Source organism: Andrographis paniculata, unplaced genomic scaffold (assembly GCF_009805555.1).
Source record: "Andrographis paniculata isolate CXL003 unplaced genomic scaffold, ASM980555v1 Contig69END, whole genome shotgun sequence".
Classification (NCBI taxonomy): Eukaryota; Viridiplantae; Streptophyta; class Magnoliopsida; order Lamiales; family Acanthaceae; genus Andrographis; species Andrographis paniculata.
Window position 1 is genome coordinate 1,459,443 of NW_026137605.1, and position 112,952 is coordinate 1,572,394.

Here is a 112,952-nt window from a genome sequence, read left to right on the forward strand (position 1 = left end):
CCTAATATAATTAATTAATTTAAAAAAAGAAAAAGAAAATATAATATATATATATATTCCATCTATAAAAATATTTAATGTTTTTTTTAAAAAAAAAAAAAACACTTTAACTTTATAATGTATTATTTTTCTCGAACTTATGATTGAAGAAATTCAAAAGTTTGGAAGATCGGGAAATGTTTTTGTCTAAGTAACTTTAATTTTTCCCCTTTTCCTTTCTGTCCTCGTAAGAACTGAAAGAGAAAGCTACCAATTTTTCACCTTTAATTTGCTTTTTATTTATTTTTATCCAATTTTTACTGCCCTCTTTAATTTATTTATTTTTTTTTCTTTACCTTTTTTTTGTTATTTTTGGATGCTCTTTGCTTTAATTTAAAAGGAATTTTGTCTTTAATTATTCAAATTCACACCTTATATTTAACTGTTATATATATATATATAATGGTAAAATATCATCTTACTTATTGAATTTAATTTTATTATAGAACTTGTTTGGCATATTAATTAATAGGTGTGAAATTTTTAGTTGATCTGATCCGGATAAACACACGTGTGTGTATATATATATATATATAGAAGGCGAACAATATATTTTTATATAGCACGATATATGTATCATATAAAAGCACGTACAAATTTATATTGACGTTGTATAAATATAGTTAGGTACTAAAATTAATAATATTTTACTGTCAAAATATGAGAAAAAATAATATACATTAATACCAAAATATTTTTAATTTTTACTTAAATTACAAATATAATATTACAATTACAATTACTTTATTAAAAAAAAAAATCAAAGACCAAAAATATCAAATATGTAATCTAATAAATATTTTCTCTCTCCCTCTCTTTAATTAATATAGATCTATAAAATGGATTTTCTTTTTTTTTTCTTAAAAACAAAAAGCAATTTACCAAAAAAGATTATTAAAATTAAAAGAACCCTAATGGCGTTACAAGTGAACTCTGAAGACTACATGGCAATCAACATTATCAAGGATCCCTAAATCCTCAACCGTCCGATCCTCTGCCGTTTCATCATCAACCGTAACGTTCAAATCCAACGGTCCACAGTGCATCGTCGTCGTCTTCTTCGTCTCGCCGCCGAACTGCTCAGAGCTCAAAACGATAATGGCGTCGCCAAATCCGATCTCCTCTCCACCATTCCCAATCCCAATTCTCCCCCTCTCAATCGCCTTCTGCATCCACAATCTCGAGCAGTCATCCGTCTGTTCGAAATCTTCGACGAAGAAAACCCTGTGAGGATTCGCAGACACCGCTCGAGAAAACCTGTCGACGACGTAACTGGTGCAGCAGCTTTGTTCATCTCTTCCTCTCTTCCTCCTGAATTCGTCCGATCTCGATCCGATGGACACGAAGCTCGAATAAGATCCGAACACGATTCTCGCCAATTCCATGGCTATCTTCTCCTTCGCCTGCGCGTCGTCGGGGCCGTTGAAGAACAGCCACGTCTCTTCTTTCCCGTCATTAATGGCTGATATCTGCATCTGCAGCTTCCTCCTCAGCATTCCGGACCTGCATTTCAGAACAGTTCCAGCGATATCCTGGACAAGATCTCTCTCCCATGGCCGCACTTTCTTCTCCAGCTCGTCGCATAGGATGTTCAGGTTTTCTGCGCTGAATTCTCTGAACTTTGGCACGTATGGCTCCACCTCCATAACCACGTCGCTCGAAGAATTCGAGTTTGCTGTAGAATTAGGGTTAGGGTTTTGAAATGGAGGAGATGATGACGATGATAATAACGTTAGGGTTCCTTCATGCTGTCTCTGTAATGAAGTGCAGAATTTGTTCCATTGATTGCACATTACCCTCATCGATTCGCTGTTCTGAAAACCCAAAAAGATAAATAAATAAAAGTGATAAAAGTATATATATATATATATATTATTAATTTAAATAAAGATGAACAGATAATGACCTGATCATTGTTGAATCTTCTTCTACTGCATTCATCTTTAAGCCAATAGGGCAGTGTAGTGGCCCCATTGCTATCTTCAAATTTGGTTTCTTGCCCATCTGCAATCATCGATAAACTTTCTTCCCTTTTGTCGCTGAGAGAAATCATTACACACGCAAACATGAAATTAAATTAATTTCAGACATCTGCAAGTTGAATTAGGTTTTTATTACATTACCTGTCTGAAGCAAGACTTAATCCCAGACTGTTGGCGGGAATAGTGACAGGATGTAAACCCCAGACAGTCTCGAGGGACTGGCAGCCATTTCTGCACCTCATGTAGGTCTGGAATGTGGCAATTCCCATCAGCCAAAACCTCTCAGTCTCTCCAATTCTCCAAACTAATCTCCCAATCTCCATGATCATGTGCTCCACAGAGCAGTAGTAACCCCTCTCTTGCTCCAAACTGACCTTGTAATTGCTTATCCATTTGAGATCTCCGAGGTAGAGCACCACCCCCTTTTCGACGAGGCTCTTAACTAGACACGTCAATTCTCCGATCTTCTGCTCCACGTCTTCCCTGTGACGATTGCAGAAGGAATCTAGAGGAGGAATGCTTATGAATTTCACTTCCTTCAAGCTCCCTGGAACTTCACCTCTGTCGATTCTGTCCATCAATCCTTTGATTAATGATTGTAAATTGGATATGGATTCTCCGACTATGGCGAGGCTTCTTCTTCGACTTCTTCTTCCGCTTCCACAGGTCTGTAATGTTTCGATTATCACGTTCACATCTTCTGCCCTAATTGGCTCCTCCTCGCCTGGATAATTGGCGGGGGTGATTTTCCCCAAATTTGATGGAGACGATGATGATGAATTAGTCGTCTGCGTGAAGAGCTCCAAGGAGACCTCCTTCTCGACGTTGCTTTTCACCTGCGTGCTCAAAAATCCAGCTTCCCTCATCACGCGGCTGACGCTGGGATCGTCGAGGATGGAGATGATGAGCTGGTCGAGCTCGATTTTAACGGCCAGGATCGGCTGCTGCTGGTTCTCGATCGATCCGCGCCGTTGGTGAGCCTGCGCCCGTTTGAACGCCGCAACGAGGGCGTTGGAGATGGCCGGATTTTGGGAGGAGCGGTGGTGGGCTCCCAAAATCGGCGACGGCGACGGCGACGCCGTCGCCGGAAGTCGATTGAGGGCGACGTTGAAGCAAAGCTCCAGAGCCTTACACTGGAGGGGATGCGAGTGCGATTTCAGGCAGGCGACACGGAATAAACCGGTCGACGCCGACAGCATCGTGTTCGCGACGTGCAGCGGCGTCACCTGCGCGTGTCCCCGGCGCTTCGCCAGCACCACCGCCTGCTTGACGACGCCGCCGGCCTCCGCCGTCAGCGCGTGCTGCACAGTTCCCCCACCTTGTCTCATCTTCAATTGCACATATATATATATATATATCAAGAAAATTAATGCAAACCCTAGCTAATTAAGGAAGGATCAGAGGTGGGAAGTTGTTGGTTTCATGGCGGGCAGCAGAAAGAGGAATTGGCAAGTGCAAAATGGATGGATCATTAATTGGGATATCTATGATATGATATATGGTTACTTCTTTCCTTGCAGATGAGGTTTTAATTTTGGGACAGAAAAGAAAAGAAAAAAAAAAAAGGGGAAATTTGAGGGGTCCAAAGAAAATTGGGAATGGGAAAGTGGAAGGCATGTGGTGACAAGGACGACCAATTAATAATATTAATAAAATATATATATATATATATATTGCACCAGTACCAAAGGCTATTCAGCTTTACTCTCAATTTCATCTTTTTCCAGATACACACACAGACCCGTATGTGTGTGTGTGTGTGAATCTATGTATATTTATAATCCTAATTAATTCACTAAGGGGGAATTATCTATATATGATATTATTGTCACAAAATTTAACAGAACAGATTTTTGAGGGCTTTGAGGAAAGAATAATAGTAATAAATAAAAAAGGATGGAGGAATTAATGGGAAGCTGGGGCACAGAATACGACGAATTGTGTTTGTGTGTGCGTAATACGATTTGCTCTTTGAATTGAAAGTGATCAAAGACTGTCAAAGAAACAGACACAGAATAAAGGGGCCACTGCACTGCCACCCACTCCCTACTAATAATACAATTTCTTCCAAATATACATATATATATTCATCAGTAAGTCTATGATGCAATATAATATTCTTGGTTATTATTTTTATTTATCCTAAAATAATAATTTTATTTTCATAAATAACCAAATTATCATAAAATTTTTTTTATTTTTTTATTTTTATTACCCAACTACCACTACTTTTTATACTAATACACTCACAATGACACAAAAGTCTTTTATCCATACTTTTTTACCAACTACCAATATAATATCAATATTCCTTAAATCCCGTGTCCAACCCAATTAAGATTATATTTATGGGACGGAGGGAGTATAACATTCTCTTGTACTCCCTTCGTCCCAGAACTATAGTCTTAGTTGTGTTGGACACGAGATTTAAGGAATATTGATATTATATTGATAGTTGGTAAAAAGTATAAGTAAAAGATATTTTTGCCCTTGTGAGTGTATTAGTGTAAAAGACAACGGCAATTGTGTAATAATAATAAAAGAATAAGGATAGTTATACAGTGATATGGTTATTTATGGAAATAAAACTATTATTTTGGGACGGACAAAAATAGTAAACAAGACCATTGTATTGAAACGGATGGAGTATTTTATTAAAAATATTATTTAAAATATTTTACGTTTTTTATTTATATAAACTTACGAAACCACGGCGAAGTATTATATAATTTATCCTATAATATTTAAATATATATATATTTATAATTTACATAGTGAAAAACTGTGAAAAACAAACAAAAAAAAAATCATTAATCTTTGCCTGCATGTACCACCAACCTTTTCCATTGCATGGGGATTATATATTTATAGAGAGAGAGAGAACAAAATTGATAGAGCTTCAATATCTGTCATTTTTATTTTCTTTTTTAACAACAAATGGAAGCCCAATTGCATACACTGGGCCTGAATTCCAATGATACGAAAGCCCAATGTTAAAAACCCTGAAGTGCTAGATCCTCTGCGTCAAAATAAACAAAAACCCTCGTTCGAGAAGGAGAGAAATGCAGTGAGAAAGGTTGAGGATGGAAGTGACGCCATGATAAAGCCTCAGAGTTACGGTTTGGACCGGCCGCTATACTCCACTTCTCTAGATTGCGTTGCGTCCCTTATTCGAATACCTCAAATGCGAGCATTTTGAATTTGGACAAATCATCTAATTAGTCTTCTTCGAGTTGAGAAAACCTGTCATTCTGGGTTTCGATCCAAAAATCAGGTAACCTAATCGTTTGTATCGATAGATGTACGCAATTGGTGAAGTCACTTGTGCGGTTTTTTGGCAACCACCTTTAATCTCTGTTGTTAAAAGAAAGCTAGGGATTTGATTGTGTTCTGGATTTCGTATGTGGGAACTTTGTATGTGCAATTAGGGCTTTTACCAGGTGTGGGTGGGCAGAGGAGGAGTGGAACGGGTCTGGGATAATATGCTGAGTATGCACTATGTAACAATGTAATGGATGCCCAGTGGGTTTAAAGACGATGATAGGAACCAGAGTTATGATTCGAGGAGAGTAATTATGCTGTTACTAGGTTATTTTGACTAGTTACAGAAGGATTCGGCAATGAACGCCATTGTTGTGGTGTTAAAGATGATGATTCCCAATCTGAATATGATATTGAGGTTAGCGAGGAAGATAATGTTGATCACAACAAAGGGGAGGCAATTGCTTTGGGGCATTTGATGGCTACTTGTGATCACGGCACTGTTGCAAAGTTAAAGGGTGGTGATCGATAGGGTATACATATCCTCAGAAATGAGGCATGGATGAAGAAGAAATTAATTGCAGAGGGGAAGTTGGATAACCATGGGAAGCCAAATGAGAATAACCCTGCTGTGGTTTAGAATGGTCTCGGCAAGTTTAGAGAATGTGGAGGACGATGAAAAGAAGAAGAAACAGATGCCAGAGATCATAGGAGATCGAAAGCAACACAGATGTACTCTAGTGCCTTGCAATGCTGAGAATTCACCAATGATTTGGCTACTTTTGGGATTGGGTGTTCTTAATCCACACCACAACCTCATACGAAGAACGCTTCGATGGTTTTTCCAGATTCAAAATGCTAAGTAAGGCCCCTTCAGGGTAGTATAGTAGAACATTCACTTTGTTCTAGTTAGTAGAACACCATGTGTTTGTTTTTTTTCCAATATCATTATTCTTTACACATCTTTCAAATATGTTTTTCATAATCACAGTCTGTTTCTTGTGCATTGTGTGTTCTTGATCGTGTCTAGCTGAGATATCTCTCCAGAGAGATGATATAGCTGAATAGGAACCCAATAACATTATTGATTCTCAATTATTGGATAGGAACCCAAGCCCACCAACAGTTATGGTTTTTCCTTGCCTGAGCTTTAGAATAGGCCCATGGGCCGTATTTATAGTTGAATTAGCTTTTTGCTGTTTTGTTTGTAATGAACTATCATGTATCTAACTTGCTATGTCCAGATTTCTCCATGACAAGAAAGAAAACTTATAATATGAGACCCCATCCCCAACCCCATTTGTAAGAAAACATAATGTACATAAGTTTGGGAAGATGACAGACAGGCTTGATTGATTTTTTAATATATAGGTATATGATAGTATTAAAATGTACAGCACATGTTTTTGTGGGATGGTTGTCTGCCATATTATTGGTAAAGGTATGTGCTGTTTGTTGACTGATTCTTGCTGTTTACTTCTTTCCAGGTGGGGAATAACTGTGTGATTATTCGACTTAGTCTTTAAGCAACAATACATATGTAATAAATATATCAGTCAGTGGTGGGATTATCTTATCTTGTCATAATCTACCATAGAATGTAATGAGGTTTGATTTTGTTGGTCTCTTTTTGACATTTTAAATGTTCCTTGCATATGCTTCAAATTCTTGATTTTGAAAATAAACAATAATCAATGGTACAATACAAGAAAATTGATAAATATGAATCCTCAATTTTATTTTACACAAATGCAACCAACCATACAAAAGAATAATAATAGTAATATAGTAGAGCAATCACAATGCACAAAAGCAGATACACAGAAATGCCAAACTGCATACCAAAAATTGCAAACCACATAATAATGTTACTGTTCTGCCTAACAACAAGTCCACCATACTCAGCTTCAACTCAATGCCTCAACAGTGCGAACGCCGAGACCAGAAGCGAAGCTCCGACGACGGCGCCGGAGACCGGCAAAGAGAACGCACCTCCAGCGTCGGGCGAAGGCGCCGGAGCGAATGCCTGAGCCGACGCGGTGGCGGCGTACGCAGAGACCGCAACAAGCAGCATTACCGCGACCTCGAGGATGCTGATTTGCGCCATTGTCGAAAATCAAGAGCAAATTTCGAAGACTGAGAAGAGAAGAGGAGCGATTAATGGCTTGAAGTCAGGTGGTACATGGTGCTTTGGGGAATTGTACAATTTATAGAGAGAAAGGGGAAAGAGACGAGGGTGGGGATGGGAAAGGCTACAGTGACAGCTGGTGACAGAGAAGAAAGGGTGACAGGCAGTCACACCCGCAGTGTGAATGATTCCAAATAGACTGGTCGGCGACGGCATCGTATTGGATGCGAACACGTGGCCTGCCCCCAAAGAAAGGTACTGTACAATACACTCATCTCTTTCATTCACACCTCTGAGTTAAAACACTTTCTGTGTTTCTTAGCAAGGAATTAAAGAAAGGAAAAACAGGGGCATTGATTCTAATGTGTAGAGCAGCAAATTAGGGTTGTGGCTAATGAGTAACAATTATGGGGCCAGCTGCAAATGTAGGCGAAGGCGACAAATAGCTTAGTTGTCAAGAATTGTAGTATAGTTTGAATAATTTGATGGGGGCTGAAATGAGGCTGATAATGCCACTTTTGGGGTCTGTGATTTCATTAGTAGTAAATTAATATTCTGTTGTTTTATGGTATGGGCTATGATATGTGAGGTGGCTCTATGGGTTCCACAATAATATATATATATATATATGTCATGATTATGATGCTCTCTCTAACATTGAGAGTTAGGCAACCAAAGCCTCTCTGGTAGACTTTTATTTTTGTGGGCTACTTTCTTTTCATACAGAAGAAAGTATCTTTTAAGAAAAAAACACATTATTGTTTCCCTTTCTGTTAGGTCTCAAAAACAACAAAATATTTGATGTGGGAGGTAGTTGTCACTTCTAGATGTGCACGTGATACAACATTGATCAAAGCTTAACAAGTACTATTGAAGTTCTTGGAAGAAGCTTAGTAGAAATTTGTTGCAAAGTTTTGATTGAACACTCAGACAATTAGGGATGATTAATATTTGTTGCTCTGAGTATTTACATGGCATGCTGGTATTAGAATTGAAAAGGGTTTTACTACAAGTGAGAGAAGAAATAATCAAAAATTGTAATCCATTCATTCAACACACTCAATAATAATTACAAGTTCAATCCCAAGAACATACACAGCACACATTCTTCATGTAACCATAACTTAAAAAGACTTAAAAAAAGGGCACCATATTCACTCATTGCTTTTTTATAATTAGGATTCTTTGGGGAGTTTCTGTGCATTGATGAGGCTTTTAGTCAGCCAGATTGCTGTTTCTCTTGAAGATACAACTCCTTCCCCGAATGGCTTCAGCACCCCTGACAGTTCATCGAACTTGTCCTGCTTCAGCAATTTTGCACATAACTCCAGCAATGATTCCAAAGCATCAGCTCTCTGTGGCACAGGGATTTCAGATTCATTCTTACTTTCCTCATTGCCTTGATCATTATAATTGGATTGTTGATGTGACTGCTGTTCGTCCTCTTTATCAGTTTGTCTCAACTCAATTGAATTGTCTGCTTGAGTTCCTGCATTATCGACATCGAGGTTTGGTAGAACTGCAGATGATAGAGCATTACATTCGGATTCGCCGGAAGCATTCATGACTTCTATCTTATCAGCTGCACATTTTGTGGTTCCTTTAGCCAGCAATGTGTCTTCTTCAATAAAAGACACAACTTTGGCGGCAAAAGTCACGGTATCTTCTTGCTTATTCTCAATTTCCTTAGTGACATTCTCATCATCGACTTCTAGTTTTGCAGGTTGCTGGGGAGTGCATGACAATTCTGCCATCAACCCTTTATTGGATAATGCAGGCAAATCATCCTTTACATCAAAGCTCCTCTTAAGTGAGGAAGACTCCAGTGGATCATCTGCAATGCAAGCAGTAGTCTCACATCTTGTGTCGCCGCTTTTAGAATCTTCGCTGTCATGAGAAGCCTTTCCAGAATAGCTTGTCGGATCGACCCTCTTCGTCTCAAGCCTGTCTTCTATCAAGACATCGCCTTCCAGCAAATTCGGGTACTGAACATCTGTATTCTCATCAAATAATGGTAGCAGATCCCTTTGTTTTAGTTTAGCCTCTCTTTCTTTCGCGTCTTTCCTTTTCCCTGAGCTGTTGCTAGTTGCCGTTTTCTTTGTTTTCTCCTTTGTGTTTTTAGGAGATGGAGACATCACAGGAAGAAATACAGTCGAGGGGTTGTGGCAGCGAAGAAGGTATGGCTGCAAATGCGGGTGTCTTAGCAGCTCGGCTGCCTATGAAATGCAAATTCAAACATCATCAAGAATCGACAATAATAACACTGAGAGGCGAATGATAAAAGAGTATAGACTCACGGTAGGCCTGTGCTCGGGACTCTTCCTTAGCATGCTCTTGATGATCTGTTTTCTGCAATGATCAATAGATACAATCATATGGTGTTTGGAAACAGAAACTTGGAATGGCGAACGATTAGTAGTCTGTGTGGAAAAAATGCTTACAGAGTGGACGAGTATATAATAGGTAGCGGAGAGATCAAAGATCGATTGATCTTGTTGATGAGTCCCGACATGTCCTGTTTTAGATGCTTATAGTGTTAGTGCAAGCACAAAACAAGTGAATCAAGAAGAAGAACTTACAGAAGCTCTGAATGCTTGCTGGTGTGCTGCAATCTCGAACATGCAACAACCTAGATGTAAGAAAAACGACTTGTTTCAGCAGCAGAGCAGGAATTGTTTGTTTCTGGATTGATTTAGATTATTACCGAGAGACCATATGTCTGATTTATAGCCGTATGGGATATTATCTGCAAGAAGCTCAGGGCACATATAGTTGGGGGTTCCAACAACCTAGTTTGAGGTTCACAAGTTTATCACGACAAATTCTGTCATTGCACAAGCAAAATCACATTGAAAAGTGTTGTTACCGATGAGGTGAGACCTCCTTCGTCAAGAAGCTTGGCCAGTCCGAAATCGCCTGCAATAAGTTCAATGTAGTGAGGGAACTGCAGAAACTAGATTAGCAGAAAACAAGGTAAGTGTTAGTCGGATTCTTACCAAGACGGATATCGTTTTCCTTTGTAAGGAATATGTTAGACAGCTGGGAGGGCAAAGAAAATGGGATCATCAGGTCAGGTTACATGAATGGAAAACTTTGTGGTAGACAAAAGCCAACCTTTAGATCGCGGTGAATGACTCGATTCGAATGTAGATAATTGATGGCTAATAACAACTGAGTAAGCCATTTGCATATTTTCTGCAAGTGTTAACTGAGTTTAGCCAAAGCAGATAATATTTGGCAAGAATTTCAATGTAGAGGAATCACCTCCTCAGGAAAATATGATCCCCTTCCTCTCCTTATCATCTTAGACCTTCATTTCGGACATATACAGATACAGAAAGAATTAAGACAATCTACAAGGATCCTGCAATTGTATATGAGTTATTACAGAGCAGAGCAGTAACATAATTACATACATGTCTCCCCCTTGGCAATAGTTGGTAACGATCCATATACAGTTATCCTGCAGATTGAATAATGATGTTTGATTAATGGGTTTGTTTCTTTTTGTGAAGAGGGAGAAGGAAGTATTACCTGGTCGTTCACCCAAGAATCTTGATACTCGACGAGGTATGGATGTCGTTGCTTCACAATTAAATCCATCTGCAACAAATTTGAACTTGAGCAAATCTAGATATAACAAGTTGGAAGTTGCAGCAAGAAAGTATTCGATTTTAATTAGTTAATACTTGGTGGTGGGCGGTTCGCCAGAATTTGTCTGTGGTGTGATTAGGGAGACTAATTTTCTTGAGGACATACCTACAAGTGAATCAAGACAGGGATCATGTAAGTTTTCTGTTATGTGAAGATAGATAGATTGAATAGTGGCAATCTGTAATTACTTGATGTTGTGAGGTTTATGAAGCACAAGAAACGCAGGTCCGAAGGCGCCTCTGCCAATCTGCTCAAGGATCTCATAGTCTTCCATCTTGAAATGATCACCATAGTTTTGTGAGTGGGCATGCATATCTGAAGAAATAGCCAGATCAAATCCCAGCAAGAAATATGAGTGATCAGTTGGTTTGACTGAGAAGCACAAGTCCTGGACGTCTTCGATTGGATCAGAGAGATGAATAGATAAAAGCTCTGAGCAGAAAGAAGACCTGTTCAAAGGAAGGAGGTGGGTGGGTGGGTGTGTCTTTGAATTTATTGGGAAGCAATTATCATTCAGCAGCTGACTGTCGACTGCAGAAGGAAGGAAGGAAGGAAGGTTGTACTATCTATCTATCAGTTTGTTTGTTGATTTGGGTTTAGTAGACGTGGGGTTGGGGTGGGGTGGGAGGCAGTCGGTGGCGTTTGGTTGCCAGGGAAAGACATATTGAGGTCAAACGCCTGCTGATATAAAATTAAACGATGGTTTAGCAGCATGAAGGTTTGCCGAAAGTTAGAGAGGAGGAGGTGATTGGTGTGATTAGAGAGAGAAAAAAAAGAAAGATTAAAGGCAATCAGTAATATGAAACATTAATTATAGTATACTAGGAAGGACTAGGATATTAAAAAAGAAAAAGATAAAAGAGGTTGATGTTCATGTTCATGTTCATGGTTGATGCTCTGCAATCCATTACCATTGGCATTAGCACTAGTCCCAGTAATTACAGGGCAGAGCAGAGCAGACTAGCCTTACAACACTAACTAACTAACTAACTAAAAATAAATAAACTTCTCCTCCATTTCTTTTTTTTTTTTAATTTACAGTAATTGTACTATCAAATACCCTTACAATTTGTAATATTCATTACTTTTTTTTAGTCATTATATAATATTAATATTTTTAAAACTATCGTGCAAAAAACAAATAAATAAATAATAATTATGGAACTGAGGGAGTATTATTTTCTCTCTTCCTTCCTCAGCAAAGTATCTATTTATTTTTAAACATACTATTTATACAATATCACAAATATTTATATCATGACTTACTAATAATAAAGTTAGTTTAGTATTTTTGCATTTATTTCTATTATATTGCAATATAATATTAGTATTTGTAAAATTGTATATTATTAATTGATTAATTAGTGCTACTTTTGTATATATGTGGCCACGCCAACCCTAATCCACCTACGTCCCGTCCCATTCCATTGCCTTTCTTTGTTGAATTTCTTTGCAGAGAGAGAGAGAAATCTGGTTTACACGTCTCCATCAGCATAGAGAAAAAAATTAAGGTTCATATGCGTTGATATTTGAATATTAATAATTATATCAAAACTGTAATACAAATTAAAAAAAAATTACAAAAATATTTTTATTAATGTCTTATAATACTAATACTAGGATATTTGTACAAAACAATTATACAAATATAAGAATATTTTTAATGTTAAGTATAATGACGTATAGGATAAATATAATTTTTAGAGTCGAATAGAGGGAGTATATAGTATAAATTTCTTATCTTTGCATTAGAAATTAAGGGTGTGTTTCTTTAGGTTGAATTTGAGAAAATTCAATTTGAGTTTGATATTAAAATAATATTTAATGGGATATTTTATGAAAAAAAAGAAAAAAATATATATTTTTTTTTTCAGAAAACGCAAAATTCAAATAGTAAAATTCGAGAAAATTCCATTTAAGAAACATACCTTAAGATTCATTTGCCATATACAATAATGAGAGAGAGAGAGAGGAGATAGAGAGAGAGAGAGAGAGAGATAATTTGAGCTTGGTTTGTATGTAGAGAATGCATGAGCATGATTATGATTTGGTTTGGTTTGGTTTGGTTATGGGTGAGTGACTCAAATGGATCAATTAATAGAGATACAATTAAATTAACTAGTATATATAATTGCAATGCATAAACAACCTCTCTATTTGTTAAAATATATTTAGAAGCATCCAATAAAAAATATATATATATATATTTAGAAGCAATATATTATATTTATAATAGTTATATTTTGTTTAAACAATTTATATATTATTATAAATATGTACATATTCTTACTATTGAAATAGAATATTTCAATTTTATATTGTAACACTGTCTATCTATTTGGCTCTATTAATATTCTCAACTCAACTCAAGAATATAAACACTCTCATTCATACCCAACACAAAAAACAAAACAATATATATTAATATATATATATATATATATTACTACCTACCTACCTACCTAACCAATAATGTGTAATATAATCTATGCATGACCGACCACCCTTCTTTGTTTCTTTCGTACATATATATATATATATATATATATATTCTCCCATCTATTTTTATTGATTTTAGGAAAATATAAACCAACAATCGTGGGGTGGGGTGGGGTGGGGTGGGGTGGGGTATAGGGTTTTTTTTTTTTTTTTTTTTCCTAATTGAAGAAGGCACACTGTGATCCATGATCTATTTATATATATATATATATATGTGTGTGTGTGCGCGCGCGCGCGCAATTGAGTTTGGTGGCAAGGCAAGAAATTGAATTTGGACCACAGACAATTGTTTTTGTGTCACTCATAAATGAATATTAAATTAATATATATATATATATATGTTGACTGTGTGTCCGTACGTGTGAACCATCTCTCATTCAATTCAATTCAATGCATATATTCTTTTGATTTTTATTTTGACTTTATATGTATATTCTCCATATATTGGATACATACATGCATATATATTTGGCCTAAAGAATTAATGATGAACACCCAACCACATAACATATATATATATATATATTATATGTAGTCATGAATTAATTCCAGAGTATAGTGACGATGTTTGGTGAGGAAAATACATTTTTAAAAAATTGGGGCAACTTTAATTTAATTTGTGGGACAGCAAAAGGGGCTAAAAACCAATATTTGGTCGTGATTAATTGGTGTAGTAATGAAATGTCTTATTGCTGCTGGTATTCTTTTCTGTCAGAATTAATCCATTAATTATTATGGTCCTCATTTAATTTAATTTAGAGATATATGTAGTCATCTATCTATCTATCTATCTATCCATCTACCAGTGGGTCAGTTCCTGGCTGGCTGTATTTGATTTAATATTGTTGATGGCGTCAATGAATTAATTAATTAATTATCCCAAATGGAAATTAAGGATCAAGAAATAATTGAGAAAATACATAGACATAGACATAGTCATTGATATATATATATATATATATAAAATATGCATGCATCATTTTGATAGAAAATCTTATCCTCTGTCTCTCTCTCATAATGGAAGTTAGGTCTTAATCGGACACACGTATGAATTGTCTCATTAATTATTACACATATATTTGTGTATCCGATTCATCGTACTCTCTCTCTGTCTCAGAGTAAACTATTTATTTTTTTTTATTTTAATTAATCTCATAACAAATTATTTATTTTTCTATTTTAGTTCGTCGTTCTATCCATCTAACATTAATTTATTTTCATTTTAATAAAAAAATAATTTTTTTTAATAAATTCATGTTCGATCAAATAAAAGTAAAATTAGATATGTGTTGATAGAATGATTAAAGAAAAATAATGATTAAGTTGTGGGCTTAAAAGAGAGCTAAGGGTAATTAGTTAGTTAGTTAATTGTGAGTTGAATCAATCAATCATGGTTCTTGTTCTTGCCCTTGCCTCACGGCTAGAAAGAAGTACTTATTATTTTAATCATTGATGCTTTCAACAAAAGAATCCTCCTTCACCCATACCACCCTGCTTTATTTCCACAACACACTTTCATCATTTGTTGCACCCATGGTCAAGAAAATAGAAAAATCTTATAGTTTGATTCTTGATGCATGGCCAGTGCAAGCCCCTTTCATCGAAGCTGCCCACTAAAATAGCAATGACCCCACCCCCACCCTCACCCACAAGCTTCAGTTCATCATCCCAAATTAAAAAGACAGACAGACATTTGTGATTTTATCAAACATAAATAATTTACTTTCTTTTTTCACACCATAGGATTAATTTGATGATGATGGCTGCAGTTACCTTCGTTTGGAAGAAGCCGGTTTACTCTTGAGCCTCCTTTGAGCAGCTTCAAATTCTTCTTCACTAGGCTCTGGATACAATTCAGCCCCACCGTATTTTTGAACAAGTGACGAGAACATAGAATCAATCTCGCCTCTCCTCTGGCTCTGTCGCTTGGCTATGATGGCGCATAGATCCGAGCTTTCCTTCGACCTGCATGTTATGTTCATGTTTCACAAGCATTGATTAAATTGTCAGATGATTTAGTTCACATGGTAATAGCAAAAGTGACATGACAGACTTCTTTCTTGGCCTCAGTGGACTCGTGGGAGGCTTCATCTTCGACACTTTCTTGGTCCATTTCTCATATGCTTTCGTCGTCTTCAACTCTCCTACATCCATTCAAGTGATTTTGAGGTAGCAATTCACACAATGCATATCAGCAATGCTCATTACACTGAGAAAAACTGATGTCGACCCGGCGAAACTATTTGAATTTTGAACATGAAGAAACAAAGGTATTCAATGATTAAACAAGAAGTTGCATATTGTTAGACACTTCACCTGCTGAAATTGCCTCGTCTATGATATCCTTGAAGCGATGGGAATCAAGCAAAGGATCAGAGCAAATCATGCAGCAGAACAGCCTGATAAAGAATGCTTATGTTAAAAAATGAGTGGTGGATCGAGCCGAGCTGATATTAGCCATTAAAGCCGATTGAGGAATACCTGTTCATATTGCCGTTGCATTTTTCATATAGTTCAAGCAAATCTTTTTTCTCCACATCAGATCCTCTGTAGTTTGCTTCAAACTCTTCAATGTCAGCCTTGGAGACCTGAAAACAAGATCCATATGCTTTTTACACGAGCAAACTTGTTGAAAAAATCAAAAACAAAAAACTACTATCAATTGTCCGATGCAAATAACCTTTTTATACATAGCTCTGAAGAACGTACGCAGATTTTGAATGGCATCTCCAGACAGTTCCTGTAATTGGACAAATTCAAGAAATTACTTCCATTCAAGAATCAGAGCAATCCAAAGCTGATAGCAATTTCAATAACTAACTATGGTAGCAAATATTATGATTTGAAGTAGTAAAAGTTATTTTCTTCGAGTACGACATGTACCATTATGGAGCAGATTTAGAACATGTCCAATGCTGAACATCCAATTTTACACAGTATTTCTTTTATCTTGCCCTAATTACTTATCAACTTCAATGTGCACTCTTACCAGAAATTGCAAACCATTGTGCTGTAGATCCCACATTCTAAAATAAGATTTGGTTCTCAATTGAAAAAGCTCAAACTCAAGAACTTCATGCATACAAAATTTTATAATTCAAAGATAACTAAAGACAACAGGTGCTCAAAGTTAAATTGTACATCGGATCAATCCTATCAAAATATGCAATGTTTGAAATGGATTTCAACAATGAATGTCTAAGTTTAAAGAACAAAATTGAAGATCATATAACTTACGGCATCATCAACGCATCCAGTCTGATCATACACTGCGCGCTTCTCCTCATCGCCAAGGATAGAAATAACCTTTTGCAGCTGCTGAAATTTTTCCTTGGCATCCTGCAAAATGAAAATATCTCAAGGCTGTGCGTGACCAGAGATGCTCTTACAGTATAAGAATGGCGTTGGCGTGCAACTACACACAATTACCTCATCACCAGGATTTTTGTCGGGGTGTAGCCGCAGGGCCAACTTGTGATAAGCTTTCTTTATTTCTTGCTGAGACGCAGCTCTGTCAACCCCAAGAATCTGATACAAATAGGAGAAAGTGTTTAACCTAGTAAAATTGCAGAGAAGAAGATAAAGAAGGAATACCTCGTACAAGCTCTTGTCCTTAGAGGCGGAAGACGCGTTGAAATCCTCCTGATTTTCCTCCATTTCTTCGTCCTCCTTCTCCAAAGCCTCTTCTGAAACCCTAGCCGTCTTCCTCTTTCCCATTTTAACGAAGCGCGGTATGCTCTGAAAGGCAATTTCAGAAACCAGTTACGCGTTCCGAACCTGCTCGAGGGAAACTAAAACGATTGAAATTGAGGCGTGCCAGGTAACAGGGAAGATCTTTCCCGCCGTCTTTGCCCTAAAATTTTCAATTTTCCCACCATCTCGAATATGCCCTGCCCCGCCCCGATGATCCTTGACCTTGAGTAGAGGGGACGTAATCCAAACCCAATGAATCAAACCAGTAACCGAATCCACAGAACTCAGAAGTTTCGTGCCGTGTTGGAATTAGAGATTGGTTTCTTGGAGGAAGAAGAACGTCACCAGTACCAAAAATGAAAGAAAGTCAAGCCCAAGCCCAAGCCCAATATCAAGATGGACATTAAAGCCTGGCGGCCCATTAGGTTGTGCTTATGCTTCTTGATAATGGAATTAAAAATATATAAAAAAATATATATAGTATTTATCAAATCATTAAAGACTATTTTAGAGGAAATCTCATCCGTAAAAATATATAATAAATTATCGTGACGACCGTAATTATATTCAGTTAATGAATGTCCAAAGGCTTAAGACATGATTTGGCACATTATTAAAATCACGTAATATTTCATCATTTAATTATTTATTTTTCAAAATTCAATTAAAAAAATAAAAAATCAAATACTTCTTTGCCCTTACGATCTTATTATATCCAGTTTTCGGGTTGTATTCGTGTTGGATTGAGCCATGAAATAACACAAAAATTGTCGATTTGAATCCTACTCGAACCTGAAACTTGATTTGAAACCCTATATTTACACAAATTCTTTTAAATCGGGTTCAGATTGACCTGAATTAGTTTTAGGTCACCCAAAACCGAATAAACTCCGACACGAATCCAACATGAAACAAATCTGAAAATTTAAAAGGTTAAATTAATCATTTTTATTTTAGTTTTTATATTAAAATAAAATAGTAATAATAAATAATTTTAAGTCTAGCCAAAAATCCGACTTAATTTTTATATTTTCGATTACGAGATCAACCCGAAACTCTTTCCGAACACGACACAAATTTCTTTTTTTGTTTTGAATTCGGGTCGACTCGATAATCTAAAAAATTTCAGATGGCACGGATTTTGTTTTTTGGGTGAGATTTAATTTAGACAGCCCTTTGTCCAAATCGTTCTACGTCATAATCTCTCATAAGCTAATCTTTTAATAATTTCCATGTGAAGGTGAAAGGGACTTTTCACAAGTGGTGGTGTTGAATATCAAATACTACTATATGAATGTCTGCTGTATGTATTAATGTATGACGATGGAGCCGTGAGAAGACAAGAGATTCCGGCGAGGGCGTCGCAGGTAATTTCCACCGACTCTTGCTTTCCGATTCTTCGCTGTCACCTTTTTGTTTTTCCGTTTTGGGGCCAAAAAGTGATATATGCATCTGCTATAAAAGTATATATGCAAAGGGCAAAAGTCTTACACTATTAAATATCAAGCCTCCCTTCCCCATTCCCAACCCTCTCTCTCTCTCTCTTAACCCTTAACTTTTCTCTCCTCACCCCTCAAATTGCTCTAATTATCTCCTAAACCAAGGTATTATCTGCTGTATCATGTCTTGTACTTTAATTCTTTCTTGTATTCTATTCGCAAAATTTGACGGGGATTCAACCGTCGGCATCGGGGGTTTCTGTTAATGAATCTTATTTGGGTTGTAAGTCTAAGAAGATTTTGTTGAATTTCCCCGAGTTCAAGATCATACAGAGCTTCCTCGTGTATTAGTTGATTTGGATTTGATGTTTTCCTGCTAGGGTTCATCGCTTCGTCTTTCTTTTCAGTTTACAGTTTTTATTTGAATTGGGCTTGATATATAAACTTGTGATTCTGTTCTTAATGTTTGATATTTCAAATTCTTCACAGTAATTTTTGGAATTTGAGGTTCTTTGTCAATCATATTGTTTGTTCATGTATTGAGGGATTTGTGGTGTGTTTTTTCTTCAATTGAAAACTCTTCTGAATTTCCTGTGCTTGATTGTCGAAGTAATCTTCTTTTTTGACACTATCTGCTTTTGAATTGACTATGTGAATTCCAACTGGTAATTTGTTCTTGCCATAAATGATTCTGGGAAACAGATTTTGTCGATAATACATGTTTTTGTTGATCCTTTTTCATGGTATTATTTCCAATTTGACAGTTTTCTTGTATCTTGGTGAAAGGTCGAAGAATTTGCAGAAATGGAGTCCTCAAAGGAGACAGGCTGCCAAGCTCCCGAAGGCCCGGTTCTTTGTGTTAATAACTGTGGATTCTTCGGCAGCGCGGCAACGATGAACATGTGCTCCAAGTGCCACAAGGATACGATGCTGAAACAGCAGCAGGCGAAGCTTGCAGCGACGTCCATCGAGAACATTGTCAATGGCTCTTCAAGCAGCAAGCAGACGGAAACTATTGTTGCTGATGCACTCGACACGAAAACTATATTTTCTTCGCCCCAATCGTTACCTGAAGTTGGATCGGGACAGAAAGCAGAGGCAGTGGCGAAGGCAGGACCGAATCGATGTGCTGCTTGCCGCAAACGTGTTGGTCTCACCGGTTTCAGTTGCAGGTGTGGTGATCTATTCTGTTCAGTTCATCGATACTCTGACAAGCACGAGTGCCCGTTCGACTACCGGGCTGCTGCACAGGATGCGATAGCGAAGGCGAACCCTCTTGTTAAAGCAGAGAAGATTGATAAGATCTAAAAAGCAGGGTCCAAATGTGGCCAAATTGGTTATGATGATTGTGATATATTGTTATTGTTATGCATTTGGTGAATTCTGGAGTGGTTGTCAAAAGTGGCTGTTGTCTTGCTCCAGTCTGAAACTTGTTATTTGGTGGCAATGGCATGATTAATGTTGCTATGGATTTGGTAATTTGCCCATCTTATTAGTGAACATATGTATATATATATATATATATATATATCAAATTTGGTATGGTAGATTTTGCATGCCAATGGGTGGTTGAGCAAACCATGTTTTGATGGATGAAGTGGTTGGCTAAACATTGCTTCCAATTCAATCAAGAATGTTTTGCCACAACTTACAATTCATCACCTGGGATCAACATAAAATATTATCTTGATAAGAAATTAGGTTATGTCTACTGTAAATTATTAGAAAGTGAAACTCACAAAAACTCTTTGAACACAAAAGAATGCCAATGCCACTAGTGGAAGCTCAAACTAGCACAGAATGGTCTAATGGGGGCAACACTTCATTGTTGCAAAAGAATCTTGTCATAGATGACAAATTCACTTCATTCTGGTAACAGCAACATGGTAATTTTCTAGGTATACAATATAAAACATAGTATCAAGCACAAAGCAATGATTTTTACACAAAATTTAGCATGGAAATATATAGATTGCAAAAAGATAGCCATGTACTGGGAGAATTCGGCACATTTTCGGGTAGATTAAAGCCACATAGCAATTGAAAACAAGAAACAATTTTCCTGAATCTGCTGCAAGAAATTACTCATTCAGCTAAACAGTTCCAGAAATAGATGAAAAGAGCTCCCCGTCTATGCTCTGTTGCAGTTTAAGCAACCACTCATTTCATCAATATAAAACAACTGTGTAATTTCGACAACAAAATAAGGAAACAGATAGAAAACCAATCAAGCTGCAACCCAAGATTGTAAAAGGAGAATGACTCAAAAACTAAAGACATAAAAAAAATGAGACCAATAAATTAGTCTTAGTCAATTCATAGTCCTTTACAAAGCAAATTGACATCCAATTATAACCATCCATCAAAGTTGATTGACTAAAGAACCATCTAAGCTCCTAATCACTTGACATCAACCACCAAAAATTGTTAAACTACACAGCAACTTGAAACACAACAGATGAACACACAAACCAAAAACAAATGGAGCCCTAGTCCATACAATCAATATACGCATTGCACAAAAGGTTAGTATACAAACATGTATTTGGCACGGGTAAATTTTATATACCATTGTTGATCAATAACAAAACTCAAGGATGAACATTTCACAACAGAAGCAGACATCGAAATTAAAATCTGATAAATCTTAATAGGAGAATCTTTTTAAATAGTTTGCAAAGGGCAGCACAAGCCATTCATGATATAGCAAAAACAAAGTGAAATATAAAACCACCAACCCTATTACCCAATTTCATCAAATTAGGTATCCTGGAAATCGCAGTTGATTGAGAGCATTAGAAACAAAAATAATTCACAAATTCCAGCCAGATAGACAAGCCGGATTACAATTATTCCTTGAAAGAGTTAACTGCCAAAGCTAATAACCACCAACAAGCACCATCGACTTACTTCAATCAGATTCAACCGATTCCGATTTGAGCCTTTCGAGAGCTTTCTGGTGAGCCCAGGCCTCAATCCTCAAATCATCGGGCTTGGCAGTGAGCCCCACTCCCAGAATAACTACAGCCAGAGAGTAAGCGACATAGCAAGGGAGTTCCCAGTCTTCCCACTTTCGAGACTCGCCAGGCGGCGGCGGGGTACGACTGAAGGCGAAACCCTTCGGCCGATCCTCGTGCCCTTGGGTTGCCCATCTGCTGGGTCCCTCTCCGCCGCCACGGGTCCGGAGTGATGGGCTCAATCTGGCACGAATAGTGCTCGCGGCGGTCGCGAGAGATTTGTACGACGGCATTTCGCTTTGAGCGTGCAGAGGCGGAACCGATCCGAGGTCTCTTGCTACGACTATTTACAGGGAGTTTTATTTAGATTTTAGGAGACCCAATACGACGTCGTTTCCAAAAGAGGATATTTCATAATTTACCCCTTCATTTGTGTTGAATGACGATCCAACCCCTGTATAAATTGGATAAGCTATCAAAACTTTGGGTGGATAAACCGGTTATTTACAAGTCAAACGAAAATAATTCAGTTCGTTTTAATATATTACACCAATGTCATTACTTTATTTTAATCATTTGTACTTTATTCTTAGTGCATCCAAATATAATGCTAATATTTTTAAAACTATGAATATTTAATTACGAGACGGATGAAGTATATATATTATATTAATGTGTGTATATTTGTATGTTTTTAATAATATTTATAAGAAATTATTTCAGTAAAAAATATTCATAATTTATAAAGAAAAAATTTTAATTTTAAGTAAACTATAATTATTTTTATTAAGTCATAATTATTTGACGGAAGGAATATGTAATAAGTAAAATTAATATAAAGAACCGAAAATTGATTTCGAACAAAGAAAAAGAGTAACCTAAATAAATTGATTTCAAAAAGAATAAAAAAATATTAAATATATAATATAAATAATAATTATATTTATAAATAACAATTATTTATATACTTTTAAATTATTTACTAATTATACAATACCAAATCTTCTTACATAAGCTAAAGTGAATAATTTAAATGCGATCAAACGAGTATGTAATAAGTAAAATTAATATAAAAAACTGGAATATTGATTTCGGACAAAGAAAAAGAAATAAATTGATTCCAAAAAGAATAAAAAATTAAATTATCAAAGATATAATATAAATTATAATTATATTTACTTAGCCATGAAAGACTAGCAGGCTCTTAATCCGCAACTCATATGAATTGACTCGTTTAGACTCGCATTTCTTCGAGCCTAAAATGAGGTATCGCCGGACATCCCGACTAAATCAATCCATCTTGACAGCTCTTCTTCGATTTACCAGTAATCTGAACAAGAACACACACCATGTACAATGTGATGGAACCTACTCTTATCTCTCACAACAATTTCCCTCCCAAAAACCTCAGACACAAACTTGGCAAAGTTGTGACAGTCCACACAAATCCTCAAATTCTTCATTATCCTCAAAGGCTTTTCTTCACTAACACTCATCATCCCGAAAGCCAAAGCCAGTTTTTCACTGTGTCCAAGCACCAATCTTTCCTTCTGTTCTTCATCCACATCATGTAATACAGAGCTCACATCAGGATTGTATCCAGCTGCCTTTACCTTGTCCAAGATTTCCATAACCTTCTGCACTATTTCTTCCTTCCTCGGATGGGACCGGTCATTCGAGTAGAAGGTATGCAGCATTTGGCCTACCTCAATCCAGCTCTTCCCCGGTGCCTTTGTCACAGCTTTTTGTTTCATCATCTCTCTCAGTTTTCTTACCTTGTCCCATCTTCGGTCGGATGCATATAAGTTGCAGAGGATTACATAATTTCCGGCATTTTCTGGTTCTATCTCAAGAAGTCGGTTTCCAGCTATTGTTCCAACTCTGAGGTTCTTGTGGGCCTTACAAGCTCCTAAAAGTGAGCCCCATATAGCGGCATTTGGTTCGTACGGCATTTTTTCGATGAACTTCAGGGCCTTCTCTAACTGCCCGGCTCGTCCCAGTAAGTCTACAATGCAACCATAGTGCTCGATGCCAAGGTTAGCCCTGTCATTCCCATTCATTGTGTCGAAAATTTCAAGGCCTAATTTCTCCATTCCGCCATGGCTGCAGCCGGACAACACAGTTAACAGAGTCGTGCTGTCAGGGCAGATTTGTTCTTCTTCTTCTGTCATTACATTGTACAGATCAACTACGGCTTTCCCATCCCCATGCTTACCATACCCTGCAAGCATTGCATTCCAAGAGATGACGGTTCTTTCTGGCATTTTGTCGAAGATCCTCCTAGCATAACTCAGATCTCCACATTTTGAATACATATCGATCAAAGCATTGTGAAGGACTACGTTTATGGATGGCTCAGATCGAAGGACACGGGCATGGACTTGCCTTCCGTATTCAAATGTAGCCAGCCCTGATAATGCAGTTAAGAGACTTGTGTAAGTGACATAGTTCAATGGCATGCTTTCTCTCTGCAATGTGCAGAACAGATCAACAGCCTCTTCATCGAGTCCCAATTGAGTGTACCCTGAAATAAGAGCTGTACAAGAAACAACGTCTCTATTAGGTAAGCCTTCAAATATGATCCTCGCTTCATTGATTCTTCCAGCTTTAGCATATAAGTCGAGAAGGGAGCTGCCGACGTATATGTGGGATTCGAAAGGGCTCTTGATGAGGAGTGAGTGAATTTGCGTTCCATGTTTGAATCCATGCTCGCCTACGCAAGAAGTGAGTACCGTTGCGAATGTGAACTCGTTGGGATCAGTTCCTGTGAACTTTACATGTTACATAGAAGAAAACGCCAGCATAAAGATTCTTGATTTTGAGCTTGATGGATTTAACCTATTTAATCTCTGGAAGAAGATTTTCAGAAGAATACCTGAACGTAGCATTTGGAGAAAGAGATTGAGAGCTTCAGAGTGACGCCCGGTTTTGTTATACCCGGAGATCATTGCTGTCCAAGACACTACATTTCTTTCAGGCATTTGATCGAACACCTTACGTGCATCCACCAAAGCCTCGCACTTAATATACATCACGACTAGCCTTGTCCTGAGGTACACCGGGGGAAGATAATGGGATTTTATCATGTGAGCTTGCACTCGTTGGCCTCCTCTCAACGACTTGTGGCGCACACACTCGTTCAACAAAGCATCGTAGTCTCTGAATTTCATGTCAAGGGGCATGGAAACTTCATGCAGCTGATTATTGATGAAATCGTGGACCTCTGGAAAAGAAGAACAAGGAGAGAATTTGGTTGTTGATTTGGCCATTGTGGCAAAGAGTCTGATTGATGGAATGCATATGATGCGGCTATGGATCAGTTTCGGGACTCTTCTGAACATGTCTTGTGTTGATGGCTCGGAAGGGTTGAAGAAGAAGAAGATTAAATATGTTTATTCTATTTTTACTTTTTTTCTATTAAAAAATAATAATTATTATAATGAGAAAAATAAACAGTTAAGGGGTCCCGCAGTTGCCGTTTGTTTTTTTTTTTTTAATTCCCATTTTCCAAAAAACAGTTATGAAGGCTTTCAACGAATTGATTGCCCCGTAAGCTGTTGAGATCGATGAACCCTAAAGCCGAATCCGATCTGACGCCCTTAATTCTTCACGATATCAAATTATTTCGGGGAAGCGAAGCAGAGTTGTGGTTGATGTGAGTGATAATATTGCTGTTGCAGGCAGGCAGGCTTTTGAATGAATAATTTGGACGAGGATCGCTTCCCAAGATGTTGCGGTGAGAATTGTGAAATTTGGGGATCAGATCGATCGAGGAGGTAGGGTTTGCGTTTGGCATTGACATTACAATGTCAAGCTCGTATGGAGGGGAATACATTAATCAGAAGATCGATTACGTGTTTAAGGTGGTATTGATTGGGGATTCGGCGGTGGGGAAATCGCAATTGCTTGCTAGGTTTGCCCGAAACGAATTCAGTTTGGAATCCAAGGCCACCATTGGAGTTGAGTTCCAGACCAAAACTCTCCGCATTGATCAGAAGATTGTCAAAGCCCAGATTTGGGATACTGCTGGTCAAGAAAGGTTCCTTCTCGATTCCTCCTTCAAATTCTGTTCCAATACTTCATTTCCAGTGCAGTTCCCTCTGTCAGTTCAAACTATTTCATTCCATATGGTTAATTCTCTTGAATGAACAGATATCATCCATGGATTGTTCTTGTCATAGTTTAATAATTTTCATGAATTATGATCATAGCAAATTATGATAACTGGCTAGGCTAAACTTCGACATATCTATGATATGATATGATATATATGTTTCAGGTATCGTGCGGTAACAAGTGCTTATTACAGAGGCGCGGTAGGCGCAATGTTAGTATACGACATGTCCAAGCGCCAATCCTTCGATCACATGGCCCGATGGCTGGAGGAGCTGAGAGGGCACGCGGATAAGAACATCGTGATAATGCTGATAGGCAACAAGTGTGATTTGGGGACGCTTAGAGCAGTTCCGGTGGAGGATGCTCAGGAGTTCGCTGAAAGGGAGAATCTATACTTTATGGAGACATCGGCGCTGGATGCAACAAATGTTGAAAGCGCGTTCATGACGATTCTTACGGAGATATATCGAATAGTCGGGAAGAAGACATTGGGGGGTGGTGGTGGTGGTGGTAGTAACTTGGACAAGTCTACCTCCCTCAAAGGTACTGCCATTATTGTTCCTGGTGGTGAAGGAGATGCCAATGCCAGAGATGGTTGTTGTTTAGGGTAGGTAGGTTGAGGTTAAGTTTAAGGTTAGTCAGTTGTCTTTTGCATTGTTGTTGTTAAGCGTTTTCGATTGAAATCGCATTCACGATTTTAGTTATATTTGGGTTATTGCTTTTTATTGATTGATTTGTATTTGAAGCTAGTTTAGTAGTCTGGATTTTAATGGCTAGATGATGATATACGCCAAAATCATTTTAAGACACGTTATAAGGATGGGCGTTGGTAATATGCAAAACTCATATAACGGTGTGTTTGTTTGAAGGTTCAATTTTTAAATTGTAATTTGAATACTAAAAATTTTGAATTGAAATATTTGCATGATGTGATATAAATATACATTTGATTTGATATTTTAAATTTAAAATTAATTTTTAATATAATATAAAAAATAAAAAATAAATGTCTAATTTGATATTTTTTTTTAAAAAAAATAATTTAATAAATAGTAAATTTTTGAAAAAATTCCTCAGATAAATACACCCTTAGCTAATTTGTCATCTTAGTTGGGACTCCATCTTAGCTGCGGTACAAAATTTTAATTATTTTGTAATTAGTAAGTATTTAAAAAATATATTAATAAAAAAATTATAATATAATAAAAATAATTATAAATTAAAATTAAAATAATTAAATATAAATATAAATGTTAAAATTTAAAATTTGATTAAAATATATAACTATATTTTTGAGAAAGTACAAATGATGTAAAAGGAATACAAATAGGAAAAGGGGACACTATCGTTGGACCCTTTTACATCTTCATTTATGACGACTTTATTACGCGTAAATAAATGTTGTATTGTCTTTATATTATATATATAGGCGTGTTTTTGGATAATACCACTGAGTAGGCAGGTGGGTCCGTTGTTTCTAAAATCCGCCATAACCAACAGCTTCTCCGCCCACAGTTTCGCTGACTAGATTCTAAGCAATCCATCTTCCTCTTCCTCCGCCCCTCCCTCACGCACAATCCTATATTTTTGCGATTATACATACGTATATTGGCGTCCAAGCCAATTCCTCTTCTCTCTCCAGATATATATATATATATATTTTTAATTTTTGTGCTTCAACGCCGATTTATTCACATTGTTTTCGTAACTTTTCTATGTTCTCTACCTTTTAGCGAAGCATGTTTCATTCAAACTTCTATCAGATGCAGAGCGTTAGGTCTTGTTAGGTCTTTTCACTTGCAGCTTTTTTACTCTGATAAAATTTCATTGAATCTACAATTCCGGGAAGAAAGGGGGAAATCTGAAATCTCAGCCGGTTTAAATCGAAGATCCGTTTGAGTTGACCCTTCTCCATTCCATCCGTGATTATTTCCTCCATATCGGTCGAATCAATCTGAAGTCGCTCTTGTTTTTCCAATTCATTCACCTCCCCCTACCCCAAACACCCAAAATGGTTACGGTAAATCTAGGCAGCCTTTACTACGTTCTGGATCATGTTTATGGCGCATTGTTGCATAGAACGAAGTTAAGCCCTCAATTCTTTTCTAGGGGATGGGGCGGCACAAAGTTGGAGCTTTTGGAGAAGATGATAAAGCAATTGTTTCCCGAAGTGGAAGGCCAAAATTGGCCTCCTGTCTTGGTGCAGCCGGTTTGGAAAACAGTTTGGGAATCGAAGAGTGCTTGCCTTAGAGAAGGGGTCTTTAGAACCCCTTGCGACGGGCAGCTTCTAAATGCATTGCCACCTGAGAGTCACACCGCAAGAGTCGCATTCCTTACACCAAAAAATGTGCAGCCTCAGAAGATGGCTTGTGTTGTTCACCTAGCAGGTATTTCTTTCGATCTTAATTTGATTTTTGGGGTATGGTGTGTTTATTGAATATTGGATTAATAGAATGCATCTCCCTTTTGTTTATTTCCTTGTTTCTGAAAGACTTTAATAAGTTTTGGACTCGGATATCAGATAGAATGAGTCTCTATTTCTAGGTTTTTGGTTTGTGCGTTGAAAAGATGTATTGCCAATCAATTTCAATATATGTTTGGCTTCCTATTTGATTATTTGTTTGTTCTTGAGGGTTTCCTGATTATTATGAAGGATATATCCATTTCGAAAAAAGTGGTTAGATTTCCCATGTTGGGAATCACCTTATGTCAAATTTCATGAACTTTTTGCAGTACAATATTCAGCATCTGTTCATCAAATTGCATGTTGGCCTGTGTTTATATTTGCAATTTGTACTACCTTTTAGGTAGTTACTGTACTGAATTTTATACATTCAATTTATCTACCTAAATAGATTACATCTATGACATTAAATCAAATTCATTCCAATTTTGATTTCTGATTTTTTAATTCTTTTTTACGGTCTGATGAAAGTATTTGGATGTTATGATAATGCTGCTTAGTTTATATTCTTCCTTTCAGGCACGGGTGATCATTCATTTGAGCGGAGGTTGCGTCTTGGTGGGCCTTTGCTGAAGGAAAATATTGCCACTATGGTGCTTGAGAGGTTGAATGAATCTCTCTTGTTAATGGCTTCATCAAACTGCAGGTTTTTGTAATGGTAAACAAATTTATGTTCTACACATTTCAGCCCTTTCTATGGAAGGAGACGTCCAGTGCTGCAGCGGGGGGCAAAACTGTTGTGTGTGAGTGATCTGCTTTTATTAGGGAGAGTCACCATCGAAGAGGCCCGAAGTCTACTGCATTGGTTAGACTCTGAAGAAGGATTTGGAAAAACAGGCGTATGTGGGCTTAGCATGGGTAAGTTACAAACTTAATATGCTATATAGCAGAGCGCATACAGCATTCAGAATTTTGAGTATTTTCTGTTTTAGTTATTTGGATCTATATATTATGAGGGTTGCAATAGTAAACAAAGGATCTTTTTGAATTAACGGTTCTTAGTTTTTTTGAGAAAGTACTTGCTGTTTCTATGGTATATGATTTCTGTCAAACTTGGGAACAAAGTCCTCTAGGAATTATACAAAGACAGAGCCATGGACATTTGACGCACTTAGTACGTAGAGATAAATGTACAAGGGTAAACTTTGGCGTATGCAAATCAGGATTCTAGAGTGTAAAATGTCTTTACGGCCTTGTGATGGGTGACATATACCATAGTATTCTTCCGCCTTGTTAAATGCCTGCATCAATTTAAATATGTTTGTGGTTTCTTCCTGCCTGTTGGTTGTGGCATCCTTTCGAGTACATATTCCCTTTTATCAAAATTTTCTTTGATCCACATGCATTATATTATGCTTTATAAAAAGCCTTTGGAGTTCTAAGAAAGCTAGTTGTCAGATTCATAAGGCAGGGTTGCTTGAGGTGTCAAATTCATTCACAACATAGAAGTTCTGTTTCCTTTGTGCCTTCAGATCTTTATTCGACACAAATGGGGAAAATGTATCAATAGTTTTTATGTAAAACTTTCTCTAGGATCACCACTGATACGTGTTTAAAACATTATACAACAAAACAATGCTATGATTTGGAAAAGTGTATCCCTTACTTGCATAAATTAAATGCAGGTGGAGTACATGCTGCTATGGTTGGATCCTTGCATCCGACACCCATAGCTACGCTCCCATTTCTTTCCCCGCACTCTGCTGTTGTGGCATTCTGCGAAGGGGTGTTAAAGCATGCCACTGCATGGGAAGCTCTCAGAGAAGATCTAGCCATGCAGAAGGTTGCCATGACACTTGAGGAAGTGAGGGAGCGGATGCGAAATGTGTTATCTCTTACAGATGTTACACGCTTTCCCGTCCCCAAAAATTCCAATGCTGTTATATTTGTTTCTGCTACAGTTAAGTACATGGTTATCATTTCTTTTGCATACCTATATATTTATATAACTGAAAAGAATACTATTCAAGTTCCTTTTTCTGGTGGGAATTGGCTATCTTATATTTCCAAGCACTCGGAAATTCATTTTTACATTTGAATGGATTGTGTGGCTGTGTAAAAGACATATATATTCAGAATTTAGTTGGGATATTGAGGTTAACTGAACATTTGGGGGTTTTGTGTTTGTTTGTGATGCAGGATGATGGATACATCCCGAAGCATTCGATAATGGAGCTTCAGAAGGCTTGGCCAGGATCAGAAGTGAGGTGGGTGAGTGGCGGGCATGTCTCATCGTTCCTTCTTCACAATGGTGAGTTCCGCAGAGCCATCATTGACGCGCTCGACAGGCTGCAGTGGAAAGAATGAATGAATCGATGTATCCGCTTAGATGGATTCGGCAAGTCCGGATGGAAAGAAGTAGGGGGTGATGCTTTGCTTTGTATAACTAACTTATCCGCCCGCTAATTGTTGTGAATTTATTTCGAAATAAATTGATTGGTTTGGTTGGTTCATTTGCTATTCATTACTTTATTTTTATAACGTGAAAATTCGCAGCCGATTTTGGTTTCCTTATCTTCTACTTTTGTTACCAACTAATAATAATAATAATATTAGTATTGGCAGGAAGGAGGGGGAGAGAAAGCTGCTTGACAGAAAGAAACATACGAAAAAGAAGATTAGAAACCAAACAAATTATTCAAAGTAAGTGTACTTGGTACTTCCCACTCCATCGATATTCTGAATATATAAACAACATTACATATTTTATTATAATTTTCAACTAGAAACAGTACATCATATGTATGTATAATTGATTCAGCTATTATTTAATTAAGATCAAGAGGGCTATTATCAACATTCACATATATATATTCATCAAAACAGACTCTTGCTCATTCACCTGATCTGCTCTGTCTCTCTCACCACTTAAACATTAGTTCAATTTTACCCAGGACCAAAAAAACAATTAAAAAATTATTATTAATAATAATAATTCTTACTACTATTATTACAAATAATTGATATATGGGGTAGTACCAGGTGGATTGGAGGAGGCTGATTGATGATTCCATGAGCATTGCATCAATCAACCTAGCTAGCTAGCTTCAGATGATGATGAAAAGATGATATAACTAATAATGGAGGTTGAGGGATGGATCATTGGGGGCGAGGACGGCCTAACCAGAGGGAGCTGAGAGCTCGGAGACGATGGAAATACTCCGCCATTGCCAGAAAGCACCGCGCCGTTTGTCGGGTCGGCAGTATTTGTCTCACCCTGTGAAGGGTTTGCTGCCTCAAGTTATCAGCCTACAATATACATATATATATTGTTCGTGACGGATTAAGGTTAATCATCAAATGACAAACAAAAGAAAAATAATAATAAAAAAGACACAAATTTACGTGGAAAAACAGATTTATTTAAAATGATAAGATTAAAGATTATAAATTTTATTTTTTTAAATTTATTCAAATAAACTAAGACAATACAATATGTGTAAAATGTCAATATATATATCAATCACAAATTAATACTACTTAATACACAATTCAATTCTATCAAAATGTAATTAGGTGAAGGGTCAATTTAGTGTGGGAACGGGTCAAACTGATAGTTAGTTGTGGATATATATATATATATATATATATATTTTGTGGGGTGGGTCTGGTAGGGTGGGGGTGGGGGTGGTGATCTCGATATATAGCAGGTATATATATGGTCCCACCCACAATATCGTTGTTGTTTTTGTTCTAATTCTGGACTATCACTGCTGCTGTTTTCAAGCCCTAGCATATATACCTTCCCTCTTACACAATTTATTATTATACATATATATTTATGCACATGTGCATCTGCATCTTCTTCAATTCCTCCCTTTTAATTTATTGCAACACTAGCTATCTAATTCCTCTTGTATCGCCTACCTTCCCATCTTCCTCACATCTTGCTATACCTATATATATATATATATATATACACACACACAGACACATCTCTCTAACTATATCTATATTATTCTGATAATCAATCAACTAATAAGACATTAATTAATGACGTAATTATATTAATCAAGAAGATGTCTGTATGTAGATATATACCTGAGTGAGGAAAGCTTCAAGAGCAGAAAGCTTGTTAATGGCGGAGGCCATCTGGGACATGTAGGTCGTCATGTTCGGGGGAAGGCTGAGTGAATCAGAAATAATGGTTTCTGAAAGAGAATGATTCAAAGCTTCCAAACCCTGAGACAGTGCCTCTTCAGCTTCCTGAGTTGTCTGTTGCAGACCACATATCCCCACCACCTCCTGCTCCGTCGTCAACCCCTCTTCTATTTCCCTAACCATCACCTGCATCAACAAACCCTAATTAATCAATTCATTCTAATTAATTAATTACAAGTTAAAAAAAAAAAAAAGAATCGAATTTGATTCCGATACGATCCCATCTGATTCCCCAGTTGGGATCGAATTTAAGTCAGATCAGGAGAAAGTAGGATAGACACTTTCTGCAAATGATAGATAAAAATGGAGTGTCGTATTCGTATGATATATGGAGATGGAGATGGAGATGAACACGAGGTAGCTTTATGGGTTGGTTGGGAACAATACCCAACGGATACCCTACAACAGTAATTCATCATTACACCCCTTACGTCATCCTCCATCGTACTTACAAAAACACATTTAATCTCCATCACTACCTCACGCAATCTCAATCTCAATCTTGTATCAAAGAATCTAGTCGTCGTTTAGGGTTTTACTGCTAATTAATTTAATTAATTAGGGTTTTAAGTTTTAACCAGCTCATCAGGTACTACACACACACACACACATATATATATAGAGAGAGAGAGAGAGAGGAGAGAGAGAGAACCTTGATGAGGTGGGAGGGGCGGCAGCCGCCGATCCACAGGAAGCAGCGCTCGGCGGGGGTCCGCCACATGCCTGAGAGGAGGTGAAAGGCGTCGGATTTAGCGATGATGTTCTTCAGGCACATGAGCTGATCGTAGTGAGCTAAGCAGCTGTCAACGAAATGCCGGAGCTCGTTTTCCGGCAAGTCATCCTGCACGGCGTTCCGGAGCTCCACCGTCACGCGGTGGTGCTCCTCCAGCCACCGCGCGTACTCCATGTCGAACAACGCAGCTTCTGCAGGTACCATTAATTTATTAAAGTAATCAATCATGGAACACACACACACATATATATATATATAAATACCTGAATTTATGTTGGCAACAGCAGGAAGGCCCTGATGATGATGATCTCCTGGTAAAAACCCTGCTGCGTTTCCTCCCAAATAAAATCCCTAATTTGTTGAAGAAGACGATGATGGCCACCCAATACAATCAATCAATATATATATATAAGTTGAATTATTAGCTATATATACATACTTGTGATCGAGCTCGTTGAATCTCTTGTTCCAGCTGAGTAAGCCTCATCCTACTCGATTCCAGCTGCTGAACATAAGCCTGCAACAGTTAATCATTAATTAATTATAATCTTCCCTCCATAATTACTTACAGCTTAATCATAATTGCATATATACATATATATACATATATATATGTATGTATACGTACTTTCTTCCTCAGCCTGCTTTTTCTAGCAGCCTCTCTATTCTGCGCAAGCCTCCGCAGAGTCTGCAGTACCCCACCCACATTTCAACATCAAAACTCCAGTAAAGAACAGGAGGATAATATATATATATACACACATATATATATATTAGTAAGAAATAGGAAATTAAATTAAACCTTGGGGTCAGGTGTTTTTGGGCCCTCTTGCTGCTGATGATCAGAAGTACTTGAGGATGTTCCTCTGCGGTTTCCCTCACGCTGGGAATTGAATTGAATTGAATTAATCAATCAAACAAATGATTTATTTCATTAACTCCATTGACGAATTGGTTTAAAAAATCTCAATAAATGGATGGATATCAGGATATGTCCCAATTACCTTAACTGCTTTTTGGGGTTGAGGAGAGGAGGAAGAAGAAGCCAAATGAGATCTAGGGTTAGATAGGCGGATGGACGGCTCAGATGTCTTCTTCGTTTCTGCACAACCTAATCCACTACTCTTTACATTTCCCTACCAAATTAAAAATACACCAAAAAGTTACAACAAACATTAGCTCCAAAAATTCAAATTAATGTAGCAGATAACATATATATATATATATATATGTATGATGAATCTTTTGATTAATTTGGTTACTGACTGACTTTATTAGATGTTGCAGCAGAGGGCTCTTCATGCATGGGCTGAGAAGGGAATATATTGAGGGTATGTAGTCTCATCTCTGAATTTTCTGAAACGAATAAATAAAGTTAGAAAAATGAAATAAGAACAAGAAAATTCTGGAAAAACCAATGGAAAGGAAAACGCCATTGAAGAGGAGGTGGTCAAGCAAACATAATATATTGATCCTTTCATACAATTGGTATGTGCTTGTGATATTTATAAACTAATTCATTAAATTGATAGCAATTCCAGTTCTGGGAGTTCAATTTCCAAGAAATCCATGTCCCAGAAAGTTTTATCACATAAATAACACTCCCTCCAGTTGTATATCTAAAAAGAAATGAAACAGCAGAAAAGATCCATCAGATGCTGCTGTTACTTCTCTTCTGTAATTTTTCTTGTCAAGTGAAGATATATAATATAGTAATTTTTTTTTTTTTATATAATTAATAGTGTATCTGTATATACTGATTTGTTACTGAGAAGAAGATCTGGTCAAAGCAAAAGTACAGTATTCTGGTGATTTATGATCTGATGCTTTTTGAGCATTCTTTCCTTGTGACTCCAGAAAATAATTCCCCATGTGAATCTCCACAGATCTGTTACCTCTGGAAAACTTTTGGGTTTTTATTTTTCATATATATATGTGTGTGTGTAAGTGTTCAACAATTAAAATTATCCTAGTACTTCTGTAACTAATTAAATTAATGATAGAATTTCTGTGTGGGTGTATGTAAAGTGTAAAGAAGATGATTTACGTTTTTGGTGTTGAGAGTGATGATGAATATGATCTTGGCCGCCATCGAGATACAGAAAGAGAGCTTGATCCAATTCGCCCAAATCATAAGCTCCACCATCTTTGCTTCTACACAATTTCATAATCATAATCATCATCATCGTCATCAGCGAAATCAAACATGTATAAAAGAGTTGATTTTTCAGACAAACAGATTCTTACATGTTGAAGCTTCCGCCTGTGGCTGGTGGTGGTGGCGGCGGGGAAGATGAAGACGACTGCATCATCGTGTTCATGTTCCCGAAAGAAATCTGGCTGCTGCTGCTACTGATAATATTATTCCTATGATTCTGATTCTGAATTTGATTTTGATTATGATTTTGAGAAGCAGCTGCAGGTTGATGATAGATAAGCATCGGCGATGCTGAATGATGAAGTGGGTCGCTGCTGCTGTCGAGTTTATTCATCTCTGATCAACAACTTAATTCAATTCGATCGATCTAGACCTCCTTCAATACCTCAAATTATTTATTATATTCTTCAACAACCTTCAATTCGATTCCTTTGGTGTTTCTTCTTCTTCTTGAGCTTCTGTTCTTCTGCTACACCCCATACACTAAGAAGGTCTGCTAGTCTGTCATCTTTGAAGACTGCTGTGCACCATAATCGATGCACATACAAGTACAACCAAACAAACAGAAAGTTGAGATGAGAGAGAGAGAAGCGGCTATGGAGAAAGAGAGAGAGAGAGAGAGAGAGAGAGAGAGGAGTCGGTTAGGGGATTTGATGAGAGAAGGTAGAAAGGATAGAAAGAAGAGAGAGAGAGAGAGAGAGAGAGAGAGAGAGGAGTCGGTTAGGGGATTTGATGAGAGAAGGTAGAAAGGATAGAAAGAAGAGAGAGAGAGAGAGAGAGAGAGAGAGAGAGAGAGAGAGAGAGAGAAATAAATGCGAAAGAAGCAAAAGACAAAGCTATTTTAAGGTTCCCATCTTTCCCTGCAACCAAGACCACCACCACTCCCCCATGCCATCACTCTCTCTCTCTCTCTCTCTCTCTCTCTCTCTCTATATATATATATATATATATACATACATACAGATACAGATGATCGATCAGAAAGAAATGGTGAATGGTTTTCTGGAATTGAATTGAGTTAATTAAACTGATGAATAATTAAAAAAGGTGTGCTGTGATCTCTGCAAATCTTAAAACATTGAATTGAATTGAAGGAAGACGAGTTGGAGAAATAAAATGAAGAGGTAGAGCTCTCACCCAATTATATATGTCGTCACTGTATATTAATTTTCATCTTCATCAGCAAATTAATTAATTAAGCCATGGAGGATGTCATCGCCATGGTTGGTTCCTTATGACACCACCTCTCTCTTGCCGCAGCCTCCTGTTCCTTACGGAGATCCTGGGATCACAGATCCAGATGGATCAACATCATTCATTCTGTGGGACCTACACGATGAATGCATGGTGCCGATCGTCTGGTCTTTCCATGGTCCCAATTCCCAAACATACGTACATACATACATACGCCAATATATACATACATATATATATATGGATGTATCTACATCCGCTTCCTAATTATATTTATTCGCTAATCCTTCGTCTTAATAAAATAGTCTTTTGTTTACAATTTTTGTCCGTTCTAAAATAATAGTCTCATTTTCATAAATAAAATATATCTATTTTTTTATTATTATTACACAATTGCCACTACTTTTACACGTCATTTATCTTTACATTTTACCAATTACCAATATAATATCAATATACCTTAAATCTCGTCTCCAATGCAACAAAATTATACTTTTGGAAGAGAGTATTATTTTTATTATTATTTCCAAATACGAAGATTATAGTTCTTTGTCTCATTTCAAATAACTTATTTGATTTGAAAGATAGTGAGTGTGTTCATTTAGTTTTTTTATTCTAAATATTTTTTTTAAAAAATTAATAAATTACATTTTATATTATATATTTAACTTTTTATATTTCATATAAAAAATTATTTATTCAAATTATTTCACAAAATAAATGCACTTTATGTTTAAGATTATAAGATTTAATTAGTAAATATACTTTCTTCGTCCCACATTACATGTCCAGATTATCATTCACACAAGAATTTAGAATAGTTATAATTATATTAGTAAAAATAATTATCTATAATATAAATATTTATAAATTAAGATTAAAATAAATTAAAATTAAAAAATAAATTAAAAGATTTAAAATTAAAATTAAAATTTGTAATCATTTTCGAAAAGACAAAGTTATATGAGACTTGAGACAGACAGAAACGGCAATATGAACATGGTATTATACTACTATTATATATTATGTTTTTATACTAGTAGTATTGTTAGTAGTTTTAAAATAAGAATTAATATATATAATTAAAATAATTTAATAATATGTTTAAATATTTTAAATACGATTTTTTTAATAAAAGAATGAATTTTAAATGTAGATAAAATTATTTATTTATTAAAAAGATATAAAAATATAAGAATTTTGAGCGGATTTATACGATGTGTGATATTATATATTATAAAGTTAATTAAATTGATTTCTACTCCCTACGTCACACTCTGTAACCATTTGAGAGTTTTATAATAGATTAAAAAATAATATTTTCTCCGTCTCATATATTGTGTCTGCTACACTGTAGACACTGTATTTTATGAGGGATGTAATTATTAGATAATTAAAAATGTATTAGTGAAAATAATTATCCTATAATATAAATAATTATAAATTAAGATTAAGATAACTAATTAGTTTAATTAAAATTAAAAAAATAAATTAAAAAGTTTAAAATGAGATTAAAGTGTGTAGTCATTTTCCAAAAACGGAAAGTGACATGAAATGTGGGACGGACAGAAACGGCAACATAAACATGTATGTGGGTCGGAGGGAGTAGTACTTTATTGGTAAGTGGAATAATATGTATTAATATTTTTTTCATTTGACTTTATGTATAAACTAATCGTATATTAATAGTATGTTTGTAATTTAAATAAGAGTTAAGGGTACTTTGATATTAATTTATAATTACTTTTATTAAAATAAAATACAAAAGAAAATTGTAAATATTGTACTTTGAGTTGGAAGGATGGAGTAAATATTTTCATGATTGAAAATATATTATTTTAAAATAAATTTTTGATTTTTTTAATATGAATTTGATTTTTTTTTTAATTTTATTAAAAGTATTTTGTATTGTTTAATATTATTTTTGAAAAATTTGAAATTTAAAAATAGTCTTGATGAACAACTCAATATATATTTTTTTTCTAAAAACTACATATTAAATATATCATTAGAATATGGTATTAGTTATATGTTATCTATTATGTTGTGTTACTAAATTTATATATTGTATTATTTTAATATAAATTGAGTATTAAGTATTATGCTAATATGTAATGTTTGTATGTGCTTAATGGTATAATGATAGGTATGTCAGAATAAATTATTTATTACTCTCTCCGTCACACCTACCATGTTCACATTGCCGATTTTGTTCGTTTCACATCCCATGTTATTTTTTTTTTTTTTGAAAATGATTACACACTTTAATTTCGTTTTAAAATTTTTAATTTTAATTAAAATAATTAGTTATTTTAATCTTAATTTATAATTATTTATATTATAAGATAATTATTTTTACTAATATATTTTTAATTATCTACTAATTATATTTATTCTAAATTCTTGTGTCTATAGTGACTCGAATATCTAACGTGGAACACAGGCAGTATTATATATTGTAATAAGATATTGAATAATATTACTATGACACCCTAAAAAAGGATATATAACTAAGCCTGATATGTATGTGTATACATTGTTTATTTGTTTTTTCCATTTATTATTAATATAGCAAACTACAACTTAGGTTTTTTTCTGTATTTTTTTTTTTTTTTTTTGGGAGGGGGGGGGGGGGGGGTTGGGGGGTGGAGGTGGGGGTAGGAAAAATAGGGAAAATTTGACATATTTGCATGCCTAATATTCCAGTCATCGTTTTGTTCTTGTTTGAAAAAATACATATGCAATTTATATACATATTAACACCCAATTAATCATCTCAATATTATATAAAAATATACTCTCTCCGTCCCAATAATTTTATTTACTATTTTTGTCCGTTCTAAAACAATAGTCTTATTTCCATAAATAATTATATCACCATAAAATTATTTCTATTTTTTTTTATATTTATTACACAATTGTCACTACTTTTTACACTAATACATTAACAATGACAAAAAAAACTTTTATCAATATTTTTTACCAATAAATCTCGTGCTCAATCCAATTAAAATTATATTTATGGGACGGAGAGAGTATATAATATATGTACGTGTGTGTGTGTGTAGCCACAGGTACAGAACATGATGATGTATTTGTATGGGAATTGCGTGTCTTTCTCTAATTTTCCACAATTTAGGAACATTATGAATGTGTGCCAATCATTTCATTTATTACATAATTAGGTCAAATTTTATGACTATGGATTGCATGTTACATCCATATTGGGACGATAGTCAAATTATATTTAAATATATAATTATCAGCTATCTTTGTTAACTATTAATTTAATACACAAATACTAAAATTCTTATAAAACACAGCCAAACAAAACCCTATATGTATATATATATATATATACACATATATGATTTGAATAAATATTAAAAAGAATATTGAAGTGGGAATAAATATCCATAATAATAATTTGAATTAGGTAAATGTGATGAGTATAGTCATCCATTGCACTTCATTAATTTATTTAGCTATTATGTTACATTGATACTTTCAGAATTTTTTTATACTATTAGCATTAATTTTTCATATTTTTTAAATCACATTAAATAATTTTTTTTATCTTATAAAATAACATCAAATACTTGATTTTTACTATTTTCAAAATTTTTAAATTTTAATTTTGGAGTGGTTGAAGTGGAAATAGGTAAATAATTATAATGTAAATATATGATTAATAATGAAATTACATACTCCATCGGTCATCCAAATTTATTTTCGTTTTCTTTTTTAGTAAAAAAATAAAAAATTTTATTCTTACATATTTTTCTTAAAACTCATATCCGGTCAAATGAGCACACAAATAACGGAGGGAGTATTATGTATATTACTGTTAATTATTATTATTGCATTTGGGTTGCTATACTTGGAATTAAGCATATTTAGGTGACCAAATCTTGTTTGTTCAATAATAATATTACTATTCAAATCCAATGAGTCAATGAATTTGTTTATTTTGTAATTATAATATTCGATTAAGTTGCATACTTGCCATGCTTATAGAAAAATACATACATAAATATAATTAACAATAATAATAAATAAAATTATTATTATTATATGTGTCAACTTGCCTTGAAATTTTTTGTGAGGAAATTAATAACATATATATAAGTTAATTGATAAATTTTATAAATAAAAGTTAATAGATGCCCTGAGAAGTACATTTAAAAACAGGGATTAAAAACATAGATCTAGAAGAATTATATATTCATTTATTGTTAATAATATTATTTTTGTACGAGATAATATCAACTTTTTAAGTTTTGTTATTATTTTCGTCTAGGGGATTAAATTTTGAATAATAAGTTTTTATATTTGAATAGTTATTTGATGTTATATAAATAGAATATTTAAATGCAAATTTTATTTTTTATATAAAATATAACATTAAAAAATATATACTTTTTAGGAAAATTTGTTTGGTGAATAATATAAATGTTGAAAAAATTTCAAACGATCGAACATCAGTCATGATAATATTCCATTCGTCCAATTAATAAGTAGATATTTTTACATTTTACGCGTAGTTTTAAAAATAATAGTATTTTAATTGCAACAAATAGTTAAAAATAATATAAAGATAATTTTTTTTTTTATTTTTTGTCTAAAAAATAATGATGTTACTACCAAATAAGGATATTTATGATAAAATAAAGTACTTAATAAAATGATTATTTTTAATTAAACAATCCAAAATAAAAATAAAAATATATATGTGGATGGAAAAGAATAATATTGTAATTATACCATTTAGGTTAAAAGTACTCCCTCCATCCCAGATACCATGTTCACGTTGCAGTCTCTGTCCGTCCCGCATACTATGTCACTTTTCTTTTTTGGAAAATGATTACACACTTTAATCTCATTTTAAATTTTTTAATTTTATTTTTTTAAAATTTTAATTAAACTAATTAATTATCTTAATCTTAATTTATAATTATTTATATTATAGATTAATTATTTTCACTAATACATTCTTAATTATACCCCTCCTAAAATACCATGTCTACAGTGTAGCAGACACAGTATCTTGGACGGAGGGGGTAATATTTTAATTATACCATTTAGGTTATTTACGTTGCACATCAATTACGAACTAAAATTTGGAAAAAAATCCAATATCTACAATAATGTGCCCCGACCCCCATATATATATATATATATAATTGGGTAGGAGAGTGTGTGTGGGTAATGGTAAATTTGCACGTATTGTCAACCTGCAATTTAAAGTAAATAATAGTTAGCAATAACTTTTATTTGTACTTTTACCATTAATTACCTCCCCTACTATATTAATAGTTAATAAATTATTAAAGTATGTAGCAGCTAACTATTTTCTATGATGCATTCATGAAATAATATAATTCATTCCCAAATGTATTTTCACACTTAATAATAATTATTGATATAACTAAACTGATGTATGTTTTCCCATCGTAAAATACTATGCATCACTGAAAATAAAATATAAGTATTTGATCTAAAAACCATAATAATAATAATATCATGCATATATTAAAATTTTATAATAATAATAATAATACATGCATACATATATTGACTATTAGTAAACCAATCTCCATCTAACAAACAAACAAACCATAATAATAATACATTTTTATTTCCAATAGAACCAAACAAACCCAAAAAAAAAAAATTAAAATTAAAAATAATTATTTTTTACTCCCTATTGTATTTCGAAAGTTTAATATTTTAATATTAATTATTATATCAAAATTCACCCAAATTATTTCACATACCTGTGATGGATGTGAAATTCTTCACATGGCAAATGGTTGGGTTTTGGGGATTTTGTGAAACCGCCAGCATCCCTCAAATAAATGGCTACTCTGTGGTGAAGAAATACAAATATTTATCAACATAAACTAAACAAAAAATGCAAGAAACACCCAAACTATATTTTGAAAATAATATAACACCAATGGGGCCTTCAAAATCCGAATTTTGTTGATCAAACATACAGGATAATAGAAAAGGTATTTCCACCCTTAACATTACAGTAAGGTTAGGTTTGGAAAGAAGAATTAACACAAATTTTGCTTGGTTCTCAAATTCACAACTATAAAAGGTACTATTGAGCACAATTTGAAAATCGGTTAATATCATTTACAAAACCCCATGAATTGGGGGAGGGGGGGGGGGGGGCGGCAGCCAGCAGTGCCCCCTCTAATATAATTGTGTATATATATATACATGCATACATTGAATTGTAAGCAACTTGGATGTTATCAAGTGTATTTATTAGAAGCTAACCTTTATCATGCAATCCAACAACAGCTGCCTTGTCAGTAGCTGCACTAACAAAATAGGCTCAGAAGCTTAACCAAATCAAAGAGGTACAAACATAGTAATAAATACATGGATAAATGGAAAATGAGCTCAAGCCAAATGCTGAAAAACTTACACAACCATTAGAAGGAAAGGGTTTGTAGATTTGAGGATCCAATCTGGACAACATTAGGCAGCAGAAAGTGCTCAGACAACAAATTTGTGCCAGCGAACCAAGATCGCTTTAATACATTACATAGATCCACATATTTTACATACAAACACAAAAATAAGTACTTAATCCAAACCTGGAATCTTCAACAGCTGTGACTGCAAATCAGAAAATAAAACAGAAACTGTAGGCAAGACCTGCTGCTTATGTACTACTAAATTAACATCCTTCCTAGCATGATGCAAATACTACTACTACAATATTTTCCCCAAAACTTAATGTTAGAATGCAGATAATGAATAAAATAGCATAGAACACAACAGTCTTAACAGCAGAGCCAAACCAATCCCAAATATATCGGCAGATCACACTCTACTGGCGTATCAAAAATTCATTATGAAAATAAGCCGGTGAATCGTAAAATTGCAAATTCAAAAATATCTTTTAACCTTGATTTCAAGTGCACAATCCCTTTCAAGTGACCAAACTGGAACATACTTCAGCTCCTTGTCATCCACAGCATCTTTTGAACACACCAACTCCAAGTGCATACAGTACTAAATCCCTGCAATTCTACGCTCTCCAACTACATCAATAAATCATTTTAAAAACGAAAAACAGAAATTTCGAATCCAACCTTTCAGTATAAGTATACAATCATCTGCACGCATAATTCACCCACAGAATGAACCAAAAAAACAGTTACCTCGGGAACATCAACCGGAAGTCACATTAATCGGAAACCAAGACCCAAGAGTAACAAATTCACCAAAGGTGCAAAGCCAGAAATATTACCTTGGGAAACTCGTGAGAAATGACTAGCTGACGATTGGCTTTCCAATCATGGCTGACTTAGCAACGAAAGTCAAGAGGAAATGGAAATAAATTGGGTATGTGTCGCAGTGTTTAATAATGCTTATTACATAATATATATATTTTAACCGTGATGTAGGCAATTGACATGGCCGTGTCTTTGATGATGCAGCAATTATTCAGAGCAGAGGCATACCAACTCTCCCAACATGACTGTAAGTTGTAATGATCTTAACACCTGAATCTGAGCGTTAATCAAAGGTCTATAATGTCTTCATTACAATTTATCATATTCATTACGCTAGCCCAATACTGCACTGTATCCAGCTTCCTTACCAACATGTTCATGCTGCAGGTGGTTTTTCTTGTCCAATTTCTGTCCCGGAGGCATTCCTAATGCGGCGTAAGTACCTGAAAGAACGAGCGAATCAGCTGGATGTTCACCTAGGATCTCCTCCAATTCCAGTTTCACACATTCCGCCAATTCTATACAGCCATAAGTCCTACACGCCCCGAGCAATGCACGCCAGGCAGTGGTGTCCTTCTCGACTGGCAATCCCTTGATGACCTCATATGCCTCTTCGAGCAAACCGGCGCGGCCCAAGAGATCCACTAAACAACCGTAATGCTCAATCTTCGGCACCAATCTGTACACTTCCACCATTCTTTTTAAACACATCACCCCCTCGGTTACTAGCCCTCCATGGCTGCACGAGTTCAGGACTGCCAAGAAGGTTACTTCATTCGGCGTGAATCCCTCCTCCTCCATTCTGCGGAACAGCCCAACTGCACGATCTGTTTGTCCGTGTAACCCAAGGCCCGAAATCATGGCTGTCCAACACCTCACATCTTTGCTTTCCATTTTATCGAAAACATCAATGGCCTTCCTGAGTAGCCCACTCTTGACATAGGTGTCGACTAATGCTGTCCCGAGAATGACGTCAAACTCCAACTGCTGATGCTGTTGCTTCATGTACTCATGAACGTACCACTCTGCAGTGGACAGTGCGACGGATGCAGAGCAAGATGAAAGAAGCCCTGCCAAGGTTGATGAATTGGGCTGCACATTGCTTTCCTTCATCAATCTCAGCAATTCCAGCGCTTCTTTGAGAAGTCCATTTTTGACATATGCATCAATCATACAGTTCCACAAGACAACATCCTTTTCTACAACAATGGCATCAAAGATTCGACGTCCAGAACGAATGCAGCCATGTTTCCCATACATGGAAATCAAAGCAGTAGCCACATTCAAATTGGACAAGAATCCAACCTTAATGCATAATGTGTGCAGGGAATCTCCTAAGGAAAAGTTTCTTGTTTCCCCCAAAGCAGAGAGAACATTCACCATAGTTGTCACGCTGTAGCCAACGTTGTCCCTGCACAAACCCTTAAACAAAAGCAGTACAAATTCATGTTGAGCCGCGTGAAGATAGCCCCCCATCAAGGTGTTCCATGAAACCAAGTCTTTCCTTTCAGCCAATTCACCAAACAGCCGATGGGCATCGCCAATGCTCCCACAAACACTGTAGAAATGCAAAAGGGCATTCTTAACATTCAAGAATGAATCAAACCCTAATGCCAGAGCAAACTTGTGAACTTGAATCCCACTCCAAACATCCAACAAGTGAGAGCAAGATTTTAGAACTGAGACGAAAGTAAATTGATCGAGCAAGGCACTTCCAGTGTAGTTTTGACTCCTTATCATCTCACTAAAAAAGACTAAGCCCTTCTGCGGATCATCGCTCAACGAATAGCCTCTAAGCATTGTGTTGAACATGTAAAGATTGGGGCTTTTTATCTCCCTGAAAATACTGGATGCATAACAAATGTCTTGCAAACAAATCCTCGCAAGAAGCTTGCTTAGTGGAAATGGGATGGTGTCGAGCCCGGACTTGACCATTAAACAGTGAATCTGAGCAATTTGAATGGTGTGCTTGCATGATTGTAGAAGGGAAATGAGATTCTCGTATTGATGGTCTGATGAAAAGAGTGAATAGCTTCGGAAATTGGGAGACACCTTCCACAAACACAATGCAATATTGCTTCTGATCATTAGCCAGAAAGTAAGGAGCTCGACGCTGCAAGTGATCACTCTTAACTGCTAGTTCAAGAAATATTAAACCCAACGCAAGAGTCTCATTGATGAGGTTTAAAATGTAATCACTACCAACCAATGTCATGAATAATGCTGCACAAATTAATGAAACATAAATCAGCACTTTCAAAACATAAAATATATGTTCCTCAGTCATATATATATATATATATGCACACATGAGCTTCCGTGTTTTATGTTATATAGATCAATTTAGCTATGCAACAATTCCAATAAGAGCTCTGGTCTAGCACACACATATATGCACTGAAAAAAACAATCAGTTGGCAATCCATATTTAAAGTCCATAGAAATTATTGAGTATTCTGTTGAAAATTTTGAAAATATATAGAAGCAGTGAAGACAGGTATAACTTCCAAGATATGAAGCTGATGTATTTTCAAACCATTTTGACAGTTTCTTGAATAGGGAGGTTCAGAACTATACTTGTCTATACAAACCATTAGCACCTTTCCCTTGAAATAAACAGAGTTATATTCCTCATACTACGACTATGTTTTCCCCCTATTTAAATTTGCGCTTCTTGCAAAATTATAGTTTTATTTAAATGTCTCCTTTTTGAAAAAAAAAAAAAAGAAGAAGAAGAAGAAGAAAAAATTGACTGCAGTATCTGATAGCCGATTGAAATTACTAATTTTCTGCAAAATGATTGAATGCTGCAAGCATTTGATTATTATTATTAAATTAACCTTGCTGGAGTGTTGGAAACACAAAACAGCAACATTTAGCAATGAAAACATGAATGCATGAAGATCGACTTGAATTAATAAAACATCAAACACTACAAAACTCAAAATTGCTGTAAATATTTAAAGATTCTCATACTTGATTCTCTTTTAGCGATGAAAAATAAATTAAAACGACGGGAGGGGCCGAAATCACAGTTTCAATGCAGCGGGTATTTGAGAATGTGAAAATTTGATGTTTTATAGGAAAGATAGACAACAAAAACACGCCAAGAAAAGAAAAACAATAAAAGGCTAATAGGGGCAGTGAGTGACAGAACATAAGAGCATCATAATTATTGACTTGATATACATCCCACTTCAAAAGTCCTCAATATTTTCAGAATGAATATATCACAATTTCAAAAGACAAAACAATGAATCATTAAAAAGGAACAAAAAACACATAAACAGTGAAGGGAGTCGGTGGACAGATCCAACACCAAAATTAGAAATAACTCAACAGATTCCCACATGCCCTGTTTCCATTACTATTATCATTATCATCATAACTAAAATTATAAAGGAAGAAAAATGCATGCATACACGTGCCGTATGGCCTATGCTGCAGCCAACCGCTTAGGAAAAATATATATATTTTTTTGTACAGCAGCAATAATAAGTAAAGCTCTTTGAATTCTTACAATTTGCATACAATGTAAATTAATTAATACCTGGTGTTTAATTGCAACAAGGGAATTATGCAATTCGACTCACTTGATCCAGCATACTAACTGCACGTGATTCAAAGCCCTGTTTGGATTGAAGATTTCTTCTGGCACTAATCTGAGGCTGTTTCTAGAAGGGTTCCTGTTCAACACGCTTCAAGAACTGAATACACAATTAATGAACTAAAATAATCAACTGGGATAACTGGGAAATAAGTAATCGAACCATATTCATCATCATGATCATATCAAATGCCAGCAAATTTACAGATCCAAGAAACAACTCATTCCCAGCTCACCAACTTGGACTATATATTTTCATTATTCAAATCAAATATCATGACATGGAAGGAAAGACAAGAGTAAAAATAAATAAATGAAAAGTTGAAAACTGAGATGAACACATGTGGACATGAATAATTGAAACTTTAAAAATGTCAAGAATTAAGCAAAGAAATAGGTGTGTTTCTTGAAGATTCATTTTTATTATAAAGTGATATCATGTCATGTGCTGTGATTGCTGCTATATGGCCACAGTTCAGTTTCGATATTAAATTCTTCTGAAATTTTTAAGACAAATATATGATTTCATTCTATTTTAGTATTAAGACTTCTATGCCTTCCTCTCACCATCTTCAATACAGTATTATAGCAGTGTTCTCATATTTACAGTCAAATCTTAAATTGATGGTTCAGTGTGAGCTTATGCATAAAAGCGATGTTTTTATGGACAGATACTAAATATTCATCACCAGTCAGAAATACAATAAATATGAATTCACTTATTGTTGGAGATTAGTTTCAGACATATGTGATGTTCTACTACTCTATTAGGCAAAGATAGAAACAGATTACATTACTTCTTAGAAGCACTCTATCCATAGATGCCCTACATATCTGACAACAAGAGAAATTCCACAAACAATTAAATGTCTGACACTGATGGATAATCCGGAATCATAATATGAGTTAGAAAGTTAGAACTGTAAATTCCTTACCTTATAGTCAAATGTAAATTTATTATAAGCATGACTATTGAATATCGAGGAGAGTGGTCACATTTAGAAATCAGTTGTTTCAGATAACAGCAATACGAACAAAACATCAGACAACAACATTCCTAGGTATGAGTTGTGATCCCAAGAACTTCAATATCATAGGGACTCCTTTAAACATAATAGACATGTGTGCGTATAGACCAACAAAAAAGCCCCGAGAGGTAAGGACCATCAATGGTCATAAGTTTCTGCAAGGGAAACACAGCTCAAGTCATAGTGTCATACATAAATATAACTTTATAAGCTACCATTACTTATGGATGAGCTGCCTCTAAGTTGAGGATATTGAACAACCAACTAACCTTGCATAAAAGATTAAGTTAATAGGAAGCTGCATCTTTTTACATCTTTTCATACTTAATTCCTCGACATGGACAATAAAATGAAACTAAATGCCATAGCAAGCTTGTGAAATATAAAAATTCCACAAAATATAACCTACAAAAATCTAATTCCAAAATGAATGCCCTTCAAATATTATTTAGCCTAGGTGGAAAAGCATAAACCTGTCAGATTCTTCAAATTCATATTTCATAATATCATAAGTATTTGACTTAAATAAAAAAAATTTACAACAAACATACACACAAAACTGCGTATGGAAACAGATGATTAAATTAAGTGAGCTTTAAATTCACCAAATCAGAAGTTAATGTTCATAATATCTACTTTGGCATTGAGAATAATATAGCTATCTAAAATCAACGACGAAAATATAGCATTGAGAATTATCTATGATTCTATTGAAAAACCAGGAATTTATTGTACCAACAAAAATAGCCAATTGAATCAATTTGGTATGAATGTTGGTCTCAAATTCATACTACACAAAACCATGTCATAACAAGAACTCGCAATCATCCCATAATACCTCAAGTTAGCACCACATTTCACATTAGGATAAGATATATCTTCGAAAGTTTAGTCTAAACTCCTTATTCTTTCTTGAGCATAAAACCGGGCATTGGAGTTTATTAATATGATAATATCATCAAACAAACAAATATATTCATCAATTCTCACTCAATTACTATCATCTCTAAAGAGAAGAGGAAGCCTAGCGGAGAAAGCACCGGTCGGCTCGAGAGCAGCTTCAGCTTGGAGGCCTTGCTTGATGTGATCCATGCGTGCCATAAGTCGTTCCTGCTCCTCCTTCAATGCAGCGTTGTCCTCCGTGAGGCCGTAAATGCGGTACTTCTGGCCGAGCGATGGGCAACTTAGCAGTAGAATGCCCGTCATAGCGAAGAATCGTATGAAGCTTTGTTTATGTTTCCTGACATTTTCGAAAAGACCAAGAAATCTTCGGTCGCCATTAGGGTTTCGGATGCTGCTAGCTGCTGACAGCGGGGACTCCATTCTTACCTGTTCTATGATTGGCGCCAAACTCTGTTTTCGATTTCGAAAAACTAAAAACTCAAAATAGGTTTAGAGCCCAAGCTCATCAATTTTATCATATTTTTTAAATTGTATAATGTGTTGTCATATTTCAGTATTGCATATGTGGAACCCAGAACATGAACGACGATTTCCAAGAACACATGACCTAGTAGTATACTAACGCAGGATAACCAAACGATTAACACTTCATTCATTCACTGCATTATAGTTCAAAACCAAATTCCAACAAATCAATAAGAGCGCCCTGCAACTCCGATCAAAAAAATAATAATAATAAGAGCGCCCTGCAACTAACCAACCAAAATAGCAATGCAGAAACAAGAAAACATCAACACATCCAAGAAATTGAAAACGGGATGAACAAGATTACATATGTCTAGCGCAAACTTTCACCGTTGGCAACAACAAAAAACTTTTAAAAAGAAATCTCCAGCCTCTGCGAATTAAATCATTGGAATACATTTCCAGTCACTTAGATTATCAACAATACAATTTAACCTGTTCCTAGGTTTGAAACTAAAAATAGTGAATAATTAAATCGCAAAGGTAAAAAAAACGTAATAAAGATTCAGAAACCAAACCAAAACAAAAACTCAATCACATAAAGTTGGAAGACATTGAAACTGAACCTTAAGGAAAAGGAGTTGAAGAGGAATCGATATGGCAAAACAAGCCGGCCTGCGAAATCTTGGAAGTGAAGGAGAGATTTACAGCGGGGAGACCGAGATACGGCAAATCTGCGAGGGCTTAATCGTAATCACACAAATGCTCCATATTGATTCCCCAAGGATCATACAGAGTGTGAGATTATGAGACTATGCCAAAAATATGTCTACGAGTCTCCCTCCGCCCCCACGGATCATACAGAGTGAGATTCCCGAAGGTTTAACATCTTTGTCGGGTACGAGTAAATTAATTGCAGGTGTGTAAGACGTTTAGAGTGCGTTTGTTTGGGGATTGAATTTCATCTAATTTTTTTTTTCCAAAAATATCAAATCAAACACCTATTTTTCATTTTTTATATTATATTAAAAATCAATTTTACATTCAAAACATCACATATGTTTATATCACATCATACAACTATTCAAATTCAAAATTTTTACTATTCAAATCTCAACTCAAAATCCAAACCCCCAAATAAACACACATTAGAAAATTATAAGTCCAAATATATAAAAATAATGAATATATAATTTTTTAAAAAATATGTTAAAGAAAAAGTTAAGTAAAAAAATCAAAGCTATTATTTTTATGTATAAATTAATTATATATATTGTATATTGATAATTTAAATACAAATTAATTAATACGTATTATTATATATTGATATATGATTATTTTTATTAAATTTAAATATATGAAGTATGACAGATAAAAAAATAAAATAAAAAAATGCACTCTGAGTTAAGACTGATAGGAATATTTATTTACAATAGCAAAAAGTGATAGATGAAGTGTCAATTTATTTATTTTTTTCGGAGCCACGGGTGTAACAAAAACAATTATCAAATCAAATCCGACTCTAAATTTTAGAGCTACCCGAATATGACATTTTACTTTTGCATTTTTTTTTATTTTTTTATTTTTATTTTTTTGTCCTCAAAAGCCAGCTAATAATTTGTAACATTAATAGTTTGAGAAAGAATCAGCTTTAGGACAGGGAGTTGTGAAGAAATTAATTAAAGACAGCTCAAATGTGTGATCAAGGAGAATAAAGATGGAGAGAATAAAGTTGAAGATTCTTCAATGTGTAAGACTAAGAAAGAGCCTTCTTCTACACTCTCTTGTTCTTGTAGTTAGTTGTAGCCATTTCTACTTTTACATCACATTACTAATTCATTCTCACCGGCGATTTTTTTAAGGTTTTTTTATTAAAATATTATAAATGACAAATATAATACTCTCTTCATCCCGTAATAAAGTATTTCTTTTTTTTTTAGTAGTTGTACTATCTACCTAACATTACAAATACCCTTACAATTTACGATATATTACACAAATGTCATTACCTTTATATCACACATACTAATAAAGTTATTTTAGTCATTTCTATTTTATTCCTACTATATCCAAATATAATACTAATATTTCTAAAACTACGTCCACTTGTAAAGTTTACATTTGTTTTTTTGCGTGTTGATCTTTGAATATTAATTATTATATCAAAACATAGTACAAATTAAGGAAAAATGACAAAAATATATCTATTAGTGTTTTATAGTACTAATAGAATGACGGTTATAAAAAAAAATTATACAAATATAACGATATTTTTAATATTAAATACAATGACACAAAAATAAATGTAAACTTATACGAAGAAAGTAATAAACTACGCAAAAGTAAAAATTATATTAATAATATATCCAATAACAACACCACATCTACCAATAATAATAGCTACAAATTCGCAGCAAAGGAAGATGAAATTAACTTTTTTAAAAATATATATATAATTAAAGTTTAATTATAAAATTAGAATTGAATTAGATAATTATAAAGAAAAAAAAATTATAAGGAAAATTTAAAATTAAATTTTCATATATTCAAGCATAATTGAATAAAATTTAAAAATATAAACTCTCTTAAAATAAAGGCTACATGAGCAATTGCTAGTGTTGTTCTTGTTATTACCATGAGAAGCTCTGATTCTCAGCAGGTAATGCTCCTGGCTTTCACCTCTGTAATTAATTATTTAGCATAGAAGCAGCAGCAGCAGCAGCAGCAGCAGCTCAGCAATAAACAAAAATTAATCCAAGAATCTGAAGAAAGAAAAGCAGCAGACTTTGGACTTTGGAGTGTAAAAGGGAACCTTTGTCATCATGGATGGGGTCGGGTCATTCCCTTTACTTTTAATTTGCCTGTTTATTGTGATCTTGATTGTGGCCTGTGGGTGGACGAGGAAGAAGAAGAAGAGATCATATATATATATATATAATATATATAGAGTAGGAATTGGAATTGGAATTGGAATTGGAATCATCCCTTTAATAAAGCTAACCCTAAACCCCTCACATTATGCTTTCTGTACACCATCCCTTTTTCATAAAATATGCTTTCCACTCATCAAGCTAACTTAAGCCTGTTTCTTCATATCCAAAAGACAGGAAGAAGAAGAAGAAGAAGAAGAAGAAGCCAGTAGACCTTTTCTTTCTTACTTTCTGTTACAAATTACAATCAACTCTAAACCCTAAACCCTAATTAGTTAGCTCCAGTGATGACGATGAACCCTCCTCAAGGCCAAGACAGCGACTACAAAATCAAAGACACAAAGCCCCAGCTGGGAGAGCGGTGGCCGCACGGCGGCGTCCGCGGCGGCGGAGGCTGGATCAGCAGCGACAGGGCCGCCAGCACCTACGACCTCGTCGAACAGATGTACTACCTCTACGTCCGCGTTGTCAAGGCCCGGGACCTCCCTCCAAACCCCGTCACCGGGAGCTGTGATCCCTACGTCGAAGTCAAGCTCGGCAACTACAAAGGCAAAACGCAGCGTTTCGACAAGAAAGCCAATCCCGAATGGCACCAAGTCTTTGCATTCTCCAAGGACAGGATTCAATCCTCCATTGTCGAAGTTTTTGTCAGAGACAGAGAGATGGTCGGGAGAGACGACTACCTCGGCAGAGTAGTTTTCGACATGAATGAAGTCCCGACCAGAGTCCCCCCCGACAGCCCTTTAGCCCCTCAATGGTATCGCCTCGAAGAACGCCGCGGCGGCGAGGGAAAATTGAGAGGAGAAGTAATGCTCGCAGTGTGGATGGGAACTCAGGCCGACGAAGCTTTCCCCGAAGCTTGGCATTCCGACGCCGCCACCGTCCATGGCGAAGCTGTCTTCACTGTTCGATCAAAAGTCTATGTCTCTCCCAAACTATGGTACCTCAGAGTCAACGTGATCGAAGCTCAGGACATTGTCGTTTCCGACTCGCAAAATCAAGTCTTCGTGAAAGCACAAGTCGGGAATCAAATACTCAAGACGAAGGCCTGCCCCTGTTTTTCGCCGAGCACGAATCCATTCTGGAACGAGGATTTGATCTTTGTCGCCGCCGAGCCTTTCGAGGAGCAATTAGTCCTGACGTTGGAGAACAAGGTCACGCCGTCGAAGGACGAGCTGAGCGGGAGGATCAGTTTACCGTTGAACATCTTCGAGCGGCGTTTGGATCATCGACCTGTGCATTCGCGCTGGTTCAACCTCGAGAAGTTTGGGTTCGGCGCGTTGGAAGGCGACCGGAGAAAGGAGTTAAAGTTCTCGACGAGAATTCATATCCGGGTGTGTCTCGAAGGCGGGTACCATGTTCTCGACGAGTCGACTCTTTATATTAGCGATCAACGGCCTACTGCTCGACAGCTTTGGAAGCAGCCGATCGGGATTCTTGAAGTCGGGATCTTGAGCGCGCAAGGGCTGCTCCCGATGAAGACTAACGCGTACTGCGTCGCGAAATACGGGCAGAAGTGGGTGAGGACGCGGACTATAGTCGACAGCTTGAGCCCAAAATGGAACGAGCAGTATACGTGGGAAGTTTACGATCCCTGCACCGTCGTCACTATCGGCGTTTTTCACAATGGCAATTTGGGAGGGAACCCGGCGAAGGATTCGCGAATCGGGAAAGTTAGGATTCGTCTCTCGACTTTAGAGACCGATAGGATCTACACTCACTCGTACCCGCTCCTCGTCCTGCAGCCGTCGGGAATGAAAAAGATGGGCGAGCTTCATCTCGCGTTTCGATTTACTTGCCTGTCGTTGGCGCATACGATTTATCTATACAGTCGACCTTTGCTGCCTAAAATGCATTACCTCCATCCGTTCACGGTGAGCCAATTGGACAGCCTGAGGTATCAGGCGATGAACATTGTTGCGTCAAGGCTCGGGAGAGCCGAGCCGGCGCTGAGAAAAGAAGTCGTCGAGTACATGCTGGACGTCGACTCGCACATGTGGAGCATGAGGCGAAGCAAGGCCAACTTTTTCCGAATCGTTTCCCTCTTCTCCGGGCTTATATCGATGAGTAAATGGATGTCGGAAGTCTGTCAATGGAAGAATCCGATCACCACCATTTTAGTCCACATCCTCTTCTGCATCCTGATCTGCTACCCTGAACTGATCCTCCCCACGGCGTTTCTGTACATGTTTCTGATCGGAATTTGGAATTTCAGGTCGCGGCCTAGGCACCCTCCTCATATGGACACGAAGCTTTCGTGGGCAGAAGCTGTTCATCAGGATGAAATGGACGAGGAATTCGACACTTTTCCTACATCGAAACAGCAGGACGTGGTAAGAATGAGGTACGACAGGCTGAGGAGCGTCGCCGGGAGGATACAAACAGTCGTTGGGGACATGGCGACGCAGGGAGAAAGGTTTCAATCGCTACTGAGCTGGAGGGATCCGCGGGCGACGAGCATTTTCATCGTTTTCTGCCTCTTTGCTGCTGTTGCATTGTATGTCACTCCTTTTAGGATTATTACATTGCTGGGAGGCCTCTTCTTCCTCAGACATCCCAGGTTTAGAAGCAAGATGCCGTCGGCGCCGAACAATTTCTTCCGGCGCCTCCCGGCACGCGCCGATAGCATGCTGTAGCTCTAGCTGCATATCTACTTTGCTTCTTCATCAAATTCCGATTCTTGTTCTCAAAGTGAAATGTTATCTTATGATTATTCTGGTCTGGTTTGGTATACATTGATGTTAGAGTCACAAAAAATGACGCGACAATCCGGCATGAAATAATTGAGTTTGAGTCGAACATTTTGACTCAATTATGTATACGAGTTGACACGAACCCGACACGATAATAAACAAGTCGGATTATGATTGAAACTTTCAACTCGAACCTGCCCAACAACCCTGACTATTAATTTTTAAAATAATCTAAGCTAGTTCATTGAACACATTACACTAGAGCCTACAAAAACTAACATAACACGACAATTCGACAAAAATCAATTAGATTTTAATCAAGGATTTTGACATAATTATCGGGTTAGGAATGAGTGATTTAACTCATTTAAAGTATTCAACCCGACATAAACTCGACAAAACTCGACCCATTGCCAGGTCTCATTGATGTTAATGCTGTTCGAATTTTGATCTGTTAAAAGCCAATTTGTGATGATCAAGAAGAACCAAGAGATTAGGAATAAATAATGCTCAGACTTACTGACTTGACATGAACATCTCAAGTTTGAATAAATAAACAGCAGCAATTCAAGATTATGACGATGATCCAGACAGACACAGAGACAAACTCTACAGTAACAGTACGGTGCAAGATTACCATGAAGCTAGTTTGTCTCATGGGGGAAGATGATATCTGATACCCACAAAAATAAAGAAACCCTAAAATGCACAAATTATCAAGTTTTCATCATCAAGAAGTCACCCTTAACCTTACCTTCATCACAACATGCAGTCCGTCCTCGCCGGCAGCCTCCGGAAGAAATTAAGCGGCACGGAAGGAAGCTTGTATCTAAACCTCGGATGCCTCAAAACGTAGAACCCCGCGAGAAGCGCCACCACTTGGAATGGCGTCACATAGAGCACGATCGCGGCAATCAGACAGAAAATAACAAACAGCGCCGTCGCTCGAGGGTCGCGCCAGCTCAGCAACGATTGTAACCTCTCCCCTTGGGTCGCCAAGTCACCGACCACTGTCTGAATCCTCCCTGCAATGCTCCGAAGACGATCATACCTCATTCTTACAATATCCGCGGGGCGAGAAGTCGGAAATGTGTCAAACTCCTCGTCAAGTTCGTCGCCATGTGCAGTATCGGCGCAAGACAAACGAGTATCCATGTGGGGTGGGTGCCGCGGCCTCCATCGATAGTACCATACGCCGATCAAGAACAGGTAGAGGAAAACGGTAGGCAGAATCAGCTCGGGATACATCACCAAGATCAAGAACAGTATATGAATGAGAACGGTCGTGATCGGATTCTTCCAGTTGCAAATCTGATCGAACCATTTCCCGACGGCAATTAAACCGCTCAAAACCCCCATGATTCGGAAAAAATTCGCCTTGCTCCGCCTCATGCTCCACATGTGCGAACCAACGTCGAGCATGTACTCGACGACCTCCTTCCGCAGCGGCGGCTCGGCTCGACCGAGCCTAATCGAGACAATCTGAGTCGCCTGATGTCGCAAATTGTCGAGCTGACCGACGGTTAGCGGATGGATATAGTGCATTTTCGGCAACAGGGGTTGCGAGTACATATGCATCATATTAACCAACGACGAGCAAGTAAACCGTACGGCTAAATGAATCTCGCCCATTTTCTTAACCCCGGAGGGATGCAAAACCAGAAGCGGATACGAATGCGTGTAGACGCGATCCGTTTCGAGAGTCGAAAGTCGAATTCTCACCTTCCCGATTCTCGCATCCCTTCCCGACTTATCTCCTTGTAAGTGACAGTTGTCGAACACGCCTATCGTCACCACCGTGCATGGATCGAATACTTCCCAAGTATACTGCTCGTTCCATCTCGGCGTAAAGCTATCGATTATCGTCCTCGTCCTGACCCATTTCTGCCCGTATTTTGCGACGCAGTATGCGTCGGTCGTTACTCGACCATCCTTTGTTTTCATCGGAGACAACCCGTGAGCGTTCAAGATCCCCAACTCGAGAACGCCGATGCTCGACTTCCACAATTGCTTCGCCGTAGGCCTGAGATCGCTGCTGTAGTGCGTCGACTCGTCGAGTACATGATACCCGCCTTCCAAACAAATCCGCATATGAATCTTGCTTGCGAATTTCACTTCCTTCTTCTTCTCCCCTTCGACGAGGACATGCTTCTCGAGATTATACCACCGAGTGTTGACGGGTTTGTGATCCAATCTCCTGTCGACGTACTGCAACGGGATCGCGCACCTGCCGAGAACCTCGTCTTTGTTTGGAGCGACACGATCTTCGACGCTTAGTATTAACGGCTCCTCAAACGGCTCCGCCGCAACAAACATCAAATCCTCGTTCCAAAGAGGGTTTATCGTTTTGTTCATCGACACTCTCGTTCTCAACGCTTGATTCCCGAGAATGGCCTTCACGAAAACTTCCGGAAACCTGCTTCGATCGCTCGGCTGCAAATCCTGAGCTTCGATAACATTCACCCTCAGATACCAAAGCTTCGGCGACAAATAGACCTTCGACCTGATATTCGCAAGCCCGTCGGCGCCGCTGACGGCAGCAGCGTCGGAATGCCAGGCCTCGGGAAACGCCTCATCGGCTTGAGTACCCCACCAAACAGCCAACATTAACTCTCCCTTCGCCTTCTCATTCTTTCGATCGTCGAGTCTGTACCACTGCGGAGCCAGAGGACTATCCGGGGGAACCCTTTTCGGAATCTCGTTCAAGTCAAACAGAACTCGACCGATGAAATCATCCTTTACGAAATCCTTATCTTTCACGGTGGCCTCAAGAACCGACGCCTGAATTCGATCCTTCGAAAAGGCAAACACCTGGTTCCACTCCGGGTTCGACTTCTTCTCGAAATGACGAGTCGTGCCCTTGTAGTTTCCGAGGCGAACCTCGACATACGGATCACAGCTTCCGGTGACGTCCTTTCCGGGTAAATCTTTCGCCTTCACTACCCGGACGTAAAGGTATTGCATTTGCTCGACGAGATCATAGGTGCTTGTGAGCTTATCTCCGGTAATCTTCCCGCCACCGAGGTGGGGTTTGGTTTCTTTCAACGAAAAATCTTCCTGCAGTGGCCTCTGCATCTTGTATCCTTTCTACACACCTGAACACAAAATTATGTTACAAATAATGATCAGAGATATTGAGGTTTGCAAATTGCAATCATTCAACAATAAACAATGCCAAGAACTTCGAAATAACACAGCCAAGATTCAAAGATTTTCCATTTTTATGCAGGCCTAAAACCTAAACATGAGAAACTCCAGATCTAAGAGCTGAAAAGTGAAAACCCCTCAAACAAAAAGCAAGAAACATTAAAGATCATCGAAAAATATTTCCAATATATCAATTTACAGACAGCCAACAAAAATTCGTAGTCTTCACAGCTAAACTCATACCTAAGGCAACAGAAAAGACAAGCAAATATTTAAATACTGAATCACGTCCATGTCCATATAAAAAAATTCAAACAGATCTAAGAGCTCAAATATATATATATATATACACACTTCTAAAGGTCACTCTCTTAACCGCTTAAAATGATCGAACAGCAAGAAAGATCGAAGGAGCTATCAAATAGCCATACCGACAAAACCAGATGTGATTAGTAAAAAATAATAAAGAAAGAGCCTTACTACAGAAGAAACCTGGCAATCCCCAAAATATTAACTCAATCCTTCAGATCTGGGAACATAAAAACTGTGAAAAAACACATCAGTTCATATCCCCAAGTAAACAGTTAGCCGATGAGAGAAAGAACACAACAACCTATTTAACAACAAAAACAAACGTAAATATCCGAAATACGACATTGATGAACATGCTGCATTATATATAAAACTCATAAAAACATTTCTTCTTCTTGAGAAAAACAATCTACCCGAACAATGCGCTTGGAGACCAATCCTCAGATTTTTATGTCAATTTTCTTTTTTTTAATTTCACAGTCAAATAAGTAAAGAGCTTTAAATAAAGATACGAATAAAGGTGGGAAAAGAGAAGGCACATATGAATATACCTTGAAGGTTCACGATAAGGTTCTTCAGCAGAGGAGAAAAAGGAAAAGACGGTGAGTAAAAAGGATTCAAGGGTTTTGGAGCTTGTGGCCTTTTTTTTTTTTTTCTGATTAATGAAAAAGAAAAAGCAAGAACACGAACACAGACCTGAGAGAGGCCTCCCCTCTTGTATTCCTTTTTCTTCTTTGGAGAGAGATCTAGACGGAGACGGAGACGGAGAGGAACAAATAAAGGAAAAGCAAAAGGTGGGGGGTGGGGTGGGGAAAACGGTGGGGGACACTCAGAGGGCTCTGTCTGATGAATTTGCTTTTAAAATGCACCAAGCCCTGCCCAACTGCGTATGTTCTTTCTCTCTCTCTCTATCTCTATCTCTATCTCTGTCCTGACCTGGCTGGTTAATTTCATTTTGCCCCTCTGAGTCTTTGGGAATTCCAATTTCACCCCTCTTTTAAGTAAGTAAAAGGCACATGAGATTTAAATATAGCTTGATTTCCCCTCCACATTCTTTCATGCGTGTCCATTTTAACTTCTTATAATTTACCCCGTCCTCTATCCCTTATTTAATGGTTTGCTTTTTTTTATACTAAAGTTTTAAAAATATTAATATTATATTTAAATATAGTACGAATAATAAAGTAAAAAAAATAAAAATAATTTTATTAGTATTGTGTGATATAAAAGTATAAAATTTGTATAATATATTATAAATTGTAAGAATATTTTTAATGTTAGTAAAAAATACAATTACTAAAAAAAATAAATACATTGTTACGAGACACACTAAGATAAAAATAGATAGATTGTTACATCTTCAACCCAGCGCCACTAATGGCCCTGAGTTGGTTGATTTGGCGTCGGTTGTCTCCAACCGTTGCCAAATCCTGTGCCATTTTGGCGTTGCAGTGTTTGCTTTATATATTTTAAAAAAAAAAAAAAATTCATTTTTAAATTTTAAATTTTAACTTTTAAATTTATTTTTTATTTTTCTAAATTTTTAAAAATTTGTTTAAAATAATAGGAAAATTTGAATATTTAAATAATAATAGTAAAAATTGGAGTTATGATTGGAGTAAAATTACTATAACCGCATATTTAAAGTTAAAAGTGGATAAATGTAATTGATGGGTTAAATATGGCCTAAGTGACAGAAAGAAAAAGTATATTGTAATCTATCATGTATTTTTTTTTCATAGAAACTGTTTATTTTTGTCTATTTTATATATTTTATTTTTAAAAAAAAAAATATAATTATATACTTTAATTATATTTTAAATTTTATAATTTATAATTTTTTAATTTTAAATAAATTATTTAGTTATTTTTATCTTTTTATTAATATATTTTTAAATTATTTATTAATTATATTTTATCTAAATTGCTCTGTCCGTAGGAATGTAGATATTTTTTTTTATGGACGGAGTAAACATTAAACAATATTTCCATTTTTGTAAAAAGAAGGCACAGAAAGAGTCCTTACGTTTGTAAATTGATAATAGTTGGGAGGGGTGAAGTGCAAATAATGTTTGTTCGAATGAATACACATTAATTACAAATATTTGTATGTATGTATTGTAATGCAGCTGTCTTTGTGTGTCGGAACCCGACGTCACGCGTGCCACGACTATGGTCGGGTCTCGCACGTGCCGCTCCCGTGTATTTCGCAGTATTATAATTATTTTATTTTAATTACTTAGGTTTGTTAATCTACAAATCCATATATGTCTAACATTATAAGAATAAATAAATAAATAAATAAAAAGAGAGTCCATATACGATACGTGTACGTCCTAATTCTCAGTATTACTTAGCCAAAAGTAATTGCATGACATCGATTGATCATGCCATCTTCAACTCATTAATTTTATTTATCCAGATTTATGTTCAAATAATTGTTATAATAATTTTACTTTAATCATAATTCAATTTTTTACTATTATTTTTCAAATATTCAATTTTTTCTATTATTTTAAACAACTTTTAATTTTTATAATTTTAAATAAAATTTTAAAAAAATTAAATTAAATTTAAAAGTAAAATTTATAATTTAAATTTTTTTTTAAAAAAAAAAACAAACAAACACATCATAAATGGCATTTGCTACAGTGCAACACCAAAAATAGTGTTGCAATTGGCGCCCGATTGGAGACCGTTAGCGGCATAAATAGGATTGCAACGTCAAAATTGACGTTGCATTGGAGATGCACTTAGTGGCTCCAAATTTACGTACATAATATATATGTTTGATATAATATTTTATAAAAATATGTATTTAAATTTTTATAATAAATTAAAAAATAATACTCTCTTTGTTTCAAAAGTATAGTCTTGTTGCGTTGAACACGATATTTAAAGAATATTGATATTACATTGATAGTAGGTAAAAAGTAAGGATAATTAGTATAAAAAGCAGTGATAATTGTGTAATAATAATGAAAAAGTATGGATAGTTTTACAGTGATATGATTATTTATGGATACGAAACTATTATTTTGAAACGGACAAAAATGGTAAACAATACTATTGTAATAGGACGGATGGAATATTTTATTAGTTATTAAAAATATTAAGATTATTTTAACATTTTTATTTTTTTATATTATATATATAATAATATATTTGTAATTTATGTAAAAATTAACTGTATTTTGATATTAATATATAATTATTTTTTATTATAATAAGAATAAAATACTAAGTGGCCCATAGAAAAATAATAAAAATAATAGTATTTTTTTAAATTTCGTAAGAACTCGAAGGAAAAAAAAAATTGATAAAAAATAATAAATGTGTTAGATATATTAATATTTTTTATTGAAACAAATGAAATATATATTTAATTTGATATTTTTAAAATTATAGAAAGAATTAATATGTGTGATATATTAATATTTAAAAAAAATACTCCATTCGTCTCAGATATCTTGTCCATGTTGCCGTTCTGTCCGTCCCACATACTATGTCATTTTTCTTTTTTTTAAAAATGATTACACACTTTAATTTTATTTTAATTTTTTTTTAATTTTAATTAAACTAATTAGTTATCTTAATCTTAATTTATAATTATTTATATTATATAATAATTATTTTCACTAATACATTCTTAATTAACTACTATTTACACCCTTTTTAAAATACCGTAGACAGGTATCTAGGACGGAGGGAGTAATAATTTTTTTGTTAAAAGAACACACTCTTAGTTTTACAAATTTTCATTCAGAAAAGAAACTTTGGGGGTTTTAAAATTTTGAAAAATATTAAGAATAATAAAAATTTAATATTTGATATGATGTTTTTGTAAAAAATATATATATTTAATTTTGTTATTTATTATTATTATTATTGAAATAATATCGAACATCCAAAATTGGTGTCTAAACAAGGCGCAACTTTTGAAGTGTTATAGGAATAAATAAAAATTTGCTTACATAAATAAATTTAGATGATTGGAAGGAAAAAAATGATTAATTAAGAAAAAGAAAATTTCAATAAAATGAGAATATGCGGAGACAAATTAAAAAAAAAAAAAAAAAGTAAATTATCCAATTGACCAAATTATCAAATCCAACACATTTTCTTAGCTATCACGTCCATCAAAACTACGAGCTCCAAAATCAAACCTATGAACATAAAAACAAAAACAAACAAAAAAAACAGTATATTGTGTTTACTTGTACAATTTTAATTTTAATTTTACTATTCCAATATAATTTACTCCCAAAAACATCAAATCAAATTTTTATTTTTTATTTATTATATTACATTAAAATTTAATTTTACATTAAAAACATCACATATATCAAGTCAAATAACTATTTCAATTCAAAATTTTACCATTCACCGAATGAGGTGAGGCGATCCGGCACGCCACCCGAGCCGTAAGTTGTAATGCTCCGTGGTGCGTCAGCCCGATGCCCGGAGAGGCATCAAACTCGCTGCACGGCGCATGTCGTCCCCCCGGCTCGGGCGCCATCGTGACATGTTGTGGTCTCTGTCTGGGAATCAATCAAATCAAATCAAATCAAACCAAACAAATATGCACATGTACAGAGAGAATGGGATATGAGTTTTCAAAGACCTATCTATGCAAATGCCAATGCCAATGCAATCCAAATCCCTATAAATTAGATAAAAGCACCCAACAAGTAAAGTAGTCAGCTGCAATATCATCATCATCTATATACAGTCTCAGTCAGTCATAACACAATTATTTCTTCCAAACTAAACAAACCAACCGCAAAACCAAGTCAGCAATTAATCAATACAATTCAATTCATTTCTTGATTCTACATAATCCATTAGTCCATCTGGTTCTGGTGACAGTTACCTTCACCATCATCCTCATCCTCATCCTCATCATCAATTGGTGGTGCCCAAGAATCGCCAGAATTAGGCCATAACAGCTTTAACTATACCTAAAAACCGCCAGCCAGTAACAGCATTCACATATCTCTATAATATATATATATATATGGACTAGAGAGGATGAGGGCATCCTGAATATTCTCTCATCTTTTTGCAGCCTGCAGCCATTTCTTCCGCCAGCCATGTCCACTACACGGGGCCAAAAAAACACCATTAGAACAGGCATCAGAGAGAAGCCAAATATCGTTAACAATAACAATGCCAGTAATGATGTTTAGGCAGCCTACCTTACCTACTGCTGACATTGAAGGTCTATTGGTTGGGCATGTAGTAAGGGTATCCTCCACGACCCGAATGGGGTGGGGTAGATTCTTTCTTACCGCCACCATACTGCGGATAAGAATACTGTCCCAGTGTGGAGTATGAGGCAGGTGCAGTTGGTGAACTTGCATAGGAGGCCGTGGGATATGCTCCCATCGCCTGGGGATAAGGATAACTAATAGGGGCACCGCCTCCTGTCTGATGATACCCAGCTGTAAGATGTAATGGCATTGGAACCATACCAGCTGCGATCTGTGATTGGGTAACTTTTCCTTTGTAGTTATCAGCAAGCTTCACGGTGACATTTCTTCCCTGCAAAATTATACGGTGTTTGTTAAAGCAAAACAAAGTATGCACACAGAGTTCATTATTTAATATTCACTCACTCCAAGCATCTTTTGTGTGTCATCAATAGCTTTCTTTGCTGCTTCTACTGTCTTGTAGGTAACAAAGCCAAAGCCACTTCAGAGCAAGCAAGCTCGTCAGCTCCAAAAGAGAAAAAAAGAGAATTTATATACATAAAAAATGAAAATGCATAAAATATTTACCGAGATCTGTTTGTGTCCTTGTCATAGGCAACAGAACCCTCTTCAATCTCTCCGTGCCTTGAAAAGAAAGCGAGCAACATCTCACTAGTTGTATCAGGTGACAAACCTCCAATGTATAGCTTCCTCTGGGCTTGATCAGGTGTAATGCTGAAGCTACTTAAACCTTCACTTGCAAGGTTACAAACAGCCATTCGACCCTGAAAAAACATATGAGAACTCAACGTGAGGGATAAAAAGAAGGCTGCCAGGTGGGGGTGGATTTGGCTGGTTACAAATGACCTATTAATTATACTCACTTCAATCATTTTGCTGGGTGCTTTTAGAGCTCTTTGAGCTGACTCCATATCTTTATATGTAACAAAACCATAACCTCGCGACTTTCCTGTTACTTTGTCGTAGATTACAGCACCTTCTTCTATTTCACCATGCTCTAGAAATGCCTACAATTAATCAACAACCAAAAATAAGTCATAAGGTTCTCTATCATACAATCTACCAAGGACAACACGACACAATGCCTATTAAAGAAGTCAAAGGACAAATTCAGACACCAATAGAAACATCAAAAATTGCAAGCACCAATAAACAAAAAATGCAGTACATGCAACTATTCACTCACAGCACACAAAGCTTCTGAAGTAGTATTCCATGCTAAACCACGAACAAAAAGCTTGCGAAGGGCAGGATCAGCACTTGCAATACTTTTAATTTCTTCAGCAATAGAAGGATATTGGGATCCTCTTCACACCAGAACATGCAAACAAGCACACACATACAATGTCAATCCACTCAGCACCCGGATGGAAGAGCAAAAACATTCCAATGCACAACAAGCATCCAAATGACACATCACACACACAATTCTTCATTCATATGAATGCACATAAGGGGGGGCGAATGCATGTGGAATGCCATCAATGACATGGCGCATTGTGTGTCAATCCCAAACAGGAAGCTTCCAAATCAATAAACACCACTCAACCCTGAATAATATAAATGAATAAATGTTCATGTCACATTTAAAACAACTACACCAATTCGAGCACCCCCAACTCACCATCCACTAACAACATTCGCTTTGAATCCACGAATCTGAATTTTTCCCAGAACAGATAGAGACGCAAGAAATCTATTCAATTTCTATAAGAATCCCTAAGGAGATCCTATCACAACTCTGCCTGACTTCATATAGAGCCAAAATTAAGGCATGCACGTCCAAATTTCACATAAAATCCAAACATGCAACACACACACAAACTACACGGCTGGCCCTTAATCACCCATTTTTCAAATCAACCACAGTACTATTGATGATCATAACTAATCACAGGTCGGGATAGAAACAATTGTCCATGCACGGATAATAATCAATAAAATACCAATGGCTACAAACATAGGGTAATCTTATTCCAAACTACAAGATGAAATCTACATTTTAGCTCTAGTGACAACAATTCTCGCATAAATATAAGCTTATGTTTACGAAGTTCAAACTCTATATAAACAAAGAACATTTGGGCAGATAAAGAATTTCTTAAACAAGTTAAAATTGACTGGAAAAGCAAAAGTTACAGAATCATATAAGTTTTCAATTTTTACACAAATCAACACTTCAGAAATTTCCAACTTCACAAATCCAAGAATGAACTAGCGATAGCTGTAGATACCTCCAGGCACCAATTTTTGCCTAGAGAAAAAGAAAAATCACGAAACGAGAAACAAAAATATATAAAATGCAGGTTCTTGAAATAAAGCAGGCACCCGAAAATGGCTATATAAACATGGTAAAAGGGTTGAGAATTACACTCTAGCAAGAAGATCGACGAGTTGAGGCTTGGCAAGCGGGTCAAGAAGCGTACGCAATTCTTCGACGGATGAAAGTGGCGTGACGTCAGTCAAGTTGGACAGCAACTGGCCGTTCCCAATTTCATCCAGCTTCCTCTTCTTCATGTCCTCCATTATATTCTTTTAAGCCCTCTTCCAATGGTCCTCCTTTCAATTGATTTCAACCCTTTCGCCGCCTCTAGAGTCAATGGTGGCGCGCGAAACTTAGAAACCCTCACACAGTCATAGGAAATATCTGTAATTCGTATTGATGGCTGCTGCTGCTGCTGCTGCTGCGGAAGAGAACGCTAATTCCCCTACCCCTACCAATGGCTGTAATTATTTATACAAAATAATACTAGTAATTAGCTAATGTCGCATTTGCGTTTGTTAAAAGCGCTACTCTTTGTCGGATGGTATGAGCGTATCGTATGCTTATAATATTGGGCCTCAATCTTTTGGGCCGTAGGTGTATTATTATTTATTGCCCATTCGTCAGGCAAAAAGTTGAATAATTGCACCATAAATCACATTATAGATAGGTATGCTGTATTCTTATTTTAATTAATTTAAATATATTCAATACTAATGACTTATTCTTCGAATTTTATTTTTTTTTAAAAAAAAATAATAAATATAATATTATTTACTCAACATAATTTTCAATAAAAATAAATAATATTTTTTTATAAAATATCATTCGAATCAAAATTTCATTTCAAATAAATTTTAAATTGCAATCAAACAAATTCCTAGTGTTCTTTTTTTTCCCTTATTTTAATTATACCTTTCGACAGTAAATATGAGATAACAATGGTTCCAAATAAGCCCCAAAATCTGACCCAAACCCAATTCATATATTTGGGGGATGAGTTTAATTATTTGGATATCGAGTTGAATATTATATATTTTAATTGGGTTCGGACCGGATCTATATATAGAAAAAAATGTTTTCTAGCAATATATTTATATTATTTTAAATTTTGATATACAAAACGTCCGACAATCAAATCCTACCCGGTATAACTATGAAATTGTGCGTCCAGACCTATTGTGATATTTAGTTATTTACAAAAATACCCCAATTACTTGTATGTTTAATCTATAAAAATATTAAAAAAAAAATTAGTTTATTATTTCATTCATTTTTAATGTTACAATGAATTAATATAATATTACATTCCTTAAAAACTATGTTTGAACCTAAATAAACATATATTTTGTGGATGAAGTATTAATCTATATAGTATTGAGTGACCATAAATATCTTATAAACCTATTGTATTTTAATGAGTGGAATTTATAACTCATTTAAATAAATTGGGTTGATTTTGTATTAAACAATTTTTACCACATTTAAAAATTTAACCAGAGACGAAGCTCTAGTGAATTTACAGCTAGAAGGTCTAGATTCAAAACGTTGTAGGCTATTGCACTTAAAGGCTGCCAAAATAAATTTCTTATAACTTAATTTTTATTTTTTTTTAAGAAAAGGAATAATCTTATTCTTGGGAGAGAGATCCATAGTTGTTTAAGCTATCTTAAACATGAATGATAATCTCATCAGGACAATGTCTTTTGTTGCTGTTGCTGTTGCTGATCAAACATCTTTTTCAGCTGCTTCCCTTGTTCTTCAATCCTCAGCTGCAAGTTTCTTTGAATCTGAAAATGGAACAAACAAACAAACCAATATTCATAATACTAATAGTAGTGGCTCTAAGGAGGAAAATAAAATGTCCCGTTGCTACCTCTAGTTGCTCGTGAAGACGCCTTTGGACGTCTATTTGCAGCAGCAGTGCCTCCTTCAGTTGCACGCCTCTGCAACAAAATTCTCATCTCTTCATGATCATGATCATAATCATAATCATGCAGTCTCTATCCTAATGGAATAGCAGTAACTTACTTACGTTTCAATATCGATTTGTGTTGCACTCGCTGTTCCGGTCTTCTTATCCGATTTCCCTGCAGTAGCAGAAGAGGGAAAGTCAGTAGATCAGATGCAATTGCTAGGAGGACTAAAAAGTTTGGAGAAATTAAAGAATTATGCACAAAGTAGGATAGATCTACCTTCCACTGATTCTGGTAAGTTCTTCACATTTCGATATTTCTACACAACACATAAAGATAGAAAAACATTGCACAAACAGCAAACCAAAATCAACAAGGATGGAGTGAGGTCTGAAATCTGAAATCTGAGAATATCAGACCTGCAAGTGGCTTTTGACATGTAGAATAGTGAGTCCTTCTGTTTCCATAAGATTTAGGATTGCCTTTGGTGTTGCTCCTATGTTATGTTAAATTAAAAATTGGAGATTGTCTTGTGTTCATCAAATGGAATGGAATGGAAAAGAAAGGCAGGGTTGGTTATGTATCGAATTACTTACTGTCAGGGCCACCGAGTCGATTCACACACTCCACAAATCGATCATGAAGATCTGGTGTCCATCTGATCCTGGTCTTGCTTGATGAGCTGGATCCAGGGGAAACCGGTGGTCTTGCAAACTGCTTTATATTGGAAAGATGCGACGAGAATAAACTTTGCGCCGCCACCTGTGTCTGTGTTAATGCAGTTGAAAATGATGAGGAGATCATCAGTGGAATGGAAAGCAGAAAAGATTCCAAGAACTTACCTGAAGGTCCTGATCTGAATTGGATGGAAGAGAAGGAGATGGGGTTCCGCCATTAATGGAACAATCAAGATCTCCAAGAAGCCTGTTTCTCAGGTGTTGCAGCTGTTCACTCTCCAAGAGACTGATTTGGTTCCTGCAGTTTGATGGCAAACCATCATCGAACCGGTTGCCTGGTTCAGAAGTTCCAAGGAATACACGACCACCGGATTGGCAACTTTGATTGGAATTCTTGAATTGATGATGATGATGATGATCACTGGAGCAGCAAGTGGATTTGATAACCTGTGCACCATGCTGCTGCGGCAACCCCATGTAGAATTCAGTTGCAAAGAAGGCAGAAGCCGGCGAACCTTCGCCTGAGCCAATTCGACTGATCATGGCAGATGGAGAATCATTATTAGGCCATAGATTGCTGCTGCTCTGCTGCTGTGAGCCATTCTCCAGCACTGCACCTGATTGGCTCCATACCTGTGCAAATTGCTGATGGCTGCCATAGCTTTGGGGGAAGGAATCCGGAAAATCGCAGGCGAAATCACTCCCAAATCCATAATGATTGTGATGATGATAAAGATGATGATGTATCCCTGTCATTTGTTAGTAATAACAAACCAATCCAACCAGAAGCAGCAGCAGCAGCAACACACAAAACTAATCGAATCAAATCGAATCGAATTTGAATCTAATCTAATGTCTTGATTCCCAGTATCACCAATTCTTGTCTGAAAACAGATTCAGCACAGCAAACTAATAAAATGCTTCTCATCAAGTTTCATAGAGGACTTTCGTCGAACAGGTGGCGGGTGAACCAAAGAATGGATAGTATGATTAACGAACGTAGCCTTGTAATCCAAGGATGCTTGATGAACATGTCAACGTACAGCTCAGCTCATGAAGCTTCTTAATAACAATAAAAAAAAACATAATCACCAATCCCCCTAAACAGGATAAGATTAGAAATAGGAATGAACAACAGGCATTGACAAAACCAAAGCTTAGTAAACAATTCATGCAATGTATGTATATATCTCAATTTTGTCATTTCCTTCCAAGAAGATATGCAACGCCGTGATTCCTTCCTTAGTATTTCTGGGTTTTGATTTTCTATTTCACATAGCAATAATTGAATAAAAAATATCATTATTCTTTGACAACTTCAAAAAAGCAAAGAACCTCAGAAAGCTAAAGCTAAGGAACAAATAAATATACATATATAAATTAAATGTGTGTGATGAATCCACTCTGCATTAGATTGCTGTCGTTTCATGAGTGGTCGTTGCTATTGTAATAAACAATTAAATAAGCAAACAAACAAATATAATGATTATAAATTACGCACCAGAATTTAGGTAAAGTATAATTAATAAATAATTAAGAAATGTATTAGTAAAAATAAGTAAATAGTTTAATTAAAATTAAAAAATTATAAAATTTAAAATGCTATTAAAGTGCATATTTCCAAAAATAAAAATGACAAGTTATGTGAATGAAAGAAAATAGAAAATAAGGACAAATTTTATGGGACAGATGAGAGCATAACGAAGAGTTCTTGGCTTCTTGCAACTTTTAGTAAGTTGTCTTTGGCGATGTGCCGTCAGAAGCAAATGGAGAGTAGTCAAGAAACGACAATAAATGAACCCAAAGTAATTAATCTTCCAATGACATGGAACAATATAATACTCCCTCCTCCTAACGCTCATCTGGGCTTTTTTTTTTTTTTTAATTTAAAAATAATATTTCTTTCGTTCCATTTCTCATGTTTATATTTTATTTTGGTTAGTCTCACTTATTTGTTTTAGAAAAGAATTATACATTTTAATTTATCTTAAAAAATTTAATTTATAATTTTTAAATTTTAATTATACTAATCAATTATCTTAATTTTAATATATAATTATATGATAATTATTTTTGTTAATTATACTCCTCCTAAATTCTCGTATTTACAGTGAATCGAACAAAATATCCGGGAAGGAGGTAGTTATATTTTATTAATAAGTAGAAATATATAAAATTAATATTTTATAATTAATAAAAATATGTAAAACTTTTGATTTTTTTTGTTTATCGATTTAATGGTATATTTGTAATTTAAGTAAAAATTAAGAATATTTTGATATTAACATATGATTACTTTTACTAAAATATGAAAGCAATATTTTGAAGCGAGACTAACAAAAATAATATTGCATCTGTCCCACATACCGTATCTGCTACACTATAGACACGGATAGTTAAGAATGTATTAGTGAAAATAATTATCCTATAATATAAATAATTATAAATTAAGATTAAGATAACTAATTAGTTTAATTAAAATTAAAAAAAAAAATTAAAAAATTTTAAATGAGATTAAAGTGTGTAATCATTTTTTTAAAAAAAAATAAAGTGACATGGCATGTGGGACGGATAAAAACGGCAACATGGATATAGTATGTGAGATGAAGGGAGTAATAAATATACTTTGAATTGAGAGGAAAAAAATAATCAATTACTCTGTACTAACTATACGCCACAATATCCGAAAACGAAGACTAAAAAATAATAGTAATTTAATTTCAATTTAAATGTGAAAATATGTAAAAAAAAAAAAAAAAAAAAAAAAAAAAAAAAAGATGATATTATAGAAAATTTATTAAGTGTTAATAATATAATAGGATAAGTGGAAAAGATAATGACAAATTGAAATGTATAAAATTATTTATTATTAATAAATTATATTTAAATTTAACGGATAATAAATATATATATATATATACGGGAGGCGAGTATTAAGGTAGAAAGAAAATTTTCACAAGCTATAAACATACTTTAGTACTTATAATATACTTCATTCGTCCCACATGATTTCTCCGTTCTTTCTATTTCGGTATGTCTTACATAATTTGTCATTTTTTTAATATTAATATAATCTATTTTAATCACATTTCTTAATTATTTATTAATTACATAATATGAACAATTATTCTTTATACGTAGCTCTATCAAAAAATATTCACATTTCAATATCTTGTACATCAGCGTACCAAAATCTGAAATTGACCATAGAATAAGTTTTGGTATTATTTACATAAATTATTTGAAGACTCTACGGCACGAAACCGAAACGTGTATTATTGATAGATAGATTCAAGACATGATGTATGAAATTAAGAATGAATGAGCTTGTGGTACAGGAGTTGGACTTGTGACCGTGAGGTCATGAGTTCATACCTCCAACGCCTCACGTCACTTGTTATATATGATTTACCTAGTGTGACTTTCCAAAGCGGCTGTGATAATTTTATTTTTTTTTTTAAAAAAAGAGTGAAACAGAGAGATGGATAGCCATCAACCAAAGCCAGCTAAATAGTGTGACCCTTAGAATACTCAAAAGACATATAATTTGATTAGCTAAGGTTATTATAATTAATAATTTGTCAATGAAATTGAAAAGGATATATTGTTGTCCGTACAAGGTTTCTTAATTTATATACTAGTACATATTAATAATACTAATATTATTGTGTGTTGTATTTTGACATGTACTCGATGACAAATCTTAATTTGCTCCAAATTCATTTTTTCAACATAATTTATTAATTCATACAAGTGTAACAAACCAACTTATGATTCGATCTAATGAATAATATATATATATATGAAAATAAGTGTCTCCTTTTATTTGATTTGAAAATTTTTAGTTTAAATTTGATATTAAAATAATATTTTTATAATAAAAAAATATTTTTTTATAAAAAAAAACATAATTTAAATAATAAAATTTGAGAATTTAATGAAAATAATAAATAATAATAATAATAATAATAAAAAAAAAAAACACCCGTACATAGTTTTTTATATATTTCACCATAGATTAGTAAGTAAATGAAAAGGTTCAATCAATAAATACTATCATTTTAGTTCTGTAACTAGGGCGTCTCAGATTTTTTTTAGGTCCCGAGCAAAAATAAGTTATAGGCCCTACAAATACATAATTAAAATATATTTTTAATAATATTACTTATTAGCATTGATTGGACAAGAGGTTGAACGTGACCGGACAATGTCAATTTGAGAAAAAAAGATGAAATACGGTATGTCTGAAAATTTTAAGAGTAAGAAGGATTGAATTAGGGTGAAAGATATAAGAGAAAATGTGAGGCAGGTTTGATCGAGTTGCAGGGGCAATGCGATAGAATGTAAGCTAAAGAAGACGATTTGAAAGAAATAAAAATATATATATAGAATTAGAAATCAAAATTTAATTTTAAAATTAAATAGGATAATTACAAAGAAAAAAAAAATTAAAATTTAATAATAATAATAATAGATAATATTTAAAATAAAGATTTTCTATTAATTAGGGCCTTGAACAAATTGCTCACCTTTTATGAGCCGCCCCTATCTATAGGTGATATTAATACTTAAGGTATTATTAATGTTAAAAAAATATTTTCTTTTATTATTATCTAATTTAATACAATTAATAATTTTATAAATTAATTAATTAAAATAAATATTAAATTATTTTATCGTACAAGTATATATAATATTTCTTCAGTTTCACCTACTATATTCACTCATTTCTATTCGCCTCATATTTTATGTCTTTTTTTTTTATTATTATTATGATTACACACCTTAATCTCATTTTAAAATTTCTATTTTTTTTATTTTAATTAAACTAATTAATTATATTAATCTTAATCTAAAATTATTTATATTATAAGATAATTATTTTTATTAATATATTCTTAATTATCTATTTATTATACTTATCTTAAATTTTCGTATCCACAATAACCCGGATACGCTAGGTGGGACGGAGGGAGTTCTATGTCTTATAATAACCTTATGAATAAACTGATTTTTGAGTCCATTAATTGGATACATTTTATCATTTTAATTTCGTAATTGCATGATGTCGCAAATTAATCCCGTAAGTAAAAATTTTTCGTATTGTTAGTCCTCTGGCGCCGGATATACCTACATAGCACTCGTGTGGCTCGCTGGAGAACAAGTATTCACTATGTCAGCAATATTTGACGGATATGTGGATTTTTTAAAAATATATTTATTTATTTTGTCTTTTTGTAGAAATTATTTTTTTTAGAAAAAATGAAAATTTAAAATTTTTTATAAAAATAAAAATTCACAAGGCCCCAAGTGTCGTTGACTTAACGGACACGTGTCCTCCGGCGAGCCTAATGGATGTAGGAATCTCAGACACCAAATGTTTAAAATTGCAAAAAAAAAAAAAATAATAATTATTTACGAGTAGTTTGAGACATGATAAAAAATTCAATTTACCTTAGTCTTATAACACAAAATAAACACATCCTTTCATTCCCAAAATTATACATGATGATCATATTTTTTCCAGTATTTTCTTTAATGTTGCTTATAACTCATTTTCTCCATTCTTTTTCTTCGAAGTATATGCACACAACTATTATTTTGCTTACAATAATTTTTGCTCCGTCCCGCGAAATTAATTTTATTTTTTTGTATTGTTTTAAAAACTAACATATATAAGTACACTTCAATATAAATTATATTTTCTTCGTCCCGCGAAATTAATCGCGTTTCTTTTTTGCGCAGAGTTTAAGAAAAATTAATTTATACAGTTAATTAGTGTGATTAGTTAATGTAATATATATAATAAAATGATATTATAACTATTTTTATTTGATGAAATATTGAAATAAAAGTTGAAATTTTATTTTATTTCAATTTAATGTTTTATTTATTGAAATTGTTTTATTTCAAGAAAGTATTATTATATTGATTGTAAATTATGCAATTAGAGAAAAAAAATTAACAGAAGTAGTAAAATTTTTAATATAAACAAAACATCAAATTTTTCGAATTTGATTGTTGGTAGGGATAGTTCGATATTATATACTAAAATTTTTAGTATGTTTTTTTTTTATCGTAATGAGATATTGTACCAATAATTTGATATACCGAATTTATAGATGAAAAAATACTGAATTAAAGAAATATCACAAAATGTACTAAAAACTACCGAAAATGCCAAATTTTTCAGTATATCAATTTTTTTTTCTTTTATGGTATCAATATTTTTTTTAATATACCAAAAAATCGTTGTGGTATACAATATAGTTCGTTATTATCTGAATACAGTATCGAGTTATTTCTAATCGAATTACATGTATGGTATCAAAATATAATATTTTACGCTGAAATATAAAAATTAAAAATAATTTTACAATTTTAAGAATATATTAGAAACTTAATTATTTTAGAATCAATATACTAAATTATTGATACATATTGATATATCAAATACTAAAATATCAAACTGTATTGATATTTTTGGTATATTTTATATCAACAATGCTAAAAGTATATGCAATTGTCGTACTGAAAATGTTCGGTATGGTATCATACCATATAAAAAATTTATGATATACAATAATTTTGACACTTTAGTATTTTTTTTTATACGGTACTTACATTATTTGAGTAAATTGATATTTTTCACTCTTAATAATAGTGATAAATGAATTGTTTTAGTGAAATATAAAAATCAAATTTCATTATTAATTAATTTTCAATCATAAAATATCAAATCAAATATTTTTTATATTATTTTAAAAATTAACTAAAAAATTTAGATATTACATAAACACTTATTTATATCATATTGAATATTTATTAATTTTATTATTCAAAATTCTAGCCATACTTTTAAATTTACAACAAAATAAACAATAAAAATTTGTGATATTAGTAATTGAATAAAATATAATTAAATTTGTAATTGTAATTAGTATTTACTAATTATTACTATATTAAAAAATACACTAATTTCGCAGGACGACAAAAAGAGGAAAGGTAGAGTAATTTTAAAAGATGAGGGAGTAATATGTCAAAACAATTGGGAATGACAATGAAAATCTTGAGAATGACACAATGATGCAACAAAGAATTGAATGAAATGCATGCATGTATGCATCAATGATTGGTGAGATGATAGAGTACTATATGATGATATAATGTGATATGATGAAGTCATCTATATATAATGGTGTATTTGTACGGGAATTGAATTTTAAATATATTATTCATCCATTTTTTAAAAAAAAAAAATATTAAATTAAATATCTATTTTTTATATTATGTTAAGAATTAATTTTACATTCAAAATATTATATAAATATTTATATATATCACATCATACAACTATTCAAATTCAAAATTTTTACTATTCAAATTTTATCTCAAAATCTAAACCTCCAAACAAACACACCCTTAATTAGAACCCTAACCCTAACCCTAACAACTCTAATCCAACCTGGCAAACAACCCTTTGAATCAGACGGGATAGACGAAACCTCATCACGCTGTCCCATACACACAATGTGTATTTATACACGCGTGTATATGTATAAAATAATATATATATACAAAATGTATATAATAAGAGATAAAATTTGTTTTTTAGGAAATATAGATAGGCAATACACGAAATATCAAGTAAAAATATGAAATTTATAATAATATAATATAAAAATAACACATTAACTAAGACAATAATCAATATAACATATATTACCATTAATCTTTACAATAGATATATTTTCATACAACATATTCTATACATATAAATTGTCTCCATAACCATTAAAGATATATAACATATATTACCATTAATCGAATTTTCGGTTAATCGAATTTTCGGTTAACCGAAAATATTTGCAATATTTGCAAATAATTCGAATCGAACCGAAATTAAAAAATAATGTATATTAAAAAATAATTTAAATTCTAATTAAATCAAAATATTTACAAATATTTCAAATATCCGAACCGTAACTGAACCGAAATCGAACCGAATATAATTTTTAATATAAAATTTAAAATATAATAACATAAATAAATAAATATATTCGGTTCGGTTAACTGAACCGAAAAAATATCAAAAATCGAAACTGAACCAAATCGAACAAATATCAAATATGCAGTATTTGTATTCGAACCGAATTTGCTCGGTTAATCAAAAATTCGATTCGGTTCAATAGTTCCAGTGTTCGGTTCGATTTTTTTGTCCACCCCTAAATAGCATTATGTTAATAAATAATGATTGAAAATTATATATATATATATATACATATGTATAGATGATTTTCTTACGTCAATGACAATAATGTGTCCCTCTCCCTCCCATAATTGGGGTTTTGTTAAAGCAAATCCGAAAGACGACGACATGAACAAACGAGATTCTCTCAGATCTTAATTCACACCTCCATCATATACATATATATATACCCAATCGAGATCCATTATCGAATATTTTGTTTTGTCATCTCTCTCTCTCTCTCTCTCTCTCTCTCTCTCTCTCTCTCTCTCTCTCTCTCTCTCTCTCTCTCTCTCTCTCTCTATAACCTGATTCGATCATCTCATTAATTCTTCCACTCATCGAATTACTAAATTACCTCAATTTCAAATTCAAAGATCCATAGCGGGATCCAGAGGGTGACCTGGCCATAGATCATGTAGCTGGTAATACAAGAACAGAAAGAAAGAAAAAGTCACAGAGAGAGAGAGAGAGAGTTTTATATATATATATATATGTATATACATATATATATATATTAGTTGCCACTTTATTGAAATCACACATTAAGCAGTCCCATTTTGGGAGCAAATATCATTCATGTAGTTAGTGTGTTCTCCATTCCATTCCACTCCACATATATACATATACATACATATATATATAAGATTTGAATCATCAATAATTGATCAGATGGGTCGCCCTACAGGCGAGCTGATGACGAAAGGGCGACTCCATCTCCAAATCCATCCAACAATTACGACCACTTTCTCTTCCTCCTCTTCCTTCTACTCCGGTTCGGGTTTTGCAGGTTCAAGATCGCTGAAAACCCTACTAGTATTCCCGAGCATAAGTCGTCTTGTTCGCCCCGCCAAATCGCTTCTCCTGAAGCTACTGGTAAGTATGAGAGACGACACTGCGCATTACTTCCCCAAATTGCAACTCATCTTCCGGAAGCTGAGGTTAAGGATGATCATAATGAAGACGATGAAAATTATCAGCCATACCAAGCAGAAGAAGGAGAAGAAGAACAACCCCAAGAAAGTCGCCTTTTTTGGATCTTTCAGGCTGCACTACAACTGGTGCAACTCATCCAATTCTCATGTCATGCCTCTTGGACTTGCTGAGGACAATGTTGTGAAGATCGACGACAACCATGGTGATGAAGATGATGAGCTGGCACTGTCACTGTCAAGGTACCTGGAATGGCTGGAGGAGAATAAGAATAACAACAAGAACAAGGATGATGATGAAGTAGATGATGAGACTGAGTGCTGTAATGATCATGAGATTGATAAGCTTGCAGATTTGTTCATTGCCAATTGCCATGAGAAGTTTAGGTTGGAGAAACAAGAGTCTTACAGGAGGTTTCTAGAGTCGTCCGTCGATCATCTAATTAATTAACTGTATCACTCACATTCACATATGATCGATCATTAATTAATTAATTAATTAATTAATTAATTCTACTGCAATTACTTCTTCTTCTTCTTCAATCTTTTTCTTCGATTTTGAATTTTGAGCCACCATAGCAGCAGGTGGGGTGGGTTTTCTCTTTTGCTTTTTTATCCTGTCTTCTTGGTTTTGGTTCAAAGTGTGTTTTGTGGGATTTGTGCAATTCAATTCAATTCAAATCGAATCAGAATCAAAATCAAATTCAAATTCATATATTCAAATATAAAGAAGCCTTTTTCTTTTTCTTTTTTCCCACATTCATATCATTTTTTTTTTTGGAAAATGATTATACAATTTAATTTTATTTTAAATTTTTTAATTTATTTTTTTTAATTTTAATTAAACTATTTAATTTTAATTAAACTAATCAGTTATCTTAACCTTAATATATAATTATTTATATTATAGTATAATTATTTTCACTAATACATTCTTAATTATCTACTAATTATACTTATCTTAAATTCTCGTGTTTACAGTGACCCAGACATCCAATTGGGACAGAGGGAGTATTAATTCATTTTCCTGCTGGAATCATTTACCCGTTTTTCTATTTTGATTGGTCCGTAACGAAGTATCAATTTCTATTTTTTTTTAGTAATCGTACTATTTATCTAAATATTATTAAGCAAAGTGTTTTTTTATTTTGTTAAAGAAAAAATATTAACTCTATTTACTTAAGAGTTTTGGTTTAGTTTTTTTTTTTTTTTTTTTTTTTTTTTTGAGAATTTCAGAAAAAGAGTTGAGTATATTACATTTGGTTGAGAGCTTTGCCATTAAACTACACATTTATTTCCCTATATGTGTAATAAATTAGCATTGCATATAATAATTTTTAGAAAAATTAATCAATAATGTTAATACTTTTCAATATATATATATAGGTAACCAAAGCAGCGATTTATAATGGAAAAGTTGATCAAAATGAGCACAAAGTTTTAATTGGGCTGGGCTTTACAAAGGCGTAATTGGGCTTTATTATCTACCGAAGCCTAAAAGTCCAAACAAACCATTGGATTCTCTTTTTAATTAATTTATTAATTAAGGGTGTGTTTGTTTGGGGATTAGATTTAATTTTTACTATTCATTCCATTATTTCCCCAAAACATCGAGTCAAACACATATTTTTTATTTTTTATATTATACTAAAAATTAATTTTACATTCAAAACATCACATCAACACCTATTTATATCACATCATACAACTATTCAAATTCAAAATTTTTACTATTCAAATCTCAATTCAAAATCCAATCCCCCGAACAAACACACCCTAAATGTTTTTGGTATCTATGGAATCGAGTCCAATTATTTAAATATTGAATGGGATATGAATCGGATATTGTACTCTCTCCATCCCATGTAATATGGGTGTATTACCGTAGACACGATAATTTAGGTAAAATATAATTAGTAAGTAATTTAAGAAATGTATTAGTAAAAATAATTACTCCCTCCGTCCCACATAATTTTTCCTTATTTTCTATTTTTGTCTGTCCCACATAATTTGTCCATTCATTTTTTAGAAATATAATTATACACTTTAATCTCATTTTAAATTTTAAATTTTAAATTTTATAATTTTTTTAATCTTAATTAAACTATTTAGTTATCTTAATCTTAATTTACAATTATTTTTATTATACAATAATTATTTTTACTAGTACACTTCTTAATTACTTACTAATCACATTTTACCTAAATTCTGGTATCTACGGTAATAGGCCCATCATACATGGGACGGAGGAAGTATTATTGAGTAAAAATAATTATAGATTAAGATTAAAATTAAGATAAGTAAATAGTTTAATCAAAATTTAAAAAATTATAAAATTTAAAATTTGAAATGCGATTAAAATGCATAATTATATTTCCAAAAATAGAAAGGACAAGTTATGTGGACGGACGAAAATAGAGATAAATTATGTGGGACGGAGAGAGTATATTTTTATCGGGTGGATCAGGTCCGGATCTAAAGATAGATCCTAACCGAACTCAATTAATATATTAATAATATATCACATATGTATATAAAATAATAATTTCTAATAATTTTAATACATTTGAAGTCCAAAATCGGGTTCAATTTTAAATTAAAATTTAATAATTCTAAAGTTTTTTTGGGTACTGTCACGTATAGTTTGAGTCGGGTACGGTATAATTGGATCCGGGTATAGCCGTGTCCGATTCAATTCTCAGGTTATTCATGTGTATTTGGGTCGGATCATGAGTCCGGCTAAATCCGACCTATTACCACCGCCAAGGCCATGACAAGTTTATTAAATTCGGCAAAATGTTTATGCAGTTAGTTAAAGAAAAAAAATATTACTACATTGTGTGACCTAACTAGCAGAAATCGTAAATTTATAATTCAAAACCCCACTGCTTCTTCTACGATACTCTCTATAATTTTTTATTAGGGAAAAAATTATTTTTCTCCAAATATAATATTTTTATCAATTTTAATTATAATATAATCAAAATTCATTATTTTTTGTTTCAATATAATCAAATTTTATCTTTTCTTTGTCATCGACGGAAAATGCTGCAATATTATACAATTTCTTCAAATATAAATATAAGGTTTGATTTCTTTTCACGTCAGCATTTTCCGTCGGTTTGTTGACGGTGTGAGACCACAAAAGATAATGTTTGATTATATTGGGACAAAAAAAAGAGATAAGGTTTGATTATATTGGAACAATGAGTTTTTGTTATATTGAGACTAAAATTGATAAAAATTTTATATTTTGACCAAAAAGGATGAGTTTTAGTTATATTGAGACCAAAATTAATAAGATTTTTATATTAAGAATAAAATTAATATATTTTGATTATATTGAAACTAAAAATAATTTTTTCTTTTTTTATTATTTAAATTATAAAAAAATATAAATCAAATTAAATACTACCATCTTTTGTTTCTTCACCAAATGATTTTCAACATACTTTTTTTAAAAAAAATTAATATATGTACATCCTCATTATTTCTATATTATTATACAAATTCATATACTTTATATTTTAAAAAAAAATCAATATTTCTAAAATTATTTCACTATTTTTTTTTTCAATTAAATATATATAGTTTGTTTATAATAAAACAGTAAACTCTTTATACGTTTGTAATTTTATTATTATATTTTAATAAATAATAATAAGCTTAGTGCTATATTCCAAATATAGTATATTTTTTTATTTTTTTTTATCAAATTTTAATAACTTTTATAATATTCTAATTTTTTATTTTATTTTATATCTGAAGTATTAAGCATTATTTTAAAATTTTATATTCTTAAATAAAATTATATAAAATTGTCAAATATAAAAGAATTATTTAAATAAAAAAATTGAAATTTCAATTTTAATACTTCTTTAATTTGATAAAATTATATAAGTTTGATTAAATATAAAAAAATACTCTATATGTCCCACTCGAAAAGACTTTTTTAGAATTTTGTAATAGATTAAAAAAATAATACTAGTATTGTATTAATTAGTGAAAGTGTGCATTGACAAAAAAAAAATAGTAAAAATAGTATTTTTAATTTTATTAATAAAATAATTATATGTATAATAATATTTTTGTACTTTAGATAAAAAAATAGTAAAAGTTTACTAAAATAAAAAATAAATATTTTAAAATATGAAACAAAAAATAGTAAAAATGATATTTTCAATTTATGAATAATAAAAAAGTGGTTGATTAATAAAGGATCATAATTAATTAATTATTTGTTAAAAATATTATAATAAAATTATATATTACTCTATACGTCTCAATTATCGTGTCTATTTTTTTATTTATTTCTGACTAACCTCCTTTTTTTTCAAAAAATAATTATATATTTAAATAACATTTTAAATTTATAATTTTTCTAATTTTAATTAAACAAATAAATTATTTTAATCTAAATTTATTTTTATTATAAAATACTGTTTATTAATTATACCCTTTCGTATTTCTCCTATCTAAAGGACATATTATTACACAAATAACCAAAGCAATCAATATTCAATAAAAAATAAAAAATAAAATAAAATCATATATTAAGGCGGCGGGCCATCCGCACTCGGCCGAACCGGCCCAATTTCGAAGATTTCCCTGTTGCCGGCGAAGGGAGGAAGATAGGAGCTGTCTCACGGGCACCGCGTTCCCGCATCTTCTTCAGCTATAAATTCACCCTCCTTGCTCTTCCTTCGTCTTCTAAATCCTCTACCCGCTCTGGATTCTCCGCCATCTCGGAACATTTCTTAGCACAATCTCTCAACGCATTGCTCCTGCATTTCTGGCACCTGTCTTTCTACAAAATTCGGAATTATCCTCCACACCCGGTTAGTGAATTTCTGTTTGTTTCAGATTAATCTTTTTATGGAGCAAAGCATGCTTACGTTGTTCCTCACATTAAATTCTGCCTTGTACTGCTTTTCATTTTTAAAGTTCTTGGCTTTGTGGGCGTGTCCAGGTCTTTTATTTTTTGGGGGTAAATCAGATCTTAGGTAAAATTTTGGTTTCGTGGAGGCTGTTTTCGTTGTGGTTTACATGAAATTTAGGCACAATTGATTGTTTCATCAATAGTTTTACGGCGCGGTCAGGAACTTGGGGGGTGATGCCTAAGGCTAGGGTTTGTGAGCATAAGATAAATATGACCTGATTAGTTGCTGATGAAATTGTTTTTGCTAAAGAGAATTCAGCTATGCTGCATCCAATTTTAAAAAATTCTGTCAAATTCTACTTGTAAATTTCCTGGGTTGGATTTCAGGTGATGAGATTGAGGATAGACCAGGATATAGGCCTACATGCCGATTCTTCCCAAACACCATGAACTTTTATCAATTTTTTCTGTATGATTTAGGCATTAATTTATGTGGAAAGTTCTGATTGTTGTTAAAACATCATTTTCTGTTATTATGCTATTTGAATGCCATTTGGGAATGGCAAAGCAGTTTTTAGTTTATCAAGAAGCTTCCAAATGTGAAATTTTTAAGTGGGGGGATATTTTCGTTTAATATTTTGTCGTTTAGCTGTCTTTTTATCTTCCGAATTTCGCCGTTAAATGCATTTGTCCAGTAGTATTTTCTTCCTAATATATTGGCTACTATATCTGTCAATTGATAAAGAGCACGTGCTGATCGCAGTAATTTCCAGCCACTAGATAATCAAGTTCTAGTTGAAGAGCTCGCAGTTTTGAGTGTCATCCCTGTATCAAAGGATGGAAATCGACATGGAGTCTGAAATCCACAACCTTGAACAGATAGCGTATGGTGCAGTTCTTCGTGCTTTCAAAGCACAATCTGATGCACTGACATGGGTATATTGTGTTTTCCTTTTTGTTTTCTTTTTCGCAGAAAATTTCTAGTTTCTGGTGTTTGAAGAAACTGAGTGTTTCTGACTTGTTTATGACCTTAATGATGTGTTAACTAGGAAAAAGAAGGACTAATCACTGAACTGAGGAAGGAACTAAGAGTCTCAGATGATGAGCACCGAGAGCTTCTTACTGAAGTCAATGCCGATGACCTTATACGCAGGATTCGAGAATGGAGAGAAGCAGGTGGAATTAGAAATGTTGCGACAAGTGTTGCCCCACATGTCAACAGCAATCAGTTACCGAGTCCTACAGTCTCTGCATCGCGTAAGAGACAGAAGGTGTCCTTTTCAACAACTCCGTATGGCACTAATTCTCAATCTCTACACCCTCAGTCAGTGGCAGGTTCTACACAGCCAGTGTCTTCAAACGTGAAATGGGGGCCTACTTCAGGGCTTGGTGGGCGAAGGCCTAACACTGTATGTTCAAGTTAATTTCTTGGAATGTTTTGAGATAGTTCATCGATTGTGGGTTAATATATGTGTATTTTGGTTGTTTCGTAGGGTCTGCCTGCTTTAACACCAGCTAAACCTATGCAGTATCCGTTCACTGGTCGTCTCTCTTCTGGCGCCCCCATGAGTGATACTCCTGATAACTTACATGACTCATTAGTTGGTCGAAGAGTGATGATAAGGTGGCCTGCTGACAATAATTTCTATGAGGCTGTCATAAATGAATACAATCCTGTCGATGTATGTTCTTCTCCTTCCTTTTAACTTATTTGTTGGGTGGTTTAAAATTTCTGAAGTTTTTTCTTGGTAGTAATTCTGTTTTAACTTGTGAGCATGTATGAAGCATAGGGGTGCAAGTGAGAAGTATGGAAAACTTCTTGCAAATCTATACACTAGAAATTAGGTGATTTAAATATTAAAACCTTGAGTACCTTGATGTTTGGGTTCCATAGTAGTTAATGGTCTCCGTTTGCTTGCTGCAGTTAATATGAAGAGCGAAACTGACTTCATTCCATACCTCCATATAGATACATACATATAATATGTATATCTCCTGTCACTTTTTTAATCTATGATTGTATTTGCTATGTTTCAGTTGGCTTTCATTTGGGCAATGCCTTGATTTATGAAAAGAAACTAATTTTTTCTCCTAGAAATGGAATGATATATCTTGAATTATTAGTCATAATATCTACTTTACTAGCGATAGTAAGTCAAAGATGATCGTGTATGGTGGCTATTTCATGTTTCCCTAGTGAAAGACTTTGAAATACAATTCTGTAATGTATTTATTGACCACTTTAATTTTCACCTGCACACACATATGAGAAGCAAAGAACACTCTCATGGTTCCTACCATTTTTATAATTGACTTAGATGTTTAAGTGTTTATGGCATATATCTGGAGTTCTTTTTGTCTCATTTAAGATTTAATGGGGTTACTCACTTGTATGATGAATGTAGTAAACGTTCAAACTCATTCTATGTTTTGCTTCTTGTTCTCATATTTTAGGGACTCCATTTATTGGAATATGATGGTAACACCCCTAATGCAACCATGGAATGGGTTAACATCAAAGAGGTAGCATTTTGATTCCTACTCATTGCATATTGTTATTGAGATAGTTATTTTTTGTGCTGCACACTTGAATGCATTATAAGGTCAAAGTTAGATGTCTGAAAAACTTATTAGATTGACCATGTGTTTTAATATTTTGCACACTTTACGGATTCAGTAAAAATCAAAGATGCTTTGTCCTTTGAGATTAATTTATCTATATGCCATTCAACCACTTGCCTGGCACCTGATTTAGACCAATAGTAATGCTCACCGGGTTGTTATGAGGCTAAGACATTTGCAACTTTGGTTGTAGCTGTTTTTGTGAAATAAACCAAAGCTGTTGATGCTTATATTTGATGGATTTATGTTTGCAATTTCTGCTGCTGCAAAAATCAAACTCTGCATTACAGTTGTGCATGGCATGGGCTATGGCTCAGGCACTAAGATGTTATCCCATGCCGTTTTTGCACTTGGGTTCTAAATGCGTTGGTGTGCATGCACCACACCACCAACTTGACACCTTGATCACTGCCAGCAACATCTGCAAGAATTAACCCAAAATCTTTGCCCTATGCACCTTTCTTCACTTCAGTTAGTTTCTCTTATTGTTTATTTATAGGTTTTTAGTTTCCACTTTTTAATGTTTTTTCTTCTTTACCTTCCGATGAGTTAATATTATATGGGCTTGTTTTATTTGATGAAGAAATTTGTAATTTTATTTTATTTTCATCATAATAGTGTTCAAATTTGTATTTATATAAATTTGCCTCTTGCTTCTTTAAGATGAGTGATGTGCCCAATGTTATGTTTCTTCATAAAGACTTAACAATTTGCTAGATGCAGTTTACAGCTATTTTTTCAATATCATCTCACTCAGTTAATTTGGTTTCTTCTTTGCAAGTCACCAAACTTTGTTATGTTGATGTAGATTCCTCCAGAGGATATTAGGTGGGTTGGCAACGATCCTGTTACGTCTCGTCTTGTTGAGCCAAGTGCACCAAGCTCTGGACGAGGGAGAGTTTCCTCCATAAATCAAACTTCAATTGAAGTCCAGCCTTCTAGAAATGGAATTGTGTTGGAGGATTCTGAGGAGATTGAAATATTGCATACTGACACCTTGATTAAGAAGGTTTGTGTACGTTGAGTTTTAGGAGTGTAATGGCTTTTGCAAGTGGACTAATTAATTTCCTTGCTATGTTAGGTGGAGAAAATACTTGATGCCAATCAACCTGATAGATCAGAGATTGACAAGGCTAAGAAAATGCTAAAGGTTACATTGCATATATTTGTGCTACTTAATGACTTGTATTATTTTGCACTAAATATACCTACTAATGCAGGAGCACGAACAAACATTGGTTCAAGTGATTGAAAAACTTGCTGCTGCATGTGATAGCGGTAATAGAGATGTTTTAAAATTCAACGTCATTTGATTCTACAGTATTGTTGTTACAATTTTCACTCGGGTGGAATTCAAACCCTTCTTTATATATAATACATGCAAGAACTCTAGCTTGGTGATTCAAACTTATGCTATCATCTGTTTCAATGTTTTCTTCATCAGATGATGAGCATCCTTCTGGACCCCAACGTGGCAGGCAACAAAATACCGATGTTGTTCTTCATGGACCAGGGCATGAGCTTGAGACTGCAGGTAGGGCTAACAGTTATGAATTGGGGGAAAGTTGAGAATAGTTCTTGGAGGATAGTCTAATTGTCTATAACTTTGGAATCCAACCCAACCCTTTCAAAGAAACTGTGTAAAGATCTCTCAGGTATTACTATCTGATGGAAAATTTATATTTGTTGTATGTTGCCGAAGGTAATGCCGTCTGTTGATTGTCATGATATTACTTGCATAAAAATGCAGATGCTGATACAGATTTGTCACCATCATGTTCTGTGTTACCTTTTGTATGTTATTGAGAAATTCTTGTAGCAGATATTATTCTTATTCTTCCCATATATAGGGTAGGTAGGGATGATGCAGCAGTTGTGTTGTTTTTTTGTTGTTCAATATTGTCATGGCATTGCTGTTTTTCCCGATCCCGAGTTCTTTACAAAAGAGATGGAAGGAGAGTGTGTAGCTATAAGGGAATGTACAGCATCACCAGGTTTGTTTCGTTTAATTCAATTTAAACAAGTAAGAATTGTTTACATGTATGTAATGTAATGAATATAGCTGCAAGTGTCTTGGTTGAAGCATGTCAAATGAAACATACATATCATAAAATTACAACGCTGCTGCAGCTGCAGAGAAAAAGAAAGAAAGAAACTGAGAGCAGCGTATCAAGCACAAGTAGGAGTGGTGATGAAGTGGTTGTGGATGAATTGAGAAATGAGATCAACCATTTGGGCATCAAAGGCAGGGCCTTCCATCTGAAAATGGCTGACGCCGTCGACGAGGTGGGTCTGACTATTCCAAGTGTCGAGTAGCTTATTGTGAAGCTGGGAGACACTGGTGAACCCATCCCTGGTCCCCATGACAAACAGCTTCGGCTTTCGGGACTGTAGGATGCCCTTCTGGTGCCTCCCCAGCAGTATCGACGCTGTCCACCCAAACGGGTACCCGATCCCGACATACCCCACCACTTCCTCCACCTCATCCACCGCCGACCCTGCTATGGCCGCACCTGCAGAAGATCCGACTAGGAGAATCCGAGAGGTGGGGAGATGGCGGGAGGCCCATTGGCAGACGGCTACAACATCTTCAACCTCGGAGGAGCCGGTGAGAGACGAGCGGCCGGTGGAGTTCCCGACTCCGCGCATGTTGAAGGTGAGAGAGGTAAACCCTCTTGCTGCTAGCCCCATGGCTATCCCCTTCATCAGGCCCTGGAAACCCCCCAGCACTGAGTACGGGTGCACCAGAACCACCGCCACCTCCGATCCTTTACCTCTGTACACTCGGGCGTCCAGGCTCACGCCGGACGCCGTCTCGATTATACAACTTTCTCTCCTGCTGCTCAGATCCGGATCCATTCCTCCCTCTCCTCTGCTTTGAATATTGACGGCTGAATTGAATTGAATTGAGGTAAGGGAGGTTGGTTGTTGGTTGGAAAGTGGGGTTATGGATGGATGAAAGAATGGCCCAGCCTATACAGCCTTTCTTTATAGGTAAGATGACGATAATAATACTAGACTGGTAGGTAAAGCAATACATACATACTTAATAACTAGAATAAGTTTAACCTACCCGAATCACTGCCTCCATCCATCTATTACTGATGATACATCATCACAGCTTTAACTTCCTTGCTCTTTTCTTAGGCTGTGGTGGTGGTGGAGTGGTTTCTGTTTCAGGAGTGGCCTCCTCCCGGCTCCGTTTTCCGGCTGCTCGTTTCGGCGGCCTACCAACATTCCTCTTTCCGGGGCTACCATTTTCCTTTTCCTGGTCCTGGCCTGTCTTTGTTTCTCCTCCTCTACTTCTCCTTGCTCCTTTCTTCGCATTCTCGGCTTCTTGTTTCGATCCTGATCCTTTGACAGCAGCACAGCTGCTTTCGCTTGTCAATGGCATGTTCTTTAGGGCATCTAACAACACACTGTTGTTGTTGTTGGAGGGAGACCCTTGCTTCATTCTGTTTAAGAAGTTTGCTGCTCCGCGTTTCTTCGAGTCCGATGATGCCTGATTCTTCTTTGCCTGGGCCTCTGCCTCCTCTTCTTCTTCCTCCTGCTGCTGGGAAGACGACTGTTTACCCGATTGCGTCGCTCTACTTTTGCTGGACTGTTTACCCGATTGCGTCGCTCTACTTTTGCTGGACTGGCTGCTCTTGCCCTTTTTCTTTGCGCTCGCGGAAACTGAAGAGATTCTATCTCTTGTTCTCTTCTTGGTGATCTTAGGCTCCTCTGCAGTGCTCTGAGAGTTTTGCAGCTTCTCACCCTTCTCCTCCTCGCCCAATTCTTTCTCTTTTGTTTTGTTGTCAGCTGATGCTGATGCTGATGCTGATGCTTTTGCTGTAATTGAACTGCGCTTGCGAGACACCATCAATGGCTGCAACATTAAGGAGCGGGACGGCTCACGTTCTTCTTCTAATTCTTCTTCTTTCTTAGATGCCGTTGATAGAGATTGCAACGAAACATGTTTCCAAGATGAGGACTCTGATTTGGCATGTTGTTTACGTGATTCAGAAATCTCTTTGGATATGAGCCATCTGATCTCAGAGGCAGCACTGGCCTCTGCAGAATTCTTGCTGAAGAATACAAGAGCATTATTCACTAGTAACAAAAGATCCCGGAAGAACTTGACCGAATCTGAATATAACCCCTCCTTCAGCCTTGCTTCAATCATTCCAAGATCTCTGTGCTGCAGAATCAACTTCTGATATTTGGAGCTTTCCTGCACCACATTATCATCATCACCATCATCATTGTTGTTATTATTATAAATAAATAATGATCAAAATACAGTTTTGAGCTGACCTGGCTGCGAAGGCGCCGCTCAAAAACAGAGCCGAATTTGTGCGCCCGTATGGCCTGCAGAAACCCAATCAACGGCTGTGATTCAATCGGCGAATCTTTTGCGGCTCGAGATCGAGATTGATCATCGCCACTGGTGCACCCGCGCCGCACCTTATCACTCCCCTCTTCCCCTTCCTCGACCTCCTTCCTCGATCTGCTCGCCGAGCTCTGCACGTCCGAGTTCTCTTTCATGGCCTCTCCGCCTCCGCCCTCCGCCTCCGACTCAACCGGCCCGCCGGCCTCCCCTCTGCTCGGCTCGGCTTCGGCTTTACGGCGGTCCGACTTCTCTATGCTATTCGAGCTCCCGTTGCAGGAGTCTTCTCGAACCGGTTTCCGGTCCGGTTCGGACTTCACCTCGCTCGTTCGCCCGGTTTTATCTTCTCCGGCGTCTTCTCCGGCCGTCCGTTCCGGTTCCGATTCTTTCTCGGTGGCTCTCAACTTCTCTGACTCCGGATCTGTAGAGTTCGATTCGTTCACCGACAGTTGATCCTTTTCGATTCCCTCGCCGGCGATCGGATCTCCGTCTTCCGCCGGCGCGGCGGAAACCGGATCGGCATCCGTTTCCCCTTCGCCGTCCTTTAGATCTGCCTCGTATGTCTCTCCCCTCAAGCTTCTCTCCCGCTCCTCTTCCATTCTTCTCATCTTCAGCTCCAACGACCTGTACAGACTAAACCTAATCAACAAAATTGGGATTTAATTCCTTAACTATTTATCATCTCCGTTGCGATCCCTAGCCGAACAAAAATGCCTATGGACATAGTAAAAAATGGAATCAATTACTCGATGTTAAGGTCGTAACGCTGGAGTTCACGGCGGAGTTCGGCGACTCTTAATTTGCGGAGGTGGTCGAGAAAAAGAGGGTGAGCGTGGGGGAGTTTGGAATCGTGGAGAAATCGGCGCTGGAGGTCGAGGTACTTGAGGCTACAAGTATGGGGGGTGAGGGAGAGATTCCGTTTGTGAAGCTCGGAGGCAATGGAGTCCCAGGCGTGGGGGCCGTGGCGGTTGACGGCGAAGGCGAGGAGGAGGTCCTCCCAGGTGCCCCATGGGGAGGCGTCTTTGTCGTCTGCGCCTGTGTCTTTGGGGATGCCGTCCGGTTTGGTCATTGAAAACAACCAACTGTAGAGAAGTAGGTTCTGCAGATGATTATATGTTTATGTAGAGCGAGGAAGGAGGAGTACTGTAGGTATGAAGGGTGGGTGGCGGAGGTGCCGTGACAGTCGCCGTCGGAGACGACGGAGGAGGGACGGACGGACGGGTAGCAGGAAATAAGGAAGGAGATTTGTATTTGGTTTATGAAATAATCCATCTATACCTTTCCTTTGTATACATGTTTTTTTTAAATTAAAAAAAAATAATAATAAAAAATAAAAAAAATTCGAAATCCTATACATTTTTAAATCCAAGGTTTTTTAAAAGGCCCCTTTTGTTTATTTATTTAGAGCGTGTTTGTTTGGGATTGGATTTTAAATATACTATTAATTTATTTTTTTAAAAAATATTAAATTAAACATATTTTTTTATATTATATTAAAAATCAATTTTACACTTAAAATATTGCATCAGCACCTATTTATATCACATCATACAATTATTTAAATTCAAAATTTTTACTATTCAAATCTCATCTCAAAATTTAATTCCCAAACAAACACACCCTCATCTATTTATACATGTTGCTTATGTTATGAGTTATGAGTTATGAATTCTTTTCCTCAACCCAATGTTCTCTTCGGGTGTGGTTGTTTGGGCTTTGGATTTTGAATTGGGATTTGAATAGTAAAAATTTTGAATCTGAATAGTTGTATGATGTGATATAAACACATGTTGATGTGATATTTTAAATGTAAAATTTATTTTTACTATAATATAAAAAATAAAAATTAGGTGTTTGGTTTGATATTTTTAGGGAAAAAAAATGGGATGAATAGTAAGAATCTTACAACCGAACACACACTTCCTTTCTCTAGTTTCTTCCACAACATTTTTATTTTATATTATTGTCTATTCAATCTATCCATTTTTTTTTATTATTTTGCTCTATTGATAACAAATATTTAATTTTTTATCTATTTAATATTATAAATACCTTTACAATTTATAATATATTATACAAATATTATTATTTTTATACTCTTTTCGTCTATTAGTGTAGATACTTGAATTTAGATAAAGTAAGATAACTAAATAATTTAATTAAAATTATAAAAAAAATCAAATATGATTAAAATATATAATCAATTTCCAAAAAATTGAAGGACAATTTATGTTGGACGAATGAAAATAAAAAATATGGACAAATTATGTGGGACGGAGAGAGTATCATGCAATACTAATAAAGATAATTTAGTTTTTTTACTTTTATTTTTAGTCTGTCCATCGCAAATGTATCAATTTCTTTTTTTTTCAATAAATATATTTTCCACTAAAATATAAAATTACTTCATTCTTTATACAAATGTCATCAAATAATATCACTTAATATAATAAATGTTAAGGGGTATAATAGTCTTTATGTATATCAGTTGTACCACGTATTAATATAATATTAATATATTAAAATCTACGTGTAAAAAGTAAACGGATGTGATGAACGAAGAGAGTATTTTATTTATAAAAAAGATTGAGAAAAATGAAGAAAAATGGAGTAAGATAAACTACTTAAGGGTGTGTTTGTTTTGGGGATTGGATTGGATTTACACTATTCATCTCATTTTTTCCCCCAAAAATATCAAATCAAATACCTATTTTTCATTTTTTATATTATACTAAAAATCAATTTTACATTCAAAATACATCAACACCTATTTATCTCACATCATACAACTATTCAAATTCAAAATTTTTACTATTCAAATCTCAGCTCAAAATCCAAAGCCAAAACAAACACACCCTTACAACATTCATTGGCTGGTGCGCGTGGCATTGCGTGTTTGGACGTCTTTTTACGGTGCGACTGTCCATATGTGTGATTGGATTTTTTATTTTAAATTTTGAATTGTTTTTACATTAACATTTTATTTATATAATAATACTAATAGCTTTATTTAAATATACATTTAATATGATAGAAATAAACGTGTAATCTAATAAAAATATTGTTTAAATAAAAAAATTAATATTTAATTGTATATTTTTTCCTAGGTTGGTTGAGGAAATAGTGTGCTAGAACTTTCTTCAAAATATTGAATTTATTGAATTGTAATCTTGAATAATATATGTATTTAAATTTGAAATAAGGGTGCGTTTGTTTGAGAAGTTTGAATTTTAGTTGAATTTAAATAGTAAAAATTTATATTAAAATAATTATATGATATAATATAAATATGTGATGTAATGTTTTAAATATAAATTTGATTTTTAATACTCTTCCATTCCGTTATAAGGATAATAATATTATAAGATACTAATATAAGTATTTTTATTTTTATTTTTTTTAGATTTGTATTATATTTTTATATAATAACTAATATTAAAATAAATATATATATATGTTATTCATTAAAAAGAAATTAATGGTAAATGGTAATCGATTTAATAATTAAGGAGGGTTTTACTTTAGTATCAGATAAATTCAAAGCAACAAAACTGGGCCTGAATTTCAATTGATTGTGTCTTATTGAATTTCAATCTAAGCAAATAATAACGTATGACTTCTGACTGACTGTGAGATTATATGTTCAAACTCCTGACAATATAGGTCACACATGGTTCGCTTAGTATGACTTGCTTGTCAGATCTAATTTAGAGGATATTAAATTTGATTGGGAATTTATGCAGTGCGTATCTAATTTAGAGGGTATTAAATTTGATCGGGGATTTATGTAGTGCGTATATTTTTTTAGTACCGATCAAAAAAATAAATAAATAAATAATAATAATAACGTACATACGAACCTGTCACCTGTAACACTTCAAATTCAAATTCAAATATATGTATCAGCAAACTTGAGGAGCTCTTTCTCATTTGTTTATTGCATTTTTTCTATCGTCTATCTATTTTAGTCCATTTGAACATGTTTGCTATCTTCTGTTTTCCACGTGGCACTATCGGATGTGTATTCAATTGAAATTTTAATGGATTTTATTTTTTTTATTTTAAAAATTTTATGAATTTTTGGGAGTCTACGGTAGATTTTAGTAATTGATTTACATGAATTTTTATAGATTTAATTGAATTCTTTATGAATTTATATAAATGTCTTGAGACTGTAGAATAATCTTTTTATGAATATATATAATTATATAAATTTATATCAAACACAAATTTTATAGATATAATATATTTATAATTAAAGTTACTTATATACTATTAAAACACAAGTTTTATAAATGTAATATATTTATAAATTATTATATATTATTATATTTTTATAAAATAAAATTTAATATTAATTATTAATAACATAGAAGCATGGTAACATATGTAACACTACTATGTTATATATTAATATTTTAAATTTTATAATTTTAGTATTATATTATCATTCAATATATCAAATTAGTTTTATATTTATTTATTAGTTATTATTATTATTTATGTCTCAATGAAAGGTTATCATTTTTCATTTCTATCCGTTAATGTTACTATTTTCTAATTTAGTAATTGTACTGTCTACTTAACATAATAAATATCATTCCAACTTACACTCCAACTTACACTATATTACACAAATATAATCACTTTTGTATTACAAAATACTAATATGGGCATTTCTGTTTTTTTCGCTACAATTCATTATAATACTAATATCCAAAAATCTACGTCCAAATAATAAAAAGTAAACGGCAACTTTGCATCGGGATGGAAGGAGTACAACTTTTTTACATAAAAAATAAATACATATATAAATAAAATAAAAAACATAATTTATGAAATATTAAAATAAATAAATAAATAAATATAAATTAACGTTCAACGAAAAATATATATTATTAAAATATTTATTTCACTGTCATCAGAATGACAATATAATATATTCGATAATTGAAAAAGAAGAATGACATCGGAATAAAAATATATTATATTCGATAATTGAAAAAGAAAAATAATACCGAAATGACAATATATTATATTCGACAATTGAAAAGAAAAGACGATAATAATACATATTTATTATGATAATAATATTTTTTAAAATTATATTTATAATATAAAAAAATATATTTAAAAAAATGATAATTTGCTAATATATTTTAATTTTTAATTATTATTTTTATTAAAAATTATAATAATATTAATAAATATTATCATATTATTTATCTCTTATACAATAAAAAAAATAACAACAACAACAATAATAATAATAATAATAATAATAATAATAATAATTTTAAGAATCCATCAAACATATTTTATACTATACAAAATTTTCACAAATTTCCATTAAAATCCATAGATTTTGAAAATCGAATACTTGGGAATTTTTAAAAAAACTTCTGTATTGAATACCTCTAGTCTTTTTAAAAACTTTTAAAAATCTTTGATTGAATACACTTACATTTTAAAAGTCCAACAAAATCCTTATGAACAAAGTTGCTATTCAAATTGTTTCAAACAATTATTTTTCTTAATTTATACTATTATATTAAATATTTATTTTAAATTCAAAACATTAATCAATATCTATTTATATTATATTAAATCAAAACTTTTTATTAAAACAAAAAACCAAAAGCCACGAACAAACACACCCTAAACACCTTGCATCAATCCATCGACTGTTCATCTTTAACATAATTACAATCTATTATTACTGCTGCTCAAGATCAAAAGCAAAACCAGATAGATAGATAGATAGATAGATGAAGCTCAGGCATGACATGATTCGTTTCAATAAAGAAAGCAACAAGCTTGATCAAAACTCAATGCCCATCCATATATGAATCAATGGACAAACACAAACACAAACACAAATCAATCATTTATTTTGTGCACCTTTCAATCCATTGTTAGCTTCTTTGCCAGCTTCTGCCGCCGCCGCCGACAATGACTTCTTATCCCCACTGCTCCTCGGATACTTCTCCCGTTGAGGATCAGACAGCAGAAACTCCATTTTTCCGGCAGCCATATCTGATCTCAATTCACTCAGCGCCTTACTCAACAACCCATTCTCACCTTGGATTACCTCCAGCTGTTTCTTCACCTCTGTACACATCTTCCCAAGATTCTCATACGTATCATCGCCCCCCGATTTCTTCCCCTTCGAATTTGATTTACTCACGTGTTCTATCCCAATTTTGTTCATCACCAACAGCGGCAGCCTAATCCCAGCCATCCGATTGCTCCCCTTCCTCCCCACCACCACAGCGTCCATTTCATCCGCCATCGCCGCCTCCTGTGGTGGAAACCTAAGCCCCCATCGGCAGTTCACCACCGCGAAATCCCGCAGTGGCATGGCTGTTTTGGCGCTCATTTCCGTACCTTTGACCAGCCGACCCAACGCCTGCCCCGCCGCGGCCTTCGATTCAACCGTCACCGGAAGAAAACCAGTCCCCTTCAAATACCCGTTGTTGATGAAATTGTCCTCCCCAACAGCTCCGCCGCTCAATTTCTCCCCAAATCCCTTGACAAGCCCCGATGAATGCGATTTCTTGAGGGAGAAATCGCCGAAATCGGGCTTGAAGTGGATGAAGAAGCTAGGGTTCTGATTTCCAATTAGGTTAAATTCGGCGCTCATGGTGAGAGGGCTTTTGTTGGGGGAGCCGAAATTCCCGATCCCCGTTTTGAAAACAAAGCTGAAAGGGTTGTGGGAATCATTCGGACGGTAGGAGAATTTGAGAGAAGGACCGGAATCGAAGAACGTGCTGAGATTTAGAGATAACTCCTTGGATTCGCCGGCGGAAACCCCAGACTGGAATGGCAAATTGAGAATGTTGAGAGGGACTTTAGCCCTCATCAACGGCGCCTGTTCATCCCTAAACTTGATTGAAGCCTTCATAGGTGAAGGAGACGAAGCAATCAAGCAATCAAGCGAATGTTGTTGAGCTTTGCAGCAGTAGGTGTTGTAGCAGTTAAGCTTCAGAATTCAGATGGGAAATGGGGACGGGATCTGCGTGCGTACATATAGACGAAGAAGAAGAACCAGTAGAACAACGAATAAACGAAATTAATGGTAAATACCAACGATGTAGGGGGAGGTTGGAATTAGGTTCGGATTTAGGCTCGGAATTGGAATTAGGTTCGGGTGGGGTTTTCTGTATGATTATGAATATGACGGATTCGATTGTGATTTAATTTTGAATTTTGAAATTAATAAGGAAAGCGTTTTAAGTTAGTGTATAATTTGAAATTCAAGCTAAATTTTAATCAATAATTAATTACGCGTGTGAGTGAAGAGTTGTGGGCAAAATTTAAATATTTTATATGTTATTTGGACCTTTTCAACCTTAAATTAAATATATATATATATATATTAGGAAAAATGGACAAATTGATTGATTTGCTAATTTAAAAAATATTTTTATTTATATGCACTCATCAGGTCATCAATAACTTGCTAAATTGTGTTTAATTTCAAATTTTGAATTTGCCTCTAATAATTCAAGTTGGGCTAAGTAGGGTCCAGTAGGTGTGTCTGTTTGGTGATTGAATTTTAAATTTACTTACTTATTTTTATTTTTTATATTAAAATTATTGGGGTGCAAACTCAAGTCCCATATCGGAAGTTATGGAGAAAATTTTACACCTTGTAAGTCCCGAGTGACCCAGTCCCAACAAAAATATTACATCAATACATATTTATATCATATTATACAACTGTTCAAATCTAAACAACATTTGTGTTTTGCACGAAAATTTAGGTGGGGAGTATTGGATACTGAGATATGTGATTGGAAAGAGAAATGATTATTCGTTTTTTTATTTGAGAGAAGTGATGGGATAAAGTGAAATATATATTAATATATGTATATAAATATTATTAATTATTTCTAAATTTGGACAAATAAAAAAGAAAATATTGTAGGGTGTTTAGGACTGAAGGAATATTATCTAGTTAATTAATTTGATTTAATATTTGTTATGCAAATTTATTTTAATTATTTTTTATTAGATAACCGAAAAAATAAAATTTGAAATATTTTTTATTTAAATTTTTTATATTAAATTATTATGCATCCAAAGAATATTTTACCAATTATAAAATAATACAAGCAATTAAATAATATAAATAAATAAATAATATTTTTTTATTTATTATAATTTTTCAATATTTAAAATCCCAATCCCGTTTTGGAGCCAAATACCTCCAATCTTTGCTGTAGGTACCAAAGAAAAATGAGATGAAGCCAACATAAAAATAAAAATAAATATAATTAACAATAAAAATATAAAATAACTATAAAAGTTTTAATTTAAGCAATATTTTACATAAAAAATTTCAAAAAACTTTACTCTAGATAATATTGATTGATTTTCTTCTATACTAAGAAGATGAAATAACTGTGATGGGTGAATATATTTTTTATTTTTATTTTCCGAACGAAAAAATCAAATATAAATTTTACTTTTCATATAAAATATAAAATTAATTTTCAATTTTTATTTTTTAATTTACAGTAAAATTGACATTAACATTTAAACATCATGGTAACGTATATTTATACTACATTAAATAATTATAAAAATTTAAAATTTAAAATTTTATTATGTAATTATTTTTATTTTTAGGAAGAAACAAAATTCAAATTTAAATTTTATTATTCGTTAATTTTTTCTTTCGAATTCAGATTTTATTATTCGTTAATTTTTTCTTTCGAATATATTAAATTAAGTACGTATTATTTTTTATTACATTAAAAATTATTCTAAAATCAAAATATTATATCAATATATATTTATATAATATTAAATAATTGATTCAAATTACAATTTTATTATTTTAAACTCAAATTTAATTATCTAACAAAACTTAAAAATATGAGTGTCAATAGTTATAAAATATAGTTAAAATCTAATTGAAACTATTAACGTGGACAGTAAAAAAAAAAAAGAAATGGACTAATCCTGTGGGAAGAAGGGAAGAGAGTAGTTAATTATGATATTATTTTTTATATAATTAATAATATTAATAATTTAAAATAAATTTAATATAATTATTAAAATATTTATAATATATATTTAAAAATTTTAAAAATTTTAAAAATTATATAGCCATAAAGAATATATACAATATGTATATTATTTCGTAGACAATAAATTTTCTTATAATAAAAGTAAAAAAAAAAATATTTTTATTTATTTATAATTAACATAAAATTTTCTATAATATAAATAAATAAATAATATTATTTTTGTGTGGAGGAATATATAAATAAAACAGTTTTGATTAAATTTATATAATTTATGATGTTATATGTTACTTAATTAATTAAATTTATTTGTATAACAAAAATCAAGATGATTCACCTATTAACCCTTTACATATTTAAATGGGATTGTTAAAATAGTATTCCCTCTATCCCGCTTGGTTATCATTTAATTTTTGTCTCATTATATTTAACATTAAAAATATTATTTGTATTTGAATAATTTACTCTACAAATGTAGAGATTAATAAACATATTTTTATCTTTTTTTCTCTTAATTGTACTACGTATTTATATAATAATTAATATTTAAATATTAATAAGAAAAAAAAACCAATGACTTGTGAGACGGAGGAAGTAATACAATTCTAAAATAACTTCATATTCAATCATTTCCTAAGGATTTGTTTGGTAGTTGTTCTAACATTTTCTTTTTAAATAAGACCATTTTATGTATCAAACTAGAAATATACTTAGAACTGGTCAAAAACTCATTAGAGGAATTCAAAATACTTGAAATTTGAAATTGATTTGAACAACATAGAATCTATCAAATTAGCCTCGGAATATTGATTCGGAATTTTGAACAATTTTCGAACCTATTTTTTTAAACTTCTGAGATTCCACCAGATACACCCGAGGAGTAAAACTAGTCGGTCTGGGAAATTCCAGAGCTATTCCAAAACTGAATTCGAGGTTGCAAACTCGATTATTATTGATAATTGTCTCAAAATTTTCTAAGCAATTATTATTATTTCTTCTTCTTCTTCTTCTTCTTCTTTTTTTTTTTTTTTTTTTAAAAAAAATGTATAATCTTCTCACCACCGTAGATCATTGTTGTTGCCGCTGCCCCGCCACTAACGGAAAAGAAAAGAGGAAGAAATTGGAGGAGCTGCCGCCGCCGAATAAAAAGAACGAATGAGCTGCCGCCACTTTGTTACTGCAGCCACCACCACCTCCACCGCCTACAACTGCTACGTCGAACCGAATGAACAAGGATGGACAACAATACGAACAACAATCTACAAACTATGAGCTAGATTTTGAGCATGGATTCATTGGTGCAACTTTTGGTGCCGTGTATGTTTTTTTTTTTTTTTTTTTTTTATGATATGAGAACTTGCAGTCGCTACCCGAAAGTGTGCACTTAACGCAAAGATTACGACCAAATGATTGGTAAGTATGAGTTTTCTTCCCACTTTGCAACGTGTAAATTTGTAGGGCATGTTCTCACTTTTAATTTTTTTTTCTCCTTATTGGTAGATGATGTTAATATGGTCGATGATAACATATACTCTCTCCGTCATGCGAATAATAATTGTTATTTTCTTCTTTTATAGTAAAAAATGTATAAAAGTGTAATAATTTTTTACTTAAAAAAATGATAATATTTTTTTATGACAATTCAAAAAGGAAAGTAAATATACATTTGAATGAGAGAAGGAATATGTTGCAGAATATGATGGAGAATGTAGACATTCAAGTTCGAAATATAAGAGTAGATGATAGCTTTGAATGTTACTGTGAAGATGAGAATGACGAATATGCTGACAACGATAACGATTAAGATAACTTCGATAGTAATAATTTCGAGAATACATTGAATTTTACAACAAGAATATAAAGTACATTCTTAGAGTTAATTAAACCTTCTTATAGTTACTTAAATCTAAAAATAAGAGAAAAAAAATTATATTTGTAATTTCGATGGTTTAGTTATGAAATTTTTGAAATACATTACGAGTGTGTTTGTTTGAAGAATTTTGGTGGACTTCTATTATTCATTTTATTTTTTTCCCCCAAAAAATCAAATCAAACACCTATTTTTCCTTTTTTATATTATACTAAAAAAATCAATTTTATATTCATAACATCACATCAACCCCTGTTTATATCACATCATACAACTATTAAAATTCAAAATTTTTACTATTCAAATCCCAACTCAAAATCCAAACCCCAAACAAACACACCCTACATTTTGACATGTGTAAATCAAATACAAATTAAATAATGATAGGGGAGGGTTAATCACACAGTTTATGAAATTATAAAGGATCTCCACAATTTTGAAAAAAATGAGAATTTTAACTCAAATTCGTGAAATTATAGGTGGATTTTATGTCTTTTTGTGTCATATTTTAAAATTGCTTTTATATTGGTAAAATTATTATTACTTTTTTTTTTTTTTAACTATATTAGCGATGTAATTTTTGGATTAAAATAGAACATGTCTAAAAAACATATGAGATATTAACAAATAAAAAAAGAAATATAGGGTTTGTTTGGTTATGATTTAAAATTTATTTGAAATGAGAGGTTTAATTTAGTTTTTCTTTAAATATTATTTTAATATAATATTTTGTGAGAATGAAAAAATATATTTTTATTAAAAATCGTATATGATGAATAATACTTCACCCATCTCAGCTAATTAGTCCACCATAACTCGGGTACAAAATTTTAGGTATTATATAATCAATAATTAAGAAGTGTATTAGTAAAAATAATTATAATTTAATAAAAATAATTATATATTAAGATTAAAATTAAGATGACTAAATAATTTAATTATTTTTTTAAAATTATAAATTTTAAATTGTAATTAAAGTGTATAATTATATAATTATTCATAATTTAAAATTCATAATTATATAATTATAAAATGGATAAATTAAGTAGGACCGATGAAATATTAATTTTGATTTAAAATGCTAATTCAACAAATATAGATGTCAAAACAATGTTTTATAGATAAATTAAATAATAAAACAAATATACTTTAGACATAGGAGTGTTATTATTATTAGTTGGTAAATTATATAATATTTCGTTGTATTTTTAGTAAAAATATATAATCAATGATTCATTTATTTATTTTATTCAACAAAATTATTTAAAATATTTTATGTTTTTTATTTGTATAAAATTTGTGTAATTTAAATATTTATTTAAAATTAAATATCAATTTTGAAAAAAAATTAATATTTTGTGCAAATTTTACATTAATACGTGACAAATAGAATTTGTGCAATTTTTAGCAGGGATATTAGTTTTTTAATTTTTTAAATTTAAAATTTTTTATTTAAATAAAATGCCAAATCTTTTTATTATAGTAGTTGTACTTATTGATGCAGATTTCCAACACTACCCTCGAAAGATGCGTCTGAATCCGAGGGCATATCCGTCCTCACACTAAATTAATTTTGAATTCAAAAAGCGACGATAATTGAATGTTGATGAATGAATGTGTGTGTCTGAGATAGATGGTGGCCCACACTCCACACAAAGAAATCATCACCTAACGAACGGTCCAGATCTTCCGATTCCGTCTGCGGCTCAGCGTCATCTCCTCTCTTTTCTAACACCAACACATATACATACATACATACATTACAAGATCCACACAGACAGAGAGAGTGAAAGGACACGGGACGAGAGGGAGGAGGAGGAGAGGAACCAGAGGCACTCGGGACACTCATTTCTGACAAGGCGTCAACGCTAGGTAGGTAGGTGTTTATGTTTGAAGTTGCTGTCTCTCTTCTCTCATATCGCGTAATTCCATGTTTAAGGAAAAAAACATTCGGATCTTGCAATGCCTGTTCCCGATGCATTATTCTTCTGTCGGAGATTTGCTTTTATTGTGTTATTGTGATGAGATCTATCTGTTTTTATATGCTTCTCTGGATCTCGATTCGCCGATCTGTAAACGTATGTTTTGAGTCACGCTCATAAGTTAATATGCTATTGGATTTGTCGATCGTTTCAGGGATCTCGATTTAGAAAAAAAGGCTTCTTGATTTTCGATCGCATATAGTGATTGATAAATTAGGAGTTGTGTTCCTATCGAGTCGTTGTAATTTAACCAAAATCGCGAACTTTTATATCTGTATTGGCCAAAATTGCTGTTTTTGTTCTCCAAGGCCATTTGCTTGAGTTTGATCTGTGCATCATTTGAAAGAGCATTATTTTAGATGTTTTTTGAATTTGTTTATCCATTACAATGTCTCCTTTTGAATTCTGAAACCAGTCAACACGAGATCTTGCATGACTATTGCCCATGGCAACCAAACTCGATGAAATGTAGTGTTTTCTTTTGTTAGGCACTAGTTTTTATTATTGTTTTCCTTTTATTAAAGACTCATGGATCTTCATATTTTCAGTTGAGCACATTAAGAGATGGCTGAAGGTGAGGATATTCAACCTCTTGTTTGCGACAATGGAACTGGAATGGTCAAGGTAATCTACATATTATTTATTTAAATAGTTATATAGCAGCATGGTGTCCCTGAATGAAACAATAAAGTTTTGCTCGTTATGATTGAACATTTGCTTTTCATGATGTTATGATAAATGGTAGGCTGGATTTGCTGGAGATGATGCTCCAAGGGCTGTCTTCCCTAGCATAGTGGGGCGTCCTCGTCACACCGGTGTTATGGTTGGCATGGGTCAAAAAGATGCTTATGTGGGCGATGAAGCTCAGTCCAAGAGAGGTATTCTGACTCTGAAGTATCCAATTGAGCATGGCATTGTCAGCAATTGGGATGATATGGAAAAGATTTGGCACCACACATTCTACAATGAACTTCGTGTGGCTCCAGAGGAGCACCCGATTCTCTTGACAGAAGCTCCTCTCAATCCCAAGGCCAATCGTGAAAAGATGACCCAGATCATGTTTGAAACCTTTAATGCCCCTGCAATGTATGTTGCCATTCAGGCTGTTCTCTCGCTCTATGCCAGTGGTCGTACAACTGGTAAGGAATGCTGCACTAATTTGATTGTTCTACCTTCTGATGCATGCCTGAGCTAGGTTTTCTATCTTCCTATATATATTACAAAAAATTCCCATACAAAGATGTAAATCCTCGTGATTTGATTCAAAGATGGAATATTCCTCTGGAAATCGTTTGTTAGGATAATAAATGTGCCACTTGAGCCAAATTCTGTATTCCAATGAGTCATAAAGTAATGTTGGATGAGGTACAAGGATTAGGAGTAACTTGATTTTTAATTCTAATGCTACATATCTGCCTGCAAAAAAATTTGCCATTCAATCCAACACTTTAAATCGAGCTGCTTTTGCTGAGATGACAAATTATATATATGCTTGTGCTTTTTCTTTGTAGGTATTGTTCTTGACTCTGGGGATGGTGTCAGCCATACGGTCCCCATCTATGAAGGTTATGCACTTCCCCATGCAATCCTACGTCTTGATCTGGCTGGACGTGATCTCACTGACTACCTCATGAAGATATTGACGGAGCGTGGCTATTCATTTACCACTACTGCTGAACGAGAAATTGTGAGGGACATTAAAGAGAAGTTGTCTTACATTGCTCTTGATTATGAACAAGAGCTAGAGACATCTAAGACCAGCTCTTCTGTGGAAAAGAACTATGAACTGCCTGATGGACAGGTAATCACTATTGGTGCTGAACGTTTCCGCTGCCCTGAGGTTCTCTTCCAGCCATCATTTATAGGGATGGAAGCTGCTGGGATTCATGAAACCACCTATAATTCTATCATGAAGTGCGACGTTGATATCAGGAAGGATCTGTATGGCAACATTGTCCTTAGTGGTGGCACAACCATGTTCCCAGGTATTGCTGACAGGATGAGCAAGGAGATTACAGCTCTAGCACCAAGTAGCATGAAGATTAAGGTTGTGGCTCCTCCTGAGAGGAAGTACAGTGTTTGGATTGGAGGTTCCATTTTGGCCTCTCTGAGCACTTTCCAGCAGGTATGTGTGATATTTGCCATGATACCGACATATTATCTACTGATTCTTGGATTCTTTAAAGTTTGGCTTGTCTGGATTGCTGATTTGGTTATTAAAACATAAAAAAAATGTAAAAAGTGATTTTGATGAGAGCTTTGAGAATTTGTGCTGAATGATATTGTGTTTGGAATGCAGATGTGGATCGCCAAGGCTGAGTATGATGAATCCGGGCCATCAATTGTCCACAGGAAATGCTTCTAAAATGAATGCTCCGGAGCTAAAAAGATTGATGAGGTGGTTTGTGCTAATCACTGCTTCCTACATGATTTCCTTTTTTCTTTTTTGGACATGAAAACAATATTCTTATAAGTATTATGGCGTAGAGAGTCCCCCGTATGCTTTATATTTATATATATATATTTAAGTTCTTTTTCGTGGTATTGTGATTTGAGTCTTGATGAAGGATCCATACATATGTGTCTTGTATTTGACAATCAATGCGTGTCGGATTCTTGTGTTCTTATGTAGTTGCTTCATTTTTATTCAGTGCAAGCTTTTTATCCTTGGAAATGTTGTTTTCTTTGATGATTTGCATTGATGTATTCCATCCATTTGAAGCTTTCGAGCTAAAATCAAAACGGTGAGATAGGGAATACGACTATACGAGTTACTTGAGATCACAGAATTTTATTGCAAACAAATTCACTTGACGGCAAAACAACAAACACACATATAGAAAGAAAGAAAGCAATGGGGGTGGCTAAGGCCCGATATAAGAAGAAGTTTTGTTGGATTTTAGAACTAGAACTAGAACTTCCACTGGAGCTGCTGCACAATGCTCTTATCCACTTGGAAAGCCTTGGCAAGAACGTCGGAGCTAACATCGGGCTTAGATCCAAAGACTGCATTGGCAATGGTGATCACTCCCGGATTCTGGCTACTCAGGGCAGCTATGGCAACAGCATTCTTGGTTCCCACATTCTGCTGGAAGTGAACCAGTCCTACTGGAAACACAAACACATCACCCTTCACTAGTTGTTTTGTGATTAATCTGTTTTCAGGGTTGGAGGTGATGAATCCAACATTGAGGGTGCCTTCGAGGACTGTCAAGATTTCAGTAGCTCTGGGGTGAGTGTGAGGAGGATTGATTCCCCACGGAGCGTAGTCTATGCGCACCATAGAGATTCCCAGTGTATTCAGCCCTGGAAGTTGGGCTGCCGAAACTGGGGTCACCCAGGAGCCAACAGCATTCGATGTGTTCCCCGGCAGGTGCAGCCCACTGAAGGAGAAATCACTGGCTTGAACAGATGCAGGGTTCTTGCAGGCTAACCCATTCACTCTCACTGCAGATCCAACCAAGAATATGGTTAAGTTGCATTGAAGGAATAAAATGCATGATCGATTAGTTAGATAGTTAATTCTTTACCTGCGTTGAAGGCATCTGCGACGCAGAAATCTTGCAAAGGACTAGGCTCGAAGGCAAAGGCAAAGGCGATGTAGAAAAAACCGAAAGCTATTAAGCACAAGTGGTGGTGGTGAAGAACAATTGCAGCCATTCTTAAGGAGGTGCTGTGCCGAGCTGCTGCTGCTGCTGATGGACATGGTGTGGATGGATAGCCCCTTCTTATATACTAATCAAACCAGATTAGAAGGTGTGGCCATTTTGGGTAAGAATTTTAAGAAAAATATTATTTTTGGTCCCGGCCCGGAAACTAATATTAATGCTGCCGGCCGGCCTGTGGCTTGTTGATTGATTCTTTCTGAAGTAGTTAAAAAAACAGAAGAAATGTGGATACATATATATGGCTTGTACTGTTTGTTCAAGGAGACTGAAAAATATTCACTTCCTAATTAGCTGTTGTATTGGGGTGTTCTTATTACAAGTTATGGAATCGTCGTCTAATAATAATAATAATAATAATAATAATAATGACAATGGTTGGCTGTATGTTTGGCTATATATGATCTTTTAAGTTCCTGAATTTGATCAATGACTTATGCCTACTGAGATCATGTATTTTCTTTTTTCCTAGAGCAAGAAATTGCAGATATCAGATACATTAATTAATGGGATTTCATTTGTCCTTTTGTAGTTCGAATTGGAATTGGACTCAAAACATTCTTGTTCATTTCCATGTGGCAGGCAGGGAGGCAGGCACTGCACTGCACCTCACTATTCATCTATCTTAAAACTAAATAACTAACTAGTAGTCATTGAAACCATTCATTTTCTTGATAAATTAAGTATTACCACTCTAAAGCATTCCATTCGCCTTCCTTGTTCTTGAGTCCCCCTTTACATGTGCTGAATTTCTGTGTATGTGGGTTGTGGTTTGGTTTATTAGATTCATGGGTAGCAAACAGTGGGGCTTTGATTCAGATCTGATCAAGACTGCAATTGGAGCAGGAAGATGATGGCTTTGTGTTGATGATGGTTTTTTATGAATGAATGAATCTGTGATTTTTTTTTGAAGTGTAATAACTTGGCTTAGTTCAAGAATTGGCTTAGCTGGGCGGCCCATGGCTATGCCGTTGCATCTAGCCAGCAGGCAGCCATGGCCTATAAATCAGGACCCACCTCTGACTGATAGGGACCCGCCCTTCAGTCTTTTCCCCCTTTCTCTCTCATGGTTGAGCGAACCTAGTTTTAATTCCACACAAATCTCAATTCTCTCTCCCTCTCCAAATCTCCAGATTATCACCATCTCGGCATCTCCAGATCCCTATTCCTTCCATGGCAGGGAGCTGCTGCGAGTAGAAATAATCAAGGGAAGAACTTCGATTCCATGTCACGCACTGTCTCCACCCTCCATCTAAGCTCCCTCAATCACTCTCTTCCAAATTAATACCCTAATTCCCTGAGGTGGTCGCTGCTCCTCGTCTTATCTTCTTCTTCTTCCAGTCCACTCGTATTTTTTTTTGTTTCCTCGAGTTTGAATCTGTTTTTCCATTTTTATTGATTGCTCCATCGGAAGGGATGGCTGCTTAATTTATTGGGTTGGGTCATACTGATATTTATTGTTTCAAGCCAGGACGGTCCTTGCTTGCTTAATACTTCTTTGGTGTTGTATAACGGATATCGTGTACTTACTTCTGTTTGTAATTTACCTTCTCCTTGTTCTTCAATTTGCTTTCTTCGTCAGTAATGGAGTTCTGGTATTCTGATTGGGTTGACTCACCTGCAAAACTTAGGGTTTTTTCCTTTTTCTGGACTACTGTTAGAAATCTATTGATTTGCTGGTGATTATCATTCTGCTTATCGTGTTCATCATTTAAGCCTTGCATTTGTTCCTTAAAAGGTTTTGTCTAGACATATCTGTCCAAACCCTGTTTTTTGCTGTAATTGCCATTGTTTTGGTGGGAGATTTGTCTGCAAAATGGAGGAAGAGAACAATGGTACTATGAACCTTGATCTCAATTTAGGACCTGGTGATAATTCTAATGATGATAGAGAGCCTACATCAGGATCTTATGGTAATGTTACTGTGGATTTGGAGGATTGGTTAGATGATCCAGCTCATAGAATTAGGGGTGTTGTCGGACACAGGAGTCAACGGTGGCGGAGATCGTTATGGAGGGAACTTCCTATTCCCCCCGAAACACAAAATCTCGCGCTGGAATTAATCGGCGACAGTGCACCCCAAACTGGCGAGGGTAGTGTGGCTTCTGAGGAACGGCCTGTCGAGGTAGCTAAAATCTGTGAAAATGGTGGTGGTTTTGATGAAGACGAGGTCCCATGTAAGAAGAAAGATGGTGGCAAAGGTAATGGCGATGACGGGAGTTTCTTTGATTGCAATATATGCTTAGATTTAGCTAAGGATCCGGTTGTTACTTGCTGCGGCCATTTATTTTGCTGGCCATGTCTTTACCAGTGGTTGCATCATCATTCCGATGCCAAGGAATGCCCTGTTTGCAAGGGCGAGGTTACTACAAAAAGTGTGACGCCAATTTACGGCCGTGGGAATGTTAATCCCGAGCCAGAAATTGATTCTAATATGAAAATTCCAGTCAGGCCGCAAGCCCGACGAATTGAGAGCTGGAGGCAGACTATTCAGAGGACTGCGTTTATTCCGATGGAGGAAATGATTCGGCGTTTGGGGAATACGTTCGATTTAAGTAGGGAATTGTCGCTAATGCAGTCCCGGAGTCCCGACGCCGCTCACGACTCGCCGGAGAGAAGCAACGTGCTGCTGAACAGATTCTTGACTTCGAGAGGAATTCGAAGAGAAAGGGGTCCCGTGGCGCCGCCGGATAATGTGATCGATTTGACGGAAACTGCGACGGGAAATCTCGGCTATGACATGAGGGATAATCGTCGTTTTTCATCACTGTTGCTTCGCAGGTCGAATTCTCATCGGGCTGCCACGATTTCTAACCTTACGTCCGTTGTGAACTCTGCCGAGAGCCTCGTTGCTGAGAGGTTGGTTGAATCGTACTTCCATGGAAACCCTGTCGATAGAAATCAGGAGCTACCTCTCCCTGTCGACGATAGGGATTCTCTATCGAGCATTGCTGCTGTTATACATTCGGAGAGCCAAACAGTCGATAATGCCGTTGAAATTGATTCGACAGTTTCGCTTTCTACTTCGTCTTCCAGGAGAAGAAATGATGCGTCGAGAATTTCAGATGTGGACAGCGGTGACTCCCGCGCGCCGAGGAGAAGAAGGTTGAACTGATCATGGAATTCGATTGGGTACATGTTGATCGTTATATTTCTATTGTCGTCGTCGTCATCGTCGTCGCCGCGGCCGGAAGGCTCTACAGAAATGGTTAGTTTTCTTTCCAGGTAGCTTTAGCTGGTATGGGCATTATATCGTATCTAAGAATGTTTCCAGTTTTGTAGTTTAACTTTAACCATATGTTGTTGCTTGTAATTTATCTGTCTGTCTATCTATCTATATACGTTTTATGTGGCATATGCTGTCTGATTTCTCATGAAGCATCTGATATTGATTTGCTAAATATGTATCTTACGATGGTAATATCTATCTATAAGTATGTTTATAAAGAAAGTAGTCTATATTTAATGGTAATTTCATTATAATATATAACACATATAAAGAAAGTAGTCGGTCTATATTTAGGTTCGGCACTTTCCGTAGCAGCTACAGCTACGGATTTTCACGTCTTGATAAGAAAAAAAAAAGAAAAGAAAAAAGAGTTAGTCTGTCTATATTTAATGGTAATTTCAATATATATAAAAGTAGTCTATATTCAATGGTAATTTCAATGTAATATATCACACATATTTTGATAGTATATGATATACTCTCTCCGTCCAGTTACAAAGCTTACATATTTTTTTTGGGACGTTCAATTACAAAGTTAACATTTCATTAAATACCTTACTTTTTTTTTTCACAAATATCATTACTTTACATCACATCGTTACTTTTACCAAAAAAAAAAAAAAAAAAGTAAGGACAAAAATGTCATTACATTACTTTTAACTGCTCACTACAATTAAAATACTATTATTTCTTAAACACCGCTCAAAAGTAAATGTAAACTTTGTAAGGGACGGAGGGAGTATTATACTCTGTCCGTCCCAAAATTATAGTATGGGCTGAGATTTAAGAAATATTGATATTATATTGGTAGTGGGTAAAAAGTACGAGTAAAAGACTTTTTTGTCCTAGTGAGTGTATTAGTGTAAAATTAGTGACAATTGTGTAATAATAATGAAAAATGGTAGTTTTATAGTAATATAGTTATTTATGGAAATGAGACTATTGTTTTGGGACGGACAAAAATGATAAATAAGACTATTGTATTGGGACGGAGGGAGTATATAATTATATGTAACACAAGATTTGAACTTGATAAACAATCTATAACTTACATCGCAAACTAATATAGCATAATACTCCGTTCGTCCCGCCACAAATGATCCCTTTACTTTTTGGTACATCCCACAGAAGATGATTTATTTTTATTTTTAGTAAGTTTATCAATCTTTAACATATTTAACAAATATAAATCAATTTAATTAAACTTCTAACGTTATGATCAACTCAAAATTCCTTTATTTTTATCTCTCTTCTCAATTAATAAATATTTTTATCTACCTTTAAAACTTCTCATTTTTATAAATCTAATTTACGGTAATGATAAATAAATAAATATAGTATATTTTTTTATTCATTTGTATTGTATAAAATTTTATTGTCTACAAAATGATATTCATATTGCATATATTTTATTGAAATATAATTCTAAAAATATTTAAAATACCGACAACACTACACATATAAAAAATAATAAAATATTATCTTAACTTATTATTAATAACTTAATAATCTACGCTACCTAAATTACCGTGTTCCTAACAAAAGGTTCCATCTTTTGCGGGACGGAGGGAGTATATGATTTCAACACAATAAATAAATTATACAACATCGTACCATATAATTCATATAATACATATTTTTATATTGTGTAAAGTATATATTGTGTTACGTAAAATTTTATAATATGCTTACCGTTTGTAATGTGGGCTATATGCTACTAATATAAATATGTGCTATCGAATATGTGTCTGACCCAATCAATATAGTAATCAAAGCATTATAAATATGTCTATTTAAATTAACAATTTTGTTGAGATTGTGTATTATCTATTTATTGAAGCTCTAGAATATTTTTCTTTCTTTTTAGACTTCTCATATATATATATATATATTTTTTAGAAAAACATAGATGGTTTATTTGACAAATTCTTTAAAACAATATTGTTTTCAAATCATTTAACAAAACAAACATACCCATTACTTGTTTGTTTATAATTTCAAATACTCCCTCCTTCCCGAAACTAAATATCCATTTGCTTTTTGTACATAGTTTTAGAAATATTAGTATTATATTGAGATATAGTAGGAATAAAGTATAAATGACTAAAATAACCTTATTAATATGTGTGATATAAATGTAATGACATTTGTGTAATATATTGTAAATTGTAAGAGTATTTGTAATGTTAGGTAGATAGTACAATTACTAAAAAAAAAAAAAAAAAAAAAAGAAATGAATATTTTGTTATGGGACAGACTAACATGAAAAAATTGATACTTTGTTATGAGACGGAGGGAGTATAAATTTAGAGCATATTTTTTTCAATAAAAATATACTACTCCCTCCGTCTACAAACCTATTGTTCTACTTTCCTATTTGGAACGTCCAACAACTATTGTTCTATTTCATTTTTTAAACAAAAAAAAATTACATTTTTACCCTTCATTCATTTATTACTTTTAATTTCTATCATACAATTACGGGCAAATTTGTACAATTACCTAAAAAACCGTACAAATATACTTTAGGACAATAGAAATTAGACGGAGGAACTATTATTTTTTATAAAATGTTATATTAAATTTAGATCAATATCTAATTTTAAATCACAGCCAGTTAAACTCATAGAAATTGTACAATAACAATTTTATTTTTTATTTTTTTAAAAAAAGTTAAAAGGACAAACTTACAATGCAAATATACATGGATGAAAATAGTTTGAACTCCCTCCGTTATTGTCGTAGATACGGAAATTTAGGTAAAATATAATTGGTAAGTAATTAAAAAATGTATTAGTAAAAATAATTATTATTTAGTAAAAATAATTATATATTAAGATTAAGATAACTAAATACTAGTTTAATTAAGATTAAAAAAATTACGTGGGACGGACGAAAATAGAAAATAGCGACAAATTATGTGGGACGGAAAATAGAAAATAGAGACAAATTACGTGGGATGGAGGGAGTAATATATTTTATATTATGATTGCAGTATTCAATATAGTTTTTTTTTTTTTTTTTTTTTTTTTTTCAATGGATAAAATAGTAATTCAGTACTAAAAAAAATAAATGAAATTTTAAGAATTGAAGATAATTTAGTATATACATATATGAATTACTATTATTGTTATAGACTAATGTTTGTTACTACTACTTATCCCTCTGTCCCATATACCATGTCCAAGTTGCCGTTTTTGTCACCTTCATTTTTTGGAAAATGATTACTC

General features: G+C 34.2%; 22 protein-coding genes across 42 annotated transcripts; 8 read left to right on the forward strand and 14 right to left on the reverse strand.

Annotated features, from left to right (window-relative positions):
- Positions 1-829: 829 nt before the first annotated feature.
- Positions 830-3,512, reverse strand: LOC127263373 (protein SMAX1-LIKE 3-like). The gene is made up of 3 exons (XM_051292360.1): positions 2,163-3,512; positions 1,946-2,078; positions 830-1,853 (listed from the first exon to the last, which is right to left on the reverse strand). Exons 1-3 carry the CDS (start codon positions 3,347-3,349, stop codon positions 960-962), a joined length of 2,214 nt encoding a protein of 737 aa, XP_051148317.1. The 5' UTR covers positions 3,350-3,512; the 3' UTR covers positions 830-959.
- A 4,923-nt stretch (positions 3,513-8,435) lies between these two features.
- LOC127263454 (serine/threonine-protein kinase Nek6-like) lies at positions 8,436-11,839 on the reverse strand. Its single transcript, XM_051292478.1, has 13 exons — positions 11,253-11,839; positions 11,100-11,169; positions 10,945-11,013; positions 10,827-10,873; positions 10,675-10,720; positions 10,525-10,605; positions 10,407-10,449; positions 10,277-10,326; positions 10,115-10,199; positions 9,990-10,039; positions 9,852-9,925; positions 9,708-9,759; positions 8,436-9,626 (listed from the first exon to the last, which is right to left on the reverse strand). The coding sequence occupies exons 1-13, from the start codon at positions 11,375-11,377 to the stop codon at positions 8,586-8,588; spliced, it is 1,833 nt and encodes a 610-aa protein (XP_051148435.1). The 5' UTR covers positions 11,378-11,839; the 3' UTR covers positions 8,436-8,585.
- Positions 11,840-14,948: 3,109 nt separating this feature from the next.
- On the reverse strand, positions 14,949-17,566 carry LOC127263455 (chaperone protein dnaJ 6-like). Its single transcript, XM_051292479.1, has 9 exons — positions 17,381-17,566; positions 17,158-17,301; positions 16,993-17,091; positions 16,801-16,902; positions 16,244-16,303; positions 16,045-16,151; positions 15,880-15,962; positions 15,617-15,707; positions 14,949-15,528 (listed from the first exon to the last, which is right to left on the reverse strand). Exons 2-9 carry the CDS (start codon positions 17,278-17,280, stop codon positions 15,333-15,335), a joined length of 861 nt encoding a protein of 286 aa, XP_051148436.1. The 5' UTR covers positions 17,281-17,301; positions 17,381-17,566; the 3' UTR covers positions 14,949-15,332.
- Positions 17,567-18,491: 925 nt separating this feature from the next.
- Positions 18,492-20,182, forward strand: LOC127263456 (zinc finger A20 and AN1 domain-containing stress-associated protein 8-like). Of its 3 annotated transcripts, none has more exons than XM_051292480.1 (2): positions 18,492-18,623; positions 19,482-20,182. In XM_051292480.1, the coding sequence occupies exons 1-2, from the start codon at positions 18,570-18,572 to the stop codon at positions 20,001-20,003; spliced, it is 576 nt and encodes a 191-aa protein (XP_051148437.1). In that variant the 5' UTR covers positions 18,492-18,569; the 3' UTR covers positions 20,004-20,182. The 3 variants fall into 3 exon arrangements, with proteins under 3 accessions (XP_051148437.1, XP_051148439.1, XP_051148438.1); XM_051292482.1 differs by lacking the exon at positions 18,492-18,623 and adding an exon at positions 18,719-18,860; XM_051292481.1 differs by lacking the exon at positions 18,492-18,623 and adding an exon at positions 18,867-18,978.
- A 1,133-nt stretch (positions 20,183-21,315) lies between these two features.
- LOC127263457 (uncharacterized) lies at positions 21,316-22,002 on the reverse strand. Its single transcript, XM_051292483.1, has one exon. It carries the CDS (start codon positions 21,943-21,945, stop codon positions 21,607-21,609), a length of 339 nt encoding a protein of 112 aa, XP_051148440.1. The 5' UTR covers positions 21,946-22,002; the 3' UTR covers positions 21,316-21,606.
- Positions 22,003-22,737: 735 nt separating this feature from the next.
- Positions 22,738-25,003, reverse strand: LOC127263792 (putative pentatricopeptide repeat-containing protein At3g13770, mitochondrial). Its single transcript, XM_051293017.1, has 2 exons — positions 24,528-25,003; positions 22,738-24,416 (listed from the first exon to the last, which is right to left on the reverse strand). Exons 1-2 carry the CDS (start codon positions 24,991-24,993, stop codon positions 22,972-22,974), a joined length of 1,911 nt encoding a protein of 636 aa, XP_051148974.1. The 5' UTR covers positions 24,994-25,003; the 3' UTR covers positions 22,738-22,971.
- Positions 25,004-25,195: 192 nt separating this feature from the next.
- On the forward strand, positions 25,196-26,493 carry LOC127263798 (ras-related protein RABA4d-like). The gene is made up of 2 exons (XM_051293025.1): positions 25,196-25,691; positions 25,932-26,493. Exons 1-2 carry the CDS (start codon positions 25,459-25,461, stop codon positions 26,377-26,379), a joined length of 681 nt encoding a protein of 226 aa, XP_051148982.1. The 5' UTR covers positions 25,196-25,458; the 3' UTR covers positions 26,380-26,493.
- A 795-nt stretch (positions 26,494-27,288) lies between these two features.
- Positions 27,289-30,875, forward strand: LOC127263519 (uncharacterized). Of its 4 annotated transcripts, none has more exons than XR_007841491.1 (6): positions 27,289-28,155; positions 28,752-28,836; positions 28,921-29,090; positions 29,858-30,132; positions 30,372-30,597; positions 30,798-30,875. XR_007841491.1 is itself a non-coding variant. In XM_051292596.1 (6 exons), exons 2-6 carry the CDS (start codon positions 27,915-27,917, stop codon positions 30,537-30,539), a joined length of 939 nt encoding a protein of 312 aa, XP_051148553.1. In that variant the 5' UTR covers positions 27,290-27,788; positions 27,878-27,914; the 3' UTR covers positions 30,540-30,685. The 4 variants fall into 4 exon arrangements, 2 of the variants coding, with proteins under 2 accessions (XP_051148552.1, XP_051148553.1); XR_007841490.1 differs by having other exon boundaries at positions 30,789-30,868; XM_051292596.1 differs by lacking the exon at positions 30,798-30,875 and having other exon boundaries at positions 27,290-27,788; positions 27,878-28,155; positions 30,372-30,685.
- Positions 30,876-30,912: 37 nt separating this feature from the next.
- Positions 30,913-36,344, reverse strand: LOC127263518 (bZIP transcription factor TGA10-like). Of its 2 annotated transcripts, none has more exons than XM_051292594.1 (11): positions 35,374-36,344; positions 35,174-35,280; positions 34,397-34,473; positions 34,131-34,262; positions 33,929-34,009; positions 33,755-33,814; positions 33,566-33,643; positions 33,390-33,477; positions 33,046-33,317; positions 32,274-32,519; positions 30,913-31,481 (listed from the first exon to the last, which is right to left on the reverse strand). In XM_051292594.1, exons 1-11 carry the CDS (start codon positions 35,616-35,618, stop codon positions 31,332-31,334), a joined length of 1,536 nt encoding a protein of 511 aa, XP_051148551.1. In that variant the 5' UTR covers positions 35,619-36,344; the 3' UTR covers positions 30,913-31,331. The 2 variants fall into 2 exon arrangements, with proteins under 2 accessions (XP_051148551.1, XP_051148550.1); XM_051292593.1 differs by having other exon boundaries at positions 30,916-31,481; positions 34,397-34,482; positions 35,374-36,339.
- Positions 36,345-41,567: 5,223 nt separating this feature from the next.
- On the reverse strand, positions 41,568-50,643 carry LOC127263676 (pentatricopeptide repeat-containing protein At1g26900, mitochondrial). 3 transcript variants are annotated; one of them, XM_051292820.1, is made up of 6 exons: positions 50,367-50,643; positions 47,288-47,423; positions 42,921-45,960; positions 42,770-42,808; positions 42,256-42,345; positions 41,568-41,712 (listed from the first exon to the last, which is right to left on the reverse strand). In XM_051292820.1, exon 3 carries the CDS (start codon positions 45,823-45,825, stop codon positions 44,071-44,073), a length of 1,755 nt encoding a protein of 584 aa, XP_051148777.1. In that variant the 5' UTR covers positions 45,826-45,960; positions 47,288-47,423; positions 50,367-50,643; the 3' UTR covers positions 41,568-41,712; positions 42,256-42,345; positions 42,770-42,808; positions 42,921-44,070. The 3 variants fall into 3 exon arrangements, with proteins under 3 accessions (XP_051148777.1, XP_051148780.1, XP_051148779.1); XM_051292823.1 differs by having other exon boundaries at positions 47,288-47,444; XM_051292822.1 differs by lacking the exon at positions 50,367-50,643 and having other exon boundaries at positions 41,569-41,712; positions 42,921-42,963; positions 43,406-45,960; positions 47,288-47,441.
- A 2,075-nt stretch (positions 50,644-52,718) lies between these two features.
- Positions 52,719-55,569, forward strand: LOC127263460 (FT-interacting protein 1-like). Its single transcript, XM_051292485.1, has one exon. It carries the CDS (start codon positions 52,958-52,960, stop codon positions 55,304-55,306), a length of 2,349 nt encoding a protein of 782 aa, XP_051148442.1. The 5' UTR covers positions 52,719-52,957; the 3' UTR covers positions 55,307-55,569.
- A 285-nt stretch (positions 55,570-55,854) lies between these two features.
- LOC127263461 (FT-interacting protein 3) lies at positions 55,855-59,643 on the reverse strand. 8 transcript variants are annotated; one of them, XM_051292493.1, is made up of 4 exons: positions 59,519-59,643; positions 59,374-59,395; positions 59,003-59,054; positions 55,855-58,458 (listed from the first exon to the last, which is right to left on the reverse strand). In XM_051292493.1, the coding sequence occupies exon 4, from the start codon at positions 58,436-58,438 to the stop codon at positions 56,123-56,125; it is 2,316 nt and encodes a 771-aa protein (XP_051148450.1). In that variant the 5' UTR covers positions 58,439-58,458; positions 59,003-59,054; positions 59,374-59,395; positions 59,519-59,643; the 3' UTR covers positions 55,855-56,122. The 8 variants fall into 8 exon arrangements, with proteins under 8 accessions (XP_051148450.1, XP_051148444.1, XP_051148447.1 ...); XM_051292487.1 differs by having other exon boundaries at positions 58,991-59,054; XM_051292490.1 differs by lacking the exon at positions 59,003-59,054.
- A 3,828-nt stretch (positions 59,644-63,471) lies between these two features.
- On the reverse strand, positions 63,472-66,738 carry LOC127264025 (UBP1-associated protein 2C-like). Of its 2 annotated transcripts, none has more exons than XM_051293360.1 (7): positions 66,407-66,738; positions 65,222-65,342; positions 64,899-65,042; positions 64,603-64,799; positions 64,441-64,516; positions 64,026-64,366; positions 63,472-63,922 (listed from the first exon to the last, which is right to left on the reverse strand). In XM_051293360.1, exons 1-6 carry the CDS (start codon positions 66,559-66,561, stop codon positions 64,046-64,048), a joined length of 1,014 nt encoding a protein of 337 aa, XP_051149317.1. In that variant the 5' UTR covers positions 66,562-66,738; the 3' UTR covers positions 63,472-63,922; positions 64,026-64,045. The 2 variants fall into 2 exon arrangements, with proteins under 2 accessions (XP_051149317.1, XP_051149316.1); XM_051293359.1 differs by having other exon boundaries at positions 64,021-64,366.
- A 1,057-nt stretch (positions 66,739-67,795) lies between these two features.
- On the reverse strand, positions 67,796-70,322 carry LOC127264024 (myb family transcription factor PHL5-like). Of its 2 annotated transcripts, none has more exons than XM_051293358.1 (7): positions 69,057-70,320; positions 68,811-68,982; positions 68,634-68,710; positions 68,494-68,533; positions 68,334-68,388; positions 68,175-68,244; positions 67,796-68,088 (listed from the first exon to the last, which is right to left on the reverse strand). In XM_051293358.1, exons 1-7 carry the CDS (start codon positions 69,645-69,647, stop codon positions 67,990-67,992), a joined length of 1,104 nt encoding a protein of 367 aa, XP_051149315.1. In that variant the 5' UTR covers positions 69,648-70,320; the 3' UTR covers positions 67,796-67,989. The 2 variants fall into 2 exon arrangements, 1 of the variants encoding a protein (XP_051149315.1); XR_007841590.1 differs by having other exon boundaries at positions 68,021-68,088; positions 68,330-68,388; positions 69,057-70,322.
- A 7,394-nt stretch (positions 70,323-77,716) lies between these two features.
- LOC127263920 (uncharacterized) lies at positions 77,717-78,574 on the forward strand. Its single transcript, XM_051293228.1, has one exon. The coding sequence runs from the start codon at positions 77,812-77,814 to the stop codon at positions 78,520-78,522; it is 711 nt and encodes a 236-aa protein (XP_051149185.1). The 5' UTR covers positions 77,717-77,811; the 3' UTR covers positions 78,523-78,574.
- A 4,063-nt stretch (positions 78,575-82,637) lies between these two features.
- On the forward strand, positions 82,638-87,273 carry LOC127263479 (protein EMSY-LIKE 3-like). 2 transcript variants are annotated; one of them, XM_051292521.1, is made up of 9 exons: positions 82,638-82,909; positions 83,714-83,886; positions 84,000-84,359; positions 84,480-84,632; positions 85,405-85,473; positions 86,381-86,581; positions 86,654-86,722; positions 86,793-86,850; positions 87,017-87,273. In XM_051292521.1, the coding sequence occupies exons 2-9, from the start codon at positions 83,788-83,790 to the stop codon at positions 87,139-87,141; spliced, it is 1,134 nt and encodes a 377-aa protein (XP_051148478.1). In that variant the 5' UTR covers positions 82,638-82,909; positions 83,714-83,787; the 3' UTR covers positions 87,142-87,273. The 2 variants fall into 2 exon arrangements, with proteins under 2 accessions (XP_051148478.1, XP_051148477.1); XM_051292520.1 differs by having other exon boundaries at positions 82,639-82,909; positions 84,444-84,632.
- Positions 87,274-87,645: 372 nt separating this feature from the next.
- Positions 87,646-88,793, reverse strand: LOC127263480 (uncharacterized). Its single transcript, XM_051292522.1, has 2 exons — positions 88,646-88,793; positions 87,646-88,463 (listed from the first exon to the last, which is right to left on the reverse strand). The coding sequence occupies exons 1-2, from the start codon at positions 88,665-88,667 to the stop codon at positions 87,742-87,744; spliced, it is 744 nt and encodes a 247-aa protein (XP_051148479.1). The 5' UTR covers positions 88,668-88,793; the 3' UTR covers positions 87,646-87,741.
- On the reverse strand, positions 88,688-91,211 carry LOC127263478 (uncharacterized). Of its 2 annotated transcripts, none has more exons than XM_051292519.1 (3): positions 90,688-91,211; positions 89,869-90,565; positions 88,688-89,785 (listed from the first exon to the last, which is right to left on the reverse strand). In XM_051292519.1, exons 1-3 carry the CDS (start codon positions 91,008-91,010, stop codon positions 88,688-88,690), a joined length of 2,118 nt encoding a protein of 705 aa, XP_051148476.1. In that variant the 5' UTR covers positions 91,011-91,211. The 2 variants fall into 2 exon arrangements, with proteins under 2 accessions (XP_051148476.1, XP_051148475.1); XM_051292518.1 differs by having other exon boundaries at positions 89,869-90,580.
- A 4,465-nt stretch (positions 91,212-95,676) lies between these two features.
- LOC127264171 (uncharacterized) lies at positions 95,677-97,012 on the reverse strand. The gene has a single exon (XM_051293598.1). The coding sequence runs from the start codon at positions 96,843-96,845 to the stop codon at positions 95,826-95,828; it is 1,020 nt and encodes a 339-aa protein (XP_051149555.1). The 5' UTR covers positions 96,846-97,012; the 3' UTR covers positions 95,677-95,825.
- Positions 97,013-102,563: 5,551 nt separating this feature from the next.
- LOC127263522 (actin) lies at positions 102,564-105,502 on the forward strand. 2 transcript variants are annotated; one of them, XM_051292600.1, is made up of 5 exons: positions 102,564-102,722; positions 103,377-103,452; positions 103,574-103,967; positions 104,340-104,953; positions 105,128-105,502. In XM_051292600.1, the coding sequence occupies exons 2-5, from the start codon at positions 103,393-103,395 to the stop codon at positions 105,191-105,193; spliced, it is 1,134 nt and encodes a 377-aa protein (XP_051148557.1). In that variant the 5' UTR covers positions 102,564-102,722; positions 103,377-103,392; the 3' UTR covers positions 105,194-105,502. The 2 variants fall into 2 exon arrangements, with proteins under 2 accessions (XP_051148557.1, XP_051148558.1); XM_051292601.1 differs by having other exon boundaries at positions 102,567-102,718.
- Positions 105,503-105,622: 120 nt separating this feature from the next.
- Positions 105,623-106,488, reverse strand: LOC127263598 (putative germin-like protein 2-1). Its single transcript, XM_051292702.1, has 2 exons — positions 106,359-106,488; positions 105,623-106,275 (listed from the first exon to the last, which is right to left on the reverse strand). The coding sequence occupies exons 1-2, from the start codon at positions 106,486-106,488 to the stop codon at positions 105,740-105,742; spliced, it is 666 nt and encodes a 221-aa protein (XP_051148659.1). The 3' UTR covers positions 105,623-105,739.
- Positions 106,489-107,557: 1,069 nt separating this feature from the next.
- Positions 107,558-109,853, forward strand: LOC127263521 (uncharacterized). The gene has a single exon (XM_051292599.1). It carries the CDS (start codon positions 108,310-108,312, stop codon positions 109,606-109,608), a length of 1,299 nt encoding a protein of 432 aa, XP_051148556.1. The 5' UTR covers positions 107,558-108,309; the 3' UTR covers positions 109,609-109,853.
- Positions 109,854-112,952: the final 3,099 nt, after the last annotated feature.

Coding starts and splice junctions, on each gene's coding strand:
- LOC127263373 (XM_051292360.1), bottom strand. CDS start 3,349: ATGAGACAAGGTGGGGGAACTGTGCAGCACGCGCTGACGGCGGAGGCC. Junction 2,079..2,162: donor TTAAGTCTTGCTTCAGACAG/GTAATGTAATAA, acceptor GATTTCTCTCAG/CGACAAAAGGGAAGAAAGTT. Junction 1,854..1,945: donor GAAGATTCAACAATGATCAG/GTCATTATCTGT, acceptor TTGGGTTTTCAG/AACAGCGAATCGATGAGGGT.
- LOC127263454 (XM_051292478.1), bottom strand. CDS start 11,377: ATGCATGCCCACTCACAAAACTATGGTGATCATTTCAAGATGGAAGAC. Junction 10,874..10,944: donor ATTCTTGGGTGAACGACCAG/GTAATACTTCCT, acceptor TTCAATCTGCAG/GATAACTGTATATGGATCGT. Junction 10,327..10,406: donor GGAAAACGATATCCGTCTTG/GTAAGAATCCGA, acceptor AACTTATTGCAG/GCGATTTCGGACTGGCCAAG.
- LOC127263455 (XM_051292479.1), bottom strand. CDS start 17,280: ATGGGAAAGAGGAAGACGGCTAGGGTTTCAGAAGAGGCTTTGGAGAAG. Junction 16,903..16,992: donor ACAAAAATCCTGGTGATGAG/GTAATTGTGTGT, acceptor TTCATTTTGCAG/GATGCCAAGGAAAAATTTCA. Junction 15,708..15,879: donor AGACGAGGCAATTTCAGCAG/GTGAAGTGTCTA, acceptor GAATGGATGTAG/GAGAGTTGAAGACGACGAAA.
- LOC127263456 (XM_051292480.1), top strand. CDS start 18,570: ATGTATGACGATGGAGCCGTGAGAAGACAAGAGATTCCGGCGAGGGCG. Junction 18,624..19,481: donor TTCCGGCGAGGGCGTCGCAG/GTAATTTCCACC, acceptor TCTTGGTGAAAG/GTCGAAGAATTTGCAGAAAT.
- LOC127263457 (XM_051292483.1), bottom strand. CDS start 21,945: ATGCCGTCGTACAAATCTCTCGCGACCGCCGCGAGCACTATTCGTGCC.
- LOC127263792 (XM_051293017.1), bottom strand. CDS start 24,993: ATGTTCAGAAGAGTCCCGAAACTGATCCATAGCCGCATCATATGCATT. Junction 24,417..24,527: donor TCTCCAAATGCTACGTTCAG/GTATTCTTCTGA, acceptor TAAAGTTCACAG/GAACTGATCCCAACGAGTTC.
- LOC127263798 (XM_051293025.1), top strand. CDS start 25,459: ATGTCAAGCTCGTATGGAGGGGAATACATTAATCAGAAGATCGATTAC. Junction 25,692..25,931: donor GATACTGCTGGTCAAGAAAG/GTTCCTTCTCGA, acceptor TATATGTTTCAG/GTATCGTGCGGTAACAAGTG.
- LOC127263519 (XM_051292595.1), top strand. CDS start 27,780: ATGGTTACGGTAAATCTAGGCAGCCTTTACTACGTTCTGGATCATGTT. Junction 28,156..28,751: donor TTGTGTTGTTCACCTAGCAG/GTATTTCTTTCG, acceptor TCTTCCTTTCAG/GCACGGGTGATCATTCATTT. Junction 29,091..29,857: donor CGTATGTGGGCTTAGCATGG/GTAAGTTACAAA, acceptor AATTAAATGCAG/GTGGAGTACATGCTGCTATG.
- LOC127263518 (XM_051292593.1), bottom strand. CDS start 35,618: ATGAATAAACTCGACAGCAGCAGCGACCCACTTCATCATTCAGCATCG. Junction 34,483..35,173: donor TCACTCTCAACACCAAAAAC/GTAAATCATCTT, acceptor TATTCGTTTCAG/AAAATTCAGAGATGAGACTA. Junction 34,010..34,130: donor AACCCCAAAAAGCAGTTAAG/GTAATTGGGACA, acceptor TTCAATTCCCAG/CGTGAGGGAAACCGCAGAGG.
- LOC127263676 (XM_051292820.1), bottom strand. CDS start 45,825: ATGATCAGAAGCAATATTGCATTGTGTTTGTGGAAGGTGTCTCCCAAT.
- LOC127263460 (XM_051292485.1), top strand. CDS start 52,958: ATGACGATGAACCCTCCTCAAGGCCAAGACAGCGACTACAAAATCAAA.
- LOC127263461 (XM_051292490.1), bottom strand. CDS start 58,438: ATGCAGAGGCCACTGCAGGAAGATTTTTCGTTGAAAGAAACCAAACCC.
- LOC127264025 (XM_051293360.1), bottom strand. CDS start 66,561: ATGGAGGACATGAAGAAGAGGAAGCTGGATGAAATTGGGAACGGCCAG. Junction 65,043..65,221: donor CTTCAGAAGCTTTGTGTGCT/GTGAGTGAATAG, acceptor GATTAATTGTAG/GCATTTCTAGAGCATGGTGA. Junction 64,800..64,898: donor CACCCAGCAAAATGATTGAA/GTGAGTATAATT, acceptor ATGTTTTTTCAG/GGTCGAATGGCTGTTTGTAA.
- LOC127264024 (XM_051293358.1), bottom strand. CDS start 69,647: ATGACAGGGATACATCATCATCTTTATCATCATCACAATCATTATGGA. Junction 68,534..68,633: donor ATGTCAAAAGCCACTTGCAG/GTCTGATATTCT, acceptor TGTGTTGTGTAG/AAATATCGAAATGTGAAGAA. Junction 68,089..68,174: donor GTCTTCACGAGCAACTAGAG/GTAGCAACGGGA, acceptor TTCCATTTTCAG/ATTCAAAGAAACTTGCAGCT.
- LOC127263920 (XM_051293228.1), top strand. CDS start 77,812: ATGGGTCGCCCTACAGGCGAGCTGATGACGAAAGGGCGACTCCATCTC.
- LOC127263479 (XM_051292520.1), top strand. CDS start 83,788: ATGGAAATCGACATGGAGTCTGAAATCCACAACCTTGAACAGATAGCG. Junction 83,887..83,999: donor AATCTGATGCACTGACATGG/GTATATTGTGTT, acceptor TGTGTTAACTAG/GAAAAAGAAGGACTAATCAC. Junction 86,723..86,792: donor AGGCTAAGAAAATGCTAAAG/GTTACATTGCAT, acceptor CTACTAATGCAG/GAGCACGAACAAACATTGGT.
- LOC127263480 (XM_051292522.1), bottom strand. CDS start 88,667: ATGGATGGAGGCAGTGATTCGG. Junction 88,464..88,645: donor GGATGGAGGCAGTGATTCGG/GTAGGTTAAACT, acceptor AATTCAATTCAG/CCGTCAATATTCAAAGCAGA.
- LOC127263478 (XM_051292518.1), bottom strand. CDS start 91,010: ATGACCAAACCGGACGGCATCCCCAAAGACACAGGCGCAGACGACAAA. Junction 90,581..90,687: donor CGTTACGACCTTAACATCGA/GTAATTGATTCC, acceptor TTTGTTGATTAG/GTTTAGTCTGTACAGGTCGT. Junction 89,786..89,868: donor AGCGGCGCCTTCGCAGCCAG/GTCAGCTCAAAA, acceptor AATGTGGTGCAG/GAAAGCTCCAAATATCAGAA.
- LOC127264171 (XM_051293598.1), bottom strand. CDS start 96,845: ATGAAGGCTTCAATCAAGTTTAGGGATGAACAGGCGCCGTTGATGAGG.
- LOC127263522 (XM_051292600.1), top strand. CDS start 103,393: ATGGCTGAAGGTGAGGATATTCAACCTCTTGTTTGCGACAATGGAACT. Junction 103,968..104,339: donor TGCCAGTGGTCGTACAACTG/GTAAGGAATGCT, acceptor TTTTCTTTGTAG/GTATTGTTCTTGACTCTGGG. Junction 104,954..105,127: donor CTCTGAGCACTTTCCAGCAG/GTATGTGTGATA, acceptor TTTGGAATGCAG/ATGTGGATCGCCAAGGCTGA.
- LOC127263598 (XM_051292702.1), bottom strand. CDS start 106,488: ATGGCTGCAATTGTTCTTCACCACCACCACTTGTGCTTAATAGCTTTC. Junction 106,276..106,358: donor CGCAGATGCCTTCAACGCAG/GTAAAGAATTAA, acceptor TTGGATCTGCAG/TGAGAGTGAATGGGTTAGCC.
- LOC127263521 (XM_051292599.1), top strand. CDS start 108,310: ATGGAGGAAGAGAACAATGGTACTATGAACCTTGATCTCAATTTAGGA.